General features: G+C 42.5%; 1 protein-coding gene and 1 non-coding gene across 3 annotated transcripts; one reads left to right on the top strand and one right to left on the bottom strand.

Moving 5' to 3' along the window:
- The first annotated feature begins 32,776 nt into the window (after positions 1 to 32,776).
- LOC124789511 lies at positions 32,777 to 121,064 on the top strand. 2 transcript variants are annotated; one of them, XM_047256897.1, is made up of 5 exons: positions 32,828 to 32,896; positions 59,130 to 59,237; positions 66,577 to 66,797; positions 80,211 to 80,406; positions 120,438 to 121,064. In XM_047256897.1, the coding sequence occupies exons 3-5, from the start codon at positions 66,591 to 66,593 to the stop codon at positions 120,740 to 120,742; spliced, it is 708 nt and encodes a 235-aa protein (XP_047112853.1). In that variant the 5' UTR covers positions 32,828 to 32,896; positions 59,130 to 59,237; positions 66,577 to 66,590; the 3' UTR covers positions 120,743 to 121,064. The 2 variants fall into 2 exon arrangements, with proteins under 2 accessions (XP_047112852.1, XP_047112853.1); XM_047256896.1 differs by lacking the exon at positions 59,130 to 59,237 and having other exon boundaries at positions 32,777 to 32,896.
- A 6,549-nt stretch (positions 121,065 to 127,613) lies between these two features.
- Positions 127,614 to 127,688, bottom strand: Trnal-cag. The gene has a single exon. It is a non-coding gene; the product is annotated as a tRNA-Leu (tRNA).
- Positions 127,689 to 144,179: the final 16,491 nt, after the last annotated feature.

Here is a 144,179-nt window from a genome sequence, read left to right as displayed (position 1 = left end):
CATATGATCAACATTAGAACCCCGAAAACTGGATAACTGGACACTGCGGGAAACTCGACAAGCCTGGCATATTTTTTGGCTTTGAAAAAAGAAACAAAACATAAACACGAACGGTATTTTCGTAAAAAGCTAATTTAATTTATACTAATAATCATGCTTCTAGACTATTACAGAGCAGTGAATATACAGCTCTGAAAAGACTGAAATTATATTTAAATAAATCCTAAACTATCATTAAAAGAATGTCTCACAGTTACAGCACGTTAATTAATAAGTGAAATAGCTAATTTAAGCTTACTTTGAATAAGGCTCAGGGTTCATTAAATAAAAAAATATCTCAAAGTTAATGCTTTAATACAGTTAATAAAGTCAATTCAGTATGCCTAATAGTTTCAGTCAAAAAGTATCTAAACAGCGGGTTTTAATTGGGTCTTTTAAGTATTTGAAAATAACAAATACAGTACTATAGTAATATAGTAATACAGCGCTAAAATAGTACTAATATTTCGAAACTGAAAATTTAACGTTATGTACGTCTTTTATTCTCTATTTTATAAAAAAATTTGATGTGGCTCTAAATGCCGTTATTAGGGCTACAGTGTCTTTGGAATGATGCAAATGTCGACCGTCTCACTGGATTACTGAATAAGAAGTCGTTGATGACTGGTCGGATATCCAATTCATCCAAAACATCTCGGTGGGCACGAAGAATAGCCAAGTTGTTCAAGCGCTTCTGTCCCATTGTTGATCGGAGGTATGACTTCAGACGTCTAAGGGCGCTAAATGACCGTTCTGCTCTTGCTGTTGTGATTGCAACTACTTGGAGAAGCTTAATGCACTTCACTACGTCACATAACATTTCTCCATTTCTCCCACTGCAGGCTCTTGTGTAATGTACTTTCTTACATCACACATGTTTTTTAAGACCGTTGCTTTTGTATTAGCAATATCGGCTAACATATTCAAGTGTAAGCGCAGTCTCTCAATGTCTAGGTCATTTTTGAAAAACTCAGCTGATTGTTCCAAATTTGTTGAATCCTGTTTACCAAAAACAAGCACTCTTGTTCAACTGCAATGACCTGTGTGAGTCCAGTTGAAGCAAACCGCACAATAATGCAAGATTGCACCATTACACGAACTTCAATGTAAATAGCTTTGCAGTCTTCCTTTGGGGTTTTGAAAGAATGCGGTGAGCTGGCTTCGTTGTTTTCATACTCCTTTGGTATACTTCGATTCCGAGGAAGCGAAGGATCATCAACTTGTGAAAGTTTTTCTTTCAAACACAATTCCCAAAAGTGTTCAGAACTATCACGCCCTCCATTCAATATAAAAATCAGGTCTTCATATGTCTTTTTCCAGATCAGCAACACTTAGATGAAGACATTGAATTTTTTCATTGACATCCTCTATTGGGTTCATTGCATGGCAATGAAAACGTAAAAATAAATAAGTCTTGAATTGTAACATTGACTCAAGGTAGCCTTCACATTTGTAACCTGCCTTTGCTTTGTCCTCTGCAGAAAATGTTTCAAAAAGCTCTAAAATGTCTTCAAAGTTTTTCAGTATGCTCAAGATACTCGAAGCTCGCATAGTCCATTGAGTCGGGTAAAGGGGTCGTAAACCAACTTGGTCGTTAGCGTTCTCACAGCGTATGCTTCTGACAAGTCCCATCCTTTTGTTGGATTCCCTTATGGTGTTTATTAAGTCCTTGGCTAAAGCCATAAAATCCCTCAAAGAGGTAAGATGGCGGAGACTGTCTATCACTGCCAAGTCTAAACTGTGGTCCGCAGCTCGTGGTCGTGCGGTAGCGTTCTCGTTTCCCGCGCCCGGGTTCCCGGGTTCGATTCCCGGCGGGGTCAGGGATTTTCTCTGCCTCGTGATGACTGGGTGTTGTGTGCTGTCCTTAGGTTAGTTAGGTTTAAGTAGTTCTAAGTTCTAGGGGACTGATGACCATAGATGTTAAGTCCCATAGTGCTCAGAGCCATTTGAACCATTTGACCCATCTAAACTGTGAGCAGTGAAGTGCACATAACGTGCTTTTGGTTGTATATCCAAAACTAACTTTTTTTAGTCCTTTGAACTTACCTTTCATATTCGAGGCACTGTCCTCTTAAGTTTTCCATTGACAAATCAAGACGATCAAAAACGTCTTTTAAAATAATAAACAGGATTTTTGATTCAGTGTTGCGGTCTCGTATAAGCCAATGAAGTCTTCGTTGATGATTAAGGAAACATCTATAGTACGAATACAAAATGTCACTTGTTCCTGAATCGAAGAATCACGTGTTTCGCGAACCATAATATACACTACTGGCCATTAAAATTGCTACACCAAGAAGAAATGCAGATGATAAACGGGTATTCGTTAGACAAATATATTATACTAGAACTGACATGTGATTACATTTTCACGCAATTTGGCCAATTTGGGTGCATAGATCCTGAGAAACCAGTACCCAGAACAACCACCTATGGCCGTAATAACCGCCTTGATACGCCTGGGCATTGAGGCAAACAGAGCTTGGATGGCGTGTACAGGAACAGCTGCCCATGCAGCTTCAACACGATACCACAGTTCATCAAGAGCAGTGACTGGCGTATTGTGACGAGCCAGTTGCTCGGCCACCATTGACCAGACGTTTTCAATTGGTGAGAGATGTGGAGAATGTGCTGGCCAGGACAGCAGTCGAACATTTTCTGTATCCAGAAAGGCCCGTACAGGACCTGAAACATGCGGTCGTGCATTATCCTGCTGAAATGTAGGGTTTCGCAGGGATCGAATGAAGGGTAGAGCCATGGGTCGTAACACATCTGAAATGTAACGTCCACTGTTCAAAGTGCCGTCAACGCGAACAAGAGGTGACCGAGACGTGTACCCAATGGCACCCCATACCATCACGCCGGGTGATACGCCAGAATGGCGATGACGAATACACGATTCCAATGTGCGTTCACCGCGATGTCGCCAAACGCGGATGCGACCATCATGATGCTGTAAACAAAAGCTCGATTCGTCAGAAAAAATGGGGTTTTGCCATTCGTGCAACCAGATTGGTCGTTGAGTACAACATCGCAGGCGCTCCTGTCTGTGATGCAGCGTCAGGGGTAATCGCAGCCATGGCCTCCGGGCTGATAGTCCATGCTGCTGCAAACGTCGTCTAACTGTTCGTGCACATGGTTGTTGTCTCGCAAACGTCCCCATCTGTTGACTCAGGAATCGAGACGTGGCTGCACGATCCGTTACAGCCATGCAGATAAGATGCCCGTCAGCCTCGACTGTGTAGTGGTTAGTAAAAAAGAAAAAGGATAAGAGAAGAAAAGAAAAGATTGAAAATGTGGGAAGAAATGGTGAATAAAAAGGGGGTTTTAAAATCGTTAATGACCGTGAAAAATGGAAAGAATGAAACGCAAATCGGACTTCGTATTACAGAAAAGTTATCGGACTTAGTGATTCGGAAAAGCTATTGTTGGGGTGGTCCTTGCGGCGTTTCTGAGCAAAAGTCAAACCAATCTCCACTACAAAAATTATTTGAAAGAGAACAGAGAATAACAAAATGTGATTAACAGGGGGAAATGGCGCAGATAAGAGTTCATCCTTTACCATGTTAACATGTCTTCTTTCGTGCAGCGTCCAAGTCTTGTTCTCCAAAAATCTCCTGCTGCATTTCTGCGTGAAAAGTCGTAGCTGCTCCGAAATTTTGCAATAAATTTTATTGTCCAGAAATTACTAATGTATACAAAAACCGTCTTGATAGTAAATGCAATGTATTTTACTTTACTGCTTTCATCCAAATTTTATATAAACTTCCACAATACGTCAGCACATCAATAAGTTTTTTCGGCCTAATCCGACCAAGACTAGCTAATAAGAAAGTTAAGCTTCCGCTCTCAAGAGACAAAAGACGGATAGATAACAAAAGGAGTTACAATTTTTTGTACCTTCATTTTCTTATTTTCTGTGCCGTCGAGCGCTCATACCGCTGCGACGGTATAATTTATATCTGATGGAACGAGTGCAGCGCGGCGAAATTCAAAGTCCCGCTACATCGCCTCCTCGACTGTCACGCTAAAACATTTAGCGTGGCAGGCTATCAACCAATATAATATATATATACCTAAATGTCAATATATACATATTTTCATAGAAAAGGCCACGTGCATTCATGGGGGATAATCTTTCTCAATACTTACTTTCTAAACCTATATACTAAATACAATTGTTACAGTTTTGATCCGTTTTCAAAATTAGTATACATATATTTACATAGAGTTTGTTTGAGCAAGCTGCTCGACAGAGCAGTTAATGTTGTGCGCTTCCAGCGTTAGTTTCCCAATGCATCTCTGGCAGCACGTACCCTTTGCACATGCGCAATAGCATCACTGAATTTCGCGTGCGGCAGTTTCAAAATCGCTGTGTTTTGACAGTCTTGCACAGTATTCACTTTCACATAGTGTTCATTACAAGTTGTTATTCCAGCATAAATGGCATGCTAAGTCCGGTGACACCATAAGATTAAGCGTGTGCGTGATCTGAGGTAATGTCCATGTCTTCTGTTATGACACAACACTCCAGGTCCTTGTGCGTTTTCGTGACTGTCGTTCCCGGGGCATATGTGGTCGATGTAGTTTTAGGCTCCACATCGCCTACGACAGGTGCTGAGTTTGTTGTCTCCAAAGCATCTGAAGGCCGGCCGGGAACAACGGCGTCGAAGTTCGCAAAGGTAGTTGTTTCATCATGTTGTTTACACTCGCCAACAAACGTTCATTTGCAGTGTGAAAATCCTCATTATCGTCGAAGTAAATCGCAGTTTATATCGGTTTGCAAACAGTTATTTGGTTTATGCACCGTAAGTTTCACAAATAACACAAAATTCTTCGTTTATAACGTTCACAGTTTAACACAGTTTGCAACACTTTTTTGCCATATATATATTTTAACAAAGTTACCCCCATGAACCATGGACATTGCCGTTGGTGCCGTTGTGCCTCAGCGATATAGATGGCCGTACCGTAGGTGAAACCACAACGGAGGGGTATCTGTTGAGAGGCCAGACAAACGTGTGGTTCCTGAAGAGGGGCAGCAGCCATTTCAGTAGTTCCAGGGGCAACAGTCTGGATGATTGACTGATCTGGCCTTGCAACACTAACCAAAACGGCCTTGCTGTGCTGGTACTGCGAACGGCTGATAGCAAGGGGAAACTACAGCCGTAATTTTTCCCGAGGGCATGCAGCTTTACTGTATGGTTAAATGATAATGGCATCCTCTTGGGTAAAATATACCGGAGGTAAAATAGTCCCCCATTCGGATCTCCGGGCGGGGACTAACCAAGAGGACGTCGTTATCAGGAGAAAGAAAACTGGCGTGCTACGGATCGGAGCGCGGAATGTCAGATCCCTTAATCGGGCAGGTAGGTTAGAAAATTTAAAAAAGGAAATGGATAGGTTAAAGTTAGATATAGTGGGATTAGTGAAGTTCGGTCGCAGGAGGAACAAGACTCTTGGTCAGGTCAATACAGGGTTATAAATACAAAATCAAATAGGGGTAATGCAGGAGTAAGTTTAATAATGAATAAAAAAATAGGAATGCCTGTAATCTATTGCAAACAGCATAGTGAACGCTTTATTGTGGCCAAGATAGACACGAAGCCCATGCCTACTACAGTAGTATAACTTCATATGCCAACTAGCTCTGCAGATGATGAAGAAATTGATGAAATGTATAATGAGATAAAAGAAATTATTCAGGTAGTGACGGGAGACGAAAGTTTAATAGTCATGGGTGACTGGAATTAAAGAGTAGGAAAAGGGAGAGAAGGATACATAGTGGGGGAATATGGATTGGGGGAGAGAAATGAAAGAGGATGCCGTCTGGTAGAATTTTGCACAGAGCGTAACTTAATCATAGTTAACACTTGGTTCAAGAATCATAAAAGAAGGTTGTACGCTTGGAAGATTCCTGGAGATGATAGAAGGTATCAGATATATTATATAATGATAAGACAGAGATTTAGGAACCAGGTTTTAAATTGTAAGACATTTCCAGGGGCAGATGTGGACTCTGACCACAATCTATTGGTTATGAACTGTAGATTAAAACTCAAGAAACTACGAAATGGTGGGAATTTATGGAAATGGGACCTGGATAAACTGACTAAACCACAGGTTGTACAGAGTTTCAGGGAGAGAATAAGGGAACAATTGACAGGAATTTGGGAAAGAAATACAGTAGAAGAAGAATGGGTAGCTCTGAGGGATGAAGTAGTGAAGGCAGCAGAGGATCAAGTAGGTAAAAAGACGAGGGCCAGTAGAAATCCTTGGGTAACAGAAGAAATATTGAATTTAATTGATGAAAGGAGAAAATATAAAAACGCAGTAAATGAAGCAGGCAAAAGGGAATACAAACGTCTCAAAAATGAAGTCGACAGGAAGTGCAAAATGGCTAAGCAGGGATGGCTAGAGGACAAATGAAAGGATGCAGAGGCTTATCTCACTAGGGGTAAGATAGATACTGCCTACAGGAAAATTAAGGAGACCTTTGGAGAAAAGAGAGCCACTTGTATGAATATCAAGAGCTCAGATGGAAACCCAGTTCTAAGCAAAGAAGGGAAAGCAGGAAGGTGGAAGGAGTATATAGAGGGTCTATACAAGGGCGATGTATTTGAGGACAATATTATGGAAATGTAAGAGGATGTAGATGAAGATGAAATGGGAGATACGATACTGCATGAAGAGTTTGACACAGCACTGAAAGACCTGAGTCGAAACAAGGCCCCGGGAGTGGACAACATTCCATTAGAACTACTGACGGCCTTGGGAGAGCCAGTCCTGACAAAACTCTACCATCTGGTGAGCAAGCTGTATGAGACAGGCAAAATACCCTCAGACTTCAAGAAGAATATAATAATTCCAATCCCAAATAAAGCAGGTGTTGACAGATGTGAAAATTACCGAACTATCAGTTTACTAATCCACAGCTGCAAAACACCAACGCGAATTCTTTACAGACGAATGGAAAAACTGGTAGAAGCCGACCTCGGCGAAGATCAGTTTGGATTCCGCAGAAATGTTGGAACAAAAAATGGTTCAAATGGCTCTGAGCACTATGCGACTTAACTTCTGAGGTCATCAGTCGCCTAGAACTTAGAACTAATTAACCCTAACCAACCTAAGGACATCACACACATCCATGCCCGAGGCAGGATTCGAACTTGCGACCGTAGCGGTCGCTCGGCTCCAGACTGTAGCGCCTAGAACCGCACGGCCACTCCGGCCGGCTGTTGGAACACGTGAGGCAATACTGACCCTACGACTTAGAAAATAGATTAAGGAAAGGCAAACCTACATTTATAGCATTTGTAGACTTAGAGAAAGCTTTTGACAACGTTGACTGGAATTCTCTCTTTCAAATTCTAAAGGTGGCAGGGGTAAAATACAGAGAGCGAAAGGCTATTTACAATTTGTACAGAAACCAGAGGGCAGTTATAAGAGTCGAGGGGCATGAAAGGGTAGCAGCGGTTGGGAAGGGAGTGAAATAGGGTTGTAGCCTATCCCCGATGTTATTCAATCTGTATATTAAGCAAGCAGTAAAGGAAACACAAGAAAAATTCGGAGTAGGTATTAAAGTCCATGGAGAAGAAATAAAACGTTAAGGTTCGCCGATGACATTGTAATTCTGTCAGAGACAGCAAAGGACTTGGATGAGCAGTTGAACGGAATGGACAGTGTCATGAAAGGAGGGTATAAGATGAACATCAACAAAAGCAAAACGAGGATAATGGAATGTAGTCGAATTAAGTCGGGTGATGCTGAGGGAATTAGATTAGGAAATGAGACACTTAAAGTAGTAAAGGATTTTGCTATTTGGGGAGCAAAATAACTGATGATTGTCGAAGTAAAGAGGATATAAAATGTAGACTGGCAATGGCAAGGAAAGCGTTTCTGAAGAAGAGAAATTTGTTAACATCGAGTATAGATTTAGGTGTCAGTAAGTCGTTTCTGAAAGTACACTCCTGGAAATTGAAATAAGAACACCGTGAATTCATTGTCCCAGGAAGGGGAAACTTTATTGACACATTCCTGGGGTCAGATACATCACATGATCACACTGACAGAACCACAGGCACATAGACACAGGCAACAGAGCATGCACAATGTCGGCACTAGTACAGTGTATATCCACCTTTCGCAGCAATGCAGGCTGCTTTTCTCCCATGGAGACGATCGTAGAGATGCTGGATGTAGTCCTGTGGAACGGCTTGCCATGCCATTTCCACCTGGCGCCTCAGTTGGACTAGCGTTCGTGCTGGACGTGCAGACCGCGTGAGACGACGCTTCATCCAGTCCCAAACATGCTCAATGGGGGACAGATCCAGAGATCTTGCTGGCCAGGGTAGTTGACTTACACCTTCTAGAGCACGTTGGGTGGCACGGGATACATGCGGACGTGCATTGTCCTGTTGGAACAGCAAGTTCCCTTGCCGGTCTAGGAATGGTAGAACGATGGGTTCGATGACGGTTTGGATGTACCGTGCACTATTCAGTGTCCGCTCGACGATCACCAGTGGTGTAGGGCCAGTGTAGGAGATCGCTCCCCACACCATGATGCCGGGTGTTGGCCCTGTGTGCCTCGGTCGTATGCAGTCCTGATTGTGGCGCTCACCTGCACGGCGCCAAACACGCATACGACCATCATTGGCACCAAGGCAGAAGCGACTCTCATCGCTGAAGACGACACGTCTCCATTCGTCCCTCCATTCACGCCTGTCGCGACACCACTGGAGGCGGGCTGCACGATGTTGGGGCGTGAGCGGAAGACGGCCTAACGGTGTGCGGGACCGAAGCCCAGCTTCTTGGAGACGGTTGCGAATGGTCCTCGCCGACACCCCAGGAGCAACAGTGTCCCTAATTTGCTGGGAAGTGGCGGTGTGGTCCCCTACGGCACTGCGTAGGATCCTACGGTCTTGGCGTGCATCCGTGCGTCGCTGCGGTCCGGTCCCAGGTCGACGGGCACGTGCACCTTCCGCCGACCACTGGCGACAACATCGATGTACTGTGGAAACCTCACGCCCCACGTGTTGAGCAATTCGGCGGTACGTCCACCCGGCCTCCCGCATGCCCACTATACGCCCTCGCTCAAAGTCCGTCAACTGCTCATACGGTTCACGTCCACGCTGTCGCGGCATGCTACCAGTGTTAAAGACTGCGATGGAGCTCCGTATGCCACGGCAAACTGGCTGACACTGACGGCGGCGGTGCACAAATGCTGCGCAGCTAGCGCCATTCGACGGCCAACACCGCGGTTCCTGGTGTGTCCGCTGTGCCGTGCGTGTGATCATTGCTTGTACAGCCCTCTCGCAGTGTCCGGAGCAAGTATGGTGGGTCTGACACACCGGTGTCAATGTGTTCTTTTTTCCATTTCCAGGAGTGTATGTGTACAAGTGCAACTGCGGTATATAATTTCCATAAATTAACGTTTGTGTTCTTAGGCTGTATAACTTAACGTTCATGTATTCAATACAAATATTTACGATCTCGTTTTCACAGTGACTTGCTCATGTTCAAATTAGTTGTCATTACATTATGTTGTTTTAGTGCACAAAGGGTTTCAAATGCCTGTGGGGATGCAGCACCCTCGGCTTGTGAGATAATGGGTATTCTAGGGAGTAACTACCTGGGTGAGATATGCTTGCTATTCTGAAAGGACCTGTATATAATAGCTGCCATTTTCTGTTCAGCTGTTTTAATTTTGTAGACTTGGGATGTGAACGCAAAAGAACGAGGTCATCAACTTGATGGGTATGTGTATTTGTAATATGTTTGTCATACTCCTCTTTCCTGATCTTGGCTTTATTGCACAATATAGTCTATGCCTGTCTTAATTTCGCTCCCAAAGGTATATGTGTTGTGGATGCGGTTAGCTTTGGAATGGACATAGCCCACTTGTTCTGTTCAGGTTTGTTTAATAATAATTCCTGTGGTGGGTATCCTGTTGAGGCAAGAGGCAAATTGCTTACTATCTGCTCAAAGGGTGCTAAAAATTAAATACACTTTGTGTGTTTGCGAGGTGAATGTATTCTCATGAATTGACCGAACTCTCTAAAAATCCTTTCTACTGGGTTCCCTTCCAGGTGAAATGCTGATGCAAGAATATGTTTGATGTTATGTGTGGCAACAAAAGATTTCCATTTTCTTCACGTAAAATAGGGTGCATTATCCGTGATAATGCTGTGGGGTTTGCCAAACCTTGTAAAGTAGCTGTTAGGCAAAAGTCTAGCAATAGCAGATGCGTTGACAGTGCGGATAGCATACAATTTTAAGTATTTTGAGAAGACATCAATTACAGCAACGATGTATTTCACACCTCCACCTCTGGGATGAGGTCCGGCGATATTCAACGATACTAATTCAAAAGATCGGGTTGGTACAATAGGATGTAATTCATTCAAAGATGATCGGTTGGAAAATTTTGCTTTTTGGCAGATGATACATTTAGGAACAATTTGCAACACTCTCCGATGCAGATTGGGAAAATAACACTACTGTACTATTTTATCAGTGCATTTGGTGACTCCGTAGTGTCCCCAAGCTTTGTGTGTGAACAGAATAAAATCGTCAACATGTGCGTCTGGTAGACAAACACACCAATGGTGCGAGTCTGGGGTACGCCTATGAAAACGTACTTTTTTGTGTATTGTGTAATATTTTTGCAAGTGGGAAGAAGAATCTGTACGTAGTTTCTTTTTGATGTTTGACCACCTGGGGTCGCTGTCCTGAAGTGAAGCAAAGTTCTTGCACTTATTGCGGTAGTATGGGGCGTACGTACTATCGTACATAAGTAAGATGTTAGAGTCTAATGTTTGCTCGGAAAGTTCCGAAAAATCCTGTATGCCTTGCCGCAAACGGGACAGGGCATCGGCTACTACGTTTGATTCACCTTTAATGTAAATAATTTCGAAGCTGTACTCTTGGAGTGAAAGGCACCACCGGGTGAGCCGTGAATGAAGCAGTTTGCGTGATAGCAAGAAAGAAAGGGCTTGATGGTCTGTGTATATGCGAGTATGTTTACCCCAAAGAAAGTAGCGAAACTTGCGGCATGCCCAAATGATGGCAAGAGCCTCCAGCTCCGTCACCGAGTACGACCTCTCGCACTCCGTGAGCGTGCGGCTCGCAAAACTTGTCGGTTTGATGACAGATTGTCTTGATTCGGATTGAATTTGAAATAGAAAAGCTCCAAGGCCGTATGATGACGAATCCGTGGCTACGCAAAAATCTGACGTCATGTCAGGGTGGCAGAGGAGGGGTGCGTTCACCATTGCTTCTTTAATAGCCTGAAAATCAGCTTGGCAAAACTCTGTCCATCTCCAAACTGCGTTCTTTTTCAGTAGAGTTAGCAGGTGAGAGCTGTTGAGAAGCTGTTGTGAAACAAACTTCCGAAAGAAAGAAGATAATCCTAAGAATGCCTTCAACTGTTTGCGGTTATGTGGAGGAGGGAAATTACGAATAGCATCACCCTTCTTAGAATCGGGACAAATGCCTTCCGTCGAGACAATATAGCCTAAAAACATGATTTCACGCCTTCCTACTTTGGACTTCGAAAGATTTACTGTGACTCCAGCTTGTGAAAATTTAAATAAAGTTTGCTGTATCAGATCAATATGTTCCTCCCACGTATTTGTTGCCACGACAATGTCATCGACGTACGCCGTGACGCGTGACAACAAACACGGCCGGGAACGGCGTCAAACGCCTCGATGAACACGATCGCGCTTACGCGCAAACCAAAAGGCAACACACAAAACTGATAACTGCGTCCTTCACAAAGGAAAGCAGTGTATTTACGACTGTCACTGTGAAGGGACACCTGCCAGTACGATAAGCGGGGGTCAGTATTAGTTAGGTATTGTGCATTATAAAATTTTAGCAACTGTTCGTGCAAGTTGATGGGTCTTGTGTTAACAGGTATAATAATTTTGTTGATTTCACGTGCGTCTAGCTCCAATCTGACATTGCCATCTTGCTTGCCTACCGCCAGGATAGGACTGCAATAAGGGGAATGTGATTTTTCTATGACACCCCAGGTCAACATACGCTCGAGTTCACGTAAAACTGCGGGTTTCTTCGCCCATGGAATATTATAATGTGTCCTACAATAAGTCTTATGTGGCTTAACATCCATTTTGTAGCTATAACCTCGGATTACACCAGGCCTCTCACTGAAAACTTGTGCATAATCACATAATAATTTGTACAATTCTTCTTGCTGTTGTTTCCTTAGTCAGATTCAACACATTTCTGATACAATAAATCCTGCTCGGTCTCCTGATGGTCTGAATCTTCAAGTGTTAAATTACTACACTAACTATGGTAGGATAAACCAATTGAAATTGACTTACTTCGTAATGTTTCTGTCGTGGTTCAATCGTCTTGTTAAGTTCAACATTAATTAGTTGTTCTCCTAGAAATAACTGACATATACCATTACTTAAATCTATGATTGCTTTGTGTTCATTCAAGAAATCCATCCCTAGGATGCAGTGTACAATAAGCTTGTCTACAATCAGAAAATTACACTTGAACTGTGTATTGGAAAGCGTGAAGTTAACTGGGGCTTGCATGCGTCTGTTCTTAGATTTAGTACCTGTGAAACTAACCACGTGGCAATTCTGTACGGGTAAAGTAGGTATGTTTATAATTTGTTTCAATTCATTATAGAATGCGGTTGACATCACACTTGCAGCAGCACCAGTATCGAATAAAATTTGTACATCATAATCGTTAAACTTAACCCATGCCGTAGCTTGTATGAATTCTTTAACACAACTGTCTGATTTAATGTTTTCCTCGTCGGTTAATTCCTATTCTGCTGTCATTTTGTCATCGTACCTGAGGAACAAACCGTCTCAGGCGTTGCGCTCTTACAACACCTCACGACCGAAGCACGAGCGCTTAGCTCGGTCGTCGACTGTTTTCCACCGTCTGCTGTGTTTGGCCGGGTTCATTGACCAGCTCCACTGCGTTTATATTCCGGCCGGTTGGCGCCCACGCGTCAGCTGATGGCGCGCCGCAGTTAATGCTACTTCGTGGCGGTGAGTGCATAACTGTACTAGGGAACGGTGGCGGATTCCGTGGAGGGTTATGATTTGCCATGCGTGAATTTTGTGTGTTCCACATATTCTGTCGGTGATGGTTGGGATTGTTGTTGTTTTGGTGGTAATTATGCCTGTTATATGGCATGTTCCTGTCAAAGTAGCCCGGGTTGTACCGGTTATTCTCACGTCTCCTATTGCGGCTGTTATTGTACTGTCTGCATGTAGTTACCATTTTGATATGGGTGATAATTATTATTATTATTATTATTATTATTCCACGAATTCCTGCGGTTGTTCCTACTGTCATACACGTTTCCATTTGAATATGTTTCGCGCGCATGCATCGTATTGTGTCGCGGCGTGGACGGGTGGTTCCACCAACCACCGTCACTACGGTTCCTTTGGGGTGGGTGCTGATTTTGGTTACTAATATGAGTAAAATTTGAATGGCGTCAATCGCCTCTGTAAACTATGTCCATTTGATCTAAGAAGTTTAAGAAAGTCTTAGTGTCATTCTCCGGTACTCTTATTAATCTGTCTCGGTATGGAAAGGGTAAGTGGCTCTTTAAAGTGTCAATTATCGCTGGCAAGTCGGCTGGTTTGGACCAGTAGAGTGTCTTCTCTAGGTACCTCTCAAAGTATTATCTTAATGTCTCTTTTTTAGGGTCATAGGTCTCGGGGTTGCACACTTCTCTCCTTAGACTCTGTTGCTCATTCTCGGACGAGAATTCGTCCAGGAAGGCTTGTTCGAACTGTTCAAACGTAAGGCACCGCCGTTTCATAGCGGCACCCCACTTAGCTGCTCGTCCTCTCATGAGATTGGTGACGTATCTTATTTTGTCAACTTCTGACCAACTGCGTGGAAAAACACCGTCAAATCATCTGATAAACATAATAGGGTGGACTTTGTTCTTGTCCTCACTGGAAAATGTCTGGAAATACCCATGCCTTACAAACGTGTCATCAGCCATGCCGGTTGGCATAACTGTATTGACGTGGTTTGTGTCACTTGCTACTCTAGGTGTCGTACCGTAATATTGCTCGTTTGGTGGAAAAGAAAGCGGCACATTGTAATTTTGATTGGAAATAGGTGATTCCACAATAGGTGTTCTGTCTGTGTCATTAGCCATGGTTTTAGCTGTTCTGTCGTTCCCTGACGATGCATTTGCACCAATCGCCAAATACGGCACAACATTGTTTCGTAATTTTGTCACTTCGTCTTCTACGAGTTTTGTCTCGTCTTTAACATGTATCTTTGTTTTTGAAAGTATGTCCTGTGTAATTGTTACATTCATGTACAATTCTTTCGGCCATGTTGGTATCGTTGTTTAGTCACGCGAGGTCCGCTCGATCTTCTAATTTTTCTATCTTTTCTTTGAGGTGGGTTTGTTCAAGAGCTACCATTGTGAGCTGTTGGGTAATATTTTCCACTTCTTCAGTCAGCTTTTCTTGGGTGGAGCTAGCTGAAGTGTGGGCTTGAGCTAACTCTTCCACGCGGGTGTTCACTTCCTGCTGCACATTAACTATTAGAGTTAACTGATTCTCACATCGGGTGATATTGTTTTTTGTTTCATGTGTGAATGTAACCAAAGTTTCTTCCTGTTTGGTGACTCGGTCGGACAATCTCTCAAATCGCTGGCTGAGCTGTTGAGCGGTGGTATTTAATTCTGTAATCTGTTTTGTCGTTCGTTCAAAATTTTCGGTCATAGTATGGTTTAATACGTCAATTTTCTGACTAACGTCTCGTTTCATGTCTGCAAATAACTCTAATAGTCGATCCAGTTTGTCGGTCTCCTGTGTCCGATTTGTGTCACATTGCTGAATTTGTCTCATATTCGGTTCTGACATTGATGTTAACAATGGCGATGACGGTCTAGTCTCGCGTCCATTTCAAATTTCGTCATTTAAAGTCGCCATCTGTGTATTATCACAAATTTTGCGAGTTTGAGGCAAAATCATTGCAGTGATCTGTGAACGCGTCCATAGAGGGAAACGTGGACTTTCTTGTTGGTTGAACGATGAATCTAGTTCACTTAACTCATCTGCCGAAACTATCTGTACCTTACCGCATTCCACTGTAATAGGATGTATAATCGTAAGTCAAAAAGGGAATAATATAAGTCTGACTAATAAAGATTTGACTCAAATTTAGGTTGAAATATTTTCTCGTCAATGTAAATGATTACTCTGTTGCAACAATGGTTTGAGAAAGATGCAGCAGGGCGGGCAAAATTCTTCATAACAAATGACTGTTTGGCGGTCAAATTCACGATCTTCATGTGCTACAACAATACTATAACTACTACAAAGTACAACAGAGGTAGATAATTTTGGAAAAATCTAGAAGAAAACTACAAGATGTGTGGAAAGGGAAAAATGGATTCTGCAGTTGGCTATCGAATGTTTGAATGAAACATAATTGTGTGACTCACGATTAAATTTTCTGTCCTGCAGCGGCTGGTCAATCACTTCTGCATAAAGCGTATTCGTCAAAATATGGATTTTCTTAATACATCTCCATCGGATAATCACCAAAAGGTCTCAAAATAACAGTTTTGCAGCAATATATGCCATGCAAAGAAAAACAGATTGAATTAGTCACAAAAATTCTTTACAATATTGTTATATAATCATTTGCTTCGGCACAATAAAGTTGGTCTTTTAGTTACCATTTAATCTTCAGGGTTTTTGGTTATTCTCTGTTGGGAAAAAATACAAATTAAAGTTTCAAATTTGCTCAAAAACGACACATAAGAAGATTGTGTCCTGTCACGGCCGCCAGTTCTAGTGGTTAATAAAAAAAAAGGAAAAGGAGAAGAGAAGAAAAGAAAAGGTTGAAAATATGGGAAGAAATGATGAATAAAAAGGGGTTTTTAAAATCGTTAATGACCATGAAAAAGGGAAACAATGAAATGCAAATCGGACTTCGTATTACAGAAAAGTTATTGGGCTTCATGATTTGGAAAAGGTATTGTTGGGTGGTCCTTGCGGCGTTTCTGATCAAAAGCCGAACCAATCTCCACTACAAAAATTATTTGAAACAGAACAATGAATAACAAAATGTGATTAACAGGGGGAAATGGCGTAGATAAGAGTTCATCCTTTACCATGTTAACATGTCTTCTTTCGTGCAGCGTCCAGGTCTTGTTCTCCAAAAATCTCCTGCTGCATTTCTGCGTGAAAAGTCGTAGCTGCTCCGAAATTTTGCAATAAATTTTATTGTCCAGGAATTACTAATGTATACAAAAACCGTCTTGATATGAAATGCAATGTATTTTACTTTGCTGCTTTCATCCAAATTTTATATAAACTTCCACAATACGTCGGCACATCAATAAGTTTTTTCGTCTTAATCCGACCAAGACTAGCTAATAAGAAAGTTAAGCTTCCGCTCTCAAGAGACAAAAGACGGATAGATAACAAAAGGAGTTACAATTTTTTGTACCTTCATTTTCTTATTTTCTGTGCCTCGAGCGCTCATACCGCTGCGACGGTATAATTTATATCCGATGGAACGAGTGCAGCGCGGCGAAATTCAAAGTCCCGCTACAAGTGCTAGTGATACGAGGCCGTTGGGATCCAGCACGGCGTTTCGTATTATCCTCCTGAACCCACCGATTCCATATTCTGCTTACAGTCATTGGATCTCCACTAACGCGAGCAGCAATGTCGCGATACGATAAACCTCAATCGCGATAGGCTACAATCCGACCTTTATCAAAGTCGGAAACGTGATGGTACGTATTTCTCCTCCTTACACGAGGCATCACAACAACGTTTCACCAAGCAACGCAAGTCAACTGCTGTTTGGGTATGAGAAATCGGTTGTCAGCCCGTTGTACGTGTCACCACCGGTGCCAACCTTGTGTGAATGCTCTGAAAAGCTAATCATTTGCATATCACAGCATCTTCTTCCTGTCGGTTAAATTTCGCGTCTGTAGCACGTCATCTTCGTGGTGTAGCAATTTTAATGGCCAGTAGTGTACAAATGTTCAGTCTTCTTGACTGAAGCCAATACCTTTCTCAACACAGACTCTCCTAGTAGATCAGTGATCTCATCTGGAATATCATGTGACGACCACTTATACACCGAACGCCCTAAACAATATTTAAACTCAGCGGTGTCATTCTTTCGGAGTTCCAACTGTAAGTAGGCTGTTTAGGTTTTCTTACTGGTAACGCCACGTAGCGCTCTGGCTGTGCTGTGTGCAGTCTGTGGCTGGTTTGCATTGTTGTCTGCCATTGTAGTGTTGGGCAGCTGGGCTGTTAACAGCGCGTAGCGTTGCGCAGTTGGAGGTGAGCCGCCAGCAGTGGTGGATGTGGGGAGAGAAATGACGGAGTTTGGAAATTTTTAAGACTGGATGTCATGAACTCCTATGTATATTATGATTTTTCAACACTATTAAGGTAAATACATTGTTTGTTCTCTATTAAAATCTTTCATTTGCTAACTCTGCCTATCAGTAGTTAGTGCCGTCCGTAGTTTGAATCTTTTATTTTGCTGGCAGTAGTGGCACTCGCTGTATTGCAGTAGTTCGAGTAACGAAGATTTTTGTGAGGTAAGTGATTTGTGAAAGGTATAGGTTAATGATAGTCAGGGTCATTCTTTTGTAGGGATTATTGAAAGTCAGATTGCGTTGCGCTAAAAATATTGTGTGTCAGTTTTAAGCACAGTCACGTATAAATTTTTCTAAGAGGACGTTTCATATGTTGGCCCTTAGCAGAGGATACCTCACTGGAATCTTATGATTTTTTCTTGTAGTTTGTGTAATTAGTGTAGATTTTGTTTATTGCTAGCGCGTAATTTTTGAGAGAATCTCCTTTGTAGTTGCAGTGTTTCATTGTTGTACAGTAAAACAGTTGTGGCATGCATGTAGATTTGCACCAAGTATTTCGCAGCTGCGCTTGCAATTAACTAGATATTATTTTGAATGCTATGTTAATGTGTTTTGTTATTTTGCTCTTCAAATTGTGCTTTTCTGTGTTGTCGTGTGAAATATTGTGACAACAATGGCGTGTGGAAAACGTAACACTAGGCTCCAAAGTAAACTGAGAAATAATAGTGACGACGAGCGTAGCTTATCAGCACCACTGTGTAATGAAGTAACAGACATTCAAAGTATTAATTTGGTAATAGTGCATAGGGAAATGGAGCGGGCTGCAAATAATGGTGTAGACAGTGAAACAGGTAGTGAACAGGGAAGCAATATCAATCGATCGGTCGGCAATAGCTCGCCTCAGGAATCCGAAATGACAGAACACAATATTGCAAATACTGTAGACTCAGGTTTTGGGTCCTCACCGTTTTCTCAAATGAGTCAAGACACATTTTCTGCTTGTCAAAACGTGAAATTTGCCGGTGAAAATGCACTGCCAAAAAGCATAGAGAAACACATTCCAGACACTAATACATTATTATTGCAATTAATGCAACAAATGGAACAAAATCAGAGACAAACACAGCAAAAGCTTCAAAAGTTAGACACAATGGAGCAAAACCAGAGACAAACACAGCAACAGTTAGACACGATGGAACAAAATCAGAGACAAACACAGCAACAGCTTCAAAAGTTAGAATCATTGGAACAAACTCTTGAACAAACATGTGAAGATTTAAGTACTGAGTTACATAAAATCGAATCGAAATGTCAAAAAGTCTGTAACGACGTAAAAACACAAATTTGTGAGCATTTCCAACCTATTTTTTCGCGTCATGAAAATGCATTACAGAATCACGAAGCAGCCATAAAAGAACTGCATACTGTTGTTCATGAAAATCACGACACCTTGCAAGCTAAAATTGACTCAGTTGCATCTACCGATTTGGTTACGCAACTTGCAAAAACTCAGGAAAACTTAAAGGACACAGTAGATACGATCTCAACACAAATAGACACTCTGAAACTTGGTTCAGAAAAACACACTGAGGAAATGTGTTCACTATCGGAGAAAGTAGCCGAACTTTCGGATCAGTTCACTAACTTATCTATGAAGGTAGATGATAATTTGAATGACACAGAACCGGTAGTCTTTAATGACACAGAAGAGTGCGAACAAATTAGGAAATTCAAACAAAATCAGAATCAAATTAATACGCAACACCAAAGAGAAATCCGGGAAGCACAAGATCAGCTGACTCAGGTAATACAAGAATTATGTATTTCAGAGGCCTCTCGCGCTCCAATACGGGAAGAGGGACATAGAAGTACGGAACAGCCACAAAATAATAACTCAGGGCACTTCGGAAATTATGAAAGAAATTGGCAAGGTACACCGAATTTTGAGATGGAACCGCCGAAACTACGTAACAATGACCGACATGCGACTAGCCGACATGATGATTTTGACTATAAGCTGTTTATTACTACACGTAAATTCAAAACATTTAAGAATTCTGGCAACGACATTCATCCACAAGCATGGCTCCATCAATTCTCTCATTGTTTTCCTCCCAACTGGTCATTGGAGCACAGGTTAGAATTTATGTATGGCTACTTGGAGAATGAACCAGCTGTAAGAATGCGATCGGTCATTCACGATTGCCACAGCGAGGGAGAATTTTATCATGCCTTCCTCTCAGCATATTGGTCTGAAGCTACATAAGACCGAGTAAAACATAACATCATAATGATGAAACGTTTCGAACAATCTGAATTTTCCAGTCTTATGAAATATTTTGAAGACATGTTGCATAAGAATCAGTATCTTTCAAACCCATACAGCCCCTCAGAACTCATCCGCATTTGCTTAATCAAACTGCCTGAACATTTACGACATATTATTTTAGCAGGACGTTATAAAGACGACATTGAAGCTTTTCAGGGACTCTTACAAGAATTAGAAATTGACACTGACAATCGCGGAACGCGAAAACAGGAACACAACAATTACAGGTCACATCCGTCGCAATTCCGCGATGAAGGAAATAATAACTGGACATGACAAGGCTATTCTCACAACACATATTGTGACCAAAACAGACACCACCCGTATGACAACCACTGGCAGAGTAATAATAGTTACAGAGAAAGATCGCATATCCGTAGTAATGAATGTGGCAGAGACAACCATAGAAACAGACAATATGGGAACCAAAACAATTATTATCAAGGGAGGCAGAATAACTTCAGACGCAACAGTTCAGCACACAGGTACGATTCCGGGAGAAATTCTCCACCACATGACAGACAAACAAGAAACTATGTAAACTACCGACAAAACGACAGACCTGAATTCCATCAGAACTGGCGAGCTTCAAACAGGGCAGGGCCTTCTCGTCAAGGTGAATTTGTAGAAGTTAGGTCTCCTAATCCCAATAACAATGCGCGCCAACAAAGAGACAGACAATGACTCGCATCACAGGCAGCCGCGTGCGCCGGCTGGCTCAGAGAAAAATAACATGGACGCTAACCTTGAGAAAAATTCCAGTATTCTTTACCGACGTATACCGCATGATAATTGCGTTCAAGTTGAAAGTCTGAGTACTATGAGGAGTAAAGGATTGCACCACATTTCACATGTAAAACCGTTTATTGAAAGATAATCTGCTTTTTAACTTTGTCTTTGCCATAAAACTTTTCACTTCACATTTCTAGTATGCTTTGTCAGACTTAAGAAATTGTTAATATGCAATAATGTTTGAAGTTAAATATCCAGTCTAGAACCTAGGGAACATTTTTAAACAGAAATTACGAATGCATTGTTATAGTGAACAGACGACACAGTGTTGTATTTGTACATTCTTGCTTGTTGGTTGCACGATTACGTAACGACTATCAGGCTTACATACCTAGGACACATACTGGTACTGCTAATGAGATTTTTAATGCAACATTTTGGTTTACTTGAAAATACATTCTGTATTTAAAGTACTTTCAGTGAGATACCAGATGACATAGTGGTTAGTTTATGTGACAGCTACACGATTTTATCACGACGCTACTAATGAGTGACAATTTACAATGTTGCTTTTGCAGTGTTTCTGCTTTATATCTGCACAGTTTTTCTGAATTATTCTGTAAAGTAAAACATGTTTTAGTAGTAACTTTTGTGATATAGCTACAATGAGACAGCCTTTTCGTAGCACAATACGTTACAGCACAGTACTTTCTTCATCACGGTAATAAGGGTAATAACTAAGATATCTATACGCAAAGCATTTCACTTTTGTTTATCATGAGGTAAGTACATTGGCTTCTGCAGAACTTAACTTTTGGAGGACAATAACTACGACACTTCCACAGAGATTATCTTACAGCAAGACGCACATTTAGCGCTAAAGGACACGTATTTGAGTGATTAATTTTGTACTTAAATCATTTATATTTAAAGATATTTCAAGTACAATAATACAAAGGTTTTCCGTAATACATTTCATTCCATTGTTGTAATCTGTAACACCTGAGGGTATAATTACATTAATCCTCAGGGGGTACACGCTTACTTTGTGTACCATGTGTTTGGCAAGCACAAGGAGCCCTAGCTAATATGGTATTTGCTTATACAACTTTACACATCGGTACCATATTTCTCTAACACACAAATTACACAGCTATCTGATCATTTAACTGAGAGAGAAACTTTTTTTACTACATCAGTGACACATGTTTACGCAATTACACTGTTGGGTAACTTCACAATTACGAAATTGTAATTTGTCTGTACTTTGTGAACTGTTCATATTTTTTCGGACCCATTGTGGTATTATGAGAGCTTTTAATGATATATTTGGTATGGGATCACGATTTTTAAAGTACGTTTGAGGCAGCTGACACTTTTGACACGAGCAGAGAATTTTTTTTAGGCTTTAAAATTATTGGAGGAAGTTACGACGATTTTGAGAGTTGACTGAGGTGTTATGATGTTATTATTACGATGACTATGTGTATTATGCTGTTGCGGTATGTTTATGATCAATAAGCTGATGCTATATGAGTTATTTGAATATGCTACGTATCTGTAATGATGAAATATTGAAGAAGTGTCGACGAATAAGGTAAGGAATAATGAGTAGTGGTTAGGGACTCTGACTTGTGAAAAAGGATGTTGGAAACCAAGAATCGTACTTTAAGAGTTATGAAATGTATGTAAATACGTGAATGTATTACAATGCCGACGAAAATTTTTTGGACACTCTTATATCAATAGGATTTTGTTTCTACAGATTTGTAACCCAAATTCTTGACCTGTGAAATATTTTCATATGAGACTGTCACTGTAGCAGAAACTGCCATCGTAAATATTTCAGCAAGAAAGGTAAGTGACCTTGGTGTAATGCGTTTCGGGCGCCCAGCTGAGAGGTAGACATTTGACAAAAGAAAGCCATTAGGTGCAAAAAAAAAAGAGGCCATTATCCTCGCTATTGACATTCCTTTGTAGAAAGCATCGCAAATACGACACGCTCGAACTTGAAAACATATGATTACACTGTGGAGCTCTTAATTTATGGTATTTACTAAAATGCCTAATGAAATGATGAGAAACATTTTACATCCATTGTCTTTCTAGTTGAGAGATTGCTCATTTTGTTTAGTATCTATTTTCTAGTGGCACTGCAGCAATGGTTAAAATAAAATTTTATAGATGTACTAATATAAATATTTTCTGTCTACAGGTCGAGTAAATAATATTTTTTTTTAAACAAATGAGGGAGCACAAAGAGACATTTACCTTCACAGGAAGTGCATACATAATTTTCTTTTCAAGTACTTGCTAATTTATTTTGTAGAATAAGTTATGGTGCACCACTTTAATGATATAGATATTAAGATGTGAATAGACATTTCCCTTATCTGCATTGTTGTCTTTAGTGTAATATTTTTTCTGCTTGATCTTTGCCATGCTTAGGTATTAGTTATAGCATTTGCTGCTGCTGTTTGCCATGCATAGTGCTACTGAATGTCACTTTGTATTACTCTGTTAAGCTAGTTTTACTACTGATTTATTTTTCTTGTTTGCTGCTCATTGCGTAATATTAGTTGTAATATTGCTGCTTGCTTGGCCATTTGAATATTTTTTCATTGCTGTTTGTATTAATTGTTTTGTGCTGCTGCATTGCCTCGTCCCTTAGTTTAGCATCTGAGCTCAGTAGATTTAAGTTAGCTTAAGAGGGGGTAGACTATATAAGAAACTAACTATGATGAATTGGAAGAAATGCATTGAGAAGCTATAAGAAAATGGTGTGGCCAAAAAAAGAATTTTGAAAGAGGATATGAACAAAAAAAGTAGGGTTTAGGGACAACAGGTTTAGGTAGGATTTTTTTGGAAATAAATGTTGAGGTAAGATAATGGTAAATAAATAATGAGATAAGAAATGTGTGAACAGAATACAGAAAGCATGCTTTGATAGAATTTTCTTGGATGGAGCAAAATGTCGAAGTAAGAGGAACGATCTATGGAATGAAGTTTTGGGTTGGACTGCAGTACCAAATGTTACACTGAAAACAAACCCTACCCTTTCCTCTTGTGTTATTCTGCTATGTGTTTGTGTACTCTTGTATATTTGTGTTTTTCCTGTCTTTATGTGTTTAGCTAATAAGATTTACATTGTAGAATTTTTCTGATAATATGTTATTTAGTTTGTAAAGATGTTTAGACATTATTTATTCTGTTTTGTTTAGATGCTCATGTGTGAAGTTGATGTTTCAAAAGTTATTCTGATCTTTTATGTATTTACTTATGTCATAATTCCTGTAACACTGTTGTATATGTTATTTCGATTCTTTTGTAAATCCAGTATTACTACAAATGTTATCTATATTGTAATGTTCTTTAATGAAGTATTTTGTACCTTTGTAATTGTATTCTTATGTTATAAAATTGTAATTGACACCAGTTCATCATATTAAGTGACTTGTAAGTTTCATTTCACTGCACACGTTTCTGTTGGTCATAGTATATGGACAATATGCGAGAAGTAGGGACTGATAGTGTTTGCACGTGTGTTCATAATTCAGCAAGGGACTGGATAACAGCACTGCTGGTTCTAAGGACATTTCCAACAAATTTTTTGTGAGTGGAGATGTGGTGGTTTATGGACTTGCTATATTCTCCGCAAGACTCTTCGATGGTGATTGTGCACCTGCACAGTCGCAACAGATGGCTGCTGGCCGTCTCTACAACGACTACAGTGGGTCTGCACCTTTGATGACGCACCAGTACCATTATTTCTACAAGGACTGCAGTGGGTCTGCACCTTTCATGACCCACCAATACCATTATTTCTACAAGGACTGCAGTGGATCTTCACCTCTGGTGGCCCACCAATACCACAATCTCTACAAGGACTGCAGTGGGTCTGCACCTCTGGTGGCCCACCAATACCATACTCTCTACCAGGACTACAGTGGGTCTGCTCTGTGATGACCTACCTACCAATATTCTTCAAAACGTCGAATGACTCTGCTGTGGGTTTGCTCTGTTGTGGCCCATTACCTGTCTGCATGTCAAGAGTCAGCACTGTCTTTCCGTTGGAAGGACAACACTACTTCATCAAGACTTCATGGAAATCCACTACTTCCGTGTGCATTTTCTTTTACTGCTCAGACTTTGAGAAAAACACTGCAATTTTACTGTGATGAATGATCAGGACTGTCTTTATGGACTGTGAGAAAATTTTAGCTTTTGACCAACAATGTATCAATAAGTGTGTGCATTTGATATCTTTGTTATTGTAATTATGAAAAATTTTATCAAATCATTATTGGCCACTGCCCAAAACAATTTGTAAAATTTTTTGTGGGGAGCATGGGGGCTATGTAAGTAGGCTGTTTGGGTTTTCTTATTGGTAACGCCACGTAGCGCTCTGTGTGAGAATCACTGGCTGTGCTGTGTGCAGTCTGTGGCTGGTTTGCATTGTTGTCTGCCATTGTAGTGTTGGGCAGCTGGGCTCTTGACAGCGCATAGCGTTGCGCAGTTGGAGGTGAGCCGCCAGCAGTGGTGGATGTGGGGAGAGAAATGGCGGAGTTTGGAAATTTTTAAGACTGGATGTCATGAACTCCTATGTATATTATGATTTTTCAACACGATTAAGGTAAATACATTGGTTGTTCTCTATTAAAATCTTTCATTTGCTAACTATGCCTATCAGTAGTTAGTGCCGTCCGTAGTTAGAATCTTTTATTTAGCTGGCAGTAGTGGCGCTCGCTGTATTGCAGTAGTTCGAGTAACGAAGATTTTTGTGAGGTAAGTGATTTGTGAAAGGTATAGGTTAATGTTAGTCAGGGCCATTCTTTTGTAGGGATTATTGAAAGTCAGATTGCGTTGCGCTAAAAATATTGTGTGTCAGTTTTAAGCACAGTCATGTATAAATTTTTCTAAGGGGACGTTTCACAACAACTGAAATTAAATTGAGTTTACACTTTGTGCCTTGTAATTGCTAGTTCTTATCAGCATAGGAATTGCACGGCAGTTGAAATCGTCTGAAGAGCTAAACGGCCTTTCTTCTTATCACTATCTAATTTTCATTCAACACTTCGGTTAGTGATAGAATTTAATTTCAGAACACCTTCTTTATGCATAAACGGATTTTCTTGAAGACGGAATTTTTCCAAAGCCTTTTTCCAATTAGAAAACTCTACGGAAGTAAATGCATCTTCTTTTTTTGAAGAAAATTCTAATAGATATTTAGCATCTGCCTCTTTGCAGGTTCTGCAAGAAACTTTTTAAGTAGATGCTTCATATTCTAGCCATGTATACTTGATCAACCAAGACTTCTGAAATGATCTTCCCTTACTAGATTCTGCAGTTTGGGCTGTGAACGGTTCTCTCCCGAAGACGATGAAGCAATTGATGACACAGTAATTGTTGGAGATTGACTTGCAGTATCATCAATTTCCAGGCGCGCCTTATTGGTAACAAATTTATCCATTGCAAACTTAATTCACAATACACTAAGAGACTAAAGTAAACGAATAAAATATAGTCATATAAAATAGACACTATAGTCAGAACACTAAACAAGTCTGCAGCATGCACTGAACGGAACTATCCACACTGAATGACTGCGACAGCAGTGTGGGCTTTATATATCCGCGGCGTCGTAATGTCTCGAAGCGTCAAGGCGACGCGAGGCGAAGGGTTCCAGGCGCTTCTGCTCCAGTCCTTTCGATGCTGCCGCGGCAGCAGCGCTGGCCCACCGGCGCCAGACTTTACGCGAAAGTTTTCGCACCGGGACAAATCCTAGGTGTGCCCGCAGCGCCGTAACACTGTCATGATTCACACCATTCGTGTTCAGTTAACCTGCTTACTACCGTAATAATTATTTGTTTTGACTCATTACTGAATGTATTTTAAAAGGTAACTATTGTCAATCAAGGAAAATAAAAAATTCCAACATAGTTTTGTGATTTTACAAAGCATAATGTAACTAATAATTTTCAACTTGAATAGTCAATTTGCTGCCACTTTCCCCAATTATTTTAGAAATTCTGATGCAATGATATATATATCTTCTACCTTGCTTGATTTTTAAATCCTCCAAAGCTATCTTAAATTCTGAGTCTAATACCTTATACCCTATCTCTCCTAAATCGACTCCTGCTTTTTCTTCTATCACAGCAGAAAAATCTTCCCCCTCATTGAGGCCTTCAATGTACTCTTTCCGTCTATTCGCTTTCCTCTCTATATTAAACAGTGAAATTCCCCTTGTACACTTAATGTTACCACCTTTGCCCCTAATTTCACCGAAGGTTGTTTTGACTTTCCTACATGCTGATTCAGTCCTCCCGACAATAATTTCTTTTTCAGTTTATTGACGTTTTTCATGCAGGAATTTCGTCTTAGCTTCCCAGCACTTCCTATTTATTTTATTCTTCAGCGACTTACATTTCTGTATTTATGAATTTCGGTGAACATTTTTGCACTTTTTTCTATCATGGATCAGATGAAGTATTTCTTTTGTTATCCATGATTTCTTCGCTGTTACCATCTTTGTACCTAAGTTTTTCTTTCCAGCTTATGTGATTGCCCTTTTTACTGCCTACTGAGCTATTCCTTATTGCTGTACCTATAGACTTAGAGATCTTCAAGCGTACTTCGGCATTCCTTAGTACTTCCGTATCCATTTCTTTGTGTATTGATTCTTCCTGACTAATTGTGACATTGTGATCTGAGTCTATATCTGCGCCTGGGTTCGTCTTACAATACAGTATCTGATTTCGGAATCTCTGCTTGACCACAATTCAATCTAATTGAAATCTTCCTGTATCTCCCAGCCTTTTCCAAGTATATCTCCTACTCTTGTGGTTCTTTGACAGAGTATTCGCTATTACTAGAAATTTATTGTAGAACTGAATTAGTTCCTTGTTCCAAGCCAATTTTCTCCTGTAACCTTTTCTTCTACTCCTTCCCCTACAACTGCATTCCAGTCAAGCACGACTATTAGGATTTCATCTTCCTCTACTTAGTGTATCCCCCCTTCAGTATCCTCATATACTTTCTCTATCTCTTCATCTTCACTTTGCATGGTTACCGATGTTAGTTTGCCGTCGATTCTGATAAGAACAACGCTATCACTGAAATGTTGACAGTATCACATTGTCACCCTACTTTCCTATTCATAACGAATCCTACTCCCGTTATACCATTTTCTGCTGCTGTTGATATCACCCTACACTCATCTGACCATAAATCCTTGTCTTCTTTCCATTTCACTTAATTCATTCCTACCATATCCAGACTGAGCCTTTGCATTTCCCTTTGCAGATTTTCTAGCTTCCCTACCACATTCGAGATTCTGGCATTCCACGGCCTGACTCGTAGCACGGTACCCCTCCGTTGCTTATTCAACCTTTTTCTCATGACCATCACCCCCTACCGGAGATCGGAATGGAGGACTATTCTGGAATCTTTTGCCAATGAAAAGGTCATCATGACATTCTTTTCAACTACAGGCCACATGTACTATGGATACACAGTATGTGTCTTTAATGCAGTGGTTTCCATTGCCTTCTGCATCCTCATACCGTTGACCATTGCTGATCATTTCAGATCCTAATCACCTGTTAATGCGGAATCACCCCTGAAACGCTGTCGAAGGAAGTCACTCAGAAATTGAGTGGCCAGCGGTGTGGCGCTCAGTTCATCAACCATATACCTGGTACATCGTCATCACCGGCAAATAACCGACGCGATACAAACTCGATGCCGTCCTCCTGGCTGACACACCCCCCGCTACCGCTTCCAGCCCCAATCTGCCAGAGGTGTAATGTGGACGACAAGGACAAACCTCTGTGCCGTGGCTGTAGACGTATGGTTCCTTCTCCCGGCTGCCAACGGCCATGATTGTCCCCAAAATGCTCTTCTATCGGGACGAGATGTATTTTTCATCTTCAAAGACGTATGTGGGCCGGCGTGAGTGGCCGTGCGGTTTTAGGAGCAACAGTCTGCAGCTGAGCGACCGCTACGGTCGCAGGTTCGAATCCTACCTCGGGCATGGATGTGTGTGATGTCCTAAGGTTCGTTAGGTTTAATTAGTTCTAAGTTATAGGCGACTGATGACCTCAGAAGTTAAGTCGCATAGTGCTCAGAGCCATTTTTGACGTATGTGGTTACATGGGTATGACCGTCCTTTATCTTTTCCAAACTGGCCCCAAGAACGGGATCTATTTTTGGACGTTTTTGCTGACACGACACCACATAACGAGACGTCATGTCAAATACCACTTCACTTTTACTAAATACTTAGGGAGCATTTTAATCCAATCCGTCCCTTAGTTGGAACCTCCCCGTTGAGCAGGTTCATGAATGGATGTCAGAAGGAACTTTGCATGGTACCTCTTGATAACACAGGCACTGCATTATAGTACACAAAATATCATCGTGATGAAGATATGTGCAGGACTTAGTCGTGATGAAAATACATGCAGACGCAGATCGACTGAAGGAATCATAAGAAAGTGTAACTGACGCATGTAATAGGTCTCTTACAAGAACCCTCGTACGTAAAGTTCTTGAGTATTGTTAAGGAGATGGTTTAAAGGAACTAATAGAATAGCTTCAAAGACTAATGTGCGACTCATCATAAGTTTGTAGAGTCAGCGGCAGAGCATAGTTGATATGTTCAATGACCTGCAGTGGAAGAAGAAGCTACAACGTAGATGCTACTCAGCGTGGAAAGCTTTACTCACAGAATTAAGGGAAGTCACTTTCCACCAGCAGTGGAGAAAATATTGCAGCCTCGACCATACACGTCGCCTAACAACGGCGACGCCGACATTATAGGAATTATAACGAATGCGAAGGGGGACCGACAGTCTTTCCTTCCGCGTAATGTTCACAAATTGAATGTGAAGAGGGGAGAACTTACACAATGTATAGGCCAGACTATTTCCCGTCACACACACGTACAGATTTAGATGTTGATCATAGTTTCGCTTCTGCAGATAAAAACACTAAAATACGCAATTTTTTATTCATCTACCACTTTGTCAGCAACCAGTTCGAGACAAAAGCGGCTGAGACGAGCTACAAGTCAGTATTAGCTCGTAATGTAAGTAGTAGCCATAGGAAAAAAGTTAGAGTAATTCGATGAAAAATTTCCTAGGAAAGGACAGCACAAACTTTTTCATACCTAGTGGTAGTGGCTCCACCTGAGTAAACTCCTTTTTTTATTTTTTTACAATAATCTATTATTCCCAAAAGGTCAAAACACGTTTTGATATTCCTGTTTCAAACGGTTATCACTGCTCCTTAAGAACGGTGTGAGAAGGGGACGGCTGACGGGGAGGCACGAGCCACAGGTTTCCGAAGGGTGCAAATGCATTTCGCAGTCCCATGGATGAGACATGCAGGAGCGCTGAAAGCAATCGCCCAGTTAGAGCCTCACAAAACGCCATGAAATGTTCGGAAAATAGGTATTGAAGATAATCTTTTCCAATAGATGAAATACACGCAAAACGTCTACATGAAAAAGCCTTAAAAAGCTATTCTCTACATAGATTTCACGTCGCAATCAGCATTTTATTGGCATCAGCTTTTTCTGATTCGAGAAAATAAGCTGTCGCTTTACTCTACTGTACGTACAGAAAATAAATTTTATTTTTAATAATATTCAGTGAGTTAAGAACCTAGATAAATTCTTCATAAAGGGCGTACGAGTCAGGAAAGGTCTGATACTGCGCCACGTCGGAGGTGGATTAATATATCAGTCGCAGGAGGCTAATATTCAAGGATAAACATCCAGGAAAAGCAAAACAAAATGGTCTCTAATGAAGATCATCGGTTGGTGGCAATTGACTGTAAATAATGAAATCGTTAAGTCGTCCACATGAGTACTAAAAGGAATCTGTCAAATTTCGGTTACAATATAAATTACACAAATATAAAATCTGTCAATAGAGCTAACTACCTAGGAACTGTGATTACGAATAACTGAAATTGGACTAATCACATAGTTGATGTTGTGGCGAAAGCAAACCTCAGATTGTGATTTATTGGCAGAACGGAAAAAGCAACGGGTCCACTAAAGAGGCTGCTTACACTACGCTTGTCCGCTCTCCTCTTGGATACTGCTGCGTAGTGTGGAATCCGCATCAGGTAGGTTTGGCAGATGACATCGAAAGAGGTCAAAGAAAGGCAGATCGTTTTCTATTATCACGAAATACGGGAGAGAGTGCCACGCGATTTCGCGTGGCCATCATTAAAACAAAAGCATTTTTCGTTGTGGCAGGATCTTCTCATGAAATTTCAATCGCCAACTTTCTCCTTAGAGGGTAAAATTATTTTGTTGCCATCCACCTACATAAGAAGAAATAATCATCGTAGTACAATAAGAGAGATCAGAACTCGCACGGAAAGATTTAGATGTTCGCTTTTCCCGCGCTGTTTTGATAGTGAAAGGAAGAGATGTAGCTTGAAGGTGGTTCGATGAACCCTTTGACTAGTAGTTAATTCTGAATTACAGAATAATCATGTAGATGTGGGTGTAGATGGCCTAATTATGTACTCTCATAGCATAATTACCTGTAGGGAATCACAGGAAAGATTGAGACAATTAAATGAAAAGTAGAGCGATCATACATTTCTTTAATGGTAATAAGCGAACATAAACACCGTGTTCCATGGGGAATAACTGAAGAAGTAAATTCGATGACGGAAAACATCGCACTGTCTCCGATGTAGGAACCGTGCACTGAACATGAGTCACTTGACGTCATAACAGCTGTACATGTTGAGCTGAAATGGTATAGTATTTCAGCCCTCGCACTGGATTAATAGGCACTGCGAACGCACCATCTCGAGAACATAATTATTGCAATTAATTGAATTTTAATAGTTCGTATTGTGGGCCTTCGGGACGCTAGGTGATCCTTCTCTTGAATTTCCCAACACGGACAGCCATACCAGTATTTCAGTTGTTGTAGAAAGCCATAACCAGCAAATGACTGTATACCTCAGATGTTTGTAAGTAACATTTAACACTATAAGAAACTTCTAGAACCCATTCCTAACCCTTATGTCCCCGTTTCTGTAAGTTGTAGGGGCGTGCAGCATCTTTTTATTTTTTATTTTTTTATTTTTTTACTTGAGCTCAGTCCAAGGAGGCAAGGAGGTGGGCTTTCAGAGCACAAAAACCTCTCTTGAATCGAAAATGAAACCCACTTTACAAACTTTGTGCGATGCAAAACAAATAAAGTTGTTATTGTGGTTTTAAACACTGCGTGGATTTGACAGTATAAATTTAGAACTGACAGATGAATTTACTAGTTGTTTTGTAATGCATTAGATGTCGATGTTGGTCTTTTTATGCTGTGCTAGCTTTGTATGGAAACGACTATGTTGATCATGGAAATGAAAAAGTTTCCTGTGATTTGTCCTTGAAAAACCGGCAGAGGCAACAAATATTAGTTGAAGATAGGTAGACAGAAGGAAGAAGAAACGGAAGGTTAGGTTGTGTTGGAGCTAAGATTTAGTATTGTTTGCTGTAGCTGGCAGTAGAGGTAGTTATGCATGGTGCGATCCATTTCAGGGTTCGAAACTGAGTATCAGGAGAGGATATCGCGTACTGGGACTGGCTTTATGGTTAAAGTATTGCGCTCGAAGGTACTAAAGGCAAAATGTCTTAAATAGATGCCTTAATGTAGTACGCGAGCTGATGAAGGTAGTTGCATGCAAAAGGCACATGTTTCCCTTTTTCTATTTCAAGGAATTTAATTTTAGAAAAAGTGGAGATAAGTCAGGCTTGGCACAAGTTTTGATGGGACGAATGAGGAATCTGCAACTGAGGATAACGCTAGAAGGACCCAAGCGCAAATCTTTTTTCGGTTTCGAGTTCCATATGGTACACGCATATATTCCAGGTAAAATTTTACATAGCAGCGTACTGCTAAAATTTCTCTAAGTATCTACCTTCCAGTGACGTTTACGCCGGAGATTGAAGTAGCGAACAGACAGCAGACCAATATCCTAGAAAACCATGGAGTTTTATTTATTTTTACTTAATTTTTGGATGTAGTATTTCTGAAATGTAACACTGACAAGGAGTCGGCTTGAAAATAAGAAACGAAATTACTTAGTCCGAACTGATAATGTGGCTGAACCGTGCACGTATTTATGGCAAATAACACTCCTCGTGATATGTTTGCCTTGAGCGGAGTCCAGGGTCTTATCGCTTGTACCCAGTTGTAGCGGAACAGGAGAGGTCACGTGGAGATAAATGCGCGCGCGTGTGTGTGTGTGTGTGTGTGTGTGTGTGTGTGTGTGTGTGCGCGCGCTCGCTCGCTGGTCTGCAGTGGCCGAAGCGCTAACCCGCTCGCTGGCTGTTGTTGTAAGCGGTTATTCATATCGGCCACTCACTTCTCGCCGAACAGGTACTGTGAGCAGTAAGAGTTTTGTACAGTAAATTGTCCCATTGGAGTCAGTGGTGCAGCTTCCGATACGCATACCTCCTACGCTAGTGTGATGTTCAGTCTTTACTTCTGAGCTACAGTTCACCCAGCTGTCGCCGTTGACATTTGTTTACTTTGTTTTCTTCGCATGGCCTTGAAGTCCCTCCACTCTTTTGCGCTTTTGCTTTACTGGGTAGTTGGTAGGATTCCATTATTTGTTCATTCGGTTGGACGGGTCTTCCATGGGCCACGTGAGGACTTCTACCTCTCCCGGTATTGTAGTTGGAATTATTGTGTAAAATAGAAGATGAGACAATTATAATTCAGTCAGTTAATGAACTTGCTACTGTAAAAGTGTGGCCTGCTCGAGGAACTGTTGTGCCTGCTTCAGTGACTTGTGATATCTCGTATGTTGTCAATTTTATCATGGATCTGCCGTAATTTTCCCATGATTAGCTCTCATAAATTCCTAATATTTAGTTCTCCATATGTATCTGCTGTTTTTTGCGATCTGACTGACGCGTAACTGGTTTTTCTTTTTCTTTTTTTTTTTTTTTTTTTGGTCATCAGTCTACTGACTAGTTTGATGCCGCCCGCCACGAATTCCTTTCCTGTGCTAACCTCTTCATCTCAGAGTAGCACTTGCAACCTACGTCCTCAATTGTTTGCTTGACGTATTCCAATCTCTGTCTTCCTCTACAGTTTTTGCCCTCTACAGTTCCCTCTAGTACCATGGAAGTCATTCCCTCACGTCTTAGCAGACGCCCTATCATCCTGTCCCTTCTCCTCATCAGTGTTTTCCACATATTCCTTTCCTCTCCGATTCTGCGTAGAACCTCCTCATTCCTTACCTTATCAGTCCACCTAATTTTCAACATTCGTCTATAGCATCACATCTCAAATGCTTCGATTCTCTTCTGTTCCGGTTTTCCCACAGTCCATGTTTCACTACCCTACAATGCTGTACTCCAGACGTACATCCTCAGAAATTTCGTCCTCAAATTAAGGCCGGTATTTGCTATTAGTAGACTCCTCTTGGCCAGAAATGCCTTTTTTGCCATAGCGAGTCTGCTTTTGATGTCCTCCTTGCTCCGTCCGTCATTGGTTATTTTACTACCTAGGTAGCAGAATTCCTTAACTTCATTGACTTCGTGACCATCAATCCTGATGTTAAGTTTCTCGCTGTTCTCATTTCTACTACTTCTCATTACCTTCGTCTTTCTCCGATTTACTCTCAAACCATACTGTGTACTCATTAGACTGTTCATTCCGTTCAACAGATCATTTAATTCTTCTTCACTTTCACTCAGGATAGCAATGTCATCAGCGAATCGTATCATTGACATCCTTTCTTCACCTTGTATTTTAATTCCACTCCCGAACCTTTCTTTTATTTCCATCATTGCTTCCTCGATGTACAGATTGAAGAGTAGGGGCGAAAGGCTACAGCCTGGTCTTACACCCTTCTTAATACGAGCACTTCGTTCTTGATCGTCCACTCTTATTATTCCCTCTTGGTTGTCGTACATATTGTATATGACCCGTCTCTCCCTATAGCTTACCCCTACTTTTTTCAGAATCTCGAACAGCTTGCACCATTTTATATTGTCGAACGCTTTTTCCAGGTCGACAAATCCTATGAAAGTGTCTTGATTTTTCTTTAGCCTTGCTTCCATTATTAGCCATAACGTCAGAATTGCCTCTCTCGTCCCTTTACTTTTCCTAAAGCCAAACTGATCGTCACCTAGCGCATTCTCAATTTTCTTTTCCAGTCTTCTGTATATTATTCTTGTAAGCAGCTTCGATGCATGAGCTGTTAAGCTGATTGTGCGATAATTCTCGCACTTGTCAGCTCTTGCCGTCTTCGGAATTGTGTGGATGATGCTTCTCCGAAAGTCAGATGGTATATCACCGGACTCATATATTCTACACACCAACGTGAATAGTCGTTTTGTTGCCACTTCCCCCAATGATATTAGAAATTCTGATGGAATGTTATCTATCCCTTCTGCCTTATTTGACCGTAAGTCCTCCAAAGCTCTTTTAAATTCCGATTCTAATACTGGATCCCCTATCTCTTCTAAATCGACTCCTGTTTCTTCTTCTACCACCTAAGACAAATCTTCACCCTCATAGAGGCTTTCAATATATTCTTTCCACCTATCTGCTCTCTCCTCTGCATTTAACAGTGGAATTCCCGTTGCACTCTTAATGTTACCACCGTTGCTTTTAATGTCACCAAAGGTTGTTTTGACTTTCTTGTATGCTGAGTCTGTCCTTCCGACAATCATATCTTTTTCGATGTCTTCACATTTTTCCTGCAGCCATTTCGTCTTAGCTTCCCTGCACTTCCTATTTATTTCATTCCTCAACGACTTGTTTTTCTGCATTCCTGATTTTCCCGGAACATGTTTGTACTTCCTCCTTTCATCAATCAACTGAAGTATTTCTTCTGTTACCCATGGTTTCTTCGCAGCTACCTTCTTTGTACCTATGTTTTCCTTCCCAACTTCTGTGACGGCCCTTTTTAGAGATGTCCATTCCTCTTCAACTGTACTGCCTACTGCGCTATTCCTTATTGCTGTATCTATAGCGTTAGAGAACTTCAAACGTATCTCGTCATTCCTTAGTACTTCCGTATCCCACTTCTTTGCGTATTGATTCTTCCTGACTAATGTCTTGAACTTCAGCCTACTCTTCATCACTACTATATTGTGATCTGAGTCTATGCTCCTGGGTACGCCTTACAATCCAGTGTCTGATTTCGGTATCTCTATCTGACCATGATGTAATCTAATTGAAATCTTCCCGTATCTCCCGGCCTTTTCCAAGAATACCTCCCCCTCGTGTGATTCTTGAACAGGGTATTCGCTATTACTAGCTGAAACTTGTTACAGAACTCAATTAGTCTTTCTCCTCTTTCATTCCTTGTCCCAAGCCCATATTCTCCTGTAACCTTTTCTTCTACTCCTTCCCCTACAACTGCATTTCAGTCGTCCATGACTATTAGATTTTCGTCCCCCTTTACATACTGCATTACCCTTTCAATATCCTCATACACTTTCTCTATCTGTTCATCTTCAGCTTTCGTCGTCGGCATATATACCTGAACTATCGTTGTCGGTGTTGTTCTGCTGTCGATTCTGATTAGAACAACCCGGTCACTGAACTGTTCACAGTAACACACCCTCTGCCCTACCTTCCTATTCATAACGAATCCTACACCTGTTATACCATTTTCTGCTGCTGTTGATATTACCCGATACTCATCTGACCAGAAATCCTTGTCTTCCTTCCGCTTCACTTCACTGACCCCTACTATATCTAGATTGAGCCTTTGCATTTCCCTTTTCAGATTTTCTAGTTTCCCTACCACGTTCAAGCTTCTGACATTTCACGCCCCCACTCGTAGAACGTTATCCTCTCGTAGATTATTCAAATTTTTTCTCATGGTAACCTCCCCCTTGGCAGTCCCCTCCCGGAGATCCGAAAGGGGGACTATTCCGGAATCTTTTGCCAATGGAGAGATCATCATGACACTTCTTCAATTACAGGCCACATGTCCTGTGGATACACGTTACGTGTCTTTAATGCAGTTGTTTCCATTGCCTTCTGCATCCTCATGTCGTTGATCATTGTTGATTCTTTCGCCTTTAGGGGCAATTTCCCACTCCTAGGACAAGAGAGTGCCCTGAACCTCTATCCGCTCCTCCGCCCTCTTTGACAAGGCCGTTGGCAGAATGAGGCTGACTTCTTATGCTGGAAGTCTTCGGCCGCCAATGCTGATTATTTATCAAAATTTAGGCAGTGGCGGGGATCTAACCCGGGACCGAAGACGTTTTGATTATGAATGAAAGACGCTACCACTAGACCACTTGTTAAGCTCCGAGATAAGATACTATACACGACCGCCGGCCAGTGTGGCCAAGTGGTTCTAGGCGCTACAATCTGGAACCGCGCGACCACTAAGGTCGCAGGTTTGAATCCTGCCTCGGGCATGGATGTGTGTGATGTCCTTAGGTTAGTTAGGTTTAAGTAGTTCTAGGTTCTAGGGGAGTGATGACCTGAGCAGTTAAGTCCCATAGTGCTCAGAGCCATTTGAACTATACACGACCGCAGGTAATACTCTCGCTTTATTGAGACGCACTTTCGTATTAATGTCCAGTTCTCAGCTGAGGAGGAAGGGTAGCAGCGATTTCACCGTACCCATAGACCACTGTGGTTTGTCTTGGGCGTGGTATCTGACATTACGTTTCAAGTCAAAATTGCCACGCTGTTTGTATTTTATGGCTTTATAGTTGAAGTCATGTTCCAATCTTTGGAATTTTGGTGGCAAAATCGAGAAAGACAGGATTTTAGGACTGAATTGATCCTTAGTTTTGCTGTTTTATCTTTCTCTTTCTGTCAGTTGAGTCTTCAGTGTTCGAACGTTCGCAGCATGGTGCCGTCCACTCGTGACAGACACAGTACCGCCTGAAAACTGTGCAAGGAGTGTACTGTAGTGGATCGGAGTGTCTTCAGCAAATATCGAAGAGTGCTGAGGAAAAAAAACTGATCCCTGAAAGATTTTTGCTTTTGACATATTCGTTTCATCTTTGGCCTATTTTTACCACGATTCACCGTCGTTGGAGGTAGGTGGCTATCAGCTAACGAGAATCATGGTTTGTTGTCGCAGGCACGCCATCTGCTAGTGACATCTTCGCCTATATCTCTTCCTATGCCGCCTGGCAGCGCTCTGGTCATGTCGCAGAAAGGTACTTAAGGTATCTGTATCTTCCCTGCTCTAACGTCTTGTAAATCTAGGTAATTCGGGCTGCTTTGCCGATCGTGCGCTGTCCTTGCTTTCGCGTCAACTAACAAGCTGCTTATGTCAAACCTTTAACAGCGACAATTAAGAAATATGTAGATGTTTGTGATCTCCGTAAATTCCGCGACTCAGCGTCGTGACTTCTGAGGGATTCCCACACTTTCTTGATTTTTGTACTGGAAATCATTACGTATTTATGAACTAAAACCACTAACTAAAGTGATTCGATTCCATTAGTCAGGAGTACCGTCCGATTTTTTTCCAAAATACAAACATTAAATCACAAAGCTGCACAAAATAATCTTTTATTTTATTTGCGCAGAAAAGATGAACAGGTTCAAGACAATTTACATATAGAGCAGCTATATCAACATGTAAAAATGAAATACTGTCGAAGTTCAGTGAATTATTCTCGAACAAAATGCCAGTTGAGGATGCGAATATTTTGCGGAAAACCAACGGTCAAGCATGTGGCTGTCATTTATGATGACTGTAATCCTACATCTACATCTGCATGGATACTCTGCAAATCACTCTTAAGTGCCTGACAGAGGATCCATCTAGCCACCTTCATAATAATTCTTTATTATTCCGCTTTCGAACAGAGTGTGGCAAAAACGAACACCTACATCTTTCCGTGCGAGGTCTGATTCCCTTTATTTTATTATGATAATCGTTTCTCCCTATATAGGTCGGCATCAACAAAATATTTCTGCATCCAAAGCAGAAAGTTAGTGTCTGAAATTTCGTGAGAAACCCCGCGGTTCCGAGAAAAGCCTTTGTTTTAATAATGTCCACCCCAAACCTTGTATCATATCTGTGACACTCCCTCTCAGATTTCTCGATAATACAAAACGTGCTGCCCTTCTTTGAACTCCCTCGAAGTACTCTGTTAATCTTCGTTTTTATTCAGTTTGAGTAAAATAAAGTGTGCAAAATTTTCTGTTGAGTTTCTTCCGAAGCAGAAACACATTCGTAACTGATGTATTGGCTATTTTGTAACTATTTAGTGGTTTCCTCAAAAGACACACAACTTCTCCAGCAACGCAGATTCATTTCATTTGTACATGATTCCTCGCAAGCTGAAATTCTTTTCATAATTTGCGGTTCATGCTTAACTTCTTGGCAGCACACGTTAGTGTGTGCCGCCATTTTTTTCTAAACCCTAAAGATTCGTTGTGAATTTTTGTATCTTCTTTTTATCGACTATGAGTGAAGTGATACTGTCGTTTCTCAGATTCCACATTTATTTTAGGAGCTTGATAGTTTTTCCGGTGTTTTTTATACTCGTATTAAATGTTGTAAGTCAGTCTTGTTTCCCACGCTACACGTAAATTTGTGTTCTTGCATCTATGTGTCGCTGTGACCTTCTATAGTTCTGTTAGGTACTTTATATATTTCCTACGTTAAATAGCTCTTGTAATTGGCTGTGTATGTTGTATTAGGTCTTTGGACTATACATGTTTGTTTCTTGATTGGAAGATATCAGTACTTTAGTTCGCTGCCAAAGTTAAGCATGTGTTGGATGCTTTTCTCCGTTATTCTTCCTTGGAGGTTTAATCAATGCGCCAAAACTTGTTTCTTGTCCAACATTTGAAAAGAGCAAAAACAAGACTCCCTAGAAATCATACAATGGATTTTGGTTCGCATTTTCATAACCAAACGTAGAGGGAAATACGGACAATCGGGTACCAAATTCACCAGTTCGAGATCCAGTTCAAAAAAATTAAATTTCTTCAATTTTATCAGCATAATTAAGAAAAACTTACTTATTGATAAAAGGGAAACTGATTCACAAACAGCTAATACTAGCCATGCAAGTGAAATATTTTGATTTATCAAATCACAACATAAAAAGAAACTCGCCTGCTTTCTCTTGATCTATATACATTTAATAATAATAGATTACCCATTGATATATACATATATATTTCACGCTTTAAGAGCAAAACTAAAATTTAAAAAATTTTGAGAAAAGAACGGTGAGTTATCTTCTGAAATGATTTGTCTAAAATTAAGAAATAAAGAGGGTTATAGAAATATTTGACGCTTGTTTGAATGATGTTCGAAATCATGTGTAATAAATGAGGTTCGATTGAGAATTTAGTGTTCATTGCTTAACTTAGAATCTCACAATTTTGCAGCAGAGGTCTAGAACGTATTTGTCTGATGAAATTTCACTCAGTGATCTCTTTAGGTCCCTTGCTGCACATGATTTCGACCATCATTCAAAACTGCGTCAAATGTTTCCATAATCTGATTTCTTAGTTTTAGGTGAATCACTTCAAAAACATTTGAGTGTATTATTTTTCATATTTCTATGTTCTATGTAATTATAAGCTATAAATATCTTCACATATTTCATTCGTGTTACTTCTTTCAATAAGTTTCATTATTTTATAATGCTGTTTCATTGGTTAGTCGTGGTAAATCCATACCTGATCACTGAATTTTAATAACCTTCAACGCTGAACACAAAATATCGTTCACTGTTAGTTGTTTATAATCACTAAATTTTTTCACTTGAACTGATGGTACGTAAGTGATTTCCATAAGACACAGCAGGACCCAGGTATAACCTTCGTTAAGCAGAGCTGTGTCTGTCGTACATGCTCCTTTTTCTGTATGCTCATGTGGCAGAAGCTAACTGGTCTACCAAAATTTTCAGATATACGACTGCTAGGTATGGATTATCGTATGTAATATTTGTAAGCTTAATACATCAATCCACCTGACACTGGAAGACATCGTTGTTGGCTAGAGTTTACTAAAGGGTGTCCCAAATAAATCCAAATCATAGTGTCATCGGTGCTATGTCAAAATTACTTATGTAAATGAGAGAAATTTCTTGCTCTGTGCTCAGTTAACAGCGTACTGCTTGCTAAAGGCAGGGATTCCGGTTCAAGTCCGATTCGGGTTGGGTTGTTTTGGGGGAAGAGACCAAACAGCGAGGTCATCGGTCTCATCGGATTAGGGAAGGATGGGGAAGGAAGTCGGCCGTGCCCTTTGAAAGGAACGATCCTAGCATTTGCCTGGAGCGATTTAGGGAAATCACGGAAAACCTAAATCAGGATGGCCGGACGCGGGATTGAACCGTCGTCCTCCGATTCGGGAACGTTGGTCACATGTAAGCTTTAGCAAATATCTGTAGATTCTGAGAGTTATTACACCTGGTATTACAGATTTTTACAAGTTCATTTAAGCTGACATCCGTATTCCAATTGCACTGTTCGCTGCTACCATAATTTGTCAAAGTTTCTGGCGGTTCCACCTGCTTTATTTATTTCTTCGTTTGTTGTCCGCGGTGTCGACGTACTGCGTTGCTACACTGGCTGAAAAATGGGGTTTATAATTTGGACATTGACTACGGTAAATAAAATACCCGACAGATGCTCAGTTGCGTTTCACTGTCTTTTCTGTCACTTTTCACAACCCCCCCCCCCCCCAATATACACATTAATATGGCCAGTGCACCATTGTTTAGCTTTCGATAAGCCTCATTAATAGATAGCAGTCAAACCTCCACCTCTTCCACCTCTTGTTGAACATCTACGGGCAGTAAAAGCCTAACCACAAAGTTCACAGTTCTTGAAGAATAAAAAGGTACATATGGATCAGACACTGTCAGTGTTTCAACACACGGCCTGTTGGTGTCACATTTATTTCACTGTTGATTTGATGCTTTGTTGTCGTTCTAAGCAACACAGATTCCTCGTCTGAAATTCGGCCTTGGACTGACTGTCTCGCGACCAAAAATAAGCCCTTATATATCCTCACAATAATAGATACTGAAACAACACATTGTTCAAAGTTAAATTTACAGAAATTATAATTAAAACTTAACACATTAAATTAACTGAATGCATCGAAAATTGCATGTTTTTAACAGTTTCTTCTATTGCAAGAGTTAGGCCGAATTATTTGTTTACATCTTGAAATTAACAAATATAGTTACATAAACAATACTTTTGACAAAATTGTTAATTACTCTGGAATTAATTAAGGGCTGACTTTGCTAACGTGTTTTCGAATATAGCCAAATAACTACTATAAGATTACTAGTATTTCGTCTTCCAAGTGTTTATAATTAGTACAAATTTTATATTTGTTTATATGTCAACAATAGAAGTTAAGTTACGAAGCAATTACTGATTTCGCCCTATAATGAAAGATATTATCTAGGAATTGTCAAAATAAATTAGAAAATCAATTACATACATAAAACTAAGCACAAAATTAGATCTGGTGATATATTCTTTAAAGCTGACGGCCAGCCTTTCTCTTTTATGAAAATACAGATTATACTCACGTATGTTAATGGTAATTAGTTCAAAACTTCAATAAGTATACTTTTTCTACAACTACAATTGGTTGTTTTGGTCATCATTTTAATTCTGTCTTATTTCAAACAAATTGCAATGTATGTGCACTTAGTTTTTGCTGAGTACTCTCTTGTTGTGCATTTATTTGGTTTACATGTGTGTTATGGTAACGGCATTGTTTTTAACTCTCTAGGAATCAAAATGTAAAAACATCTTACATATGCATAATGTGTATGTAGTTACAACAGATGATGCCTTAGTGATAAAGTGAAATGAGTCTGTGAAACTGACCTCATTTATAGTATGGTTAAGATGGGGAAACAGTTGTTATGTAACAGCTGCTTTAGTGATGGCTATTAAAACAAAAATATCCCAGCTTGCTTCGTCACAGGTTTACATTTATCTAAATGTCTTTAAGTCATACCAATTGCTAAAGCATTGGCTGTGTAATGCAAAAAATGTAATTAACTATTTTTATTTTTGCTAATGCTCTTATGTTTCGGCTCAGAGAGTTATCGCTATTTGGGAGTTTCATTTCATTTTCTTGTAAGCTGTATTCCGCTCATTTCAGTTTTTCTTCATGCCCATTTGAGTACGTCTGTGTACCTTAATGCTCGACCACTTTTGTAACAGAGTATAGGTCTACAGTCTGATCATTTATGACTTGCCTTGGCCAAATGGATGCTATGGTTACTTGCTTTCTAACGAGCGGCTTGGGGTAGTGGCTAACGTGCAGTCTTCACATTTGGGAAAACTGGGGTTGATGTTGACTTTACAAATCTAGATTTTCCGTGCTTGCTCAGAATCGCTTCTTACTTTTTTATTACCCACCTGACTTGTTTCATATGGCCCGCTATAAATTCCACTTCTGTGTCAACCCCCTGGTCTAGTACTTGCACCTACCATCCTCGGATATTATATTCAAATCTTCGTCAGAGTTCACCTGATGATGTGGGTTTTAGCGCCACGAAACCGGTAATGATACAGTTGTAAAGGACCAAATACAGCTGAAACGATTATTGATATCCAAGACTTTGTCATAGTTTTTACCCTCGGCTGCTACCTATAGTTACGTGGAAGCTATTCTCTGATGCTTCAGCACTTGGCTTATCATCCTGTCCTTTTTTCTTGTTTTCCACGTGTTTCTTTCATTTCGGGTTCTGTGGAGAACCTAATTTTCAACATTCTTTTAGAGCACCGCATGTAAAACGCTCCGATTCTGTTCTTTCCCCTGTATTGGTAGAATCCATGAATCACTACCAAAAACGAACATTCTAAGAAATTTCTTCCTGAAATGGAGGCCGGTGTTTGATATTAGATTTCTTTTGATCAGGAATTTCCTCTTTTAATGTGCTATTCCGTCTTTTTATGTTCTACTTGTTTCGTCTATCATCTGTTATTTTGACTTCCGGTTTACTCTCAGTTCGTAGTGTGCCTTCATTAGATTGTTCGTTCCATTCAACAGGTGTAATTCTACCTCACTTTCACAACGTCATCAACAAATGTTATAATTGATACCGTGTCACCCTGAATTTTAACATCAGCATCAGAATGTTTCTTTTATTTAGGTCGTTGCACTTCTATGTATAAACGACAGTTCACGGTAACAATATATTCCAAAAAGCCGAACGAGAAAATTCGATTTTTCTGGGGGTAATATCTCGGATTCTATTGATCACAAAGATAAGGGATCAAGTGTCTTGCGTAGTCCTTGGCCTAGCGACCATTCCTGTAGCTATAGGAAGAACGGGCATACTGTAGCTATCCTACAGTGCTGAGTCAAAATTTAAAACACTGCACGCTCCATTTAGGCCAGGCAAGTCGAGCAAATGTGTTGATTCTTTTGCATTGGATGTTGTCTAGAGTTTACCTGTGGCAGTTTATGAAACCACCACTTGTTCGTGGGCAGTCTCTGAGAAAACCCCGAAAGACGATGACTTTTGGGTAGCAACAGCACCAGTTGTGTGGATTTTTACAATGTGTTCTCAATATGACGTTCTGGGGGAACATTGAATAGTTTTTCGATGTCATTACCCGTTAGCGAGATCCAGAGATTCAAAGTTAGCGTATTTATGCACGTAATATCCGGTCTGAGATGTAAATGTAGTTTTGACTGATGCAGTGAACACATTGCAGGGTCTAGAGTCATTGCAAGGGCTCTGAAGCCATTCAACTACGTTTCTAGCCAGCATTTTTCACAAATAAATCTTTACGATGCGTTGTCTCTTAGTGTGCACTTTTTGCCTATACGAATATGTGCAAAGTGGTACTGAAATGCCACAAAATGGTCTAAAAGGATCTTAACATGCCTGAAAAGAACTTAAAATGGCTGTAAAAAATTATTAAAATAGGAAAGACTGCCAATTCAGTAAAATATTTCTAATAACTTTTTACTCTTTTAAGGTCGAAATCACAAGCCGCGAAGTTTCGATGACTTGCTGTCAATGAGGCAAGTATCCACAAAAAAATATGAAGCAAACACTTCTGTGTTTGTTGTTTATATGTTTCAAAGTATATAAATATGTCTAATTACATAAATAGACTGTCAAACTTAACTGACCTATAGAATTCTTTTTATATATGCAGGCAAAAGAAGGGAACCAGAGGAATAATCCTTCTGTCGGAGCACAAAAAGGGAATATGTTCCTCTTTAAAAGACTCTGACAGAAAATTGGCGAATCAGTTGCCTCAGTCCTTATTTTGCGTTCCTACCAAACATTTTGCGTGCTAATGTATTCGCACTTTTTTGCGTTGAAAGGCAGAAAGACAGTGACGGTGAAAGAGAAGGGAGACAGTGCCAGTGAGACAGAAAAGGAGAGAGGAGACAGTGATGGTGCGAGAGAAAAAGTGGCAGTGAAAGAGAAAGAGAGCTGGATGAAGACAATAGCAGTGGGAGCCAAAGAGAGAGAAGAAACAGTTGAAATGAAAGATGCAGATGAGTGGGGAATGTACACGGGCTTGTGGGAGGATTTGTACCCTCCCTGACCAGCGAACCTTACCACGTAGGTATAGGGGTGGGCGCATTTTAGACAGGGGAAAAATAAGTTCAACCCCCCTCTCCCCAGAAATTTTGAGCTGCCGAGGTATGGTGGGGACAGTGAGAGAGGGGAAAACGGTAAAATGAGACAGTTAACTGAAAGAGGAGACAGCAGCAGTGGGATATGTTGTAAATCAGTGGGTGAAAAAGGAGACAGCGGGAGAGAGTCATGTATACGTAGTGGGCGTGAGAGGGAGGTTCTGAGTAAAAGTCTTAGCTGCACAGAGAGATTGGGTAAAAGGATTTGGAATGTTCTGCGTTAAGCGCGAATATGTTCGAAGCAAAAATTTTTGGTGATGGAAGCGGAATGAGGATTGAGAAAACTGGTTTCCCACTTTGTGTAACCGTCATCTAAAGAGGAGCATATTCAACATTTTTTTTTTTTTGCTCTGATAGGAACATTTTTTACTAGCTATATATTGCATCATACTGTATGGAACCGGGGACCTAGAAACGACGGAGAGGCTTCGTCCCCGCCGTAGCCCTCAGTGGTTCACAACCCACAACAGGCTACAGCAGACCACTCACCCTACCGCCGCCCCACACTGAACCCAGGGTTATTGTGCGGTTCAGCCCCCAGTGGACCCCCACGGGAACGTCTCACTCCAGACGAGTGTAGCCCCAATGTTTGCGTGGTAGAGTAATTATGATGTATGCGTACGTGGAGAAAGTGTTTGCGCAGCAATCGCCGACATAGTGTAACTGAGGCGGAATAAGGGGAACCAATCCGCATTCACCGAGGCATATGGAAAACCGGCTTAAAAACCATCCACAGACTGGCCTGCACACCGGACCTCCGATACTTAGCCGCCGGACGGATTCGTACCGGGGACCGGCACGCCTTGCCGCCCGGAAAGCAATGCGTTAGACCGCATGGCTAACCGGGCAGGTTTTACCTGCATGTTATTCGTCTTTTCCTGTGTCTTTCACCTATTTTAGAACATCTTGAACCATCTTACATGTCAAACAGATTTTCTAGGTTGGTTGGTTGGTTGGTTGGTTGGTTGGTCTAAAGAAGGGCACCAAACTGCAAGGTCATCGGTCCCATAGGATTTGGGAAGGATTGGGAAGGAAGTCGGCCGTGCCCTTTCTAAGGAACCATCCGAGCATTTGCCTCAAGCGATTTAGGAAAATCACGGAAAACGTAAACCAGGATGGCCATACGCGTCGTCCTCCCGAATGCGAGTCCGGTGGGTAACTGCTGCGCCGCCTTGCTCTGTATTTTCTAGGTCAACGGATCCTATGAAGGTTTCTTAAGTCTTGCTTCCATTAACAAGCGCGAAGTCAGTACTGCCTCTCTGGTGCCCTTACCTTTCTTAAAGCCAAACTGATCGTCATCTAACAAATGCTCATTTCCTACTATCCATGTCTACTATTCCTTCCTCTACTCCGGCATCTAATCGCCCATATTTATTCAACTGCCATCTCGCTGGATGTATTAAACTACACTTTCAGAATCCTCACGTTCTTTCTCTCTTCCTTGATCTTCTGATTGTGACATCTTTCTCTTCTCTGCTTTACTATCCATGCCGTATCCTACACTTCTTACACAATTTGTTGTTGCTGTTAAGCTTACTTTATATTCACTTGACTATAAATGTTTATCTTCTTTCCAGTTCACTTCACTGGCCCCCACTATACGTAGGCTGAGTCTTCAGACTTTCTGATTTCTCTACCACAGTCAGGCTTCTTGCATTCCAAAGGCTGACTTGTAGATTGTTGCCGTTTCGTTAGTCACTGAATCTTTGGCAGTTCCCTCCCAGAGATTCCGGAGGAAAACTAACCAGAAATATTTTGCCAATGGAGAGATCATCGTGACGTCGTTTCAGTTTTAGGTGACATGTCGTATAAACAAACATTGTTTCTCTAATGCAGCTGTCTCCATTGCCTTCTGAATTCTCATGCCGACGATTTTCGATGGATCTTCCACATTTTAAGTGTTGTTGCCCACCCCAAGGGCATGATGGTGCCCTGAACCTCAGTCAGCTTCCGTTACCCTCCCCAAATTCATGTTTCTTTTACATCGTTAAAGATTTCGTCGTGAACAGCTTACTACCTACCTATCCACCTTGTCCTTCTCTTTTTATTTATTTATGAATAGCGCTACAAAGGAACTGCCGTTAATGGGCCTTTTAGCGCCTTCAGTCGACGTTAGATGATTTAATATTTCCGACATTCATCTGTCAACAGAAAGAAAGAGAAACATATGCATCCACATGTCCTGTAAAATTTATGTCTCGTAAAATTTCTAGCAAACGTAATGATACTTCTTATCGGCGTCCTGCATCTGAAGGTTGGCTGTTTCCGTTGACATAGGATAGACTCTACAGTTCGGAGCTCTGCCGTATTTTGGTAAAATTCGGTGATTTTTATCTCTGATGGCATGTCTTACTGCGTCCATATAAACTGTGGCTTAAAGACGTTGATTTTATTGCCCATGGAGAAAAGGGGAAGGAGGAATTAAATTCAAAATTCAATGTACCATAAACAATTAATGCATTCGGAAAATATGGTACAGTAGGTCTTATATTTGGGTTAAAATATCGATGAAAATTTAAAATGAAGGAAAAATTTTACTGAGTTTTTCAGACAGCTTAATTCAGTAACAATACCTCTTCTGTTAATTGTTAGTCTGGGAAACAAACAAATCAGCTTTTTGACGTACGGGTATTTTTTCATATTTCTACTCACTAATGCAATATGGAATAATTTTCGGAACAGCGCATTACTTCAAAACAATATACTGATTGTCGAAAAGCCAGCAGTGACAATAATGCGAGATCAGCTGTAGTTGTGTTGTAGGCTCTTCGTCAATGAATGTAGACGAACACTGATAGCATGCCTATTAAAGCTGAAAATTATGTTTACATTGTCATTTACTTTGGTCATTTCCATCATGACAGATGAAAGACAGTTACGTCAATTTTTATAAATTTACGAAACTGTGCTGTCTTGTATTCTGTAAAAGGCCAGAAAGCGTACATGCCAAATCACTTATACGCAGTCCGTAAAATGACTCGTTATAAAATGACTTGTTACACATCGTTTTGACAGAAATTGCCCAACTAAACAACCAACCAACCTATCTACACTCCTGGAAATTGAAATAAGAACACCGTGAATTCATTGTCCCAGGAAGGGGAAACTTTATTGGCACATTCCTGGGGTCAGATACATCACATGATCACACTGACAGAACCACAGGCACATAGACACAGGCAACAGAGCATGCACAATGTCGGCACTAGTACAGTGTATATCCACCTTTCGCAGCAATGCAGGCTGCTATTCTCCCATGGAGATGATCGTAGAGATGCTGGATGTAGTCCTGTGGAACGGCTCGCCATGCCATTTCCACCTGGCGCCTCAGTTGGACCAGCGTTCATGCTGGACGTGCAGACCGCGTGAGACGACGCTTCATCCAGTCCCAAACATGCTCAATGGGGGACAGATCCGGAGATCTTGCTGGCCAGGGTAGTTGACTTACACCTTCTAGAGCACGTTGGGTGGCACGGGATACATGCGGACGTGCGTTGTCCTGTTGGAACAGCAAGGTCCCTTGCCGGTCTAGGAATGGTAGAACGATGGGTTCGATGACGGTTTGGATGTACCGTGCACTATTCAGTGTCCCCTCAACGATCACCAGTGGTGTACGGCCAGTGTAGGAGATCGCTCCCCACACCATGATGCCGGGTGTTGGCCCTGTGTGCCTCGGTCGTATGCGGTCCTGATTGTGGCGCTCACCTGCATGGCGCCAAACACGCATACGACCATCATTGGCACCAAGGCAGAAGTGACTCTCATCGCTGAAGACGACACGTCTCCATTCGTCCCTCCATTCACGCCTGTCGCGACACCACTGGAGGGGGGCTGCACGATGTTGGGGCGTGAGCGGAAGACGGCCTAACGGTGTGCGGGACCGTAGCCCAGCTTCATGGAGACGGTTGCGAATGGTCCTCGCCGATACCCCAGGAGCAACAGTGTCCCTAATTTGCTGGGAAGTGGCGGTGCGGTCCCCTACGGCACTGCGTAGGATCCTACGGTCTTGGCGTGCATCCGTGCGTCGCTGCGGTCCGGTCCCTGGTCGACGAGCACGTGCACCTTCCGCCGACCACTGGCGACAACATCGATGTACTGTGGAGACCTCACGCCCCACGTGTTGAGCAATTCGGCGGTACGTCCACCCGGCCTCCCGCATGCCCACTATACGCCCTCGCTCAAAGTCCGTCAACTGCACATACGGTTCACGTCCACGCTGTCGCAGCATGCTACCAGTGTTAAAGACTGCGATGGAGCTCCGTATGCCACGGCAAACTGGCTGACACTGACGGCGGCGGTGCACAAATGCTGCGCAGCTAGCGCCATTCGACGGCCAACACCGCGGTTCCTGGTGTGTCCGCAGTGCCGTGCGTGTGATCATTGCTTGTACAGCCCTCTCGCAGTGTCCGGAGCAAGTATGGTGGGTCTGACACACCGGTGTCAATGTGTTCTTTTTTCCATTTCCGGGAGTGTATATACCCATTTGTGTCGGTCGATTTAAAGGACTTATTTGGGTTATACGGATGTTTCGGAGCGAGCTCTGTACTGGAGCCGATGTCTCTATGCTGTTGATCTATAAAAATGAGGTGGGAAGACGGTGGCACTGAATAAACATACTTTTGTTTTCATTGGTAAATCGTTCCTAATAAATACTGGAGCTTCTGCTCTCACAAGTCACATATTTTCTGGTTTTCCTGTTGTGCGTAAGTCGATGATAATTATCTAATGTAACACACGAGTGTTTGACAGGAGCTAAGAACCCATGAATTTGTATATTATTACTGAATTGTGTTCTGTTCTTTGAAAAATATATTGTACTGGACTTATCGGCACTTTTTACAGTTTGATATACCGGATATCACTTCCAGCGTAAGTACTGCGTCAGGTGCTGCACGTGAACCAGTACACAAGCGACAAGGCTCCAATCACCGCTTGCGCTGTGGACCATTCCTCGGACTCTGGCTGGTAGCGTATCGGCTTTAGCCAAGCTTGACAAGTTACTAGCGGTCTTGGAAAATAGTCCCAGATACCTGTTACCCAATTTAGAACTTGAGGTGTTTGCGTCATTAGTTGTAGCCCATGAAGCTGTAGACAAACTGAAAATCGACAAAAAACAGCAGAGATTCGATGACCAGTTCCGATATCCTGTCATCCTGTCCCTTATCCTTATCAGTGTTTTCCACAAATTTCTTTCCTCTCTGATTCTGCGCAGAGCCTACTCATTCCTTACCTTATCAGTCCACCTAATTTTCAACATTCGTCTGTGGCACCACATCTCAAATGCTTCGATTCTCTTCTGTTCCGGTTTCCCCAGGGTCCATGTTTCACTACCATACAATGCTGTACTCCAGACGTACATCCTCAGAAATTTCTTCCTCAAACTAAGGCCAATATTTGATATTAGTAGACTTCTCTTGGCCAGGAATGCCATTTTCGCCATTGTTAGTCTGCTTTTGATGTCCTCCTTGCTCCGTCCGTCATTGGTTATTTTACTGCCTAGGTAGCAACATTCCGTAACTTCATCTACTTCGTGACCATCAATCCTGAAGTTTCTCACTGTTCTTATTTCTACTACTTCTCATTACCTTCGTCTTTCTTCGATTTAGTCTCAATCCATACTCTGTAGACTGTTCATTCCGTTTAGCAGATCATGTAATTCTTCTTCACTTTCACTCAGAATAGCAACGTCGTCAGCGAATCGTATCATTGATATCCTTTCACCTTGAAATTTAATTCCGCTCGTGAACCTTTCTTTAATTTCCATCACTGCTTCCTCGATGTACAGATTGAACAGTAGGGTCGAAAGACTACATCCTTGTCTTACACACTTTTTAATACGAGCTCTTCGTTCATGGTCGTCCACTCTCATTATTCCCTCTCTGCTATTGTACATATTTTCAGAATTTCGAACATATTGCACCATTTTACAATGTCGAACGCTTTTTTCAGGTCGACAGATCCTGTGAACGTGTCTTGATTTTTCTTTAGTCTTGCTTCCATTATCAACCACAACGTCAGAATTTCCTCTCTCGTGCCTTTACCTTTCCTAAAGCCAAACTGATCATCATCAAACGCATCCTCAATTTTCTTTTCCATTGTTTTGAATATTATTCTTGTAAGCAGCTTGGATGCATGAGCTGTTAAGCTGATTGTATGTTAATTCTCGTACTTGTCAGCTCTTGCCGTCTTCGGAATTGTGTGGATGATGCTTTTCCGAAAGTCAGATGGTATATCGCCAGAGTCACACATTCTACGCACCAACGTGAGTAGTCGTTTTGTTGCCACTTCGCCCAATGATTTTAGAAATTCTGATGGAATGTTATCTATCCCTTCTGCCTTATTTGATCTTAAGTCCTCCAAAGCTCTTTTAAGTTCTTATCCTAATACTGGATACCCTATCTGTTCTAAATCAACTCCTATTCCTTCTTCTGTCACGTCACACAAATCTTCCCCCTCATAGAGGCTTTCAATGTATTCTTTCCACCTATCCGCTCTCTCCTCTGCATTTAACAGTAGAATTCCCGTTGTACTCTTAATGTTACCATCCTTATGTTTAATGTCACCGAAGGTTGTTTTGACTTTCCTGTATGCTGAGACTGTCCTTCCGACAGCCATTTCTTTTTCAATGTCTTCACATTTTTCCTGCAGCCATTTCGTCTTAGCTTCCCTGTACTTCCTATTTATTTCATTCGTCAGCGACTTGTATTTCTGTATTCCTGAGATTCCTCGAACTTTTTGTGCTTCCTCCTTTCACCGATCAGTTGAAGTATTTCTTTTGTTACCCAAGGGTTCTTTGCAGTTACCTCCTTTGTACCTATATTTTCCTTCCCAACTTCTGTGATGGCCCTTTTTAGAGATGTCCATTCCTCTTCAGCTGTGCTGCCTACTGAGCTATTCCTTATTGCTGTATCTACAGCCTTAGAAAATTTCAATCGTATCTCGTCATTCCTTAGTACTTCCGTATCCCACTTCTTTGCGTATTGATTCTTCCTGACTAATGTCTTGAACTTCAGCCTACTCCTCATCTCTAGTATATTGAGATCTGTATCTGCTCCTGGGTACGCCTTACAATCCAGTATCTGGTTTCGGAATCTCTGCCTGACCATGATGTAATCTAACTGAAATTTCGGGTATCACCCAGCCTTTTCCAAGTATATCTCCTCTTGTTATTCTTGAACAGGGTATTCGCTATTACTAACTGAAACTTGTTACAGAAGTCAGTTAGTCTTTCTTCTCTCTCATTCCTTGTCACAAGCCCATATTCTCCTGTAACCTTTTCCTTTACTCCTTCCCTTACAACTGCATTCCAGTCCTCCAAGACTATTGGATTTTCATCCCCCTGTACGTATTGAATTACCTTTTCAATATACTCATACACCTTGTCTATCTCTTCATCTTCAGTTTGCGACGTCGGCATGTACACCTGAACTTTCGTTATCGGTGTTGGTTTGCTGTCGATTCTTATAAGAACAACCCTGTCACTGAACTGTTCACAGTAACGCACTCTCTGCCCTACCTTCCTATTCATAACGAATCCTACTCCAGTTTACCATTTTCTGCTGCTGTTGATATTACCCTATACTTATCTGACCAGAAATCCTTGTCTTCTTTCCACATCACTTCGCTGACCCCTACTATATCTAGATTGAACATTTGCATATCCCTTTTCAGATTTTCTCGTTTCCCTATCACGTTCGAGCTTCTGACATTCCACGCCCCGGCTCGTCGTACGTTATCCTCTAGTTGATTATTCAATATTTTTCTCGTGGCCACCTCCCCTTTGGTAGTCCCCTCCCGGAGATCCGAATGGGGACTATTCCGGAATCTTTTCCCCATGGAAAGATCTTCATGATACTTCTCAAATTACAGGCCACATGTACTGTGGATACACGTTGTGTATCTTTAATGCAATGGTTTCCATTGCCTTCTGCATCCTCATGTCGTTGATCGTAGCCAACTCTTCCCGCCTTTGAGGGCAGTTTCCTATCCCTAGGACAAGAGAGTGCTCTGAACCTGTGTCCGCTCCTCCGCCCTTTTTGACAAGTCCGTTGGCAGAATGAGGGTGACTTCTTATGTCGGAAGTCTTTGGCCGCCAATGCTGATTATTAATCAAAATTTAAGCAGCGATGGGATTCGAACCCAGGACTGAAGACGGTTTGATTATGAATCGAAAGACGCTACCACGTGTGCTACAACATATTACTTTAGTTTTTGTGACGGATAGATTGATCCTGAAATGCTGTTTCTTCTGATGAAGCATGGTGGTACTGCAACTAACTGCTGCAGGGTGTGCGTCATGGATTGACTATTCCTGAAATGGTTTTCTTTTTTTCCTGATGTGCAGTTGATGTTTTTCTTCTGCACGTCCTCATCAGTTACACCAAGAGCCTCTACACGTTTTAAAAACAGGAGAGCGGTTTGCAAATAGTGCAACCCGTACTATAACCTCTGATATGTTTGAGAACAATACACTCCCATCTTTTTTCAGACAACTAACAACTAACGGAAAGACCTACAGTTATTTCATTTAACAGAACACAAAAACACACACTGCCAATGCGCTTGACAGTATTATCAGGTGATTTTTCATAAAATCTTTCCAATAAATTGTCGCAAACCTAGTGTCCAGCAACAGTAACCGAATCGATTAGTTTACTCACTACCACAGTTTGCGTGGTTTCAGTTTGAGTGTGTGCACTACTGTGAGAGAAAATGCCGATGACACAAGTCTGAAGTGCTTTATGGCACAACGGCTTTCCTCTTACTTCTTGCCTATGCCGGTCCTCACTCGTATAGTACAGATGAAATCGTTGCGTTACCAGTCTGAGGAACAGGCCGGAGTGAATGAGGTGATCGGTGTCGTATTGGTTCGCTCGCAACGCCGAACACAGTGCTGCATTGTCTGTAAGACACCGTGGAGATGATATATCAATCTGTCTTTAAAGTGTGTAGATACTGTTATTGTGGTCTTCTGTTCAAAGACTGGTTTCATGCAGCGCTGCATGCTACTCTAATACAGAAAAATTAGCATGGTCGATGTCCCATTTACACATTCGCTTCGATAGGAAGACCCACCTCCTGTGAATGATGCTTGTATTCTTTTTTCACTGGGAATGAGAAGACTCTGGGAAGACTCTTGAACACTCTTACTATAGATCAGTGAGATGAAACGCGTCTGGTTGTAGCCAGCCTCGCACTTCATTCTAATTATTCACGCTTACCGATTGAGTAATATGACAGGGAGATTTTTTTTCAAGAATGTATGGCTTAATTCTCTGGGAAATACGTGACAATTTACCGCCCTTAATTTTAATACATCATGCTATACTGAATCGCTGTGTAGTTAGAGAGCAGAACAGCAGATCGGTGGCCAGGGAACGCCTTTAGGCTCGGGTGGCGGCCAAGTCAGTGTCCAAGGAACTGGACGTCCGCAGTCTAATGTGTAGGCGAAGTGGCGGGAGGTTTCGCCACGGTCCTTCAGGTGGACGGCCGGTTCCTCTGTTCAACGGGATTAGCATTTCCTTGATCTAGCAGCGCCTGGGCTGACGTTATTCGCAAGCCTCCCCCCTCCCCCACTCCCTCCACATGCTAGCGTGATGCCATGATATTTTCTAATAGCGTCTCCAAACTGCTATCAACCACGAGCATAGTGGGCGCTGGTGTCCGGTCGGCAGGCGGTAAAGGTATGCCACTCCCGGTGCCTTAACAAAATAACGTCACTTCGTAACGCTGGCAAAGCAAAACTCCATCGTCAGGACCAGTACCGTTGCTCGCGGGCCCTTTCAGGGGCAGCTATTAGAAACATAATCCACTTGGACTTTATATGGGAAAGTATGGCTGAGTTACGACTTGTCGGCATTCGCAAACTATGGAAACGATGGCTTCGTCAGTACTCAAAACTTTCCGAAAAAGATCAGAATATTTTGTATTATGAGTTTCTGACACAAGATTCCACTGGCATAGATAGAGTCGTTCATTTAGAATGTCTTGCGAATAGTTATTGGCATCCGGTCTCGTAAACTGACACACGCCCGGGAGAGCGGTGTGCTGACCACATGCCCTCGTATACGCGTCCGGTGACGCCTGTGGGTGAGGATGACACGGCGGCCGGCCGGTACCGTTGGACCTTCATGGCCCGTTCGCATGCAGTTTAGTTTTATTAGTTTTTGGCAGCATCGCGAGGGCAGAAGCGGAAAGCGCAAGTTTTTCGGAACATAACTGAGACTTGAGCCTTCTTGAGAGGCAGTCAGGAGATATCCTTTTTCGGAGAACCTTGGGAGGGCAAAGCAGGGGCAGAGGCTGATGTGTCGCTTACGTGGCAGACCATCACTCTCTGCACTTCTTCGTACCTCGGTATAGTTTAACTTGTTTAAGTTTACTCAGGAATGTGGCAAGCAAGAGCACTCGCGGCGGAAATGCCCTGTTCCCGACCTCTCGGCTATGTCAGGTTTTTTAGTATGTTTATCCATCTCACTTAACAAATCGATGCAATCATCGTGATCAGAACGACCCCGCGTATAAAGTCAATTAGATTCGCCGTGAAGCTTTGTTACCAGAGTAAATTCAATTCCTTTGTAGATCGTACCACTCACCCCAACAGTTAACGTGATTATTTCCTGAACTCACGTTCAGCACTTGTTTCTTACCAGAGAGAGAATCTGAGTAGCTATTTTTCTCCAGTGATAACTTACGTGCGATTAAATTGTCAATAAATCAAAATGTTTGTGAATTCTTGTTTTATTCCAGTAGCCATCTGTTCCCAGCACTACTAATATTTATTAAATTCGTGCAGGACCCACAGCTGCGGTTCATACGTCAGGGTGATTCTTCGCTGCCGTTTCCTTGCACTTACGTCATTACCATACATCTGAATCGTTGTGCAGCTATACTGCGTATAGGGGATATTCGCTGCATTGCGAAGTCTCATTTAATAAAGTATAGCCATGGCGTCTTCCAGTGAGTAGTATTAACTGTTTATGTGAAAGAATCTTTAAGTTCCTGTGGTTGCTATAAGACCGATGCGTGACGTTTCTCTCTTGACGGTTTTTTGACTTTAGTCTGTGTTGTGAGTACTGGTAAATTTGTTGTGGATCTGTTTTGGAGTTCTTAAATTAACTGGCCGTTCGTTATATATTTCCTTCTTGAATCCTAGATGCGGATGCGAATTTTGAACATTATTAGTTTCCATTATCTCCAGTGTGTCGCCAATGAGATCTGTTTTGGAGCCCATAGTTCTTTACGGTTGCCTTGAGATTCTAAGTCTTTTAATGGTTGCCATAATTGTTAGTTAGTTAGTTTCATGTTCATGAATGATGTGGAAAACGAGTTCTTTTACATTCACATCGACAAATTAATTTGTAAATATGGCTCTATGCAGGAATATTTACAAGGTCTCTTTTTTATTTTCTTACTGATGAGTCCATCTTGTCCCCCTATATTTCTTTATTCTGCTGTCACGATACGTAATTCGTATTGAGGTCTGTGTGCTCTGCATTTTCTGCGGATATCGGTAGATCTCTCAATGTCTCCTTTGTTAGTGTTTCTGATGCCGTAATTCCTGTAGTAGTTATCAAAGTTAAACCTGTTGATTAGGATATGCGTCAGCATTTGTCGATTTACCGATAGCCTTCTGAGTTAGGTAGTCATTCGCTGTTTTTGTGTTTTATTTTAATGCTTGCTTGTTTTGTTATAGGGCCGTTGAGCGTCTACCAGTTGATAATTTGTCCTGACAAAGCCACTGACGGAATTGACATTCGTCTAAGATTTCTGAAGACTAGGGCGTTTTCATATGGATCCCTCTTAGTGCTCCGAATTCAATGTTTGTTGTTACATTTCCGTTTATTTTACTTACCAAACTTAGCAACTAAATCTCTCTCCAAGTGCGGTGCAATGATTTGGTTCATATTGCAATGAAGACAGGTAAACTAAGGTATCCGTCAGAGTGTGGCATTAGGTCACATATTACTTTCATTTTATGTCAATGATGTGTCACCAGTCCTCTTCTACCGTTAATTCCACATGTAGATTGATGCCTTCCAGTTATATCTAAGTGCAAAACAAATGAAGAGAGCTATCGAAAATATCAGTGCTAAACTGTTCGAACTATTAAAATGGTCTCAAAATACAATGTTAAAACTCATTACAGTCAAAACCCAAACGGTCATGGTTGGTCATTGTGGGCCCATCAGCCAAAATGTCGAGAAACTCTACCTTCTTCAATCCAAAATGGAACAAATGTCAATATTCTCCCTCAGAAAAGTGATCTCGTGAAATAACAGATGAAAAGATAAACAGAGCGGAGAACATAGCTGCAATGTGCAAGAGGATATCAGCGTCTGTCTATACACAAAGAAAAGATATAAAGATCTTGCATTTTGACCTGATAAAGAAAGTTGTACAAACGCTTATACTTCCAGTTGTTCATTACAATGACGTTATTGTGCGAGTGTTTTCTCAAGAAAACTAACGACGCCTGGAACTAGTGATGAAAGCCTTCGTTCGACATATTTCAGATGTTCGACACTTTTATCATATTTCATTATCTTATGCACAACTATCATGGCTTCTTATAGAGAGTCACGGAAACTTCCGTAGCTCTAAATATTTTCAACATTTCGCGGCCCTGTCAGAAACTGTATAAATATTAATTTTAATTTTAATAACCAACAGCCTCAGTTGCACCGTTTCCAAGAATTTACCTTCTTCAGAATAGCATTAACTACCGTTTGTCCATAGTGGACATCGTCAAGCTAAGACTACAAATCCATAAATTATCGTCAGACTGTAAAAACTTATCTGAAACTGCCTCGGCCCCACTTCGCGATCGCGATGCGGCAGCCACGAGTGCTGTACTGCAACTCAACTGAGGCTGTTGGTTATTAAAATTTAAAAAAAAAATTTTAATTCCGTAACTCTGTCTCCTCCACCGGCCTATCAATGGATATTGCCACTCATCCCTCTTCTCTATATAACGCTCTTGTCAGACTAATGTAGCAGACCACTCGTTCCCGTCAGGGTAAAATCTTTACTGTCCCACCCTATCACTTCATCACTTAGCCAGTAGCAGGAACAGGACTCTGAAATGACGTTGCTCATTATGTCGGAGAAATGAATAACCGCTCCAGCTTCAAAAGACATTTAATAACATACCGATTCAAGCAACAACGTCGAGCTTTGTTCCTGTATGCACTCGTTACCGCCGGCCGGAGTGGCCGTGCGGTTCTAGGCGCTACAGTCTGGCGTCGAGCGACCGCTACGGCCGCAGGTTCGAATCCTGCCTCGGTCATGAATGTGTGTGATGTCCTTAGGTTAGTTAGGTTTAATTAGTTCTACGATCTAGGCGACTGATGACCTCAGAAGTTAAGTCGCATAGTGCTCAGAACCATTTGAACCACTCGTTACCCCATTGCAACCAACCGGATTTTACGTATTTTCGAAAGCTCTTTGCTGGTGCAGTCTACCTAATTTACTCTCCTTCAGAACGCACTATCCGAAAAGGTCACTTTAGTACAATAATAAAGATATATTTTACGTGTCACTATGATTATTATTATTATTATTACTATTGTTATTATTATTATTATTATTATTTTCAGCAGCAGCGGCAGAAGTAGTAGTACTTAGTATCGTTATTCACAAGGTCCTTACGCATATTCAGATCACTATTAATACTGTCAGTTCTTAAGTAAATATGCTGTTAAAAAACTACAACACGTAAAGGACCCGTCTGATGTAAGGTAGGACTCTAATCTAATTATTCTAAATAAATAAAACAAATATTGTGATGTTCGAATATCTGGGTGTTTTTGGTTATAGGAGAGATCGTATGTCGAGTCTGCGTATGCCTCTATCACAGTTTTAGTGTAGCTCTCCAAATTCGAAAAATACGTTTGATTTCCTGTTGTCTCTATTTATTTGTCAGGTGGGATTCTTTGGCTTAAGATTGTCATCTATTAGTGACATCCTTAAGTTCACATCATTTATATTCTCGACGTTTGATGATATTTCTAGGTGGTGATACATGTTTCTGTAAGCGTGATGTTTCCTGTGTTGCGGGCCGCTGTGAACGAGCGGTTCTAGGCGCTTCAGTCGGGATCCGCGCTGCTGCTACGGTCGCAGGTTCGAATCCTGCCTCGGGCATGGATAAATGTGATGTCCTTAGCTTAGTTAGGTTTAAGTAGTTCTAAGCCTATGGGACTGATGACTTCAGGTGTTAAGTCCCATAGTGCTTAGAGCCATTTGACCCATTTTTTCCTGTGTTTGCGCAGTAACCACGAACTAACTTGTGTGTGGCAGCTCTCACAGTAAATTAACGACTGTCGTAGTAATGTGGCTGTAGTTTCGGTCAGTTCTACTTGTCACCTTTCAAAGTTTGAAAGACTCAGTGATACGAGTGTACACCTCCCTCTGTTTTATTATAAATCGTGCTGTTCCGTTGTTCTTATGTTTTAATCTGTTTCAGTCCGGCCCCTTCAATGAAGTCTCTTGACGGGTTCTCTGGTTGGTTATTTACTCCCGTACTCGCCCCCCCCCCCCCTGCCCCGCAACCCTGAATACTATGATCTTACGTCTCGGGCTTTCTTGATAATCGTTGATATTACCTCGCCTTATTAATCAGATTAGAATTGAAATGATTTGAACCAGTTCTGGCTCTGGGATCGACAGCGTGCGTATCATCTTTTGCCAGTGCCGTCAATGAATATGGTACGGAGCGGGATGGTGTCAGCATATAGTCCACTGTTGGCGTTTTTTCTTACCATGCAGCCGCTGCTTCACTCAAGTAGCCACTTAATGGACATCAAGAAGGTGTGTGCACCACCTTTCCAGGTATCAAACAAAAGAAAAATCTCTAGCAGTAACAGAAATCAAACCCAGATCTCCACATAGTAGTCACACATTCAGAACACTGGACTACTTTTTTCTTTTTTGTAACGTTTTGGAATCATTTTCTTGTCCAATATTTACGTTCAGTATTGAAGTTGTCACATTTAATAAAAAAAAATGTGTGCCTGTATTTCACATATTCACTCGAGTTCCACTTTTCCCGGGGCATAACACAAAGCCACTGCAATATTATTTCATAACATTCAGCTGCAGATTACCATTACTGTATATTGCACAGTGAAAGTTAGGCTTCATCCGGTGGGTCTGGCGATTTGTTCACCCAGGATACAACGGTTTGCTTCGCAGTCGCTTTTTACATCTCACTGAATTCTTTGACATGCAGCAAAAAGATTGGACGATTTTACCGTCCTTCTTTTCCCTTTTGACTTCGTTAGTGTTCAAGACTGAACTCTGCGTTTTATTTCTCAAATACTTCAGTGCTTGTCTTGTCCGTTCTGAACAAGGTACTGTTGCTGTTTTGCACCTTAGCAATGACAATTTTGACAACTGTCACAGTGTAAAACCGGTCTTGTTATTGCACCTATGGCCCAAGACTTTTTCGAGCATAGTGCTCCCATCGGTGCAAGACTCACTGTCTCATTTGTTGGCTGCGTGTTCAGAACAGCTACAAGGCCCATTCGTACTGTGACCACCGCGTATGTTCGATGTAAAGGTGCAATAACCACTTAGACGGTAGGTGGCAGAACTAGCAGTGGAGGGTATACAAAGTATATCGGGGGGAACGCGGGAAACGGTGCAGTCATTGTCCTAATGCGGAAATGGCGCGATTTATCTTATATCCAAATGGGTACAATCATTGGTTTTCGGACCAATAGTGGAAGCATTTCCGAAACGGCTAAGTCTGTAAATTGTTCGCAGTGATTAAAGTATACAGTGTATGGCAAAAAGGCGCTACTGGAAACCAACACCGAGGCAAGTATGGTGCACCACAGGCAATAGATGGCAAGGGTAAACAGCGGCTACGGAGATGTTTATGGACGAATAGACATACAAGTGTTGAGCAACTCACCTCCCAGATCAACCAAGGTGCTCCTCTACGAACACTCAGTGAACGTTATGGGCCGCCTCAACAGGCTCCTGGTTCGTGCAGCCTTGCTGCCTTCTGTTCATCGGCGGCGAAGGTTGGAATCGGCACGCCATACCGGAACTGGACGGCTACTGAGTGGCGACAGGTGAGCTCTTAAGCTGAATTACGTTCTATGCTCCATCGGACAGATGGCCGTTGGCGTGTACGGCGTGAATCGTCTGAAAGCAAACACCCTTCAACCAGGAGGGAGCGTGATGGTTTGGGGAGTGTTTTCGTGGCATCCTCTGGGTGATTCTCGAAGGCACAATGGATTAACACAAGCATCCACCTACCCTAAGGGACCACGTACACCCCTACAAGCAGTATGTTTCTTCTCGGTATGATGGTATCTACCTCTAGGACAATGAAACACAGCTCGCGTTGTACGTGCGTGGTTCTAAGAGCACCAGTATGAGTTAATTGTACTCCGCTGGCCGCCAAACATCACGGATCTTAACTCAATCGTTAATAAGTGGGACCACCCCGGGTATTTGCGCCATGGAGCTTCAGCCAAGAAACCTAGCTCACCTGGCCACGGCACTGCAGTCTGCTGGGCCCCACATCCCTGTCTTTTACCTTCCAGAAACTCTCTGACTCTCTGTCTGCACGTCTCACGCGCTGCAGAAGGCACATTATTGTGCCTGGACAGTGCAATTTCATTGTGTTTCAGTTTTACTATGCTTTCGTTAACGCTTGCTGCCACTCCAAATTTTCTTCCGTCTCCATAGTCGCATTCTGACATTTCTCATACCGTACGCTATCAGTGACGTTGATTGATACACTTCTATCGTTTGCTACGCCGCTCTAAACTCAGTTCCCTCGCTCTTCGGCAATAGTATCACTGACACTTTTGCCATCTCCACTTCCATAGGCGCAGTCTTACGTTGCACATCGTGTTTGTTATAAATGACATTAATTGTAACCTCGTTGGTTGACTTACGTTTATTGTCTGTTTCATCGCTAACCATTTGACTCCCTTGATCTTTGGCTATAGTTTCTGTAACGTCCTCATGTAGATTTCTCCCACTTTCAGCCCCTGAAGTTCTCACCGTCTGGTCTGTCTGCACTAACAGAATAGTTGCTTATGTGATTATACCTGTTTGATTTGTTCCAACAGGCAACTATACAGGTCTATGGGTACACTTTCCCTCAGGTGTTCAATGGAATTGCATATGGATTATGTGCAAGGTTGGTTTCCGTATTGCTTTTTGTATAGAACACACGTTCTATGACTGCAGTCAGTTACGTAAGGGTATATCTGCTTTTTTAATTCTACTTAAGCTATTCTATTGCCAATTAACAAGTCATACCAAAAGTTTGCTGACCAAATTTCTTCTCTGATGCCATAAACTGTCCCGTTTAAGCTAAGCACTTCTCTGACCTTTTCGGTCGCCACTTGTGCGCGGTATGTTACAAACTCTCACAGGTTGCAAATCAATAGCCATGTAAGTTTTTAACTCAGTGCTGTCAGATCATCCATTATTCTTGTTCCTGACTATTGCTTCACAAAACTTTGTTATTTATACATTTAGTATATAAACAGTTCACAGCGTCGTTAAATTTAGTACCTAACACTTCCTCATCATGCAAGTTTACTCCATCAGTCGTCAGTTTCCCTATAAGTGGAAGGAGTAGTCTTTTCGGTGTTCTTCTCAAAACTAAATGTGAAGGTTGCTCTCCTCGAGGAGGAGGAGGAGATTAGTGTTTAACATCCCGTGGACAACGGGGTCATTACAGACGGAGCATAATCTCGGATTAGGGAAGGGTGGAAAAATAATATAAATCCCTTACTACTAAATGTATGGATTGGAAACTGACTTGAAATAACCTCAACTAGAAGTTGTCAGGTTGCAGAGTGTGTTAAGATGGAGTAGAACTTCTGGTTTTGTGTATCTGGCATACAAGAATGTGATGAGCACGATATGTAATCCATGACATAGCAAATGTGCCTGATAATGGCTCACGGCCGAAATTAGCTAATAGCACGAAGGAGTTGTACCCACGAAGAGGCCAAGTCTTAGAACAGAGACGGTGACTGGTTAGCAGCGTTCCGTCTGCTTTGAAATGAGGCTGTCAGTATCAACTGAGCCGGCACTCACTATACGTCACACAGAGTTCCCTAGCTGTTCGCCACTGATTTTATTAACTGCGCTGACACTATTGCATCTACTTCCTGGCTACTCCCATGCTTCTCTCTCTCTCTCTCTCTCTCTCTCTCTCTCTCTCTCTCTCTCTCTCTGACTCTCCTCAAGTAGCTGATTCACTGCTGACTTCCCTCGTTTTGATCGTCCTGCTTCTGATTTTTGTTTAGATTTCCCTTTCGTCCAGCCTCTCCCTGACATGGCATGACGCTGAAGGGCGTCTGCCACCTCATTGGCTCTAATTGTGCACTGTTCTTCAGTAGTTTTCTGGAGGCTGGTGAGCCGTGCGTGGCTCGTGTTCCCGCCATCAATTATTTTACACCCTGTTTTTAACGTACTTCCACTTCACTGGGCTAATTTAAATTAATACTGTCACTGAGTTGCTGCTTTGCCTGACCGTGACCGGAGCTACCAGCGCGTATCTTTGTTCGGCTGCTATTACTTCCCGGTCGTTGTCTGTCGTAAGGAGTTCGGATAGAGTGTGCGTCGCAGTTCGTGTCGCGAGTTCAGGTGTGTCAGTCAGCTAAAACGCGCCTGGAGCGCAGTCCGGACCTGCCAGTCGGGAGTTGCAATGCGCCACTAGTGCAGTCAGGTTGGAGCAGCAGTGAGGTCTGCATCGACATGGCTCGCCCGACCCTTGCCGCCACGCATCACTTGAGCCGGGCCACGGTCTTTCTGGATCGTCGGTCGGTCATCCTACCGGACGACGTGTTTTGGCTCTCCGATCGTTCATGAGTCGGCCGTGTGTGTGTGTGTGTGTGTGTGTGTGTGTGTGTGAGTGTGTGCGCGCGCATCGACTCCCGATTTGTCTTAGTGTGTGCTTAGTTACTGTTGCGTATCGTTCAGGTCTTCGTGGAAGTGTTTGTCAGGTTGTGTGGGAAGTTCGCGTTATTTCCGTCGACAAGTTATTTTGAATGTTATCGGCGTACTGCCTCTGAAAGGTAGGTCGTTTCATCGGGCGACATGTAACTGGTTCTCTGAGTCTTCTGGCCCCTTCAATTACCATCTTGTGGAATTCAGCTCGGGCTCTTCCCGGGGGCAGGGATGTCGGGTAGCCAGTGGTCGTGTTTCCTCTGCATGGTTGGGTCCAAGGTAGTATTTCCGCCGTCGTATGTCTGGAAGTGAGTGGGAGACGCACCAGCAGTGCAGTCACGACGGAGCAGCAGTCGCCGACGGACCAGCAGGGAGTCGATCGGTTGTTGCGGACGAGGAAAGTTATCTCCGCCCGGTGCAGTCGGCTGGGGCCGCTGGCAGCCTCCATGCAGTGTCTGAGCGTGTGTGGAGCTGTCCGATCGCTACGAGCTTCGTGATTCCCCGACCCAGGACGTCAGAGTTGAGTAGTGGTATCAACTACCGAAGCCACGTCTATTCGTGTTGTGGTGGTTCGCTTCGGTGGTTTGCTGTTAGGGAAGTTTTCTGGTGAGCAACACTGAGTGATTCTACTGCTGAGATGTAGCCGCCATGCGGTGCAATTAACTATTTTGATTGACTACGATTTGAGTGCACCAGTAGAATTTTCTGTCTTGTGGCCATTAGTGTTCTCGTTACCTGCCATAGGCACTGACGTAAATTCAGGCAGCGTCTTTTCCTCACCTGTTGTCGCTGTCCAACATGCTGAGTAATTTTGACAGCTAATACATACTCCATTGTGGATTATCTCGTTTGTAACATCGCCGGTTTGAGTTCTCATGTACTGATTGACTGGAAGCAAGTCGTTGTGTCAGTCGGTCCGTGGCTGTCCCCTGGTTGGGTTCCGATGCAAGTATAGTTGGGCTCACCACCTGTCTCACCTAAGTGAACGAGGGCAGACCGACCTCCCCAGAGGCCTTCTGAGTGCCACCGGTGTTTAATTATCTGTTGTCAGCTATTTTAAATTTTAGGCTGATGGTTTTTGTTTGTTCCTTAAAATTTTGCAAATTATTTTTTAAATTTATCTTTCAAGCTTAAACACTGTGGCATTCTGCTTTTAAAGATTATGGAAATATATTTTGAAATTTTGAAGTTTCATTGTGGCCATCAGCCACCGGTATTGCACCTTGCATATGTTGTTTCCTTAAATTATTTTATTGCTATCTTAATTGAAGTTTTGATTTTTTTAAGATTACTTCTTGGCCTTTTGCCTTTAAAGGTCTATGGTAATATATTCTAAAATTTTGGAAATTAATTGTGGCCCTCAGCCTTGGTACTGCACTTCGCATATGTTGTTTTTTGAATTATTTTATTGCTATCTTAATTGGATTTTTATCTTGTTAAGATTTCTTGTTGAAGGCCTTCAGCCGTGAGAGTTGCTAAATTACAATAAATGACAATTAGAAGCAGAAACTGACCTCAACCCTTGGCCCTTTCCACAATCCTATTACCTGTTCTGCCAAGCGGGTTTAGCGGGCGTTTCATCTGGGTAAAGAGGGACAGGAGTCTGCCCCTGTATGGTCACACCCTGCGTCCTAACACCGTCATTGGCTTTCCATGACGAATTGATGTCCCAAACGTCCTGTTGTCCCATGCTTTCTGCAGAGCCAAGAAATACTGACCTCGCCATTACTGTCAATGTGTTCTGAGTACACTTGGAGTTATGTCTGCCAATGGTACTCTGTAACGTTCCTGGATCATTGTTCATAGCTTATACTGTTTAGCTATGCGTGGTCGCCCGACATGCCCGCGCCCGAGTGGCCCACTAGCTGTCTGGTAAATTTTCCTTACCACACCCTAAAACTTCTAAGATGTAACTTTATACACCATTTTTACTATTTTTCTACCAGACGGCTCTTTTCTGTTGATACGACACTATGTCGTTTAAGGCAACATGCAATTTTAACACATTGAGTGCCATGCCCATAATATGTTGTATTCACAGCTGGAAGAATGCCATTTCCATAGTAATTTAGGCATATTAAGGGCACAACACTTTCGTGAGGACTCAGTAACATGTGCCCACAACATTAAGGGCGTGATTGCAGGCTTTCTCAGCTTATTCCAGTGATAAGTCTTATTGGGTCATCATCCGAGTGGTGGCGTCGTCTTGTCACAATGTTCCGATGACCTTCGTACCCATCATCTTCACCTGAAGTTGGTGGGTACGAAACTCCACCATTCGGGTCACTTGAAATGATGGGTATGAAATTCATCAAAACGTTGTGACAAAATGATATCTCTAATTGCCTGATCCCCTGAGAAGATTTTATCATCGGCATGGCATTGTTTCCAACGTGGAGAGCAAATGTGGTATTAAGTGCATGGTACTCAAAATGTTTAAGAACATCAATGCAAAACAGTCATTGACAGTACGAAGCTAACCATATCAATGCACAAGCCGTTTTATTGATGTACTATTTTATTCGTATTCCAGAAAGCCAGTAGAGAATGAGACGGGGAGAGACGGAGAGGAAGCGCAGAGGCAGGGGCGGCACGCAGAGGGCGCTGGCGGCGTGTGTGCTGTGTGTTCTGTGGGTGCTGCTGGCATCTGCCGTGGGGGCCGCCACTGTCGCTGACCCTGCAGCGGAACCCTTGCAGGCCACGCGCTGGCTGGACCAGCTCGTCACGCCGCTGAGAAACGTCTCTCTGTCGCAGGTAGGCGGTCGCTGCACTAAAAATCTGCATTTGCAACCTTGTCACCGGAGGCCAATTAGATCAGCTCACGGGACACGTCATTAGTCATCCCGTACATGAGTAAGCTGGGCACGATGGAGTACTCTACATGGTGTGTGTACCACCGGCACAAGAGGGCTATACCACGCTTCATCACTGATGTAACTCATGTCTGTGAAGTGGTGTGCGCCAGTCAGTTACATGCAATCACCACGGTAAAATGGGTCGCAATGAAGGCATGACAGAGTGGCAGAAGGAAGCTATTGTGTTTGGCCGAGGCCACGAACATCCCGTGAACGAAGTTGCCCGAATTGTAATGTATCATCACGACCTGTCCAACCTGTCTACAAAGAACGGTGCATCACTCGCAGCCAAAATAACACGACGTGAGAACAGCGATCTTTAAAACGTCAGAGAGACGAGACTCATGCTTAATCAACAGTTGTTTCCACTTCCAACAGGAATTGCTGTTATCACAGGATACGGGTATATCTCAACCAGTTTATGACCTAAACTTTTGGGCAGGAGGGTGGAGGGGGATGTAAGGGGATGTTTTTCATACCATCAAAAATGGCCCTGAGCACTATGGGACTTAACATCTGTGGTCATCAGTCCCCTAGAACTTAGAACTACTTAAACCTAACTAACCTAACGACATCACACACATCCATGCCCGGGGCAGGATTCGAACCTGCGAGCGAGCGGTCGCGCGGTTCCAGACTGAAGCACCTAGAACCGCTCGGCCACAGCGGCCGGCCCATCGTATTAGTGTGAGGTTCATTTTGGGGGGGGGGGGGATTAATTTTTTGTGCGCTGTGCTTATGAATACTTACTTATTAAAGCGAAACTCTCATTAGCATTTCTGTTAGTGTTTAATTTTCTTCCACTGTGCACTGATTTCATAACTTTTGTACATCTTCGGTGAGTAGCGTCTTCAAAAATCGGCAATACATATTTCAGAATATGATGTATCTTACACTGTTTTCTTTACAGCAGATTAACTATAGTCCGCTTAAAATTACTTGACAGTTGACGTCTGTCACTTGCTATACGGTGTTGCCACATCATCTGCCGCACAAATGCTGTTAGTGTGTAACGCGGAACAAGGTTACAAACGGCCCGCGCAAAGGTTGTCGGAAATACGAGATGCTCTGTGGACAATTGTCTAGGCTAACCACAACCTCGTGATGCGCAATGTATCCGAGAAAGCGGCGGTGAACAATCTGCGACAGAAATAGTCACGATCAGTTTGTTCATGGCTATTAAAGCTAACCTCTACGAGCAAACTCAAGACAAAACATTCAGTTTCAGCGCTAAAAGCAGACTGTAATTTCTTGTCATCATTGGTTACCCGAAAGTATCCTCTCACTGGCTAGTGGACTGCCGCTTTACAGACCTCGTTGGCATTTGGTTGCAGACTATAGACGACACATACAGATTCTAGATGAAAAAGAATGATAGGTAGAAAATAAGATCAAATTAAGAAGTCAATATGTTGATGAAAATGAAGTGGCAAAGAATTAGACATAACAATTACATTTAAACAAATTAATTGAATAAAAATGATAATCAGACTCTTTTGATTAGATTCATAAATAAAAATTTCATGCGATTTTACGAGATTCAGGCCCACAACCCTCAATGATGGTTCAACTCGTTAACCATTGCGCTGTATTACAATGCAATGTCAACTTGTTATAGTTTCGATTGTCATCACTCAGTGGCAGTGATGAATTGCAGCCTTCAAAAACTCGGTTCCACGGAACGTCGTGGGAAGCTTATTTAATGTAAGCCATCTCCGTGATTCTGATAATCGCGTCCTATGCCGAAGTATCCAGTATTGTTTAGTTGGTGATCTGCAAGCAGCTGTGTGTACTTCATTAGCATCGTTACATGTGTGTGTCGTTTGTGGTGTGGTTATCAGGTACGGTGAAACACGAAATAAAAGCACCAGGTCCGTGATTCGGGATCCAAACACACCAAAAAACAATGGCGGTCAAGAAACTGGAAGAGAACTGATCAATAGCCGTGGCAGTTCCGCAACAGCGGAACGGTTCGGTCGTGCCACTGAGCGCTCTGATTGGAGGAAACTGACTCAAACGGGTGAAGTGTCAACTGTCAACTATAATCTATATAGACTTATTCTCTTAATCATATGTCCTACTAGTAATGGTTTTTCGGAACTTCTGCCTTCATCTAGTCCTTCCAGTAACTCTTCGTGTCTAACGTTTCCTCTAAAAGGGTTGTGCTAATCAGATGTAGCAGCTATTTCTTTTATATCTGTTTTGTCAATTTCCAAATAAAAAAATCTGCTGGTAATAACATGATTACCTCCATTTTACATTTCCTCCGAGTTTTGAACTCACGACTCTCCATGCACGAGTCTAGTATCATAACAACTACACCACAGTGACTGTGCTACTGAGCTTCTTCTGCGTCATTGCTCCCTCCTTAAGAGAACAGCGTCTCGGTGTTACGTCATCCTAGTCCGGGAACGAGTCATCGGTCCTGCATACTCAGACTTCTGATGACTGATGTTCACCCTGGCGGTGATCTTAGAACTTTCTTTGCCGCTACGCTCTTCGTCACCTTTTCGCTTGTTGCCTGTCGCTGGAGCTTCGAATTTACCCTGGGTTGCAAGATCCTTATAGGGCTTCATTCGAAGGACGTGGACCGTATCTCCCATCTTTCGTCGTCTTCAGCTTCATAAGTAACATCAGGCAACTTTTTGTCGCTGAAGCTATGAATTTATCCTGGGTTGCAGGATCCTTACAGGGCTTCATTCGAAGGACGTGGACCGTATCTCTGAACTTTCGTCGTCTTTAACTTCATATGTAACATCAGGCAACTTTTTTACAACCTTATATATAGCCGGCCGCGGTGGTCTCGCGGTTCTAGGCGCGCAGTCTGGAACCGTGCGACTGCTACGGTCGCAGGTTCGAATCCTGCCTCGGGCATGGATGGGTGTGATGTCCTTAGGTTAGTTAGGTTTAAGTAGTTCTAAGTTATAGGGGACTAATGACCACAGCAGTTGAGTCCCATAGTGCTCAGAGCCATTTTTTTTACAACCTTATAAGGTCCAAAGTAGTGCCTGAGGAGCTTCTCAGAGAAGCCAACCTTCCGAACAGGAGTGAAGCTCCAGACGAGGTCACCAGGCTGGTAGACAACAGGGCGGTGGCTCGCGTCATACCTTCGGCGATCGTTTTCTTGAGCCTGCAACCTGCGGAGTCGAGCTAACTGCCGAGCTTCCTCAGCTCTGTTTAATACCTGGCCGATGTAGTCGTCGTCCACGTCTATCAGCATGCAACGGAAACACGGTGTCCATCGTCTTAGTTGCCTCACGCCCATGCACCACGAAAAATGGCGTAAATTCTGTGGTGTCTTGTTTGGCAGTGTTGTAGGGCAAAGGAAGCACCTCATCCCTGTTGCTCTGCTCAACATTGACGAACATTGTTAAATTAAATTACAATAATTATTTATTTATCTTTGGATAGTACGAGTATCTCATCAACTAGCTATCCGGCGATTCACGGCAGAATTAGGATGCAAAATGGCCTCTCCCTGTTACATAATTATTCGCGTAATACAACGAGCGCAAGAGGAAGATATCAAAGAATTTTAAATTTCGCACGCATAACAGTCCAATCTCTCGTGAACGTCGGGAGACTGCTAACGTCACAAGTAGAGGACCGTCCGGTGGGATGATCCGCAGCTGGGACTACGTGCGGCCTGGGATCGTTTCGGCAGCTAACGGGGCTCTGGCGAAGATGATGCTGTCTTTTGTGGTATTTGAGGTTATCTCCCCAAAGGTTAAGGGAAGATAATCCTGATTAAAAATTAGCCGTCCTATGGAAGAGATTGGACTCCGGACTGACAAGCAACACCGAAAAAAAAATAGCGAAGCTTCTACAAAAGGATACGAAAAAAAATCGGTAGCTAATTTGTAGCTACCTGGCATATCATTGCAGATTCCCTGCAGCTTTGCGCTAAGTGTTACAAGTCACAAAGCTTCAGCCATATAATAATGAGCCGCAAAGGAGAAGAAAGCTACGCAAAATGAGGAAAGGCAGCACATGTACCTGCCTCAGCCTTGTCATGTCCTGCCTTATACGTCTTTCGGTTTGGTTGCCACCCAGTCTGAAGATGAGACTGACCTGTGTTCACTAAGGAGGGAAAGAATCAGAAATAAATGACAGAACGTATGTCCTATGCGAAAATTTAAGATGACGAAAACTCAAACCTTTTCCACCTCTATGCTTCCATGATAAACAAACGCGTCACTAATGTAAATGCTTCGACTCAAACAATTTATTGTGAAGCAGTGACCAACAACAGCATATATACCAGCAAACGAAAATAGGTCTTTCTTTTATTTTTGAGTCATCAGTCCTCTGATTAGTTTGATGCTGCCCGCCACGAATTCCTCTCCTGTGCCAACCTCTTCGTCTCAGAGTAGCATTTTCAACCTAGGTCTCAATTATTTGCTGGATGTATTCCAATCTCTATCTTCCTGTACAGTTTTTTCCCTCTACAGCTCCCTCCAGTACCATGGAAATCATTCCCTGATGTCTCAACAGATGTCCTATCGTCCTGTCCCTACTTCTTGTCAATGTATTCCACATATTCCTTTCCTCTCCGATTATGCGTAGAACCTCCTCAGTCCTTATCTTATAAGCACACATAATTTTCAACATTCGTCTGTAGCATCACATTTCTAATGCTTTGTTTCTCTTCTGTTCCAGTTTTCTCACAGTCCGCGTTTCGCTACCATACAATGCTGTGGTCCGAACGTACATTCTCAGAAATGTCTTTCTCAAATTAAGGCTTATGTGTGGTACTAGTAGAATTCTCTTGGCCAAGAATACTCTATACTCTCTTTGCCAGTACTAATCTTCTTTTGGTGTTCTCCTTGCTCCATCCGCCATTACTTATTTTGCTGCCTATGTAGCATAATACGTTAACTTCATCTACTTCGTGACCTTTGACCTCGATATTAAACTTTTCGCTGTTCTCATTTCTACTACTTCTCATTACTTTCCTCTTTTTTCGATTTGCCCTCAGTCCATATTCTGTATTCATTAGGCTGTTCATTCCATTCAGCAGATCATGTAATTCTTCTTGTGTTTCACTCAGGATAGCAATGTCAGCAGCGAATCGGTCATTGATATCCTTTCACATTGAATTTTAATTCCACTCCTGAACCTTTCATTTACTTTCATCATCGCTTCTTCGATAAACAGATCGAACAGTAGGGGCGAAAGAATACATCCCTGTCTTACACCACTCATTTTCTCCGACTCTCCATATAGCTTACCCTTATTTTTCTCACAATTTCGAACACCTTGCACCATTTTGATTGTCGTACGCTTTTTACACGTCGACAAATCCTATGAACGGGCCTTGATTTTTCTTTAGTCTTGCTTCTATTGTCAACCGCAATGCGGAACTGCCTCTCTAGCGCCTTTACCTATCCAAAACCCAAACTGATCGTCATCTAACACATCCTCAGTTTCCTTTTCCGTTCTTCTGTATATTATTCTTGTAAGTAAGCTGTTAAGCTGATTGTGCATTAATCTTCTTACTTGTCAACTCTTGCAGTCTTTGCAATTGTATGGATGATATTTTTTTCTAAAGTAAGATTTATGCCGCCAGACTCGTACAACCTACACACCAAAGTGAATAGTCGTTCTATTGCCACTTCCCCCCAACGCTTTTAGACATTCTGACGGAATGTTATCTATACCCTCTGCCTTACTGGCCCCAAGTCCTCCAAAGCTCTCTTAAATTCTGATCCTGATAATGGATCCCCTACCTATTCTAAGCCGACTCCCGTTTCTTATTCTATCACATCAGACAAATCTTCCCCTTCACAGAGGCCTTCAGTGTACTCTGTCCATCTATCCGTTCTCTCCACTGCATTCAAGAGTGGCATTCCCGTTGCACTCTTAATATTACCACCCTTGCTTTTAATTTCGCCTAAAGCCACTTTGACTTTCTTGTATGCTGATTCAGTCCTTCCGACAATAATTTCATTTTCGATTTCTTTACATTTTTCATGCAGCCATTTCGTCTTAGCTTCCGTGCACTGCCTATTTATTTCATTACTCTGTATTCCTGAATTTTCCTGAACGTTTTTGTACTTCCTTATTTCATCTATCAACTGAAGTATTTCTTGTGTTACACATAGTTTCTTCGCAGCTACCTTTGTTGTACCTATGTTTTACTATTCGAAGTCTGTGATTGCCCGTTTTAAAGATGTCCATTCTTCTTCAACTGTATTGCCTACTGAGATATTCCTTATTGTTGTACCTACAGCCTTAGAGAACTTCAAACGTATCTCGTCATTCCTTAATACTTCTGTATCCTACTTCTTTGCGTATTGATCCTTTCTCACTAATCTCTTAAACTTCAGCCTACTCTTCATCACTACTACATTGTGATGTGAGTCTATATCGGCTCCTGGGTATGCCTTACAGTATCTGATTTCGGAAACTCTGTCGGATGCAATCTGATTTAAATCTTCCCGTATCACCAGGCCTTTTCCAAATGTATCTTCTCAAAATGTTCAAATGTGTGTGAATTCCTAAGGGACCAAACTTCTTAGGTCATCGGTCCCTAGACTTACACACTACTTAAATTAACTTAAGCTAACTTATGCTAAGAACAAGCGAGGACTCGAACCTCTGGCGGGAACGGCCGCGCAGTCCGTGACATGACGCCTCAAACCACGCAGCTACTCCTCGCGACGTATCTTCTTCTCTTGTGATTCTTGAACAGAGTATTCGCTATTACTAGCTGAATTTTATTACAGAACTCAATTAGGCTTTCCTCTCTCTCATTCCTCGTCCCAATCTCATGTAACTTTTTCTTCTACTCCTTCCCTACAACTGCATTCCAGTCCCTCATAAATACTAGATTTTCATCTCCTTTTACGTGCTGTATTACCCTTTCAGTATCGTCATATACTTTTTCTATCTCTTCATCTTTACCTTGAGACGTCGGGACGTATACCTGAATTATTGTTGTCGGTGTTGGTTTGCTGTTGATTCTGATAAGAACAGCCCTATCAATGAACTGTCCACACTATCTACCCTACCTTCCTATTAATAACAAATTCTACTCCCGTTGTACCATTTTCTGTTGCTGTTGGTATTGCACTATACTCGTTTGACAGAAACCTTTATCTTTTTTCCATTTCACGTCACTGACACCTACTATATCTAGAGTTAGCCTTTGCATTTCCCTTTGAAATTTTCTATCTTCCCTACCAGGTTCATGCTTCTGACATACCACGCCTCGACTCGTAGAACGTTATCCTTCCTTTGGTTACTCAATCTTTTTCTCATGGTCACCTCCCCTTTGGTAGTCCCCACCCGGAGATCCGAAAGGGGACTATTCTAGAATTTTTTCCCCATGGACAGATCATCATGGTACTTTTTCAATTAAAGGCCACATGTCCTGTGGATACACGTTATGTATCTTTAATGCAGTGGTTTCCATTGCCGTCTGCTTCGTCATGCTGTTGATCATTTCTCATTCTTCCACCTTTAGGGGCAGTTTTCCACGCCAAGGAGGAGAGAGTGGCCTGAACCTCTGTCCGCTCCTCCGCCCTCTTTGAAAATGCCTTTGGCAGAATGAGGGTGTCTTCTTATGCCGGAAGTCTTCGGGTGCCAAGGCTAATTATTAACCAAAATTTAAGCGGTGGTGGGTTTCGAATTCGGAACCGAGGACATTTTGATAAGTAATGAAAGATTCTACCCATGGACTACGGGTCCAAAAATAAAAATGTCCCCAAAGTAAAAAAAAGAGAAAGACAAACTCAAAAATGTGGAGAAAAGACAATCGAAGAATAAAGTGCCTCACACCTTACCCGTTCCCCGTGAGCCACAACGAAGGATGAGGTTGTGAGCAGGGCACCACATTTCTTAAACAGGTGTACCAAGAACCAGCGGATATGATGCAGAGGACATCATGCATCTAGGCAACTCGACACTAGAACAAGCTAGCCCACCAACCATAATTTGTCAGTGGCTCACAGTCGTCTGAAATCATGCAGATGTCCCCTGAAACCATTAACGTTCCACTTAAGTACGGGAGCCATTTAAAATGTGTTTACCAATTCCTCCTATCTATTTTAAATGGCTCCCGTACTTAAGTGGAACGTTAATAGTTTCAGGGGACATCTGCATGATTTCAGACTTCGTAAAATAAAGACCTTCGTGCGTATATTTACAAGGGACACATTTTAAATAATTATTTAAATGAAAATAAAGTATTAATATAACACGCTTTAAAATCAGCCTGAAAGCATGAAATAATTTCTCTTAGCACCATCAGATTCCTAACCATGTACACCTAGGCCGGAAAATATATTCTTGTGAATTTTTAACAGTTATAACGGTACTTGAATTACGGAAGACATGAAATCCAATAAGGAGATGAAAATGCGTATAGCAGTTGCCAAGTAGACTTTAAGAAGAAGAGGCTTCAATGTGGATGTGTGGTCAGGGAGCTGAGGGCGAGACTGACAAAGTGCTTTGTATGGAGCATATGGACACCGAGGAAAGTGGAAGAAAGAAGAATAGATGCATTTGAGATACGGTTTTGGAGGAAGATGGAAAGGATAAAATTGATAGGTGTTGAGGGGTGTTGATAAGAGTGGGAGAAGAGAGAGAAATATTGAAGGGAATCATGAAGAGGAAACGCGACTGGCTTGGACAATGGGAAGAGATTATTTACTGATGGGTGCTATGGAACGACTTTGAATGGAAGAAGAAGAAGAAGAGGATGCGGAAGATACCATATGGTGGATAGTATAAGGACAGAAAACCGTTATGAGGAAACGAAGAGGGTAGGAAAGGACAGCACTGCATTGAGAGCTAGACGTGAAGTTCTGTCGTGGGGTAGAACACTGATCATGATGTAGTAGTAAGATTTACAACATAAAGCGGGGGTGCTTACAATAAATAATTAACGCATAAACATATGTGATCAAACATGATCATGCTGATCATGATGTGTCGCCAATAGGACGTGATTATCAGCATGTAAAACGCAATAAGACCTCAAAAGAAGAGCCATTTATATGAGATGAAACGTAGGTCAAGAGTGACTATTACCTTCCGCAGCTGGTGGCTGTTTTTATTCCATATACTACATTTGCACGTTGCTGCTGTAGCCAAGATTAAGATTCTAATGCCCTGCAGAGCAGCTCAGGTGTCGGATATCACTAACAACCCCACCGCTACCTAACATTCCAACAAGAAAGTGAGTTCCCACTGCACTGCCATCCAGGTCTGAGTTGTGCCTGAAATTTCAAGTCTCTACGCCATCGGGAAGTTAGTTTAAAATAAATTTCAAAATTGGTACCGATCAGACCGATAGCAAAATGACCCGTTCAAAACGTGTTAAAATATCGACGCTCCAGTGCCCAGAAAAAAAGACGTAACAATGACAGGGCAAAGGTCGGTGTATCTGCCACCACATCTGCCATTTGAACCAGTGAGACCTTTAAATTATAGTTGGACGTCCCCATTTTTTACTATACAGGCGTCCAAAATTAAAGCAACAAACAGAAATTTTGCAAGGTTGCGTTTATTTTGCCACAATACAGTATAAACAGGTGATAGTAAAGTAGAAACAACATAAGCAATACAGAACGTAATCAACTGCAACATGCATAAAGGTAGACAAAAATGTTCTTTGTTTTTTTTTTTTTCTTTTCAACTTCACGGATTTACACACACATTCTGACAATTGGTTAATGTGGTGTACGGGGTGTGACCACCTCTGGCTCCAATACAGGCCTGACAACGGCGGGACATTCTGTGAATGGTGTCATCGATCTCATGTGAAGGCAATAACATTCATTCTTCCTGCAGAGCTGCTCGCAAGTCTTGCAGAATGGTTGGTGGATGCTGACGTAATGTAACCTGTCTTCCTAGTGCATCCGAGACATGCTCTATGGGATTCAAATTGGGAGACGGAGCTGGCCAAGCCATGCATGCAATGTCTTCCATTTACAGAAAAATATCAACCATCCGTGCTTCATGAGGTCGAGCATTGTTGTCCACCAGTATGAAATCTGGGCCCACAGCACCTCGCAACAACCGCACATAAGGTCCCAAGATCTCGTCACGGTACTTGACAGCAGTTTAACCTTGCCGATTTAACCGTACAATTTCATGAAGAGTTTTAGAGTGGTCAACATAATTCCTGCCCACATCATTAGGTTTCATCCTCGATATCAGTCTCTTTCCACAATGTTTGGGCCCTGAAATCGTGTTCCACTTTCCCTCCAGATGCGAACCCGTCGAGAATCATTGTCCAGACCAAGTCGGGACTCATTTGTGAAAAGAACATTGGCCCACTGTGCGACCGTCCAGATGGCATGTTGACGGCTCCACTCTGGACGTTCCCTTCTGCGAAGACGCGCTAGAGGTACACATCAGCAGGTCTCCGACAATAAAGGCCACTCTCCCAAAGCCTTCTGTACACCGTTTGCCTCGCTACAACACGTCCAGCGGATGCTGCCTTTTCAGATCCCAGTTTCAGTATAATACTACGGGGGTACCGTCAAGCCCTCACAGCCAAATAATGGTCCACTCATTCTGATATCACACATAGTCGGCCCTTTGCAAGTCTCTGTGAAAAACTTTAGGTCTCTGTAAACTATCGCCTCATCCGAAAAGAACATAACGATTCACATTACGTCATGGGGCCTCATCAGTTTGCGACTCTCCTGCTTCCATTCTACCTGTGGCCCTCCACAGCGAAGTGCCTGTAGACATATTCAAAAATGTTCAAATGTGTGTGAAATCTTATGGGACTTAACTGCTAAGGTCATCAGTCCATAAGCTTAAATACTACTTAACCTAAATTATCCTAAGGACAAACACACATATCCATGCCCGAGGGAGGACTCGAACCTCCGCCGGGACCAGCCGCACAGTCCATGACTGTAGTGCCTAAGACCGCTCGGCTAATCCCGCGCGGATGTAGACGTATTCTTTGTGACTGCGTATACAGCGATTGTGGACGTGGGACTGCTCTGCAAACACTACCCCACTTGATAGGTGCCCTGAGTTGGTTGTCCGTTGATCGGAACGTCATCTTCCGTGCAGAACACGATCGTAGTAATATTAGTTGACAGTTTGTTCATTATATCCCGAATTAGGCACAGGACCCGGAAATAGCATTTCCCTGCTTTAATTTTGGACACCAGTGTATTTTAGAAACTTCATTCCATATGAATCTGGAAACTGCGGTTATCACACAAACTGAGGATATCATGTTGATAAGCAGGGACCATGCTACTCATTGCATCTTCAGTTCGACAGTGGGAAGTAGATCACGATCTTCACAGAAGTGACTACTCCCCCTTCTGGACTCCTGTGCTAGATTCACTCATCCTATGAAGAGATCGCATAAATACATATGCTCATAAGAGATAATGGACTCTTTATAGCTCTGAATCTGTTTTCGAATAGCGTGAAGCCGTGTAGGGCTCGATGAATATGTTTATCGCCCAGTTTTTGTACACAGGTCAATCTAACCACTCTCACGAATGATGATGATGATGATGAAATGATGAGGGCAACACAAGCACCCAGTCCCTGAGCAGAGAAAAACCTCCACCCGGCTGGGAATCGAACCCTGGTCCCCGTGATCCACACGAACGCTAGCCACTAGACCACGAGCTGTGGACATGTGTGATCTTGCAGTCGTTTCTATCCACTCTGAACGTTTTATGCATAAAAATAGCATACCTTGACGATGTGTTTCAAACCTAATGGCGTTCGGCACCGTGATAAACTATATACCGTAAAGACCCGGCATGTTACTGATGCATCCACTCCAGAGTTATCAATAAAATCCAGGAGATCGGTGGAACAATGAGCACCATACCACACACAGTGACGGTGGGGGTGGGGAAAGGAAGGGGGAGGAAGGGGGTTTGGAGCTACCTGAAAGGTGAAGTGATGTCCCAGTGCCAAAAACACCTTTAAATATTTCTGGTAGCAAGACTAAGGATGAGGAGAACAGTTAGTAATATGTCATGCTGACAGTTGCCAAACTCAATAAATCCACAGCTAATGTAAAGTACGCTAAGTCATTAATAGGAATTTTATGTTGCATTCACGAACGCTAATCGCAAGTGTCAAACATCAGGAATGTTTCCAAATAAGACCAGTGAACATCTTCCAGACAGTCATGTTCTCAAAAGAGGACGACAATAAGTCGCCTTAATTTTCACTTCAGGAGGTATTCCTGCACTTGCGATAACCTGACACAGCTGGAAGCGTCAATTCAACGGGTTTTGCTGCATAAGCTGTACCGAGTGGGTGAGTACTTCTATCTAAAGACGACTACAGTCTGATTTTGATGATGATGATGATGATGATGATGTTTGGCTTGTGGGGCGCTCAACTGCGCTGTCATCAGCGCCCGTACAAAGTCCCAATTTTTACACAGCCCAGTTTTTGTACACAGGTCAATCTAACCACTCTCACGAATGATGATGATGATGATGAAATGATGAGGGCAACACAAACACCCAGTCCCTGAGCAGAGAAAAACCTCCACCCGGCTGGGAATCGAACCCTGGTCCCCGTGATCCACACGAACGCTAGCCACTAGACCACGAGCTGTGGACATGTGTGATCTTGCAGTCGTTTCTATCCACTCTGAACGTTTTATGCATAAAAATAGCATACCTTGACGATGTGTTTCAAACCTAATGGCGTTCGGCACCGTGATAAACTATATACCGTAAAGACCCCTGTAAAGCGTTGCTTATTTGTGGATCGTTTTTCTGCCGCCATCAGTGCATCCTCCAGTCCATAAAAAAAAAAAAAAAAAAATGCCCAAGAGATCTGAGGAATGGGTGAATGCCACAAGGTTTAATTTCTCTTCCGAGAAAACTGTTGGTGTGGTTTGTAATCACTCTAAGTCTTCCTTTAATTTACCCAGTAATACCCTATTCAATTTTAAGGAAAAAGTGAACTTTCCGCTTCTCATTTGTGTAAGAGTACCACAGCCGCCCTATCTCAAAGACCCGGCATTTCTGCTCCATTTCATAAAAGATTCGAGCGGTCCCGGCTCGACGGCGGGTAACTGATTCACGTAACAGAAAGCTCTTCGTACATTAAAATGCTGTACGCTACACACGGTGCCGAAATTAGATTAACCGGGGTTTGTGGCACAAGCTCAAAAACTAGCTTGTGTACAGAGCCTGTCTGGCTAGCGCAGAATGTTTGGTCTACACTTTCTATTCGAGAGTGTCACCTAATAGTATACCAACATATAAAGCCACTATCCACTCTGACGACCACCGTTAACAGTAAGACTTACTTAACAAGACAAGCACGAGACTTATTTTTCTTTTCTCAACAGATACTCGGCCGTTGGTTTGAAGTAGAAGAAGTGCGAAATTTTGCGCTGCAGCCAATAGACCTTTGCGAGACATTCGACTTTTTCCGGAGTTCCGACAATGGCACCGTGTTGTTGAACCAGTCCCTCAGCAGGGGCTCTGAATCGTTCGACCTGAAGGAACTGACAGTTCTGCCCGACGCTTCCTGGATGGTTAACAGTGAGTCTACACATAATATTTATTATTATTATTATTATTATTATTTCTGGTAGTAATGGTATTAGTAGGAAAACATTACTTAATGGGCTTTAAGCCAGTTAGGAGACTAAAAAATCGTTTTGCCGGCCGGAATGGCCGTGCGGTTCTAGGCGCTACAGTCAGGAACCGAGCGACCGTTAAGGTCGCAGGTTGGAATCCTGCCTCGGGCATGGTTGTATGTGATGTCCTTAGGTTAGTTAGGTTTAATTAGTTCTAAGTTCTAGGTGATTGATGACCTCAGAAGTTAAGTCGCATAGTGCTCAGAGCGATTTGAGCCGATCGTTTTAAAAATTAAAAGCATTTTATTGTTTGCCTTCAAGCAGGAATCATAATTATTTTGCCATAGCGACTACTGTCACTTTTTATTTACATTTGACTCTTAGCGATTTGTGTTTTTATCATACTTTGCAATGGCATGTTAGTAGTTTCGACAGCATTAGTTCCCTCGATAGAAAGCCGCGCGTAGTAGCCGCGCGGTTTAGGGCGTCATGTGTACGGGCTGCGCGAATACTCCGGCCGGAGGTTCGAGTCCTCCCTCGGGCATGGGTGTTTGTGTTGTTCTTAGCATAAGTTAGTTTAAGTTAATTTAAGTATTGTGTAGGTCTGGGGACCGATGACCTAAGCAGTTTGGTCCCTTAGGAATTCACACACATTTGCACCTCGATAGAAAGAAAGCAGCTAATACACGCTAATGGTACAATAGGAGGACTCGTTCCAAAAAGAATCCGCTGCTGAAAGCTTTGGTCGATTACATTTATAGCAACAGGATTGGTTCGGCAAGGGAAGGAGATCGAAATATTTATATTTCTAATGACTGACGTTGTGTAAATATCCTACATTAAATCATTACCACCTCTGTAGTGCCTCATAGAATAAAGTCATCAACGATTTCATTGTCATTTTATCTGACGGCGAAAAAGCGACTCCCATGATGCTACTGTAAGAGTCTTCTCTTTCTCACCTCGTATTCGTTTTCCAACGCACCTCTACTTGAGAAATCTATCAGGGCCCTTACAAAGACGTACTACTGTTGCATGCCTCCGTACCTTTGTTGAGTTCGGAGAAGGAAAGAGTGGGAGAGTGGGGCCTGAACATCATCCGTTACAAGAACAGTACTAAATACCATTTATTCCTAAATAAAGACTAACTTAAAACCCAAAAACCTTAAGATTTAAGATAATAATTTCCTTCTCGGCTAAAAGAACAGCAAGTATTTTGATTACACGAGCAGCCAGTTAAATTTAACCTGATCCGTAAATCTCCAGTGCAGCAAAGGCTGAATAATAAATTCGTTAATCCCTAGAACACTTACAACAGATTAAACAGGAATCAACAACAAATACATTGAATTCAAATTTCAAAATTAGTAAATAATGTGAAGTCGGGCATTAAATTCCCAGAGCAACTCCGGAAGTGGTCGTGCTTTAAACCATCGCCTCTGGTGCCACCGCTAAACAGTGCGCCTCACAGTAAACCGCCCGAACAACTCAGATTATCTGCCTCGAAAACACACATAAAACACAATTTTAAAAATAAGAGCAAAGGCACACACACACACACACACACACACACACACACACACACACACACATACGCGCCCGCTCACGCACGCACGCACGCACGCACGCAGTCATCCAACAGCGATATGCCACCTCCAGATCCCCGCAGGTTAAGTAAAGGAATCTGTCTCTCCTAAGACAATTCAGGCAACGAGAAGAGTATGTATATTAAGTAAACAGTCACAAACAGAACACTTTACATACATAGCGTGAGTAACAGCTACTGGCAGTTACTCAATAAACACTGACCGCACGGGCGGTCATAAGCAAGTAATGAAATCCAAAAGCTACATGCAATGCTGTCAATAACACTCATCACATTTATAAACCACCTAATATATTAGTAATACATGTATCAAAATGTAGGGCCGGCCGAAGTGGCCGTGCGGTTCTAGGCGCTGCAGTCTGGAACCGCGAGACCGCTACGGTCGCAGGTTCGGATCCTGCCTCGGGCATGGATGTGTGTGATGTCCTTAGGTTGGTTAGGTTTAACTAGTTCTAAGTCCTAGGGGACTAATGACCTCAGAAGTTGAGTCCCATAGTGCTCAGAGCCATTTGAACCATTTTTGAACCATCAAGATGTAGGCATTAAATAAACAACAAGTGAACACGTCTGAAGGATCTTCCCCATGGAAGACTGAACTTAGTCAAAAACGGACGAAGAGTTACAGTGGCAATAGAAACGATTTGGAGCCAGAATGTTCACTCGACAACTGCGATAAGCTAGCAAGCACGCTCTTGGCAACGACACAGCCGGAGGCGCACAGGAGGAATTGCAGGACGTGCAGACAGTACAGGGAAAGACACTGCAGGGCTCCACAATTCTAGTAATGCATTCAAAAACTTGTTCATCCGGTGTTTTGAATGGAGACTCGTCGGGAGCCTGCTTCCGATCCCAAGATGTCAAGTGCTGTAGCCAATGGGTATTACGCATCAGTGAAAGTTAAATTTTGTTATTTTCGCAACACAAGCTTCTCTTTACTTAGCGACTCCTAAAATGTAGCCTTTCACTGGAGTTTATTCTCAATATATACCTGCTCAGTGACATTGCTATCCTCAGTCAAAGTGAACAACAGTTATAGGACTTCTTGAATGGAATGAAGAATCTAATGAGTGCATAATATGGATTGAGAGAAAATCGAAGGAAGACGGAGTCAATGAGAAGTAGAAAAATTTAACATCAGAATTGGGGATCACAAAGTAGACGAAGTTAAGGAATTCTGCTACCCAGGCAGCAAAATAACTCATGACGACCGAAGCAAGGAAGATATAAAAAGCTAAGTAGCACTGGCAAAAAGAGCATTCCTTGAAAGTCGGGAGCTCTTCAAACTTCTTATCTCGTGTTTTCTACTGAAAATCTCGTGCTTGTACTCCTGTTAACTTTACTATTACAGAGATCACCTAAACTTTTTTTCTAATTGGTCCTGTGCGCAACAAATAACTTGCTCTTTCTGCTGCCACTGCTTGATCTGCTGCATTCCATTATTTAACAAAAATATAAAAAAACCTATGATTCATGCTGAGTGCAATGCATGTTCTGTATGGCAGCTCCTGTTGTTGCTGCTGCTGCTGCTGCTGCTTACTACAACTACGTATAATTCAAGACAAAGGGTTTGGTCAAATCTAAACTCGATAAATGATAACCGAAACAAGTAATTCCTTTTTTTCAAAAACTATATTCTGAAAGCGATTCTTTCTCATTCAATTAACAAAACGCTAGAAGCTCTTTGAACAATCGCTTAGTATGTAAATCTGCATCCAGTGGCATTAAAGCAATAATACAAATTAATCAAACTCTTGAGACAGACTGAAATACTTCTCAGTTAAATACATAGTGAAACAATTCCCTGACAATTACAAAAGAAATCAATGACAAAAATCAATACTTAAACTATTCGCGTAACAATGGTTTCCCTTAAGAATTCAACTCCTATCATTATCAAAATTACCGTCTGCTGCTACGCACTTACACAAACCCTTGTCTTTAAATTAATAAGCGCGCTGCAAATTATAGAAAATACCAACTGAATACCAAATCCTGTGTCGCTGCTGGCGGACACGGTAGTACGGCAGCTCGGCGACGACCCCTCGCCCAACACACGTGCGCACCACAGCAGGCGGGCTCCTACACTGGCCTCCAAACTGCCACTAAATTAATCCGTGCGCTGCGAAGTGCGACAACAATATCTTAGATTCCAGAGCGTGTGTATGCGCGCTGTAGCCAACCTTTAAATCCTAAGAGAGTATTGCCAACTCTCATCTTGACCAAGAAAGTCTACTAGTGACAAACATATGCTTTAATTTGAGGAAGAAATTTCTGAGAATGTACGTTTGGACCACAATGTTGCATGGTAGTGAAACATGGACTGTGGGGAAACCGGAACAAAAGAAAATCTAAAGATTTGAGATGTCGTGCTACATTAACAAAGGATGGGGCCCCTCCACGCCCACACCAACGTGGTGACCAAACCAAAAGTTCTACTGTCACCTCCGTAAACATGTTAGTTTTGAATCAGGCGTCACAGGATGCGGGCTGTGATGTTGTCCAAGTGTCTGGGTAAGATTACTCATTAACATGGTCCATCAGGAGATAGAAGTGGTCGAAAACGATTGAAGGGTAGCGGTTGTAAGGGCAGAGGAAAAAAAGTGCCAAGGGAAAAAAACCTCTGCGACAGTAGGACGGGTAGTAAGGGCAGTAGCGGCTTGCTATCTGCGACAGTGCATGCAAGGTGTGGTTGTGTTAGTTCGAGGTATCGTGCATCGTTACCTTTGTCGTTGTTGGAGCTTGTTGCGGCACTTGCTGCAGTTGCTGCGTCCCTGCAACAGTTCAAGGTCGTTGTGAATTAGTGGGCGATCGGTCATAGATCGGCTCACAGACGGTGTAGGGGGTGTGTGTGGCTGGTTTGCGTGCTGTGTACAGTACGGTTTCCCTGCGGTTGCCTGTTTTTCGGCTAGTCGTACATCTGGGTTTCCAGTAATAACTGTGTTGCAGGGGCTCGCCAGTACTGTCGTGTTAGCGTTCTATATACCATAGATGTTCAGTTCCTAGCCAGTAATGTCTTTGGTCTGTTATGCTTCCATCTATGGTTGTGGTCGTAGTTACCCAGAGAAAGGATAAACGGGTTGCGCGAGTGTCTCGTGTTATTGTACAGTCGTGTGGAGAGTTTTTGGAATACCTGCAAGATGGTATCTAGCCGGTATTCCCGGTGAAGGTCTGCGATGCGTGTGTAGCGCGGAGCGTTGCTTATGATTTTGAGTACTTTGTTCTGTATGAGCTGCAGACGGCGCAGGTGAGTTGGCGCAGCGTATCCCCAGACAGGGGCTGCGTACGTCATCAGGGGTCTAATAAGTGTCATGTACATGGACCTAGACACCCTCCTGTTCAGTGTGCTACGCCTGTTAAGCATAGGGTAGAGTTGTTTGAGCCTCGCGTTAGCTTTGTTGGTCACGTGTTAAATGTGGTCCCCCCAGAGTAGTTTCCTGTCCAGCCAGACACCGAGGTATTTGACCTTCTCGCGGAAACGTATTGGGCGTGTGTGTAGTGTTATTGGGTTGCAGTGCTGATGTTTGCGCAGTTGCTTCGGTCGTCTAGTGAACAGAACGGCCTCACACTTGTCGACGTTTACTCTAACACGCCATTTCACCAGCCAAGGCTCCGCCGTTCTGAGTGCAGTCTGTAGTCGTGAGTTAATGTTAGACGGCTTCGAATCTTGCGCAAGGATGGCAGTGTCATCCGCGTAGATTGCTACCGTCGTGTTATGTGTAGCTGGGAGGTCGTTAATGTAGAGGTTAAACAGTAAGGGCCCTAGGATACTTCCTTGGGGTACTCCTGCCTGTATACCATGTCGTGTCGATTGTTTGCTCTGCACGTCGGTGTTGAAACTCCTGTCCGTGAGATATGAGTGTATGAGACGTACGAGCCCGTCGGGGAACCCTGCGTCGCTAAGTTTGCGTATTAGGCCGTTGTGCCATAGACGATCGAAAGCCTTTTCGATGTCCAGGAACACCGCCCCAGTTGCCTTGCTTGTGTTGTATCCGTGTGTTATGTACTCAACGACGCGGAGGAGTTGTTGTGTTGTTGAGTGGTGATTCCTGAAACCGAATTGCTCCGGTCTCAGGGTGTCGTTTGTGATGCAGTGCCTGGTGAGTCGTTTTAATATTACCTTCTCAACGATCTCGCTGAGTGCGCTCAGCAGACTGATGGGTCGGTAATTTTGTGGGAGGGAGTGGTCGTTCCCCGGCTTCCTGAACGTCAGGACATTGGCCGTCTTCCAAAAGGCGGGGAAGTGTTGGTGCTTGAGTATGGCATTCGTGATGTGTGTTGGGTAGTCCACAGCTTTGTCCGTGAACTCCTGGAGGACACGGTTTTGAATGCCATCGTGACCAGGGGCCTTCCTAGCGGTGGTATGCATGATGGCCCATTTGACTTCCGCTGTACTAGCTTGTCGGATGTTGTTGCGCGCTGGTTGGGCCAAGATGCGTATCACCTCCTGGTCCGTAGCAAGTGTGAACGCTGGGTCTGAGGGATCCAGGTTCGGTGTGAATGACGCTGCGAGTGTGAGGGCCATCAGTTCCGCTTTTTCTTCCACAGAATATGCTGGTCCGTCGGGTCCTTGTAACGTGGGGGTGTACAGTTTCTCCCTGGTGAAGTGTCGGGCTAGCTGCCACACGCCAGGTCGCGTGGTGTCCAGCCCTTCGAGTTTCTGGTCCCACTGTTGTGTCCAGAATGTTTGTATTTTTTCCCGGATTATACCCCGGAGCCTGTTAATGTGCCGTTTGAAGTGCTGGCGCCTGGTACGCTGCCAGTGTCTCCTGAGGCGGTTCCTCATTGAGATTAGGCCCAGGATTTCCTGGGGCAGGGCAGCACTGTGTTGTTGTGGCGTGCGGATTGGTATGGTGTCGGCTATTGCGTCCTGGACGGCGCCGGTGAGGGTTTCGACTGCCTCGTCAATTTGGGCTGTCTCGTTAATCGCGTGGGTGGGTGGGATGCGACTGTCAAGCGTTTCCTTGAACTGGGTCCAATTCGCGCGCCTGTAGTCTAACATCCTGCGTTGTCCCATGTGCTGCAGTGTTTCTTCGATGTACAGTATAACGGGTTGGTGATTTGAGGGCAGGTCGTTTTCAACGGCAGTGTTGAGGGTCGTTGTTATGCCCTTGATGAGGGCCATGTCTAACACGTCTGGCCTGTGTCCCCTCCGGTAGGGAATGTGCGTCGTTGTCGTGCTACAGAAGAATATTGAAATTAGGTGGACTGATAAGCTAAGGAATAAGGAGGTTCTCCGGGGTACCAGCAACCAGCAAACACTCCCAAGAAGAGGGGACGCAATAATAGGACATCTGTTAAGGCAACAGAGATTGACATCCATAATACTGGAGGGAGCTGTAAAGGGTAAAAAATGCAGAGGAAGACAGAGGCTGGAATGCACCAGCAAAATAATTGAGGACACACGTTGTAAGTGCTACTCTGAGATGAAAAGGTTGGAAGAGGAGAGGATTTCATGGTGGGCTTCATGAAATACAAGCACCCAACATTGCAACCTAATGACGCGGGATTTTAGACGAAAGTATCCTAAAATTAAAACAGTCCTGTTTTAAAGTTTTGTTTATATTGTGGTCATTCATTATTAAGTACAGTTGTAGTTAAATAGGCCGTTTCTCATATCGTTTTTTGCTGTAGAACACTGCCAGTGGAAGGAACGTTTACCACAAGGAGGAATAAAGACCCGAAAACCTATACAAATGACTGTCCAAACATGAACAGTCGTCTGAATCTGACCGTGTCGGTTCTAAACCGGTAATGCCATTAACAGTGGCAGGTCCCTGTTTTCTTCTCAGCAATAATCAACCTGTATTTTGTACATGGCCACGGTCTCAAAATGTCAGATTTCGACAAAATAGCATTATTTCTACCTCGTCCTCCTCCTATGTTTAGAGCATTATCGATTTCACCTCACCCTGTTATCTAAAATTCACACAGTTGGATAAGCAGCTGGGCAGCAAGTCGTATACTCCTAGCTCACTCATTTGTTACATAGTTTAATTCTTAATTTCTTTGCGTGTTTTTGGTACTTGCATTGTTTAATTCATAAATTTCGGGCGTATTATAGTATTTGAGAGTGTAGCATCGCGTTTTAGTACCTGAATAGTGTAAATTCGCGTAGTCTCCTTCCGCCGCCGAGCAGTGTCAGCAGTGCGCAAGTAGCAGCATTACTGCATTTACTAGGCAATCTTGTATTTTAATAACCGTTTAAATTTTGTTGATTTGTTTGCGCTCTCTGTAGATTAGTTCAGACGTTCTTTGCAAAACAGTTTTTAGCATGGATAGGGACTGCAACTGCTGTGTTCGGATGCAGGCTGAGTTGGCATCCCTTCGCTCCCAGCTTCAGGCAGTGTTGGCTTCAGTCACACAGCTTGAGGCTGTTGCCAATGGGCATCACTGTGGGGGTCTGGATGGGGGTTTGTCGGGGACGGCCAGCTCGTCCCACGCATCCCCTGATCGGACTACGACTGCGGTTGCCCGGGATACTGCCCGCATTGAGGCTGATCCCTCACCTGTGGTAGAGTGGGAGGTCGTCTCAAGGTGTGGCAGGGGGCGAAAGACATTCCGGAGGGCTGAACGGAAAGCCTCTCCAGTTTGTCTGACGAACCGGTTTCAGGCTCTGTCTCAGGCTGATACTGATCTTCGGCCTGACATGGCTGCTTGTCCTGTTCCAGAGGTTGCCCCTCAGTCTGCAAGATCCGGGCATTCGCAGAGGGTGGGCTTACTGGTAGTTGGGAGCTCCAACATCAGGCGCGTAATGGGGCCCCTTAGGGAAATGGCAGCAAGAGAGGGGGAGAAAACCAATGTGCACTCCGTGTGCATACCGGGGGGAGTCATTCCAGATGTGGAAAGGGTCCTTCCGGATGCAATGAAGGGTACAGGGTGCACCCATCTGCAGGTGGTCGCTCATGTCGGCACCAATGATGTGTGTCGCTATGGATCGGAGGAAATCCTCTCTGGCTTCCGGCGGCTATCTGATTTGGTGAAGACTGCCAGTCTCGCTAGCGGGATGAAAGCAGAGCTCACCATCTGCAGCATTGTCGACAGGACTGACTGCGGACCTTTGGTACAGAGCCGAGTGGAGGGTCTGAATCAGAGGCTGAGACGGTTCTGCGACCGTGTGGGCTGCAGATTCCTCGACTTGCGCCATAGGGTGGTGGGTTTCGGGTTCCGCTGGATAGGTCAGGAGTCCACTACACGCAACAAGCGGCTACACGGGTAGCAGGGGTTGTGTGGCGTGAGCTGGGCGGTTTTTTAGGTTAGATGGCCTTGGGCAAGTACAGAAAGGGCAACAGACTCAACGGGTGCGGGGCAAAGTCAGGACATGCGGGGACCAAGCAGCAATCGGTATTGTAATTGTCAACTGTCGAAGCTGCGTTGGTAAAGTACCAGAGCTTCAAGCGCTGATAGAAAGCACCGAAGCTGAAATCGTTATAGGCACAGAAAGCTGGCTTAAGCCAGAGATAAATTCTGCCGAAATTTTTACAAAGGTACAGACGGTGTTTAGAAAGGATAGATTGCATGCAACCGGTGGTGGAGTGTTCGTCGCTGTTAGTAGTAGTTTATCCTGTGGTGAAGTAGAAGTGGATAGTTCCTGTGAATTATTATGGGTGGAGGTTACACTCAACAACCGAACTAGGTTAATAATTGGCTCCTTTTACCGACCTCCCGACTCAGCAGCATTAGTGGCAGAACAACTGAGAGAAAATTTGGAATACATTTCCCATAAATTTTCTCAGCATGTTATAGTCTTAGGTGGAGATTTCAATTTACCAGATATAGACTGGGACACTCAGATGTTTAGGACGGGTGGTAGGGACAGAGCATCGAGTGATATTATACTGGGTGCACTATCCGAAAATTACCTCGAGCAATTAAACAGAGGATCGACTCGTGGAGATAACATCTTGGACCTACTGATAACAAACAGACCCGAACTTTTCGACTCTGTATGTACAGAACAGGGAATCAGTGATCATAAGGCCGTTGCAGCATCCCTGAATATGGAAGTTAATAGGAATATAAAAAAAGGGAGGAAGGTTTATCTGTTTAGCAAGAGTAATAGAAGGCAGATTTCAGACTACCTAACAGATCAAAACGAAAATTTCTGTACCGACACTGACAATGTTGAGTGATTATGGAAAAACTTCAAGGCAATCGTAAAATGCGTTTTAGACAGGTACGTGCCGAGTAAAACTGTGAGGGACGGGAAAAACCCACCGTGGTACAACAACAAAGTTAGGAAACTACTGCGAAAGCAAAGAGAGCTCCACTCCAAGTCTAAACGCAGCCAAAACCTCTCAGACAAACAGAAGCTAAACGATATCAAAGTTAGCGTAAGGAGGGCTATGCGTGAAGCGTTCAGTGAATTCGAAAGTAAAATTCTATGTACCGACTTGACAGAAAATCCTAGGAAGTTCTGGTCTTACGTTAAATCAGTAAGTGGCTCGAAACAGCATATCCAGACACTACGGGATGATGGCGTAAAGCTGAAATACTAAACACCTTTTTCCAAAGCTGTTTCACAGAGGAAGACCGCACTGCAGTTCCTTCTCTAAATCCTCGCACAAACGAAAAAATGGCTGACAATGAAATAAGTGTCCAAGGAATAGAAAAGCAACTGGAATCACTCAATAGAGGAAAGTCCACTGGACCTGACGGGATACCAATTCGATTCTACACAGAGTACGCGAAAGAACTTGCCCCCCTTCTAACAGCCGTGTACCGCAAGTCTCTAGAGGAACGGAGGGTTCCAAATGATTGGAAAAGAGCACAGATAGTCCCAGTCTTCAAGAAGGGTCGTCGAGCAGATGCGCAAAACTATAGACCTATATCTCTGACGTCGATCTGTTGTAGAATTTTAGAACATGTTTTTTGCTCGAGTATCATGTCGTTTTTGGAAACCCAGAATCTACTATGTAGGAATCAATATGGATTCCGGAAACAGCGATCGTGTGAGACCCAACTCGCTTTATTTGTTCATGAGACCCAGAAAATATTAGACACAGGCTCCCAGGTAGATGTTATTTTTCTTGACTTCTGGAAGGCGTTCGATACAGTTCCGCACTGTCGCCTGATAAACAAAGTAAGAGCCGACGGAATATCAGACCAGCTGTGTGGCTGGATTGAAGAGTTTTTAGCAAACAGAACACAGCATGTTGTTATCAATGGAGAGACGTCTACAGACGTTAAAGTAACCTCTGGCGTGCCACAGGGGAGTGTTATGGGACCATTGCTTTTCACAATATATATAAATGACCTAGTAGATAGTGTCGGAAGTTCCATGCGGCTTTTCGCGGATGATGCTGTAGTATACAGAGAAGTTGCAGCATTAGAAAATTGTAGCGAAATGCAGGAAGATCTGCAGCGGATAGGCACTTGGTGCAGGGAGTGGCAACTGACCCTTAACATAGACAAATGTAATGTATTGCGAATACATAGAAAGAAGGATCCTTTATTGTATGATTATATGATTGCGGAACAAACACTGGTAGCAGTTACTTCTGTAAAATATCTGGGAGTATGCGTACGGAAGGATTTGAAGTGGAATGATCATATAAAATTAATTGTTGGTAAGGCGGGTACCAGGTTGAGATTCATTGGGAGAGTGCTTAGAAAATGTAGTCCATCAACAAAGGAGGTGGCTTACAAAACACTCGTTCGACCTATACTTGAGTATTGCTCATCAGTGTGGGATCCGTACCAGATCGGTCTGACGGAGGAGATAGAGAAGATCCAAAGAAGAGCGGCGCGTTTCGTCACAGGGTTATTTGGTAACCGTGATAGTGTTACGGAGATGTTTAATAAACTCAAGTGGCAGACTCTGCAAGAGAGGCGCTCTGCATCGCGGTGTAGCTTGCTCGCCAGGTTTCGAGAGGGTGCGTTTCTGGATGAGGTATCGAATATATTGCTTCCCCCTACTTATACCACCCGAGGAGATCACGAATGTAAAATTAGAGAGATTAGAGCGCGCACGGAGGCTTTCAGACAGTCGTTCTTCCCGCGAACCATACGCGACTGGAACAGGAAAGGGAGGTAATGACAGTGGCACGTAAAGTGCCCTCCGACACACACCGTTGGGTGGCTTGCGGAGTATAAATGTAGATGTAGATGTAGATATTCCACAATCGACATCCACAGTCGTGGTACGGGTTCGATGACATTCTTAAGTGTCTCCCAGCTTTGATTCCACAGATGGACTCCCCAGATGGCTAATTGTAGTCTTCCTGCAGCTATGAGTAGGTCACAGTCAAATCAGACATACAAGCATTTCTCAACTTTCAGAAGCTACCAGCAGTAACGATGTTGTGTATACATTTTATAACAGGCTGCAATTCCATTAGGCACGGTTTCGAATTTCTTGATTTCATCGTGCTGCTTTATTCAACTTTTTATTGAGAATGTTACTCATGTGGACATGTTATCAGCTGTATAATCGATGTAGGGTTGTCAATACGCTATGTGCTGACACGTTTTGTATCCCGAGTGATCTAAAGATAGTAGTTAATCAACTGAAACAAATAACTAGACAATTATACTTTGTAATTTTTAAGAAACAGCGTCACAGTGTTGGCAAGTACACATTCTGTGGAGACGTCGTGTCGTTTCATGTGTCCCGAAGATCTGAACACGATTGCGTTACTTTCCAGGACGGGCTGGAGCTGGCAAAATGCCGATAATAGGAGGTTGGGAGACGCTCTCTCTGCTTAATGTCACAATAGTTTAGTTGGTTTGGAATCAAATTTTTATCTATCACGTGTCTGTCAGCTGGAAGATTCTACAATTTCAGCTCTATATAGATGAACTGGTTTATTCCTGATTAAATCACGTATGATTGAATGTCTTCTTGTAATATTCACCGGATTGCACTTGACAGCACAAAACGTGGTGGTGGAAAATCGTTGTCGGAATTTAGTCCGGTACAGCACGAACGCAAACTCAACTCAAGGTGCCGTTTTTCCAGTGTACGACGAGAGCACGTGGAGGAGGAATTATTAATTATCACTCAAAAATTACCCTGTCTGTTATCTAGACCTATTCAAACAAGACTTCAAAACTTTTCTGCAAATAAATTACGCTGTTGTTACTAGTAGGTACACTACATAAAGGAGGTTAGCTGTTCTTTTTTCTTTTTTACAATTTATTGGCTTTCAGGCCGAGCTAATTCCTACCTCGCAATATCAGTGTCAATTATAACAATATGAGTGTAAAGACAACACAACACGCAGTCACCGAGCTGAGAAAATCTCCGACTTGCTCGGCAATCAAAACCGGGCCCCTTTGCTTAACAAATCTTTGTTTAACAGCTACCGAGGCAGACTTGGTTCAGGTCTCCGACACTGTTGCTGAATGATCAACTTGTGTGCTGTGTAAGGAGACACATTTTCGATTGCACGTGAAGATGAAACAGGTTTTCGTTATCTTTCTTACCGTGTGAGATATATACTTCATAGAAAACAACCCTCTACCCCGCTGACGTACAGTTAATTTTCCACAGTAGAAATCACACTTTTTAGGGTGTAAATCAACGACGGTCACTTGTAGTGGCCAGTATGATACAACTGACAGCAACATTCGTTGTTAGCCCCCTCACGTAGGATGGAAATGGATTCTGAAAATAAGAAAAAAGTGTAAAAACTTCATCACAGTCTAACAGGAGAACGAAGATTATGAAAAAAGGTTATTCAGCCTACACAACAGCACGACCACTGAGGTTTTCTTACTATTATATTATTGAATTCTGGCAAGAGGAAGCTACACTGGATGACCAACTGCTTTCTCTGCACTAATATGGGACCATCCAAAATAAATCGCTGTAGAAGAGTTCTCGTCATAACGGCATATTTTTCGAAAAAATATCACTTGGTACAATCGTTCAGTCTCTTCCTGAAATTTTTGATAATGCGTCGGGTGTTTGAAACACGTAAATACTCTGCGGGTTTGACTTATGGTGTTACAGAGAGTTGCTGGACTAATAAGGAAAAGAAGTTGAGTGAAATGATAGGGAGCTAAGTTAGTGAGAGAATGAAGTGCTGTATCAAATAAACTTTTACATTTCAGTTATTTTATTTAACAGTAAGTCAAACATCGAAAACAAGAACTTTTAGCTCTGTTAATGTACGAGGCAGACACTTCAGAAAAGCTATTTACACCGTATTAACTTTCCGGCTCTGGTAAACAGTATAATGAGGGCGCAGCGATACAATATGAAAAATAATTCCAATTATTAGCTGCCTTAAAAACCAATAGAATAAAGAAACACAGTAATTAACTGAGTGCCTTCACAGCGAGCAATGTGTTTGAATACAATTTTGAAACAGATACTGTTAGTAGCTCGCCTTAGTCAACGAAGATAAGTAAAATTTAAAAAGTAACATTTGACAGCTAGCAATGACAGCAGACAGACAAAATTAAGAAAACAAAGGACATCGGAATTTAACTGTCCGCTTCAGGCGACGAACTACGTTTCAAATGATTTACCAAAACTTACAAAACAGCTCTTGAACCGAGACCTTCAGGAAACAAAGTTCTCCACTGCGCTATCTTTCAAGATTTTCAATTGCTTACAATGTCAAGGCCCATACAGAGCGAGGTGGCGCAGTGGTTAGCACATTGGACTCGCATTCGGGAACACGATGGTTCAAACCCGCTTCCAGCCATCCGGATTTAGGTTTTCCATGATTCCTCTAAATCGCTACAGGTAAATTTCGGGGTGGTTGCTTTCAAAATGGATCAGAGAATTTCCTTCCCTATCCTTGATACAATCCGAGCTTGTGCTCCGTCTCTAATGGCTTAGATGTCGACGGGACGTTAATACCAATCTTCCTTCCTTCCTCAAGGCCCATGAACAATAAGAGACTGCCTGAAATACGCCAAAAGTCTCTGAACGTTCAAATTCTACTTCCACAGGTACATCGAATTAAACCCGAATTTTAAATACACAAATCAGGTCAAATATTTAGTCTCCAGACAATCACCAAACGGCCACCAGCGTGAGAGGCCACAAGGAACAATATAGGAGTATAAATACCAGCTAACACCGAAGTAGCACAGAACAACTTCAAAGCCAAGTAATAATAAACGTGACCAATACTGTCAATCAAACAACCTCACGCAGTTTTGTAAACGATCCATCAATGTCCGCTTGCCAGCGTATTGCATGTATACTGACCAGGCAACCCTCCGCCAAATGTGAGACAGAACTTAGTAAAAATGTAACAAGTAGTAACACACTTGCTTATTACAAAAACAGAGTGTGGCCAGTGTGCACACACATATTGGGACCGCACAGTTTTACAGCGCAACGTGTTTCGATAACTAGGATGGTGGAACTACATGGCACGACACATGAATTTTCCAAAATATTCTAAACAGCATCCAGTGGTGTTAAAGAAGATGCTCACAGTAGTTTCCGCGTTGTTCCTGAATGAAATTAAAACCGCCATCAACCCCTTACCCGCCAGACAAGGCAGCATACTCAGTGACTCAGACTTCAACCAGCGACTCGCCGCTGCCCAAACAGGAAGCAAACATCCACCTTCAACAGAGTAGCCGTCCTGTTAATGGCCAACACATCCACCTCGATACTTCAAACAGACGTAATACGAAAGCCAGTCCCTCAGCCGTTACACAGAGCAATCAGCAAACTGTCGCTCACAAGTCGTAGTACTGAAGTGGACGCTTAACCGACCTCCTCCTTGCCGTAACTCATGCACCAGTATTTGTCCTCATGATGCACTACGTCGACTTTGTGATCAAATCAGCCGTTAGTAGAGCTACCCACAACATCTTGCTGACGGAATATGCTTGGATCCTTACCAATTCTTAGCAGAAAGATAACATGCGCCAAGGTGAATGAGGTACGTATGATCTAAAAGAGAGGTCATAAAACATCCGATCGACTTGCCAATGTATTACGTAACAGTGTGTGTAGCAGCTAGGAGTAGACGTACACTGTGTGATCAAAAGTATCCGTACACCTGGTTAAAAAGACTTACAAATTCATGGCGCCCTCCATCGGTACTGCTGGAATTCAGTATGATGTTGGCCCATCCTTAGCCTTGATGACAGCTTCCACTCTCGCAGGCATACTTCCAATCAGTTTCTTGGGGAATGGCAGCCCATTTTTCACGGATTGCCGCACTGAGGTGAGGTATCTGACGTCCGTCGGTGAGGCATGGCACGAAGTCGCAGTTCCAAAACATGCCAAAGGTGTTCTATAGGATTCAGGTCAGGACTCTGTGTAGGCTAGTCCATTACAGGGATGTTATTGTCGTGTAATCACTCCGCCACAGGCCGTGCTCGATCGTATTGAAATATGCAATCGCCATCCCCGAACTGCTCTTCAACAGTGGGAAGCAAGAAGGTGCTTAAAACATCAATGTAGGCCTGTGCTGTGTTAGTGCCATGCAAAACAACAAGGGGTGCAAAGCCCTCCATGAAAAACACGACCACACCATAAAACCATCGCCTCCGAATTTTACTGTTTGCGCTACACACGCTGGCAGATGATGTTCACCGGGCATTCGCCGTACCCACACTCTGCCATCGGATCGCCACATTGTGTACCGTGATTCGTCACTCCACACAACGTTTTTCCACTGTTCAATCGTCCAATGTTTACGCTCCTTACACCAAGCGAGGCGTCGTTTCGCATTTACCAGCGTGATGTGTGGCTTATGAGGAGACGCTCGACCATGAAATCCGTTTTCTCGCCTCCCGCCTAACTGTCGTAGTACTTGCATTGGATCCTGATGCAGTTTGGAATTCCTGTGTGATGGTCTGGTTAGATGTCTGCCTATTACACATTAGGGCCCTCTTCAACTGTCAGCGGTCTCTTTCAGTCAATAGACGAGGTCGCCATGTACACTTTTGTGCTGTACGTGTCCCTTCACATCGGAAATAGTGGATCTAGGGATGTTTAGGAGTGTGGAAATCTCGTGTACAGCCGTATGACACAAGTGACACCCAATCACGTGACCACGTTCGAAATCCGTGAATTCCGCGGAGCGCCCCATTCTGCTCTCTCACAAAGTGTAATGACTACTGATGTCGCTGATATGGTGTACCTGGCAGTAGGTTGCAGCTCAATGCACCTAATACGAAAACCGTATGTTTTGGGAGGGTGTGCTGATACTTTTGATCACATAGTGTAAGTTTCGGTTTCCTTACCGCTTACACATGCCACAAAATTATGTGCCCGTCTGAGTACTATCATTTGCAGAAAACTTTGTCTTGATGTCTTTAGTCGTTTACGAAATGAAACGGTAGATATCCTGTGTACAAGGAACAATGGAGGACGTTGGCTCTGCTGCTCTTTGTGAAGCAATGGGCACAAAGGTAATACTGGCATGTCGCATCAGACCTGTCATAAAATTGAAAAAATAGTTGGACATAGGCTAAGCAATTTAGAAATTGTTAAAGGGGCAATGGAAAGAAAAAGATATACATAACAGATTATTTAAGATGTTGGAAACAGCAGATACGAAAAAATGACAGGGTTAGTATGTAAGAAGAAGAGTTATAGCTGTCAAATCATGTTTCTTTAGTAACAATGTAGCTTGACTGAAAAAATATACGGGGGTTGGACAAAAATACGGAAAATCCAAAAACACAACACTTTACCATGCCTGGTACGGTTTAGCAAGCCCGTTGTCATCCAAACCATCTCGTAGTCGTCTCCGAATGTATAAATACAGATCCTATATGGTTTTCAAGGGAATGTTACATCATTCTCCGTGCAAATTAGTGGCAAGTTCAGGTAACGATGACCGAGGCGTGTAGCGATCAGGTACCCTTCTCTCCAAAGTAGACCATAAAAGCTCAATAAGGCGACTGTGGTGGAGACGGGAGATGCGACAATTCACCGGCGTGCCCAAAAAATCGGTCCTGGATTAGGCGAACTGTATGAACAGTGGCCATGTCGTCTTGCAACATAGCACTACGATTGGCGAATAGACTTAGAACCATGGGACGGATCTAATCAGCGAAAATGGTCACATAATTCTTGGCAGTAATGCAGCCTTGCAGAGTAACTATAGGGCATATGGAATTCCAGTGTCTGGATGCCCAAATCATTATGAATCCCAACCATGGTTTACTTGTGGGACGTGAATTCGGCAGACGTTGCAAATAGTGCGAAATAATTCATCCGTCCAAATGACTTTCTTCCACTGCTCCATAGTTGAGTTTTTATGGCTTCGGCATCACATTTTCCACCACACCAATCATGAGTGGTTCTGGATTTCCAGTTGGCTCTGTAATTCCCTGAGTATGGAGGTTCCTTCGTGTTATTTTGGTGCTGACAGGATTCGCGAGTGCGACATTCGGTTCTACAGCGACTTTTTCTGGTGGTGTTCTGTTTTTGGTCATAGTTCTCTTCAATGACCGTCTGTCACGATCAGTCAATGCACAGTTTTGTTCACGCTGTAACTTAGCGGGCGGCGTTTTCCCGCTTTCCCTGTGTGAGGTGTAAATCTTCGACACGGTGGCTCTTGAATTACCAAACACTTCCGCTTCATTGCTTAAAGAAGCATCCGACATACGAGCACCAACTATTTGACCATGGTCGAATTCACTTAGCTCCGACATAATGGACTTAGAGCTACACAGGACATTGTTCTGACCACGACTGAACTTGCAACGTATTGAGGACATTGCACAGGTTCCTTTCGTGGACAAATAGACTGCCCCGACATATTAATCTGACGGTATGTCAAAAGCCTGAGAAACCACCGTTTGCTGCGCAGATTGCTGCGAGTCGTGCAGAAAGAGAGTCACTGAGGTTCTGGAAGGTACGGACCACCATGCCGACTCCAGTGCTGTGGCCGGCTGCGTTACGCTTTTCGGTTGAGTATCCATGGCGAGGACAGCACAATCGACGTGATCCCACAGATATTCGACTGGGTTGAAATCCTTCCAGCCTGGTGGTTGTGGGAGTACGAAAAACTTATCGTGGTGCTCCTCGAGTCACGCACGTAAACTGCGAGCTGTTTGACACGTTGTACTATTGGTAGATGCCATCGAGCCAAAGAAAACCCAACTACTTGCAGGTGTGCACGTGGTCCCCAAGGATAGATGCATACTTTTGTGGTTCCATTGTGCCTTCCATGATGACGATATCACCCAGGGAGAGCCATGGAGACATTCCATAGATCATGACGCTCCCTGCTCTAGCCTGGACTCTTCCGAAGACTATGGTTACCTGACATCGTCGGCAGAAGCGCGAGCTCATATTATGAAACATATAATCTTCTGGCTGGAGAAGTTTTATTTAAGCCAGATAGCAAGAAATGCATATGTCACGACTAATTTCGGAAAAATTTTAACGTCATCTTCAAATCCATAACATACAATAATTTATTGCCACTGTATGTACTGCACTCTCATGGCCATTAAGGTTTGCTGAAATTAGCCATCCAAAAATGTATTTCGTACGATCTTGGCTAAATAAAAACTCACCAACCAGAACAATATTTTGTCCGAACACTGTTTGCTTTCAGATGTTTCATGTCGTACACGCCAACGGCCATCTGCCCGATGGAGCATAAAAAGTGATTCTATCTACACTGCTGGCCACCGTAAATGCAACACCAAGAAAGACAAGAGGTAGCACAACAAAATTTATTTTGTAGATAACATGTTGACCAAGTATCAAATGATTACGTTTACAGACGACTATGACATGTGGTTCCTGCCAGAATCAGTAGCCAGAGTAGCCGCCATTGTTGGAGATCACCACTGCCACACGTCTCGGCATTGAGTCAAAGAGACGTTGGATGTGTTCCTGGGGTACACCATCCCACGCAGCTTCCACGCGTTGCCAAAGATCATCTGGTGTGGCAGCTGGAGATGTAATCTGGGTCACTCGTTGAGCAACCATGGACCACATGTTTTCTATCGGCGAAAGATCCGGAGAGCGAGCCGGCCAGGGAAGCAATTCAATCTGGTTATTGACGAAGAACCTTTGGACAATGCGTGCCACGTGTGGTCGCGCATTATCCTTTTGAAATATGGCTGTGGCCGAGCCCTGAAGGTAAGGACGGACAACTGGCTCCAGCACCTCGGATATGTAGCGCCGGCTATTTAAAGTACCGGCAATGCGTACTAGAGGCGTGCGAGAGTAATATCCAATACCGCCCCATACCATAATACCCGGTGCAAGACCAGTGTGGCGGTGCATAATGCAGCTGTCCAGCATCCTCTCTCCACGGTGTCTCCACACTCGAATCCGACCATCGTGGTGCTGCAGACAGAAGCGTGCCTCGTCAGTAAAGACAACGTCATTCCATTCTGCCGTCCACATCCGTCTGTCTTCACACCATTGGCGACGGAGACGTCTGTGGTTCTGCGTCAATGGTAGACGAAGCAATGGACGTCTTGCGGACAGACCACTCTGCTGTAAACGGCGTCGAATGGTACGCGCAGACACTGGATGATGCGTTACAGACGCAATGTGCTGTGCTATGGTTCGGGATGTCACTGAGCGATCCGTCACTGCCATGCGCACAATTTGCCTATCAGCACGTGCAGTGGTGCACCGTGGTGAATGCGATCGACCACGTCGGTCCGTCGTACCCTCCTGCATCCAACGGTCACATATCCGCATTACAGTTGTTTGGTTTCGTCCAACACGCATAGCGATTTCTCTGTATGATAATCCACAATCTCGGTAAGCCACTATCCTTCCTCTGTCGAACTCGGATACTTGATCAAAAGATGTTTGCTATTGTCTACGAGGCATAACTGATCGTCTTGTGGAACAACCACAAGGTAAACACACGTGCCGAACGTACACTCGTCGTAATCGCCAAGCCTTAAATGGCGCTATGAGGTGGTGCCACAGGCATGCGTGATGTTCGTCTGCGCTGAAATTCTAATCAGTCGCATATCTCATCGCTGCAAACTCATGGCGTAAATTTCACTTGATTCGGATGCTTCCTTCAGGGTGTTGCATTTACGGTGGCCAGCAGTGTATATCTACATATACTTCTACATCCACACTCCGCAAGCCACCTGACGGTGTGTGGCGGAAGGTACCTTGAGTATCGGTTCTCCCTTCTATTCCAGTCTCGTATTGTTGGTGGAAAGAAGGACAGTCGGTATGCTTCTGTGTGGGCTCTAATCTCTCTGATTTTATCCTCGTGGTCTCTTCGCGAGATATACGTGGGAGGTATGTTCTCGAAACTTTAACAAAAGCCCGTACCGAGCTACTGAGCGTCTCTCCTGCAGAGTCTTCCACTGGAGTTTATCTATCATCTTCGTAACGCTTTCACGATTACTAAATGATCCAGTGACGAAGCGGGCTGCTTTCCGTTGGATCTTCTCTATCTCTTCTATAAACCCTATCTGGTACGGATCCCACACTGCTGAGCAGTATTCAAGCAGTGGGTGAACAAGCGTACTGTAACCTACTTCCTTTGTTTTCGGATTGCATTTCCTTAGGATTCTTCCAATGAATCTCAGTCTGTCATCTGCTTTACCGACGATCAACTTTATACGATCATCCCATTTTAAATCACTCCTAATGCGTACTCCCAGATAATCAATGGAATTAACTGCTTCCAGTTGCTGACCAGCTATTTTGTAGCTAAATTATAGGGGAGCTTTCTTTCTATGTATTCGCAGCACATTACACTTGTCTACATTGAGATTCAATTGCCATTCCCTGCACCATGCGTCAATTCGCTGCAGACCCTCCTGCATTTCAGTACAATTTTCCATTGTTACAACCTCTCGATACACCACAGCATCATCTGCAAAAAGCCTCAGAGAACTTCCGATGTCATCCACAAAGTCATTTATGTATATTGTGAATAGCAACTGTCCTATGACACTCTCCTGCGGCACACCTGAAATCACTCTTTCTTCGGAAGACTTCTCTCCACTGGGAATGACATGCTGCGTTTTGTTATCTAGGAACTCTTCAATCCAATGACACAATTGGTCTGATAGCCCATATGCTCTTACTTTGTTCATTAAACGACTGTGGGGGACTGTATCGAACGCCTTGCGAAAGAAACACGGCATCTACCTGTGAACCCGTGTCTATAGCCCTCGTGGACGAATAGCGCGAGCTGGGTTTCACACGACCGTCTTTTTCGAAACCGATGCCGATTCCTACAGAGTAGATTTCTAGCCTCCAGAAAAGTCATTATACTCGAACATAATACGTGTTCCAAAATTCCCATCAGGTCCAGCGGCCTTTCCTCTTTTGCGCGATTTTCATTGTTTCTCTATCCCTCTGTCGTCGATTTCGATATCTACCATTTTGTCATCTGTGCGACAATCTAGAGAAGGAACTACAGTGCAGTCTTCCTCTGTGAAACAGCTTTGGAAAAAGACATTTAGTATTTCGGCCTTCAGTCTGTCATCCTCTGTTTCAGTACCATTTTGGTCACAGAGTGTCTGGACATTTTGTTTTGATCCACCTACCGCTTTGACATAAGACCAAATTTGTTAGGATTTTCTGCCAAGTCAGTACATTCATCTGCAAAGGCCACCTGTCGCCACTCCGCGGGCGTCCAGTTGCGGTACTGGCGTGCAAATTCCAGCCTTCGTCACCGACTAACAGAAGGCAGCGTGGGTGCATGAACCAGGCGCCTGTTGCGGAGCCCCATACGCACTAACGTTTTCTGAACGATCGTTGAGTAGAAACTGTTGGTAGCCCCTTGGTTCATCTGGGCGGTCAACTGCTCTACAGTTGTACGTCTATTCGCCCGTACACATCTCCGCAGATGTCGTTCACCCCTGCCATCTATGGCCGCGGTGAAGAACAGTTGCCGGCCGCGGTGGTCTCGCGGTTCTAGGCGCGCAGTCCGGAACCGCGCGACTGCTACGGTCGCAGGTTCGAATCGTGCCTCGGGCATGGGTGTGTGTGATGTCCTTAGGTTAGTTAGGTTTAAGTAGTTCTAAGTTGTAGGGGTCTTATGACCTAAGATGTTGAGTCCCATAGTGCTCAGAGCCATTTCAACCATTTTTTTTTGAAGAACAGTTACCGGTTTTGGATAGCGCCATTTGCCGGTCACGGTATATTTGTACGTTAAAGACGGCGGTACGTCGACAGCCCGTTTTGGAATGCTTTCGCCCTTGGCCCGAAAGCCAATGGTGATGCCATTTGGACGTCAGATAAATCGTTCGACAATGACTGCTCTGTTTTTCACGCACATACCCTCCACTGCTAGCGCTGCCACCTGCTGTCTGTGATTCGTTATTGCATGTTGAGGCGAACAAAGGTGGTTGTCACATTAATGTGACTGTACTGTACACAACGCTCCAACCTGTAGTCTCTGTCAGCATCTGTATTTTTAGTATTACTTATTACTGTCATTAATTCCCCGTAACGATAACGAGAGCACTAAAACCCAATCAGTTTGCAAGACATTCTTTTCTGTCTCTTTCTCTTTTCTTCCCAAAAACCACTCATATATTCAGTTTATGTGTTTTTTTCAAATCCACACTCCCAATAAACTCTTCCATGTATTGGTCTGCTTTCCACTCCCTTACTGGGAAATGGCCTACCCCGCAGTACCCTCTCCTCCCTGATGACCGTCCCTTTCCTGACATCCTCAGAAAGGGCTGCCACTTTGCCTCCCACCTTTTTGATGTCTTTTCCATTCCAGATGATCCCCAATTTCATTATTACCTCTTCCCCGACGTCATCGCACGTACAGATACCTCCACTTCTCCCCTTGCTCCTAGCTTTCAGTACTTGGGCCACACGCCACCATCAGAACTCAAGACTCCCATAACTCTACAGGACATCAGATTCACACTCCACACTAAACGCAACACCATCCCTGGACATGACCGCGTTAGCCATCTTAAACACTGCCCTCCCTCCTTCGTTGCAGTCCTTGCCGCCCTCTACAACGTAATCCTTGCCACCGGCTTCTACCACGACCTGTGGAAAACCTCCTGTATCCTTATGTTCCCCAAACCTAACAAACCTCCATCTGATGCCTCTTCCTATCACCCTACATGTCTCACCTTGGTGTTCAACAAGCTCTTGGAATCCATCCTTACCAGGCGCATCCTTCACTTTATTATTTATTTATTTATTTATTGTTCCGTGGGGCCAAATTAAGGAGAAGTCTCCATGGTCACGGTACGAGTCAATACATGAAATTATAACACGATATTAGAAACAGATAAAATGAAATACAAAAAAAAAAAAAAACATATTCAGTTGATAAGTCGTAGGTTTAAATAAAGAAAATCAACACTGTAACACTGGAATTTTCTTAATTTTTTAGCTCTTCCAGGAGCTCCTCGACAGAATAGAAGGAGTGAGCCATGAGGAAACTCTTCAGTTTAGACTTAAAAGAGTTTGGGCTACTGCTAAGATTTTTGAGTTCTTGTGGTAGCTTATTGAAAACGGATGCAGCTGAATACTGCACTCCTTTCTGCACAAGAGCCAAGTAAGTGCATTCCACATGCAGATTTGATTTCTGCCTAGTATTAACTGAGTGAAAGCTGCTAACTCTTGGGAATAGGCTAATATTGCTAACAACAAACGACATTAAAGAAAATATATACTGTGAGGGCAATGTCAGAATTCCCAGACTATTCAATAGGGGTCGACAAGAGGTTCTCGAACTTACACCACATATAGCTCGAACAGCCCGTTTTTGAGCCAAAAATACCCTTCTTGAATCAGAAGAATTACCCCAAAAAATAATACCATACGACATAGGAGTATGAAAATATGCGAAGTAGACTACTTTTCGTGTTGAAGTGTCACTATTTCAGATACTGTTCTAATGGTAAATAAAGCAGCATTTATTTTCTGAACAAGATCCTGGACATGAGCTTTCCACAACAGTTTACTATCTATCCGAACGGCTAGGAACTTAAACTATTCCGTCTCGCTTATAATATGCCCATTCTGTCTGATCAAAAAATCGGTTCTTGTTGAATTGTGAGTTAGAAACTGTAAAAACTGAGTCTTACTGTGATTTAGCATCAAATTATTTTCCACAAGCCACAAACTTATTTCATGAACTACATTATTTGTTACTGTTTCAATATTACACACAAGATCCTTCACTATCAAGCTGGTGTCATCAGCAAACAGAAATATTTTTGAATCACCTGTAATACTAGAAGGCATATCATTTATATAAACAGCAGTGGCCCCAGCAGCGACCCTTGGGGAACGCCCCACTTAAAGTGCCCCATTGAGACTGAACATCACTACCACTCTCAACATTGCGGAGAATTACCTTCTGCTTTCTGTTCTTAAAGTAAGAGGCGAACCAATTGTAAGCTACTCCCCTTACTCCATAATGATCCAACTTCTGCAGTAATACGAGTATTTTGTGGTCAACACAGTCAAAAGCCTTCGTTAAATCAAAGAAAACACCTAGCGTTCGCAACCTTTTATTTAATCAGTCCAAAACCTCATAGAGAAAAGAGAATACAGCATTTTCAGTTGTTAAACCATTTCTAAAACCAAACTGAACATTTGACAGCAAATTATGTGAATTTAAATGCTCCAGTAACCTTGTATATACAACCTTCTCGATAACTTTAGCAAACACCGATGGCATAGAAATAGGTCTAAAATTGTCAACATTATTAATGTCTCCCTTTTTATAAAGTGGCTTCACTACCGAGTACTTTAATCGGTCAGGAAACCGACCACTCCTAAAGGAAAAGTTACAGATATGGCTAAGTACTGGGCTAACATACATACAACAATACTTCAGTATTCTGCTAGATACCCCGTCATATCCATGAGAGTTCTTGGTCTTTAGTGATTTAATTATTAACTCAATCTCCCTCTTGTCAGTATCATGGAGGAGCATTTCAGGTAACAGTCTCGGAACACTTTTTTCTAAGACCGCTTATGATTCCCTGTTGGGACTAGGTTTCTATTTAGTTCACCTGCTATATTCAGAAAGTGATTATTAAATACTGTACATATATGCTAGCCGGCCTCGGTGGTCTAGCGGTTCTAGGCGCGCAGTCCGGAACCGCGCGGCTGCTACGGTCGCAGGTTCGAATCCTGCCTCGGGCATGGATGTGTGTGATGTCCTTAGTTAGCTAAGTTCAAGTAGTTCTAAGTTCTAGGGGACTGATGACCACAGATGTTAAGTCCCATAGTGCTCAGAACCAACATATATGCGACTTATCAGTAACACGGACATTCCCACTACGCACTGATTCTATATCCTCGACCTGTCTCTGCAGACCAGCCACTTCCTTTACGACTGAGCACATGGTTTTAATTTTATCCTGAGATTTAGCTATTCTATCTGCATACCACTTACTTTTTGCCTTCCTAATAACGTTTTTAAGCACCTTACAATACTGTTTGTAATGGGCTGCTGCATTTAGATTCTGACTGTTTCTAAAGTTTTGATATGATTACCACTTTGTTCTACAAGATATTCTCATCCTTCTAGTCAGCCACCCAGGCTGCCTGTTTGTGCTAGTACCCTGTTTTGAACGTTCTAACGGAAAGCAACTTTCAAAGAGCATGAGAAAAGTCTTGAGAAAAGCATTATATTTATCGTCTACTGTATCAGCGCTATAAACATCTTGCCACTCTTGTTCCTTGATAAGGTTTACAAAGGTCTCTACAGCAACTGGATCAGCTTTCCTAAACAGCTGATGACTATATTTAACAGGTGTTGCAGCACAAAAATCTTTTAGAGTTAAAATTTGTGCATCATGATCTGAAAGGCCATTCACCTTTTTGCTAACAGAATTCCCTTCTAGAAATGAGGAATGAACAAAAATGTTGTCTATTGTTGTTCTACTGTTCCCTTGCACTCGTGTTGGAAAGAATACGGTTTGCATAAGATTCCTTGCACAATCACTTATACAATTAATATTGAAGTCACCACATATAACTAACTTTTTGTATTTCCTATAAAGTGAACCTAGAACCTCCTCTAGCTTTAGGAAAAGTGTTGTGAAATCGGAGTCTGGGGATCTACAAATAAGAACAGTTAGAAGTTTAGCTCCGTTAAATTTAAACACACCTGCACAACATTCAAACACCTTTTCAGTGCAGTACTTTGAAACATCAGTTGACTCAAATGGGATGCCGTTTTTCACATACATGGCTACTCTCCCACACCGCAAAGAGCTCCTCGAAAAGCTGCCAGCCAACCTGTATCCTGGTAAAGGAAGCCTCTGAATTATCTCCTTATTTAAGAAGTGTTCAGATATACCAATAATTTCAGAGTCAACATCTATAAGCAGTTCACTAACTTTATATCTAATACCTTGTATATTTTGATGAAATACACTAATTCCCTCATTACTCGGATACCTAAGCTTTGTCAAAAGTGGTTCCTTTGTTAGAGAGACTTCCCTTAAACAGGAATATCTATCAGCTGACTTCAGTCTAAAAAAGGTGCAGCTCTAACACCCACTACTGCAGGAATTTTCCCATGAGTGATCCCACCAACCCCACCTATGCTGTCACCTATAAGCTTTGCCAACCTCCCCATCCCATACCTGTTGAGGCGCAGGCCATGTCTAGTGAAACCCGTCCTGCTGATAGACTCCACCGACACCACTGAAATGTGACCCACGCTTTCTGTCATCAGCGCACCCCCAAGTCTCATGTTATTACGCCTCACGGCTGTATTAAGGTGAGGCCGATCGTGACGCTGAAACAGTTCCACGAAATGTACATTCGTGTTGCCAGTCTGAGTGGCTATCTTTTCCAGGTCACCATCTATGTTATTCTCCCCATCGCTATCAGTACTATTACCATCCCCACCCACAATCACTACCTGATCCTCTTTAGTAAAGTCCCTACATAACTCCCCTATGTTAACAGTCACCTGAGCCAATCCTGCATTAAGCTTCACAATGCTGGTGACCTGGTACTCACTCCCCAGCACTTCCTGCAACTGCTGGCCTACACCTCTGCCATGAGAACTACCTAACAGCAGAAACTTCTTCTTCCTCTTCGACTTTGCAACTGTTCTAGCCACCATAACTACTGAGGTCTGCTGCATGCTTCCTACATCTACAGCTACTACAGATTCCTCTCCACTAGACTCTGACAGTTGGTCATATCTATTGTAAACACCAATAGTAAAACTATCTGAAAATCTTCTTCTCCTAGAAGATCCCTTGCCAACAGCCAGCTCCCATTCCCCAACCCCCTTCTCCCTCCTCATCCTATCTAGCTCCTCCTGTGCGTTTTTCAACTGCACCTGAAGGGCACAGATCTTACGCTCCTGTTCCTCTATCAATTTACTCTTGCTACATAACCTGCAGTTCCAGGAGAGGATCTCACCAGAATGCCCACTGGCTTCCCCACTGTATTCCCCCCAGTGAAAATACTTCGAACAAGTCTCACAACGCAATCCACTACTCACGAACCTATGGCAAAGCCCACACTTCTCACTCATGGTAAAATTTTACTTTTTCTAAGTTCCGCTACTACAATAAGATGTTAAAAACCTGACTACAATAATCACAAACTTACTCTACAAGGGAAGTAACTACTATTATTAACAGTATTAATAAACAACAAATGTGAATATACCAAAAGACTAAAAAGAAAGAGAATGAAACGTCGAATGACACAGTAACGAAGCTGAAAACAGTTCCCAAAAAGTTCTTCTGAAATTATTTCACCACAAAAAACTCCGGTTGAAGACTACTAAAGTTCCTAAATAAACCACTATACACAAACAAATAATTAGTACTTAGCTTTCGATGCGCCGCTAGAGCTGCAACTGGTCAGCGCGAAATGTAAACACAGGTAAGAGGTTAGTTGCTCGATACGAAACACTCACAAATATCAGATCACAACACAAGAATGGCAGAGGTGAATGAAGAAACCACTAATACGTCACCTATATAGTAAATATTATCACAAAAATCGTTAAAATATGTATCTGAAACCTAAAATTATATAAAAACTTGGAGAGCGATCTCACACGCAGTCACTCGCTTATGACGTCACCACCTCCACCGACACAACCTATTACCCAAAACATAATGTGGCTTCAGACCTACTCTCTCTGCCTATTACCAACTCCTAAACCTCACCCATCTCCTCTCCGTCCAGCTTAACTCCCGTCTCTCTGTCATTTTTGCCTCCCTAGTTCTCGAAAAGGCCTATGACCACATATGGCATCCCAGTCTCCTGTTTAAACTCCAGACCGACACCTTCGTATCAACTATGTTTGTCCGATTGCCTCCTTCTTCTCCCACTGCCCCTCCTATGTTACCATCCATAACGCTGATTCCTGCACCTTTTATCCATCTGTGGGTGTGCCCCAGGGCTCTGTCCTCTCCCCTCTCCTCTACCTCCTGTACATAGCAGATATGCCCCAACCCTCTCCCTCCAGTCCATCTCCTGCTGTATGTAGATGACACTGCCTTCTTTGCACCCTTTCCTACCCTTAAATGCTCCCAATGCCTTCTCCAGAATCATCTTGACCTTTTTGCCACATGGTGTAACCACCCTCTACCATCCTCAACCCCAACAAATCCTTAATCTGTACCATCCTCTGTTATGCCGGTCCTGCCTGGATATCCACCCCCCCCCCCCCAAAATTCTATAAGTCCCTCCAGATCCTTGAGCTCCATGCACTACACCTCGCCTTCTGCCTCCTGTCCCCCACGCGGATCCTCTATGACCTGATTCATTTCCCCCATCTGCTCGTTTCACTCGAACATATCCAAGTCCTCTACACCTCCCACTGACTTGATCCCCCCCCCACCCCAACCCCTGGTTGCTCCTCTCAACTCCTGGCCGCTACCGCACTTTCACCGTTGCGTCCCCCCTACACTCCATCTCTACACACTTCATCTCCTTTCCTAGGGTGGCTTCTGTCATCTACCCCTCCCAGATGATGGCTTCTCTTCCGCCATTTATCCCTCATATCAAATCTGATCCTCGCCTCCCCCTCCCTCCCTCTGTCCTTTTCCCAGGCTCCCTCTGTCCCCTTCCATCCTGTTTCTTTTTCCCCGCCTACCCTCTCTTTGACAACTTTCTCTTCCTTAAGTCCTTTGGCTTTCCCCTCCACTGCCTTTCCCCACTCCTTCTCACATCCACCCTGTGTGTGTCGTCTCCCTCCATCGGCTCCTCCCCCCCATGTTGCTTTTCTCCTCCTCCCCAATTTTCCCACCTCTCCTGACTAGGTCCTCCCCTCCCCCCCCCCCCCCCCCAACTGCTTTCGTGTTTCCTTTATAATGCAGTGTTTAAGTGATGTGTCAGTATTACGCGTCCCGTTTTTTTTCTTTTTTTTTCATGTTATGAACGAAACCATCCTGTCACTAGGTGTCTTTTTAACTCCTGCGAACAAAATTCAGACTGTCGCCATGTTTTCTTTAATTGACCTGTCTAATTACTATGTGTTTCAATTAGCATCACCAACCTCTTGTTTTATATTTTAAATTCCGCAACTTTTCGCCTTGTTACAGATTTCATCAGTCACCTTTTCATCCTCTGTTTTTATCGTTTATTCTCTACTTTTTTTTGTCATCAGTCTACTGACTGGTTTGATGCAGCCCGCCACGAATTCCTTTCCTGTGCTAACCTCTTCATCTCAGAGTAGCACTTGCAACCTACGTCCTCAATTATTTGCTTGACGTATTCCAATCTCTGTCTTCCTCTACAGTTTTTGCCCTCTACAGCTCCCTCTAGTACCATGGAACTCATTCCCACATGTCTTAGCAGATGTCCTATCATCCTGTCCCTTCTCCTTATCAGTGTTTTCCACATATTCCTTTCCTCTCCGATTCTGCATAGAACCTCCTCATTCCTTACCTTATCAGTCCACCTAATTTTCAACATTCGTCTATAGCACCACATCTCAAATGCTTCGATTCTCTTCTGTTCCGGTTTTCAGACAGTCCATGTTTCACTACCATACAATGCTGTACTCCCGACGTACATCCTCAGAAATTTCTTCCTCAAATTAAGACCGGTATTTGATATTAGTAGACTTCTCTTGGCCAGAAATGTCTTTATTGCCATAGCGAGTCTGCTTTTGATGTCCTCCTTGCTCCGTCCGTCATTGGTTATTTTACTACTTAGGTAGCAGAATTCCTTAACTTCATTGACTTCGTGACCATCAATCCTGATGTTAAGTTTCTCGCTGTTCTCATTTTTACTACTTCTCATTACCTTCGTCTTTCTCCGATTTACTCTCAAACCATACTGTGTACTCATTAGACTGTTCATTCCGCTCAGCAGATCATTTAATTCTTCTTCACTTTCATTCAGGATAGCAATGTCATCAGCGAATCGTATCATTGATATCCTTTCACCTTGTATTTTAATTCCACTCCTGAACCTTTCTTTTATTTCCATCATTGCTTCCTCGATGTACAGATTGAAGAGTAGGGGCGAAAGGCTGCAGCCTTTTCTTACACCCTTCTTAATACGAGCACTTCGTTCTTGATCGTCCACTCTTATTATTCCCTCTTGGTTGTTGTACATATTGTATATGACCCGTCTCTACCTATAGCTTACGCCTATTTTTTTCAGAATCTCGAACAGCTTGCACCATTTTATATTGTCGAACGCTTTTTCCAGGTCGACAGATCCTATGAAAGTGTCTTGATTTTTCTTTAGCCTTGCTTCCATTATTAGCCGTAACGTCAGAATTGCCTCTCTCGTCCCTTTACTTTTCCTAAAGCTAAACTGATCGTCACCTAGCGCATTCTCAATTTTCTTTTCCATTCTTCTGTGTATTATTCTTGTAAGCAGCTTCCATGCATTAGCTGTTAAGCTGATTGTGCAATAATTCTCGCACTTGTCAGCTCTTGCCGTCTTCGGAATTGTGTGGATGATGCTTCTCCGAAAGTCAGATGGTATGTCGCCAGACTCATGTATTCTGCACACCAATGTGAATAGTCGTTTTGTTGCCACTTCCCCTAATGATTTTAGAAATTCTGATGGCATATTATCTATCCCTTCTGTTTTATTTGACCTAAGTCCTCCAAAGATCTTTTAAATTTCGATTCTAATACTGGATCCCCTATCTCTTCTAAATCGACTCCTGTTTCTTCTTCTATCACATCAGACAAATCTTCACCCTCATAGAGGCTTTCAATGAATTCTTTACACCTATCTGCTCTCTCCTCTGCATTTAATAGTGGAATTCCCGTTGCACTCTTAATATTACCACCGTTGCTTTTAATGTCACCAAAGGTTATTTTCACTTTCCGTATGCTGAGTCTGTCCTTCCGACAATCATATCTTTCTCGATGTCTTCACATTTTTCCTGCAGCCATTTCGTCTTAGCTTCCCTGCACTTCCTATTTATTTCATTCCTCAGCGACTTGTATTTCAGTATTCCTGATTTTCCCGGAACATGTTTGTACTTGGCTGGCTCTGAGCCCTATGCGACTTAACTTCTGAGGTCATCAGTCGCCTAGAACTTAGAACTAATTAAACCTACCTATCCTAAGGACAACACACACATCCATGCCCGAGGCAGGATTCGAACCTGCGACCGTAGCGGTCACGCGGTTCCGTTTGTACTTCCTCCTTTCATCAATCAACTGAAGTATTTCTTATGTTACCCATGGTTTCTTCGCAGCTACCTTCTTTGTACCTATGTTTTCCTTCCCAACTTCTGTGATAGCCCTTTTTAGAGATGTCCATTCCTCTTCAACTGTACTGCCTACTGCGCTATTCCTTATTGCTGTATCTATAGCATTAGAGAACTTCAAACGTATCTCGTCATTCCTTAGTACTTCCGTATCCCACTTCTTTGCGTATTGATTCTTCCTGACTAATGTCTTGACTTCAGCCTACTCTTCATCACTACTATATTGTGATCTGAGTCTATGTCTGCTCCTGGGTACGCCTTACAATCCAGTATCTGATTTCGGAATCTCTGTCTGACCGTGATGTAATCTAATTGAAATCTTCCCGTATCTCCCGGCCTTTTCCAAGTATACCTCCTCCTCTTGTGATTCTTGAACAGGGTATTCGCTATTACTAGCTGAAACTTGTTACAGAACTCAATTAGTCTTTCTCCTCTTTCATTCCTTCTCCCAAGCCCATATTCTCCTGTAAACTTTTCTTCTACTCCTTCCCCTACAACTGCATTCCAGTCGCCCATGACTATTAGCTTTTCATCCCCCTTTACATACTGCATTACCCTTTCAATATCCTCATACACTTTCTCTATCTGTTCATCTTCAGCTTGCGACGTCGGCATGTATACCTGAACTATCGTTGTCGGTGTTGGTCTGCTGTCGATTCTAATTAGAACAACCCGGTCACTGAACTGTTCACAGTAACACACTCTCTGCTCTACCTTCCTATTCATAACGAATCCTACACCTGTTATACCATTTTCTGCTGCTGTTGATATTACCCGATACTCATCTGACCATAAATCCTTGTCTTCCTTCCACTTCACTTCACTGACCCTTACTATATCTAGATTGAGCCTTTGCATTTCCCGCCGGCCGCGGTGGTCTCGCGGTTCTAGGCGCGCAGTCCGGAACCGTGCGACTGATACGGTCGCAGGTTCGAATCCTGCCTCGGGCATGGATGTGTGTGATGTCCTTACGTTAGTTAGGCTTAAGTAGTTCTAAGTTCTAGGGGACTAATGACCACAGCAGTTGAGTCCCATAGTGCTCAGAGCCATTTTTGCATTTCCCTTTTCAGATTTTCTAAGTTTCCCTACCACGTTCAAGCTTCTGACATTCCACGCCCCGACTCGTAGAACGTTATCCTTTCGTTGATTATTCAATCTTTTTCTCATGGTAACCTCCCCCTTGGCAGTCCCCTCCCGGAGATCCGAATGGGGGACTATTCCGGAATCTTTTGCCAATGGAGAGATCATCATGACACTTCTTCAATTACAGGCCACATGACCTGTGGATACACGTTGTTGTTGTTGTTGTTGTGGTCTTCAGTCCTGAGACTGGTTTGATGCAGCTCTCCATGCTACTCTATCCTGTGCAAGCCTTTTCATCTCCCAGTACCTACTGCAACCTACATCCTTCTGAATCTGCTTAGTGTATTCATCTCTTGGTCTCCCTCTACGATTTTTACCCTCCACGCTGCCCTCCAATACTAAATTGGTGATCCCTTGATGCCTCAGAACATGTCCTACCAACCGATCCCTTCTTCTGGTCAAGTTGTGCCACAAACTTCTCTTCCCCCCAATTCTATTCAATACTTCCTCATTAGTTATGTGATCTACCCATCTAATCTTCAGCATTCTTCTGTAGCACCACATTTCGAAAGCTTCTATTCTCTTCTTGTCCAAACTATTTATCGTCCATGTTTCACTTCCATACAAGGCTACACTCCATACGAATACTTTCAGAAGCGACTTCCTGACACTTAAATCAATACTGGATGTTAACAAATTTCTCTTCTTCAGAAACGCTTTCCTTGCCATTGCCAGCCTACATTTTATATCCTCTCTACTTCGACCATCATCAGTTATTTTGCTTCCCAAATAGCAAAACTCCTTTACTACTTTAAGTGCCTCATTTCCTAATCTAATTCCCTCAGCATCACCCACTTTAATTTGACTACATTCCATTATCCTCGTTTTGCTTTTGTTGATGCTCATCTTATATCCTCCTTTCAAGACACTGTCCATTCCGTTCAACTGCTCTTCCAAGTCCTTTGCTGTCTCTGACAGAATTACAATGTCATCGGCGAACCTCAAAGTTTTTATTTCTTCTCCATGAATTTTAATACCTACTCCGAATTTTTCTTTTGTTTCCTTTACTGCTTGCTCAATATACAGATTGAACAACATCGGGGAGAGGCTACAACCCTGTCTTACTCCCTTCCCAACCACTGCTTCCCTTTCATGTCTCTCGACTCTTATAACTGCCATCTGGTTTCTGTACAAATTGTAAATAGCCTTTCGCTCCCTGTATTTTACCCCTGCCACCTTTAGAATTTGAAAGAGAGTATTCCAGTCAACATTGTCAAAAGCTTTCTCTAAGTCTACAAATGCTAGAAACGTAGGTTTGCTTTTCCTTAATCTTTCTTCTAAGATCAGTCGTAAGGTCAGTATTGCCTCACGTGTTCCAGTGTTTCTACGGAATCCAAACTGATCTTCCCCGAGGTTGGCTTCTACTAGTTTTTCCATTCGTCTGTAAAGAATTCGTGTTAGTATTTTGCAGCTGTGACTTATTAAACTGATAGTTCGGTAATTTTCACATCTGTCAACACCTGCTTTCTTTGGGATTGGAATTATTATAATCTTCTTGAAGTCTGAGGGTATTTCGCCTGTTTCATACATCTTGCTCACCAGATGGTAGAGTTTTGTCAGGACTGGCTCTCCCACGGCCGTCAGTAGTTCCAATGGAATATTGTCTACTCCGGGGGCCTTGTTTCGACTCAGGTCTTTCAGTGCTCTGTCAAACTCTTCACGCAGTATCATATCTCCCATTTCATCTTCATCTACATCCTCTTCCATTTCCATAATATTGTCCTCAAGTACATCGCCCTTGTATAGACCCTCTATATACTCCTTCCACCTTTCTGCTTTCCCTTCTTTGTTTAGAACTGGGTTTCCATCTGAGCTCTTGATATTCATACAAGTCGTTCTCTTATCTCCAAAGGTCTCTTTAATTTTCCTGTAGGCGGTATCTATCTTACCCCTAGTGAGATAGGCCTCTACATCCTTACATTTGTCCTCTAGCCATGCCTGCTTAGCCATTTTGCACTTCCTGTCGATCTCATTTTTGAGACGTTTGTATTCCTTTTTGCCTGTTTCACTTACTGCATTTTTATATTTTCTCCTTTCATCAATTAAATTCAGTATTTCTTCTGTTACCCAAGAATTTCTACTAGCCCTCGTCTTTTTACCTACTTGATCCTCTGCTGCCTTCACTACTTCATCCCTCAAAGCTACCCATTCTTCTTCTACTGTATTTATTTCCCCCATTCCTGTCAATTGCTCCCTTATGCTCTCCCTGAATCTCTGTACAACCTCTGGTTCTTTTAGTTTATCCAGGTCCCATCTCCTTAAATTCCCACCTTTTTGCAGTTTCTTCAGTTTTAATCTACAGGTCATAACCAATAGATTGTGGTCAGAGTCCACATCTGCCCCAGGAAATGTCTTACAATTTAAAACCTGGTTCCTAAATCTCTGTCTTACCATTATATAATCTATCTGATACCTTTTAGTATCTCCAGGGTTCTTCCATGTATACAACCTTCTTTCATGATTCTTAAACCAAGTGTTAGTTATGATTATGTTGTGCTCTGTGCAAAATTCTACAAGGCGGCTTCCTCTTTCATTTCTGTCCCCCAATCCATATTCACCTACTATGTTTCCTTCTCTCCCTTTCCCTACACTCGAATTCCAGTCACCCATGACTATTAAATTTTCGTCTCCCTTCACAATCTGAATAATTTCTTTTATTTCATCATACACGTTACGTGTCTTTAATGCAGTGGTTTCCATTGCCTTCTGCATCCTCATGTCGTTGATCATTGCTGATTCTTCCGCCTTTAGGGGCAATTTCCCACCCCTAGGACAAGAGAGTGCCCTGAACCTCTATCCGCTCCTCCGCCCTCTTTGACAAGGCCGTTGGCAGAATGAGGCTGACTTCTTATGCAGGAAGTCTTCGGCCGACAATGTTGATTATTTATCAAAATTTCCTTTACCCACTTGTTTTTCACATTATTAGTTGTCACTACGTTAAAAATTTTCTTGGCCAATCTATTTTCGTTCATCCTACGTGTGTATTCGTAGAGCGTTGCCCTTCTTTTCCTGATGTTGTCTATAATCGTCAGCATCTGTTCGTACAGCTCTTTTTAGGTATCTTTATTGTGATCCCCTCTTTATGAATCGGCGCGTAGATCTTTCTCTGTTTTTTCCTCTCTTGTTTTTCCAGCTTCTTGATTTTCGTCCTTCCCTTGATTACTGTTGTTTCTGAGGCCTCTGATAGGACTACTGTGCTGTAGTGTATTAATTTGGCGTTGATGGAAATCCTTCTGTTATTGTAATTATAAGTCTGTATGATTTTTGTCATCCATTGGATGTCGAGTTGAGTCCTGTTTTCTGTATAATCTCTCCCATAAATTTGAAACTTTCTATTTGTGTTAGCTTTACATACTTCCTTATCAGTGGTTGTCTGTCTGTGGATTTTGTGTCAATGTACTGCAGTATTTCTCATAAGATTTGTAGTTCTGTTTTGGCTAAGATTTGGTGTAGAGTCTGTAGAGCATCTTTAGCTTCTTTTCCGTTATTTGTTATCTTGACTATATCATCGGCAAAGACCAGACATGTTATGTTGACAGTTTTATCGTTGTATCTTTACCCCGTTGACTCCTTTGTCCCATGTCCTGATTTTTTTCTCCAAAACTCAGTTAAGTAGAATGGGTGACAGGCCATCTCCCTGTCTGATTCCCGTCTTGATTTCGAATGGGTCCTAGATCTCTTCCATAAACTGTACTTTGGATGTTGTATTTGTTAATGTTTCCTGGATCAGCTTTCTGGTCTTGTCCTCCTTCTTTTCTTCCAACTTTTCGAAACCTGTTTCTCGTTCTGTGAAGTCATAGAATTTTTGAAGTCGACTAATGTTATTTTGGTGTTCCTGGACTCTAGTGTTGTTGATATTGTTTTCAGGTGCCAGCCGGAGTGGCCGAGCGGTTCTAGGCGCTACAGTCTGGAACTGCGCGACCGCTACGGTCACAAGTTCGAATCCTGCTCGGGCATGGATGTGTGTGATGTCCTTAGGTTAGTTAGGTTTAAGTAGTTTTAAGTTCTAGGAGACTGATGACCTTAGAATTTAAGTCCTATAGTGCTCAGAGACATTTGTTTTCAGGTAGTAGATCTGCTCGTTGCATGACCTTCCATTTTTGATGCATTCTCGGTATTGTTTTATATGTGGAGCTAGCCGACTTAACAGGGGTTTGGATGGAATGTTATACACTGAAGAGCCAAAGAAACTGTTACAGAAGTGCCGCAACAAGACGTGGTATTGACGCGGCTAGTGTCTAAGGCAGTGCTTGAGGGAGTTGGCACCATGAATCCTGAAAAGGCTGTCGATAAATCCGTAAGAGTATGAGGGGGTAGAGATCTCTTCTGAACAGCACGTTGCAAGGCATCCTAGATGTAATCAATAATGTTCATGTATGGGGAGACTGGTGACCAACGGAAATGTTTGAACTCAGGAGAGTGTTCTGTAGCAATTCTGGAAGTGTGGGGCTTCGCATTAAGTTGCTGGAATTGCCCAAGTCCGTCGGAATGCACACTGGACACGAATGAATGCATCTGATGAGATATGATGCTTACTTAGTGTCACCTGTCAGAGTCGTATCTATACGTATCAGGGGTCCTACATCAATCCAACTGCACACGCTCCACACCATTACAGAGCCTCCACCAGTTTGAACAGTCGCCTGCTGACATGCACGGTCGATGGATTCATAAGGTTGTCTCCATACCTGTACGAATCCGTTCGCTCGATACAATTTGAAACGAGACTCAGCCGATCAGGCACCACGTTTCTAGTCATCAACAGTCCCATGTCGATGTTGATGGGCCCAGTCGAGGCGTAAAGCTTTGTATCGCGCAGTAATCAAGGGTACACGAGTGGGCCTTCGGCTGTGAAAACCCATACCTATGATGTTTGTTGATGGCCCAGCACTGAAATCTGCAGCAATTTGCGGAAGGGTTGTACTTCTGTCACATAGAACGATTCTCTTTAGTCGTCGTCGGTCCCTTCCTTGCAGGATCTTTTTCCGGTCGCAGCGATGTAGGAGAATTGGTGTTTTATCAGTTTCGTGATATTCGCGGCACACGTGAAATGGTCGTACGGAAAAAATCCCCACTTCATCGCTACCTCGGAGATGCTGTGTCCCGCCGCTGGTGCGCCGACTGTAACATCACGTTCAAACTCACTTAGCTCTTGATAAACTGTCATTGGAGCATAAGTAAGCGATGTAAAAACTGCGCCAGACACTTGGTGTCTTACATTAGCATTGCCGACGGCAGCGCCGTATTCTGCCTGTCTACATATCTATGTATTTGAACACGCATACCTATGCCAGTTTCTTTGGCGGAAGCGAGATGCATCTGCACTTATGTTCAAGCATGTACACTACTGGCCTTTAAAATTGCTTCACCAAGAAGATGACGTGCTACAGACGCGAAATTAAACCGACAGGAAGAAGATGCTGCGATATGCAAATGATTAGCTTTTCAGAGCATTCACATAAGGTTGGCGCTGGCGGCGGCACCTACAACGTGCTGACGTGAGGAAAGTTTAAAACCGATTTCTCATACACAAACAGCAGTTGACCAGCGTTGCCTGGTGAAACGTTGTTGTGATGCCTCGTGTAAAAGCAGAAATGCGTACCATCACGTTTCCGACTTTGATAAAGATTGGAATGTAGCCCATCGCGATTGCGGTTTATGGTATCGCGACGTTGCTGCTCGCGTTGGTCGAGATCCGATGACTGTTAGCAGAATATGGAATCGGTGAGTTCAAGAGTCGATCCCTGACTCAACAGATGTGGACGTTTGCAAGACAACAACCATCTGCACGAACAGTTCTACGACGTTTGCAGCAGCATGGACTATCAGCTTGGAGACCATGGCTGCGTTTACCTTGACACTGCATCACAGACAGGAGCGCCTGCGGTGGTATATTCAACGACGAACTTGGATGCACGAATGGCGAAACGTCATTTCTTCGGATGACTTCAGGTTCTGTGTACAGCATCATGATGGTCGCATCCGTGTTTGGCGATATCGCGTGTATTCTTCATCGCCATACTGGCGTATCACCCGACGTGATGGTATGGGGTGGAATTGGTTACACGTGTCGGTCACCTCTTGTTCGCATTGACGGCACTTTGAACAGTGGACGTTACATTTCAGATGTGTTACGACCCGTGGCTCTACCCTTCATTCGATCCCTGCGAAACCCTACATTTCAGCAGGATAATGCACGACCGCATGTTGCAGGTCCTGTACGGGCCTTTCTGGATACAGAAAATGTTCGACTGCTGCCCTGGCCAGCACATTCGCAAGATCTCTCACTAATTGAAAACGTCTGGTCAATGGTGGGCGAGCAACTGGCTCGTCACAATACGGCAGTCACTACTCTTGATGAACTGTGGTATCGTGTTGAAACTGCATGGGCAGCTGTACCTGTATACGCCATCCAAGCTCTGTTTGACTCAATGCCCAGGCGTATCAAGGCCGTTATTACGGACAGAGGTGGTTGTTCTGGGAACTGATTTCTCAGGATCTATGCACCCAAATTGCGTGAAAATGTAATCGCATGTCAGTTCTAGTATAATATATTTGTCGAATGGATACCCGTTTATCATCTGCATTTCTTCTTGGTGTAGCAATTTTAATGGCCAGTAGTGTAATTCTTCCAGTGTTCCCATGTTGTGGTGCAAATCCTGAATATGTGTGTGTGTTTCGAGTGACACTTTTCTTTTTTCCGCTCAGGATACCAGGTGGGATACAAGGTGCTAGACTTATCCGCTGACGGCGGCTTCCTGTCGCTGGCCTCGTGCAACAAGTTCGCCCAGCAGTGCTACGGCGTGATCCTGGCGCGCGACTTCAACGTCACGGGCCGCGACGCCGAGCTTCTGGCGGCTCACCGCGGCCTGGCGCGAGCCGGCCTCAACGACACCGCGCTGGGCCACCGCCAGCACCCCGACGCCTGCAGCCGGGGAGGGGTGGGAGCAGGCTCAGGCGCCGGCGGAGGCGCGGGGGACGCCGCCCTGCAGCCCGTGCGCTACGACGTCTGATGGCTGACCGCCGCCGCGCCGCTGCCGGCTGCCAACAGGTGGTCCACCCGCGCCCTCAAAACAGCAACACGCAGTACTTGCTGTTACAGCAGGTGTCATTTTCACTATTGCTGCAGTTCGTGCTGCTCGAATCACAAGATACCTATCTCTAGGCAAATTAAATTTAGAACTATCATTAATAATGCGTGTATGTCGTGAAAGATTTTGGGGCCATCTGTCCACATACAACCATTTTATAGTTCGGCTGTACTTGATAACTGTGAATCTCGCACCGAAAGCACTGTATAATAGATCTGAAATAAAATGGTCTGTTTTACTAGTACACTAAACGCCAAACATAAATTAACTGCACTATTACACCATGTTTATTTTGTAACATAAAATATTATTTTTACGTGTTTTTTTGTTTTGTTTTTTTGTTGTTATCCTCACAAAGAAGATTGGCAAGAAGGGTACTGCACACTACACTTGGTTCTTTCATCAGCGTCCCAGAAGAATCGGAGAAAAGAATTCTTCTCAATTCCATTTTTAGGTCCAGTGTCATACCAGATTCAAAGGTTGCTTCGTATTAAATACAAATGTAATATTGCCTTTTCCACTAATAACAACTGGAGAAAAAATGTCATCCATAATTTAAAGTCAACTACTAACCCTCTGCATAATTCTAGTGTCTACAAGATTTCATGTGACACTTGCGGTGCCTATTATATCGGTCAAACAGGACGTGCCTATTCAATTCGCTGTAAAGAACATTTTCTGAGGAAAAACGGTTCGTGTGCCCCTATTCTTCTTTTGGAGATCACCTGTTAATCGCAGGACACTCTCCTTAAGGAGTTGAGAAGTTGGAAATTTTGCGTATTGAAAAAAAAGGGCGTGAACTTGATATTTTAGAGGAGCTGGACATTTTCAAGCATTTACTTTCGAATGACGGACTTTGTCTCAACGAGCAGGTACAGTTGCGCGGAAGAAGTTATTTCAATGGTATAAAGCCGCTGCTTGACGAGATCTAACACTTTGATGTACCAACTACTTCTTGCAGATTCAGAAATACCTTTTCTTTCTACTTCTTACGGCTCATATACGTAAATTAAAAAAAACTTTTTTGGTTTTTATAACGTATCTTTAAAGCAATCAGTAATGTCATCTAATGGATTATTTCGTATATGTCTTCTTTATGCATTTATTCTGGAATTTTTGTAGTACAGCCAGTCATTCATTAGTTGTATTTTATATCATGCAGTATCCCGCTATTGTAATTACTTCATGTACACCGTTCAGGTCTTGGTTTATTTCCCTCTCTGCAGTTACGAGAGATGGTTATAAAATAGCTTGTTTTACCAATTAGCCACCAGATTGTCTTGAAGTTGCCGTGACGCACAAGTCACATGATGTTTCAGTTTTGTGTTGACTGTAGCAGAGGACACATGGCAGCCCCTAGTGGCTTGCACCTCTGTTGCGTTTTATTTTAATTCTGACTATCTGACGCTGTCAGGTATGACCACAGCTTTCGTATTTTTTGGTACGTTATGCTGTAATATTTAGTTTTAATTTTGTCCGAAGAAGGTGTCCCTTGTGACACTGAAACCTAGGTTACAAATTAATTGTGTTGGCGACTGAGGCCTGTGTTTTTCAAAATTTTGTATTATTCTTACTGTTTATAGCCATGTAACTGTCATTTAATCTTATGCTGCTCAATGGCTTTGTTTTTGTAACTATCTGACGGACTAATGCTCTTGAATGCTTGCTGCTCCACAACTTTCAGAAATTTATCAAAGCTGCACAGAAATGTTTATTTGCCAAAATCGGTCTGCGGGTTAGTAACCCATCATCAGTGGCATCTGATATAGGGAAACAAACTATCTACACTCCTGGAAATGGAATAAAGAACACATTGACACCGGTGTGTCAGACCCACCATACTTGCTCCGGACACTGCGAGAGGGCTGTACAAGCAATGATCACACGCACGGCACAGCGGACACACCAGGAACCGCGGTGTTGGCCGTCGAATGGCGCTAGCTGCGCAGCATTTGTGCACCGCCGCCGTCAGTGTCAGCCAGTTTGCCGTGGCATACGGAGCTCCATCGCAGTCTTTAACACTGGTAGCATGCCGCGACAGCGTGGACGTGAACCGTATGTGCAGTTGACGGACTTTGAGCGAGGGCGTATAGTGGGCATGCGGGAGGCCGGTTGGACGTACCGCCGAATTGCTCAACACGTGGGGCGTGAGGTCTCCACAGTACATCGATGTTGTCGCCAGTGGTCGGCGGAAGGTGCACTGTAGCACTGATAAGCATGTCGGTTAACACGACAAGAAATGAAATCTGTTCTGTAACATAGCATACAGGTTCTCATGTATATTACTGCTATCAGGTCTTAGGCAGTCACAATCTTGATAACGTTTGACATAATTGTAAACACGGGACTGACAGGTTGAACAGTGTACATTACCTGTCTTTCGTTATTTCTAAGATAATATTTTGCGACATACGTTCATACATGTAAATTAAAATTTTTAGACATTTTTACATGAAGGTAGAATATACAAAAGGTACAAAATTTCGAAATAATCTAACATATCACGTCTAATTAGACAGTTTTACATGCGGGACGTAGACTCCAAACCATTCTCCATAAAGCAGAAAAAGGCAAATTATTAACTATTCTAGAAGTATTTGAAATATACACCCATATGACGAAACAAACGGACAACATGCTTACGGGATAAGATGCACAAACAAAATTTCAGAAGTGTTTTAACCAGCTAATGTTTGTTTGGAGTCTATGTCCTCCATATAAAACTGTCTAATTGGATGTGATACGTCGGAGTTTCTTGCTATTCTATACCTTCTTTTATGTATTCTACCTTCACGAACGATTTGCTGAAAAACTGTAATATGTATGTGTGTGTGTGTGTGTGTGTGTGTGTGTGTGTGTGTGTGTGTGTTTGAATTAACAAAACACAACTAATGTAGACTCTTTGTTCTGTCAGTTCCATCTTTTCAGTATATCATAATTATGTCAAATGTTATGAAGAATTGTCACTGCCTAAGATTTGCAAACTGTATACTATGCAATAGGACGCGTTTCAGATCCCATCATATTAATTGACAAGTATGTCACTGCTTTATTTTACTTCTAGTTATGTAGGACCAAATTGAGGACCAAATCTTCAATGTCATGGAACGTGTCAGTACATGAAATTAAAACATAAAAATAATAACACATAAAGTAAAATGTTAATGAATCCAAAAAAATACTGTCCATAAGTTTATGTAAACGCAATCAACAATATAACACAAGAATCAGCTTAATTTTTTAAGGAGCTCCTCGACAGAATACAAGGAGCGACGCATGAGAAAACTCTTCAGCTTAGATTTGAAAGCACGTGGATTGCTGTTAAGATTTTTGAATTCTTGTGGTAGCTTACTGAAAATGGATGCAACACTACACTGAAACCCTTTCTCCACAAGAATCAAGGAAGTGCGATCCAAATTCAGACTGGATTTCGGCCAAGTATTAACTGAGTGAAAGCTGCTAATTTTTGGGAATAAGCTGATATCGTTAAATAGAAATGACGGTAAAGAATATATGTATTTACGTACCAATTTCAGAATACCCAGACTAGTGAACAGGGGCCGATAAGACGTTCGCGAACTTAGCACCCCTTGTTGCCCGAACTACCCGTTCATGAGCCAAATATATCGTTCGAGAATGAGAAGAGTTACCCCAAAATATAAAACCATACGTCATACGAATCAAAACCAGCAAACTACTATTCGTGTTGAGCTGTGACTTACTTCAGATACCGTTCGAATAGTAAAAATGGCAGCATTAAGTCTTTGAAGAAAATCCTGAACGTAGGCTTTCCATGACAATGTGCTACCTATCTGAACACCAAGAAATTTGAACTGTTCAGTTTCACTAATCGTATGCCCATTCTGTGAAATTAAAAGGTCGGGTTCTGTGTGTTAGAAAATGTAAAATCTTAGTTTTATGTGATTTAGCGTTTGTTTGTTTTCTACAAGCCATGAACTTATGTCATGAACTGCATTATTTGAAACAGTGACAATGTTACACACAATATCCTTTACTACCGAGCTGATGTCATCGGCAAACGAAAATATTTTAGAATCACCTGTAATACTAGAGGGCATATCATTTATAATAAGGAACAGGAGAGGCTCCAGCACTGATCCCTGAGGCACTCCATATCCCCCCCCCCCACCACCACCACCACCACCACTATCACCATTTGATCATGCCCCATTCAGACGGTGCATCATAGCTATTCTTAACACTGTGTATAATGATATTTTATTATCTGTTGTGAAAGTAAGAGGTGAACCAATTGTGAGCAACTCTCCATATTCCTTAATGGTCCAACTTCTGGAGTAATATTTTGTGAGCAACACAATCAAATGCCTTAGTTAAATCAAAAAAGATGCCTAGCGCTCGATACCTTTTGTTTAATCCATCGATTACCTCACAGAGAAAAGAGAATATAGCATTTTCAGTTGTTAAACCACTTCTAAAACCGAATTGTTAATTTGGTAGCAAATTGTGTGAAATAAAATGATCACTTATCCTTACATACACGTCCTTTTCAACAACGTTAACAAACACTGATGGCATAGACATAGGTCTAAAATTGTGTACCGTATTCCTTTCTTCCTTTTTATAAAGCGGCTTCACTGCTCATTACTTTAATCGTTCAGAAAACTGACCATTCCTAAAGGAAAAATTACAAATATGGCTAAGTAAAGGGCTAACATGTGCAGCACAGTGCTTTAATATTCTTCTAGGTACTTCGCCATATCTCTGAGAGTCCTTTGTCTTCAGTGATTTAATTATTGAATCAATCCCCTCTTGTCAGAATCACAGAGGATTAGTTTAGTCATCAGTCTCGGAAAGGCATTCCAAGAGAGTTATATGATTCCTTGAAGAAACTATGTTTTTATTTAATTCACCAGCAATTCTCAGAAAGTGAATGTTAAATGCTGCACATATATCGGACTTAGCATCGACAGAAATGTTTTTACTACCAACTGGCTTAATATCGTCGATCTTGCGATGCTGGCCAGACACTTCCTTCGTGACTGACCATATGGTTTTAAGTTTATCCTGTGAATTAGCTATTCTATTTGCTTACCACACACTCTTTGCCTTCGTAATAATATTTGAAGCACCTTGGAATACTGCTTGTAATGAGCAACTGTAGTTTGATTGTGACCGCTGCATCAGCTTTCCCACATAGTTTGTAGTTATATATAACAGCTGTTTGAGTACAAAAACGTTTTAGAGTTAAAATTTCTGCATCACGGTCTGAAAGCCCATTCACCCTTTTACTAACAGAATGACCATCTAATAATGAAGAATGGCTAAAATGGTTCAAATGGCTCTGAGCACTATGCGACTTAAGTTCTGAGGTCATCAGTCGCCTAGAACTTAGAACTAATTAAACCTAACTAACCTAAGGACATCACACACATCCATGCACGAGGCAGGATTCGAACATGCGACCGTAGCGGTCGCTCGGTTCCAGACTGTAGCGCCTAGAACCGCACGACCGGCAATGAAGAATGAATGAAAATATTGTCAATAGCTGGGCTACTGTTCCCCTGCACCCTGGTTGAAAAAAAAAAAAAAAAAAAAAAAAAAAAAAAAAACAGATTGCATCAGATCATATGAATTTAGGAGATCTTCCAACATCCTTTTCCTTGCACAGTTACACACTACAGAGGTACATAATATGAGTAGAGTTATAGTACTCCTTCTATATATACCGTTGTCATTTGGTAGAAATCAGTTTACTTGCATTTTTTCGTTCCTCTGTATCATATGCCATTGATGATGTCAACCAGTTTTGGAAAATAAACATTTCTAGTGCACTTCATGGTGTATAGAAGACGTACTTTAATAAATTATGGCGTAATATTGGTAAAAGGATTTGCGACATGTAAGGTCTACTCTTGAGCACTGAATCTAGTTGTTCTAATATTGAAGTCGTCTCTTGATCAGCCATCTATACCTGCCAATATCGTACTCCGTTTCACATGCGGTTCACGTCAGTGAATTCTCGTTGAGTGTGTCGCTCCCATTATGGTGACGACACTATACATTTCTGTCGTGATATTCGTGAGAAAATGATATTTAAATAAGAAACCAACAATTGTAAAGTTCCTGAGCTACGAATTATTATTGATCATTTAGAACCTCAGCACCGACTGTTAATGTTAATGTTAATTTTTGTCAGTCACGTAGACACTTCGCCGAACGTTGAAATGAACACAATACTTTGCTTTTTATTCACTCGCAATATCTTACCTTTTTGTACTCTCAGCATGATTTTCACAATCACTGCGTATTCTCAGTCCTGCCCACATGCTCCCAACCATCACCACTCGAAATTTACTATCACCTCTACGGTTCTCTCTCAATCTTTTCCTCTCTCCCTTCTCTCTCTCTCTCTCTCTTTCTGTCTTCCTCGCTCCCTGTCCCTCCCTCCCCATTCCTTTGTGACATTCGCCACATTCCGACCGCCCATTTAACAAGGGTGTGCCACCTGCCTATTAGGTTCTGATAGAGCGAACACCACGCAAGAGTTCGCAATAGTGAAACATATGTCTCGCACATAGTAGGCTGAAGAGCCTAGTACTTTTCTGAACGATTATTTTTTGCAGGATATTTCGTACTCAAAGAATTAAATCAATGTGCACTGAGTCGAGGAGCTAATGCTTTAATCATATATGTGTTAATAAAAACGTAAGGTGACATATGACGTGTCAAACGACTTATTACAGTAGAATGAGATTTTCACTCTGCAGTGGAGTGTGCGCTGATATGAAACTTCCTGGCAGATTAAAACTGTGTGCTGGACCGAGACTCGAACTCGGGACCTTTGCCTTCTGCGGGCAAGTGCTCTACCAACTGAGCTACCCAAGCACGACTCACGCACCGTCCTCACAGCTGTACTTCTACCAGTACCTCGTCTCCTACCTTCCAAACTTTACAGAAGCTCTCCTGCGAACCTTGCAGAACTAGCACTCCTGAAAGAAAGGATATTGCGGAGATGTGGCTTAGCCACATCCTTGGGGATGTTTCCAGAATGAGATTTTCACTCTGCAGCGGAGTGTGCGCTGATATGAAACTTCCTGGCAGATTAAAACTGTGTGCCGGACTTATTACATTTATTACCTTTTGTCACTGAAGCAGCGTGTTATAGCAACTACACGAGGTTGTCCATGCTTACACATTGCTGATACTGATTATTACTTTTTCTTTCTCCTTTTATATAACTGCATTATAGTTGATATATGTGGTGTTTAGTCCTAATAAATAAGACATATGCCTATGTAACAGTTTCCTTTATGTTACACAACGTATTCGTTCCTGTTACCACATTTATTGTCTTGCGTACAGCGTTTCGTTAACATGTAAATCTTAATAATACTTATAAATGTAATATATACGTTACAGCTACAGCGCGGGAGAGTCTGCGCTGTAAAATATCGTTAGCCTACGCCCTACGGTCTTACAGCAGACACTGCGGCAGTGTGTGGGCAGAGATGTAACTCTGGTAGCTGGACTCAGTTCACTTGTGTGTCAAGCACGACAGAAAAAAAAAAAATCGTGACTTCGGCATATTCTGCAGTTTAATGTGATTGAGCGTGCATTAAACGTGAGATAGCAAACGACAGTTTCACGTGGCAGAAATGTGTTTTGCCAACTCGAGCGTAAATAAGTGAGGATAGTTTTTGCTTCCATCCGGCTCGTATTTAGCAGAAGCAAACACTGAGATATCACAGTCGGCAAAATGACTACGCACACCATGAAGGATGTTGAGACTGTAGGCCTACATGAACATTAAGGACCGTACAACTCTATCGCCGCCTCCGCCTAGCAACAGAGAGAACGTTGGAGGACATCATGCAGCACGTGCAGCTAAGTGAATTCAAACTACGAACTGTCGCTCCCTCCTCTGCAAAAATTAGCTAACATTTTCATCTTCTAATTTTTAAGTACTTCCATTCCAAAGGGCTTTACAGAAATCAACATTTTGTAGAAATGTGCTTTAACAGTAACTGAACTGACTGGCTCAAATGCCTCTGAGCACTATGGCACTTAACAGCTGAGGTCATCAGTCCCCTAGAACTTAGAACTACTTAAACCTAACTAACCTAAGGACATCACACACATCCATGCCCGAGGCAGGATTCGAACATGCGACCCTAGCGGTCATGCGGTTCCAGACTGAAGCGCCTAGAACCGGTCAGCCATTCCGGCCGGCACTGAATTGATTGGTCTCTTACTTATACTTGGCCCCGATATTCATGTATTACATTATCATAAAATTCCCGTTCTAATCTGTTTAGATACAATTTTTTTCAAAGTATATAATTTCAAATATGTTCTCCATTTTTACGTACAGTAATATGTCTTGCAGTTTGCCATTTACGTTAAAGTGAATGATGTCACATATTTCCGTGTTATTAACGACAAAACACTGACGGAAACTTGGGTTTGCTTATGAAACCTGTCATTACAGCTCTCTGAATACGTGGATGAACTCGTTTGCTCATTCAATCATTTCTGGTGAAACGTCCCCTTGGAAAAATTTATACATGACTGTGCTTAAACTGACACACAATATTTTTAGCACAACGCAATCTGACTTTCAAAAATCCCTACAAAAGAATGGCCCTGACTAACATTAACCTATACGTTTCACAAATCACTTACCTCACAAAAATCTTGGTTACTCGAACTACTGCAATACAGCGAGCGCCACTACTGCCAGCTAAATAAAAGATTCAAACTACGGAAGGCACTAACTACTGATAGGCATAGTTAGCAAATGAAAGATTTTAATAGAGAACAAACAATGTATTTACCTTAATAGTCATCAAAAGTCATAATATATATAGCAGTTCATAACATCCAGTCTTACAAATTTCAAAACTCCGCCATTTCTCTCCCCAAGTCCACCACTGCTGGCGGCTCACCTCCAACCGCGCAACGCTACGTGCTGTTAACATCCAGCTGCTGCTGCCCAACACTACAATGGCAGACAACAATGCAAACTAGCCACAGACTGCACACAGCACAGCCAGTGATTTTCATACAGAGCGCTATGTGCCGTTACCAATATAAGAACCTAAACAGCCTACTTACATAGCCCCCATGCTCCCCACAAAAAATTTTACAAATTGTTTTGGGCAGTGGCCAAAAATGATTTGAAGAAATTTTTCATAATTACAATAACAAAGATATCAAATGCACACACTTATTGATACAATGTTGGTCAAAAGCTAAAATTTTCTCACAGTCCATAAAGACAGTCCTGATCATTTATCACAGTAAAATAGCAGTGTTTTTCTCAAAGTCTGAGCAGTAAAAGAAAATGCACATGGAAGTAGTGGATTTCCATGCAGTCTTGAAGAAGTAGTGTTGTCCTTCCAACGGAAAGACAGTGCCGACTCTTGACATGCAGACAGGTAATGGGCCACAACAGAGTAAACCCACCGCAGAGTCAGTCGAAGTTTTGAAGAATATTGGTAGGTAGGTCATCACAGAGTAGACCCACTGTAGTCCTGGTAGAGATTACGGGTATTGGTGGGCCACCAGAGGTGCAGACCCACTGCAGTCCTTGTAGAAATAATGGTATTGGTGGGCCACCAGAGGTGCAGACCTACTGCAGTCCTTGTAGAAATAATGGTATTGGTGGGCCATCAAAGATGCAGACCCACTGTAGTCCATGTAGAGACGGCCAGCAGCCATCTGTTGCGACTGTGCAGTTGCACAATCACCATCGAAAAGTCTTGCAGAGAATATAGCAAGTCTATAAACCACCACTTGTGCACTCACAAAGTTTCTGGAATTGTCCTTAGAACCAGCAGTGCTGTTATCCAGTCCCTTGCTGAATTATTAACACACGTACAAACACTAACAGTCCCTACTTCTCACATATTGTCCATATACTATGACCAACAGAAATGTGTGCAGTGAAATGGAACTTACAAGTTAATAATATGATGAACTGGTGTCAATTACAATGTTATAATATAAGAATACAATTACAAAGGTACAAAATACATCATTAAAGAACATAACAATAGAGATAACATTTGTAGTAATACACGCTTTACAAAAGAATAGAAATAGACATATACATCAGTGTTACATGAATTATGACATAAGTAAATAAATAAAATATCAGAATAACTTTTGAAACATCAACTTCACACATGAGCATTAAAACAAAACAGAATAAATAATGTCTAAACACCTTTACAAAGAAAATAACATATTATTAGAAAAATTCCACAACGTCACTCATATCAGCTAAACACATAAAGACAGGAAGAACACAAATATACAAGAGTACACAAACACATAGCAGAATAACAGAAAGGGAAAGGACAGGGTTTGTTTTACTGCAGTATCTTGCAAACAAAACTTTCTTTACTTCTTGGAGATCTCCCTTCGTTCTCCATTATTTCAAAAAGTGCTATCTATATCTGCTTTCTGTACTTTTTTTGTAAAACTTCTCAATGCATTTCTTCCAATTCATCGCAACTCATTCTTTTATACACTCCTGGAAATGGAAAAAAGAACACATTGACACCGGTGTGTCAGACCCACCATACTTGCTCCAGACACTGCGAGAGGGCTGTACAAGCAATGATCACACGCACGGCACAGCGGACACACCAGGAACCGCGGTGTTGGCCGTCGAATGGCGCTAGCTGCGCAGCATTTGTGCACCGCCGCCGTCAGTGTCAGCCAGTTTGCCGTGGCATACGGAGCTCCATCGCAGTCTTTAACACTGGTAGCATGCCGCGACAGCGTGTACGTGAACCGTATGTGGAGTTGACGGACTTTGAGCGAGGGCGTATAGTGGGCATGCGGGAGGCCGGGTGGACGTACCGCCGAATTGCTCAACACGTGGGGCGTGAGGTCTCCACAGTACATCGATGTTGTCGCCAGTGGTCGGCGGAAGGTGCACGTGCCCGTCGACCTGGGACCGGACCGCAGTGACGCACGGATGCACGCCAAGACCGTAGGATCCTACGCAGTGCCGTAGGGGACCGCACCGCCACTTCCCAGCAAATTAGGGACACTGTTGCTCCTGGGGTATCGGGGAGGACCATTCGCAACCGTCTCCATGAAGCTGGGCTATGGTCCCGCACACCGTTAGGCCGTCTTCCGCTCACGCCCCAACATCGTGCAGCCCGCCTCCAGTGGTGTCGCGACAGGCGTGAATGGAGGGACGAATGGAGACGTGTCGTCTTCAGCGATGAGAGTCGCTTCTGCCTTGGTGCCAATGATGGTCGTATGCGTGTTTGGCGCCGTGCAGGTGAGCGCCACAGTCAGGACTGCATACAACCGAGGCACACAGGGCCAACACCCGGCATCATGGTGTGGGGAGCGATCTCCTACACTGGCCGTACACCACTGGTGATCGTCGAGGGGACACTGAATAGTGCACGGTACATCCAAACCGTCATCGAACCCATCGTTCTACCATTCCTAGACCGGCAAGGGAACTTGCTGTTCCAACAGGACAATGCACGTCCGCATGTATCCCGTGCCACCCAACGTACTCTAGAAGGTGTAAGTCAACTACCCTGGCCAGCAAGATCTCCGGATCTGTCCCCCATTGAGCATGTTTGGGACTGGATGAAGCGTCGTCTCACGCGGTCTGCACGTCCAGCACGAACGCTGGTCCAACTGAGGCGCCAGGTGGAAATGGCATGGCAAGCTGTTCCACAGGACTACATCCAGCATCTCTACGATCGTCTCCATGGGAGAATAGCAGCCTGCATTGCTGCGAAAGGTGGATATACACTGTACTAGTGCCGACATTGTGCTTGCTCTGTTGCCTGTGTCTATGTGCCTGTGGTTCTGTCAGTGTGATCATGTGATGTATCTGACCCCAGGAATGTGTCAATAAAGTTTCCCCTTCCTGAGACAATGAATTCACGGTGTTCTTATTTCAATTTCCAGGAGTGTATATTCTACCCCTCTTAAGCTAACTTAAATCTACTGAGCTCAGATGCTAAACCAAGGGACGAGGCAATGCAGAAGCACAAAACAATTAACACAAACAGCAATGACAAAAAAATGGAAATTGTCAAAGCAAGCTACAGTAAATCTAAATTACCAAGCAATGCAACATTACAACTAATATGAGCTAATGCGCAGCAACAAGAAAAATAAATCAGTAGTGAAACTAGATTAACAGAGTAATACAAAGTGAAATTTAGTTGCATTGTGCCTGGCACACAGCAGAAGCAAATGCAATAACTTATATGTAAACATGACAAAGCTCAAGCAGAAAGAATAGTAACCTAAAGACAACAATGCATATAAGGGAAATGTCGATACACATCTTAATGTCTATGTAATTAAAGTGGTGCACCACAACTTATTCTACGAAAAATATTACCAAGTAGTTGAAAAGAAAATTATGTATGCAAGTCCTGTGAAGGGAAATGTCTTTTTGTGCTCCTTCGTTTTTCTTAAGTTATTATTTACTGGATCTGTAGGTATAAAATATCTATTTTAGTACATCCATAAAATTTTATTTTAACCAATGCTGCAGTGCAGCTAGAAACTAGATATTAAACAAAATGAGCAAACTCTCAACTAGAAAGACAATAGATGTAAAATGTTTCTCATCATTTCATTAGGCATTTTAGTAAATATCATAAATTAAGAGCTCCACAGTATAATCATATGTTTTCAAGTTTGAGCGTGTCGTATTTGCGATGCTTTCTACAAAGAAATGTCAATAGCGAGGATAATGGCCTCCTTTTTTTCCTACCTATGCCGCTGAAAGGCACACACTAATGGCTTTTTCTCCAGGCAGGTGGCACAGCTGGGTGGCCATGACGTATTACGTGCAGGTCACTCAACTTTCTTACCGAAATATTTATGACAGCAGTTTCCACTACAGTGACAGTCTCATGTAAAAAATTTCACAGGTCGAGTATTTGCATTGCAAATGTGTAGAAACTAAATCCTATCAATATAACAGAGTCCAAAAAAATTTTTGCGGCATTGTGATACATTCACGCATTTACACACATTTCATAACTCTTTAAAGTACGATTCTCAGCTTACTGATCATAAACGTACCTCAACAGCATAATACATATCACGGTCGTAAAAATATCATAACATCTCAGTCAATTCTTAAAATCGTCGTAGCTTCCTCCAATAATCTCAAAACCTAAAACAAAATTCTCTGCTCATTTCAATAGTGTCATCTACCTCAAACGTACTTTAAAAATCATGATCACATACCAAATATATCATTCAAAGCCCTCATAGTATCACAATGGTTCTGAAAAAATATGAACAGTTCACAAAGTACAGACAAAATACAATTTCATAAGTGTGAAGTTATCCATCTGTGTAATTGCGTAAACATGTGTCACTGATGTAGTAAAATAAATGTTTGTCCCTCCCAGTTAAATGATCAGATAGCTGTGTAATTTGTGTGTTAGAGAAATATGGTACCGAAGTGTAAAGTTGTATAAGCAAATACCATATTAGCTAGGGCTCCTTGTGCTTGCCAAACACATGGTACACCAAGTAAGCGTGTTCCCCCTGAGGATTAATGTAATTACACCCTCAGGTGTTACAGATTACAGCAATGGAATGAAATGTATCACGGAAAACTTTCTTTGTAATTCAAAAATCTTTAAAAATAAATGTTTTAAGTACAAATTTAATCACTCAAATGCGTGTCCTGTAGCACTAAATGTGCGTCTTGCTGTAAGATAATTCTGTGGAAGTGTCGTAGTTATCATTCTCTGTAAGCAAAGTTCTGCTGAAGTCAAAGTACTTACCTCATTATAAACAAAAGTGAAATGCTTTGCGTATAGATATCTTAGTTATTACGCTTATTGCCGTGATGAAGAAAGTACTATGCTGTAACGTATTGTTGTGCTACGGAAAAGGCTGTCTCCTTGTAGCTATACCACAAAAGTTACTACTAAAACATGTTTTACTTTCCAGAAGAATTCAGAAAAACTGTGCAGATATAAAACAGATACACCGCAAAAGCAACATTGTAAATTGTCACTCATTAGTAGCGTCGTGATAAAATCGTGTAGCTGTCACATAAACTAACCACTGTGTCATCAGGTATCTCATAGAAACTACTTTAAATCCAGAATGTATTTTCAAGTAAACCAAAATGTTGCATTAAAATCTCATTAGCAATACCAGTATATGTTCTAAGTCTGTAAGCCTTATAGTCGTTACGTAATCGTGCAATGAACAAGCAAGAATGTACAAATAACAACACTGTGTCATCTGTTCACTATAAAAACGCATTCGTAACTTCTGTTTGAAAATGTTCCCTAGGTTCTAGGATGGATAGTTAACTTCAAAACATTGTTGCATGTTAACAGTTTCTCAGTGTGACAAATTGTACTAGTAGTGTGAAGTGAAAAATTTTATGGCAAAGACTAAATTAAAAAGCAGATTATCTCTCAATAAACGGTTTTACATGTGACATGTGGTGCAATCCTTTACCCTCTCTAGTGAGCAGAGTTTCGACTTCAAAGTAATTATCATGTTGTATACGTCGGTAAGGAATGCTAAAATTTTTTCTCAAGCTTAACGCCTATGTTATTTTTCTCTGAGCCAGCCGGCGCACGTGGCTGCCTGCAGTGCGAGTCATTGTCTGCTATCTCTTTGTTGGCGTGTGTAGTTATTGGGATTAGGAGACCTAACTTCTACAAATTCACCTTGCTGAGAGGGCCCAGCTCTGTTTGAATCCCGCCAGTTCTGATGAAATTCAGGTCTGTCGTTATGATTATATCGTCTGTCGTCATGTCGGTAGTTCCTGTAGTTTCTTTCTTGTCGGTTAAGTGGTGGAAAATTTCTCCCTGAATTATCACTGCGCGGTGGACCGTTGCGTCTTACGTTATTCTGTCTCCCTTGATAATAATTATTTTGGTTTCCATATTGTCTGTTTCTCTGATTGTCTCTGTGATAGTCATTACCACAGAGAGGTGATCTTTCCCTGTAATTATTACTACTCTACCAACGGTTGTCATACGGGTGGTGTCTGTTTTGGTCACGATTTGTGTTGTGAGAATAGCCTTGTCGTGCCCAGTTATTGTTTCTTTCATCGCGGAATTGCGACAGATGTGACGTGTAAGTGTTGTACTTTTGTTTTCGCGTTCCGCGATTATCAGTGTCAATTTCTAATTCTTGTAAGAGTCCCTGAAAAGCTTCAATGTCGTCTTTGCAACGTCCTGCCAAAATAATATGTCGTAAATGTTCAGGTAGTTTGATTAAGCAAATGGGGATGAGTTCTGAGGGGCTGTATGGATTTGACAGGTATTGATTCTTGTGCAACATGTCTTCAAAATATTTCACAAGACCGGAAAATTCAGATTGTTCGAAACGTTTCATCATTATGATGCTATGTTTTACGCGGTCTTGTGTAGCTTGAGACCAATACGCTGAGAGGAAGGCATGATAAAATTCTCCTTCACTGTGACAATCGTGAATGACCGATCGCATTCTTACAGCTGATTCATTCTCCAAGTAACCATACATAAATTCTAACCTGTGCTCCAATGACCAGTTGGGAGGAAAACAATGAGAGAATTGATGAATCCATGCTTGTGGATGAATGTCGCTGTCAGAATTCTTAAATGTTTTGAATTTACGTGTAGTAATGAACAGCTTATAGTCAAAATCATCATGTCGGCGAGTCGCACATCGCTCATTGTTACTTCGTTTCGGCGGTTCCATCTCAAAATCCAATGCGCCTTGCCAATTTCTTTCATAATTTCCGAAGTGTCCTGTGTTATTATTTTGTGGTTGTTCCGTATTTCTATGTCCCTCTTCCCGTACTGGAGCGCGAGTGTCCTCTGAAATATGTAATTCTTGTATTACCTGCGTCAACCGATCTTGTACTTCCCGGATTTCTCTTTTGTACTGTGCATTGATCTGATTTTGATTTTGTTTGAATTTTCTAATTTGTTCACACTCTTCAGTGTCAGTGAAAGCTACAGGTCTTGTGTCATTCAGATCATCATCTACCTTTGTAGATAAGTTAGTGAACTGATCTGAAAGTTCGGCTGCTTTATCCGTTAGTGAAATTATTTCCTCTGTGTGTTTTTCTGAACCAAGTTTCAGAGTGTCCATTTGTGTTGAAATCGTATCTACTGTGTCCTTTAAGTTTTCCTGAGTTTTTGCAAGTTGCATAACCGAATCGGTAGATGCAACTGAGTCAATTTTAGCTTGCAAGGTGTCGTGATTTTCATGAACAATAGTTTGCAGTTCTTTTATGGCTACTTCGTGATTCTGTAATGCATTTTCATGACACGAAAAAATAGGTAGGAAATGCTCACAAATTTGTGTTTTTACGTCGTTACAGACTTTTTGACATTTCGATTCGATTTTATGTAACTCAGTAGTTAAATCTTCACGTGTTTGTTCAAGTGTGGTGTCTAACTTTTGAAGATTTTGTCCCATTTGTTTCTGATTTTGTTCAAGCGTTGTGTCTAACTTTTGTAGCCTTTGTCCCATTTGTTGCATTAATTGTAATAACAGTGGACTGATGTCTGAAACATGTTCCTCAGTGCTATTCGGCAGTGCATTTGAACCGGCAAAATTCGTATTTTGAAAAGCAGAAAATGTGTCTTGATTTATTTGAGAAAACGGTGAGGACGCAAAACCTGAATCTACAGTATTTGCAAGACTGTGTCCTGTCATTTCGGAATCCTGAGACGAGCTGTTGCCGACCGATCGATCGATAATGCTTCCCTGTTCACTAATTGTTTCACTGCCTACACCATTATTTGCAGTTCGCTCCATTTCCCTATGCACAATTACCAAATTACTACTTTGAACATTAGTTAATTCATTACATGGTGGCGCTAACACACTGCTTTTGTCTTCACTGTCATTTCTCTGTTTACTTTGGAGCCCAGTATTACGTTTTTCACACGCCATTATTGTCACAGTATTTCACACGATAACACAGAAAAGCACAATTGGAAGAGCAAAAGTAAGAGAACACATTAACATAGCACTGAAAAAAATATCTAGTTAATTGCAAGCGCAGCTGCGAAATACTTGGTGCAAATCTACATGCATGCCACAACTGTTTTACTGTACAACAATGAAAGACTGCAACTACAAAGGAGATTCTCTTTAGAATTACGCGCTAGCAATAAACAAAAGCTACACTAATTGCACAAACTCCAAGAAAAAATCAGAAGATTCCAGTGAGGTATCCTCGGCTAAGGGTCGACATATGAAACGTCCCCTTTGAAAAATTTATACATGACTGTGCTTAAACTGACACACAATATTTTTAGCGCAACGCAATCTGACTTTCAAAAATCCCTACAAAAGAATGGCCCTGACTAACATTAACCTATACGTTTCACAAATCACTTGCCTCACAAAAATCTTGGTTACTCGAACTACTGCAATACAGCGAGCGCCACTACTGACAGCTACATAAAAGATTCAAACTACGGAAGGCACTAACTACTGATAGGCATAGTTAGCAAATGAAAGATTTTAATAGAGAACAAACAATGTATTTACCTTAACAGTCATCAAAAGTCATAATATATATAGCAGTTCATAACATCCAGTCTTACAAATTTCAAAACTCCGCCATTTCTCTCCCCACGTCCACCACTGCTGGCGGCTCACCTCCAACTGCGCAACGCTACGCGCTGTTAACATCCAGCTGCCGCTGCCCAACACTACAATGGCAGACAACAATGCAAACTAGCCACAGACTGCACACAGTACAGCCAGTGATTTTCGTACAGAGCGCTACGTGGCGTTACCAATATAAGAACCTAAACAGCCTACTTACACTGGATGATATTACAGCTCATGTGAGTTTGTAGCGAAAGTATGAGGGTGAGTCAAATGAAAAGCTTAAATTTGTAATAACAAATCGAAATTTCGCGCCGATATCCTTTAAGTTGGTTAGTGTGCTACAAACAGCGTGAAGAATGGCCTATAGGTGGCAGCATAGTGCAGATGCAGACATACTGTCGCAGTATCAGTATAAAGATGGCCGACCCACTTGCGACTTGCACCAGGGAAGAACAGAGTTCTGTTATTCGGTTTTTGCATAGTATAGGTGTGAAACCTATTGAAATTCATCGACGAATGAAGGTTCAGTACTGTGATGCATGTTTGTCACAGCAGCAAGTCAACGAATGGAGTAGGAGGTTCGCAAATGGTGTGACTTCAGTGGAAGATGCTCCTGGTCCAGGCCAGGCACAACGAGTTGTGACTCCACAGAACATTGCATCAGTTGAAGCCATAGTGAAGGAAAACCGCCGAGTGACATTGCAGCATGTTTACAGATTAGTCATGGGTCAGCATACCACACTGTGCATGATATGCTCCAGTTTCACAAAGTGTCTGCAAGATGGGTGCCACGGCAGCTGACTCCTGAAATGAGAGAACGACGTGTTGATGCTTGTGAAGAACTTCTTCGGCGCTTTGAACGAGAAGATGATGGCTTCCTTGCAAGAATCGGTACTGGGGACGAAACCTGGGTTCACTTCCACCAACTGGAAACGAAGAGAGCCAGCAAGGAATGGCGCAATTCCTAATCACCAAAGTGATTTCCATATGTTTGGACCACTCAAAGACGCAATGGGAGGAAAGAAGTTCCGTTCTGATGAAGGGGCACGCCACGCGGTGAATGATTTTCTAAATGAATTTATGCACTTAGTAAGCGCTGGATGACTTGCATTGAGCGTGGGGGAGATTATGTTGAAAAGTGATAGAGTTTTGTACCACTTCTGCAAAATAAATCATATTTTTAAAAAATATTTAGGGTTTTCATTTGACTCACCCTCGTACTTACGAGGTTTCCATAATTTTATAATTTTTTTTCTTTTTTTTTGTGTTTGTCGTGGTCTAGTGCGTAGAGCACTACACTTTGGTGTACCGGCTTCGGTCCTGAATAGGGGTGGGGATTTTTTCTCACTCCAGTCCCACCAAGACCGCCCCACGATCTCTTAGCGTGCTATCAATTGAACAGTGGGGATTTTTCCTGGAGGTAAAGGGCGGCCGCGGCGTTCGGCCACCCTCACTCTCCCAATGTAGTGGGAAGAAATGCGGCACTCTAGCTGGAGACAGGCCACTAGCGTGGTCTGAACTTGTGCCACATTCTTTAACTATATTTTTGGCTAGTTTCGTAACAGTGAACTACAGTTTCTACAATGTCTATCACATACACAATTTTTCCACAACGACTTGTGATACTTTATTATAAATATGGTGGGAATAATATGGCTAGTTTGCATGAGCACAGGCAAAATCTAGGGAGTTCATTGCTTGCAATCTTATAGTGGCGTATTTTAAAGGAATACCTATCACGACAAATAGTATAATATTTCCATTCCAATCAAGCTTGGCCACAGCTGCTCGTGAAGACGATCTGCCGCATGCGTGCGGGCTGATGTTAGGCCTGTCTCGGCTTTACTCAGACTTTCTCGGAGGTACTCGGTACAGCGCGACATTTCATTTAGCATTGCAGTGCAGCGCTTTTTGATCAGCACGACTTTCTTCAGTTCGGCGGAATCATAGTGTCAGAGCTCTTTACTGTTTGGTATTTGATTGTGGTGTAAAGGGAGCTGAAAAGTCCAATGACTATTTGCGCAGAAAGAGGCTGTTTGGTGATCGATCGTCAGAAGCCTTAAAAATCAATTCGAATACGAGAAGGATGAGAGTTGTCAGTACCTATTATACAGTCGTAATAATCGACGGGTACCGCAAATTTCCTAAGGAACAACATTACAACACCGTTCAGAGAGAATTTAAATATTTAGGTGCCGATGAAAGGGCAGAAAATTACAACGATCGACAGACGATTTATGCGGTATCAGTTGTTCTCTACATCAAGAAACAGTCTGCGCTAAATTTGCAGACGTAGACCACATGTTGAAGTTGATGGTACGAATAGTAAATTTTTTGAATTCTAATGTATTATTACACTGTCATCTGCAAATGAGAAGCCCAGATGCAAAAACCACTAACTGCATGTTAAGCGAAACTGAGATAATAGCGAGAATTCCGTCCCATCCAAACTATTAAAGTAATATACTTCACTTCTTTTTTAAAAATAGTTTATTACTCGGTATTAAGGGGAGCTAGAACGCCCTATCCCGATAATGTTAAATATACCAACTTGGCTTCACTGTATTTCAGGAACCATTGTAGCCATTGACATGAAACTTTTACAGGACATTAAATTGTATATTGTGAGTCTACTGAACTACAATACAATTTTTGTGAATCTTCATGTTTTGGCGGCGCAAAGACTGTTCCATTAAGTTTCGGGTACAACAGTATAAAGGGACTAAACGAGCACTGGAGCGGCAGTCTTGCGGCTCACTCTGAAGATGGCTGAACGTTACACAGCCGAAATATTAGAAGAAGAAGGAGATTTCTTGCGGCTGCACACCCGAAACTTAATGGAACAATACAATTTTTAATTATACGGTTAAAATCTTGTGTACTTTTTTGTGAGTTATCCTAAATAATTTTAATTATACAGAACATTATGTTATTCTTTTAGTTCAGTAGACTCAGGAAATGTATGTTATTACTTCCAGAAAATTTGAATACACTACTCGAAGTAGTTTCTGAGATTTAGGGAAAAATGCATCAGAAAACGTATATTTCCAGGCACAGCTTCTAAAGTTTAAAAAGACTGTAACTCACTTAATGTATGCTTAATTTTTCATTTTTAGTCACTCAGAAGCACTCTGAACTACACTGTATATCATCCTCTTGATCTTTTTCCGCGTTTTTTCTTCTTTTCTTCTTTCTGGACTCCTTAGTGGCTAACTGTGCTGCATACTCTGCTTTATCAATGCGAACGTTTTCCATCCATTCAAGTTCTCTGATGCAGTTTGCTCCAGGATTAATTTCCATATGCTGTAGCACTTTCGCTGTACCAACGCTGCCACCATTAAAAGCAATAAAAGCATCACTGACCCCCACTTTAGTGACTTCATTCCAAGAAAAACATTTTTCGGTAAGCGACTCCATGTAAGATCATTGCACGACTCATTGGGATTTTTGAGTCTATGCAGACGCTTCTTCAGCAATACAGGATTTGCCAGGTCTCTGTAAATAGGTTTTAAGATATCCATGACTGCTGCTGGGATGGAATGTTTATGACTGTATGAACTTTTCGAGTATCGGACAAGGCGGTAATTGCATCATGAATCAGGTCCAGGAGGGCAAAGGTGGTGTACTGGTTCTTCATCAGTTGCCAGTCTGTGGAAGAAGGTAGCCCATACTGCCTCCTTCATTTTCAACAAACCCTCAGTATTATTCCTAATGGCCATCCCATAATACTGTTTTGTCTGTCAGCCTGCTCTTATGGTTTTACCATCAGAAAGTTCCTTGTCTCTCGAACTTTGTTTCGACTTACTCAACTTGGTGCCAACCCTCTTCTGGACATGACCGACACATTCCAGTTTTGTGATAATCTTCTAACCATAAGGCTGAGTGGCTACTACACTCTTATATGCTTTTGAGTCTCCATCAGCAAAGATCTTAGTGTAACACACTCCCCTTTCGTTGACAGATCGACTAAAAATTTCATTAGCAGCAGAGGCCTTCATACCACCACTTGTTCCTTCATCATTTTTGTCACAGATATGTCCTTCATTCCCTGGTTTACACTCATAACAATGTTTGGTTAAAATCTGGAAATCTTTTACCTTTCCAGTATCCACAGTGGTCACATTAGCAACAGAATTCTTAGAACTGTAGCCGCGCTTCTGCCAAGTGCCACCAAAAGCTATCGGTATGTCAGTCATACCATCATTTATTTCAACAACTTCGTTTGCAGCTCCCTTCATTGACTCACATGCAACAGGTTCCACAGCAGCTCCAATAAATCCTGCATACTTGTCGATTTTACAAGGTAGGGTGGCATAATCATCACGGCACACATTGTTTCTGCTGCAATGCGTCCTTTGCCAGTAGCTCTCAATCCATAAAAACCACCTAACATTTACTTCAAAATAATTAACTTTAGACTTATCAGATTCCAAAATGAATGAGTATATTTATAACTGGCACAATTAATGATAAGTTTACTGGCTAGTCCATTAGATACCTCACTCTCTTCATGTAAACTAACTGGCCCTCCACATGTTTTACAATTCCCAGATTCACCCAACACCCTTGTTTGGATGTGTAAATCTATCAGAATATAAGCTAATCTACCATTTACATCACTTTCGTTCTGAGAAAACTGTGTACCACAACGTTTTATTTTAATCTTCGAAGCACTGATGGATGTTTCTCTAGATACTGACGAGTTTGCCTGTATTTCATTGTCTGTAACTCCACACACACTGTGTTGAATACAATATTTTCCTTTATTCGTAAATCTATTCCCATGAAACCCACGTTTCTTAAAAACACTTCGTTTAGGCGTCATACTTTACTTTTTGAGAGATTTAGCAATCTATTCATCACTTTTCCTCAGAAAAACGGTAGCACTTCGACATACAACGCGTGTTTATACTTTGAAACGATACGATGCTGTTTGTGGCAGTGCTACCAATACAAACACGTAACTTAACCTTTATACCACAGCAATCCACAGCCTTCTATATAACAAATTACGGATTTTATTAGTTCTTGAAGTAATGCAGGTAATAATATTAACATTTTCAAGCAGTGTAGATTATATTTTAAAAAATTAAATAAAATACTTCCTATGTGAGTTTATAAGTGATAATATATATATTTTATTCGGAAAATTGCAACTTTTATAATGAGATAAAAGTCCGAAAATGTGAAAAAAATTGTTTTCCGTTCTAACTCCCCTTAACGGCTGAAATCTGCACCCAATTTATGTAGTTAGCAGGTTTTGCAAACGTACAGATCCAATTACAAAACAAACATTCAGTTGCAAAACCCGTTATTCGGTGATATGTTAGAATGGCAGGATGGAATTTAATTATTGCGAATATAAACCAAATACGTTTTATTTCAAAGAGAACGCTGAAAATTATACAAAATTGGCGTATAAAACTTCTGTAAAGTTTGGAAGGTAGGAGACGAGGTACTGGCAGAAGTAAAGCTGTGAGTACCGGGCCTGAGTCGTGCTTCGGTAGCTCAGTTGGTAGAGCACTTATGCGCGAAAGGCAAAGGTCCCGAGTTCGAGTCTCGGTCGGGCACACAGTTTTAATCTGCCAGGGAGTTTCAGACCCGAACTATTTGAAACAGTTAACGCAGAACAGGGAATCAGCGATCATAAAGCGGTTACCGCATCGATGATTTCAGCCATAAATAGAAATATTAGAAAAGGTAGGAAGATTTTTTTGTTTAGCAAAAGTGACAAAAAGCAGATTTCAGAGTACTTGACGGCTCAACACAAAAGTTTTGT

Source organism: Schistocerca piceifrons, chromosome 3, assembly GCF_021461385.2.
Source record: "Schistocerca piceifrons isolate TAMUIC-IGC-003096 chromosome 3, iqSchPice1.1, whole genome shotgun sequence".
Taxonomy (NCBI): domain Eukaryota; kingdom Metazoa; phylum Arthropoda; class Insecta; order Orthoptera; family Acrididae; genus Schistocerca; species Schistocerca piceifrons.
This window is presented reverse-complemented; position numbering and strand designations above follow the sequence as displayed.

Excerpts from the sequence above, each read along its gene's own strand:
- LOC124789511 (XM_047256896.1), top strand. The coding sequence starts at position 66,591 with ATGAGACGGGGAGAGACGGAGAGGAAGCGCAGAGGCAGGGGCGGCACG. Across the intron at positions 66,798-80,210 it reads GAAACGTCTCTCTGTCGCAG|ATACTCGGCCGTTGGTTTGA; the intron begins GTAGGCGGTCGC and ends TTTTCTCAACAG. Across the intron at positions 80,407-120,437 it reads CGCTTCCTGGATGGTTAACA|GATACCAGGTGGGATACAAG; the intron begins GTGAGTCTACAC and ends TTTTCCGCTCAG.